Source organism: Phyllostomus hastatus, unplaced genomic scaffold, assembly GCF_019186645.2.
Source record: "Phyllostomus hastatus isolate PE091 unplaced genomic scaffold, TTU_PhHast_1.1 phas_contig_40, whole genome shotgun sequence".
NCBI lineage: Eukaryota > Metazoa > Chordata > Mammalia > Chiroptera > Phyllostomidae > Phyllostomus > Phyllostomus hastatus.
In genome coordinates, this window is record NW_025333872.1 from 56703521 (window position 1) to 56819034 (window position 115514).

At 39.2% G+C, this 115514-nt stretch overlaps 2 protein-coding genes across 2 annotated transcripts; both read right to left on the reverse strand.

Moving 5' to 3' along the window:
- Window positions 1-9730: 9730 nt before the first annotated feature.
- Window positions 9731-81497, reverse strand: SEC63 (SEC63 homolog, protein translocation regulator). The gene is made up of 21 exons (XM_045843304.1): window positions 81202-81497; window positions 62611-62710; window positions 57839-57953; window positions 53202-53314; window positions 48655-48716; window positions 47944-48002; window positions 46673-46723; window positions 45440-45548; window positions 43025-43119; window positions 42795-42927; window positions 41380-41472; window positions 40440-40594; window positions 38752-38899; window positions 36072-36154; window positions 31681-31740; window positions 31309-31482; window positions 27896-28054; window positions 25831-25932; window positions 20374-20472; window positions 14354-14458; window positions 9731-10805 (listed from the first exon to the last, which is right to left on the reverse strand). Exons 1-21 carry the CDS (start codon window positions 81323-81325, stop codon window positions 10662-10664), a joined length of 2283 nt encoding a protein of 760 aa, XP_045699260.1. The 5' UTR covers window positions 81326-81497; the 3' UTR covers window positions 9731-10661.
- Window positions 81498-92650: 11153 nt separating this feature from the next.
- LOC123821837 (peroxiredoxin-1-like) lies at window positions 92651-97644 on the reverse strand. The gene is made up of 2 exons (XM_045843558.1): window positions 97526-97644; window positions 92651-93260 (listed from the first exon to the last, which is right to left on the reverse strand). The coding sequence occupies exons 1-2, from the start codon at window positions 97642-97644 to the stop codon at window positions 92651-92653; spliced, it is 729 nt and encodes a 242-aa protein (XP_045699514.1).
- Window positions 97645-115514: the final 17870 nt, after the last annotated feature.

Here is a 115514-nt window from a genome sequence, read left to right on the forward strand (position 1 = left end):
TTTTTGTTAACTAGCTAGGTGTTTATAAGTGGAATTTGAAATACTACATAGATAGGAAGACATTCAAAAGGCCCAACAGAAATGACCCTCTTGTGGTGAGAGCTCTGGGATTCTTTCCTCTCCCCGCAAACTTCCCCTCCTCCCTCCACATATAGTCATTCCTGTCTAGAGTTGCCAGAAAATACAGAGCACTAAGTAAAATTTGAATTTCAGATAAGCAAGGAATATATATGTAATATGTGTTTCCCAAATATATAATATAAAATATATATTTAATATAAATATTGCATAGGTCACACTGATACTAAAAAATAATGTCTATCTGAAATTCAAATTTACCTGGGCATCCTTGTTTGTGTGTGCTAAATCTGGCAGCCCCGTTCCTGGCCCCAAAGCCAGTCCCCAGACAGCTCAGGTGGGATGTGTGATGGCCCGTCCTAATGAGGATCGAATTTACTGTGGGGGTAGCCGTAGTCCCCCTGCTCTGGGGAGAATTGGAGAGCTCACTCCGTAACCCCTCTGCGGCGGTGGACTGGCTCCTGCCCCGGGGTGAGGCAGGGGGTGAAGAGGCTGGTGCCTGGGACAGTCGGGGAGTCTTCTCAGGGGGCAGGGCGCCAGCTCCATGCATCGGGGAAACCACAAATGGAAATGGCAACGCCTCCCTTTTGCGTCTAGGGGTCCAGGCAGAAGGAGCTCGGTCCTGGGAGAGGGGGCCTAGTCAGGACTCGGTGTCGGTGAAGTAGCGGTGCTCGGACCGCCCTGACTCCGAGTGTCTGGGGCCCGGCCGACAGCCTTCAGGGCTCTGGCGGAGGGGGGCGACAGCCACCGGCCTCCGGCCACACCACTGCAGGTCTCGGCTCGGCGGTCCCAGTCCCGGGCCGCCCGCCGGCGTGGGCCGGGCCCTCCTCGGCCACCTGCCGCCCCCTGGCGGCCACAACTGGAGACGCCGCTCACTCATTCTGTTCTGGCTTGAATCTGGACACCTGGGATTCCGCTCCAGGACGGGGGATGAGAGTCCTGGGAGAGTTAGTGCTTCCTGGGGCAGAGAAGAGAGCGACTGTTTCCACCTAAGACACCTCATTTAGTGTCTTCACGGACAATGGAATCACAGCTGTGCGTCCCCCAAAGCACCTACCTGGTCACCCAGTTCTGGTGGCAGAACTGAGCCCCACGGACAATCTCCACTGCCTCTCCAGAGCATCTTTGCCCATCTCTCCTGCAGGCACAAGGTAGCCAGCTAATGGTTTGACCGCACCCAGTTAGACCACCTTGAACACCGTGATAAGGGAGTCCCATCTTTTCAAATATGAGGCTTGACAAACTGTAAGAAAAATACGAGTGGACATAGTCCTCACTCAGAATTAATAATAGTCTTAGGCTCTTGCTGCTAACTCAGAATGAAACGATCAAGGTCTTGGGTTTGTTCTACATTCTTCACACAGTAATTCTGTCCCCTCTCCTCTCCCTACAGTGATACGGAAACATTCTCTAGGCAGACGGAAGACTCTAAAGGCAGATGATCTAAGTGAAAACCAAGGGCAAGAGATATGCTAACTTTCAATTCACTTTTTGCCCTCCTTCTCTGCCCCAAGCAAGTTATCAGACTGTCAAAATCTTCAGTTCACGATGGTTAGTTTTATGTGTCGATTTGGCTGGGCCAAGACACTGATATTTGGTCAAACAATGGTTGGGATGTTGCTGTATTTTTCAGGTGAGATTAACATTTAAATCAGTAAACTTTGAGTAAAGCAGATCACCCTCCATAACGTGGGTGGGTCTCATCAATCAGTTGAATGCCTCAGGAGGAGAAAGACTGACTTCCCCCAAGGAAGAGGAAGTTCTGCATCATGATTCAAGACTGCCTCAACTTTTTCTCGAGTCTCCAAGCCTGCCCGTGCACCTGGAGACTTTGGACCTGCCAGCCTCCACCCCTGTGTCAGCCAGTTCCTTAGAATAAACCAGGATCTATCTCCCTCGATAGGTAGACAGACAGAGGCTTAATAATAGGATGTGTAACTATAGAACAGCCTGTTGGTTCTGTTTCTCTGCAGAGCCCCAGTTTGGCATCCGCAGGGCTGGATACCCTGCCCAGCCCAGCCCAGACGCAACCCCCGCCCCTACTCCAGAACTTGGCTCCAGCAACACAACCGCTTGTCAGCTTTTCCTCTCCAAGAGATGATTTTCTTCCACATGAAACATAGTGTTGTTTCACCTCATCTGAAAAAAATCTTGACTTCGGTTCTCATCCAGCTCCTGCTGCCTCCTGATCCTCTCTGCAGCAACATTCTTCCAAAGAGTTATCAGTGCTTCCCGTCTCCACGTTCTTCCCTCCCGTTCTTTATGTGCCTTTTTATGTGAAATATAACATATTTACCAAAAAGGGAGGGGGTAAAAACAGAAGCAGACAGCGCCATGATTTGCCCCAAACACCCGTGCTACCAGCAGCCAGGTCTGGAACCTGCACATCAGCAGGAGCACAGAAGCCCCCTCCGGGCTGGCCCGGACTTCGCTAGGCCTCTGCGAAGTCCAGCGTCTTCCCCTGCCCAAGCCTGCTTCCTGCCCCTTTGGTGCAGAACAAACATCTAGCGCTACAAACTCCTTCTCAGGGTCTGCTTCTGAAGAACCCAGTCTGACACAGAGTCTTTTTAAGCCTACTGCTCCTTTTCCTATTGAGTTGTCTTATTTTTCTTTCTTGCCAGTTTGTAGGAGGCTTTGTTCAGCACGGTTTAAGGTCCTTTGTTAATTACACGTGTGGCACGCGCCTTCTCCCACTCTGGGGCATGCCTTTCCCATTCTTTGTCGGGTCTTCGAAAAACAGAAGTCTTTCATTTGAATGTAATTCAGTTTCTCATGGTTTTCCCCCCTTTTTAGATGTGCTCTTTGTACCCACCCTCAGGCCATGAATAGATTCTCCTACGTTATAGTCTAACAGTTACTGTTGTTTTGCCTTTCAGATTTAGACTCACGAGCCCCCCGGAATCAATGCTGTAGAAGGCATGAGGTGGGGGCCGTGCCCATCGCCCCAGCACCACGTTTTGAAGATGCCATCCTTCCCCACTGTTCTGCATGCAGCACCTCCCTGCCACACGGACCAGGGGCATGAGTCTGTCCACATGGGTGGGTCTGCTTCTGCTCTTGTCCCAACGCCACTCTGTCACAATCCCCATGCCCTCTCCAGCCCCGGTGGGCTGCAGTTTTTGCCTCCGCTGAAAATTGCTCCCGTGCAGGTTCGCAACAATACCGCCCGGGGGCGAACCCCCGTGGTCAGTTCTGCCCTCGGCGCCCTTACCTTCTCAGCAGCAGCTGACACCGTGCCACCCCCTTCCTGTGGACAGTGCCTTCTGGAGCACCACGGTCTGGGGTTTCCCCTGTGGGTGCAACTGTGAGCGCAATGTACTCCACATCGGAGCTGCAGTGGGGGCGCCCTGAGAGTTCTCCACACTCGCGTGCATGCTGTCCTCGGTTCCCACAGTGAGCCCGCCCCTTGCCCCTGGGGGCAGCTCCCAGACTGAGGCCAAACTGGTTTCTGTCCCCACACTCCAGCTCTGCTTACATTAGGCTGTGGAGGGGGTGGGGGCCAGGCACTTGCCTCAATCGGATCACAAGCACTTTACTACCAAATGCAAGAAAACCTTCACAAATCCTGCTGAGAGGGAAGAAAGCTTTCTTTTCTCAAGATTTTTTTTCCACTCTGAAAATGATTCCTTCTAACACACTGAAACATTCACAATTCTGCTCAAAATTCGGTTGTAGTATTACCAAACCTAAACCCCCGTGTGAAACACAGGGCCCCTGAGACGTCGTGCCTGGCACTGTGTGAGCCACTCTGTCATTAAGTCAGGCACGTGAAAGACGTGGGGGTCTCAGTGTACAAAGACACAGCGCTGCGAATCATAACACCACAGTTTCACTGCCAGTTCTCAAAAGCACTTTGCTGAAAATCACATCAATCCTTATAATTTCCATAATAGGCCCAGATCAGTGCATGTGTGTGTTTCAATTATGCTTTATTGATTATGCTATTCCGGTTGTCCTGATTTTCCCCCCTTTGTTTCCTTCCACATACCCTGCACTCCCTCAGGCAGTCCCCCCACCATTGTTCATGTCCACGGGACATGCATGTAAGTTCTTTGGTTCCTCCACTTCCTACACTGTACTTTACATCCAGATCAGTGTGTTTTGAAGAGGGCTGGGGAGATGGGGTAGGGTCTCCTAGGAACCCTGAAAAAAGTAAGTGCCACTGAACCAGGAGTTGGTCGGGGGAGCGCTGTAACTCCAAGACACTCGGAAGGGTACATGGCCTCCTGGTCGGTAGCTTGGGGCCCCTCCTGCTGCCCCCTCCTCTCCCTCTCTCCTCTGTTGTGTCAGGAAGAGGAACTGTAGGCTCTGGGAGAAACTGGGAAAGTGACGTTACAGCACAGCCAGTGACTGGAGTCCCAAGAATATGGCAGGAAAAAAAAACAGGTTGGAGAAACTTAGGATGTGATTATAAAGGAACAAGACTAATTTTATAAAGATGCAAATGCAGGCTAAAGTAGAAATGAGGGAGGGTATAGTTATTCCAGAAATATTATTGGGTATTGCCTTGGGAATCGATAACACGATTTAAAGATGATGATTTTTTTTTAAAGTCTCATTGACTTTTAGTCACAGGCATCATTTTTTTAATCAAAATATCAGCAAATTTTATTACCCTCTCTATTCATCTGCATCATCTCTAAATAAATTTTCAGTCAAAAACAGCCCTGGCCAGGTATCTCAATGGATTGGAGTGTCCTCCTGTACACCAAAAGGTTGTAGGTTCGATTCCCAGTCAGAGCACACATCTAGGTTGCAGGTTCGATCCCTGGTCAGGGCAGGTTCCATTCGAAGTCAGGGCGCATGCGGGAGGCCACTGGTCAATGTCTGTCTCTCACAGGGATGTTACTCTCTCTCCCCCCTCTTCCTCTCTCTCTAAAGTCAATTAAAATATCCTCAGGTGAGGATTAAAAATAAAAATCCCTCAAAGGATGATCAGGTGCCAGCACAGCTGTCCAGAAGAATATTTCATAGTTTCCCCAATTATTTCAACCAACGGAGGCTCCAAACGCGCCCCGGCCTTGGGCGGCACCTCAGGGAGAGGGGCCTCACTCCAGGAACAGGCGACTCTGCTCCAAGGACCCAGACTCATTTGGAGGCAAACAGTTTGTTGGGAAGAGTGTGGAGGTTTTTTGTTGTCGTTATTCTTGGGGGGCAGGACAGGTTTTGGGTTGCAGTTTTGGGGTGGGATGCAGAGGGCAATAATCAAAATCTGTTATGGTCACAATAAGCAATAGGTATAGTGTTCATTTTTTAGACATCCCTTTTCCCTTGTCATGCTGGACCATATTCAACTCGGAAAATTCTGTATATTTTTTAGTTGGGGGACCATCTTCATTTGTACGAGTAACATAAAACTGTATTTGACAATAAGATGAAACATTTGCAAGAGGTTTAAATGCACATTATTCGCAAGGAAGGTGACCTCGCTGGTCCTAATTTTTACTAAACAGAACTCATTCCCTTTGAAGATAAGTACTCTACACCTCTTTGTAAATAGAGGTACTATAATTTTGAATACCAACTTTTGAGCATTTTTCCACGGGTACCTCACATTTCTGCACACAGCCTTTCTTCCAGACTACCCTTTTATGGCTGCATGAGGAACAGCCTTGGAAGAGAGAGTATCTCCTTCTTGGATAGCTTTGCCTGCAGACCTTTTAAAAGACTAGGTTTCCCGAGTTCAAAATTCTTCCGCTGTGACAAACACATTGCACGTGCAGCATCCGCCTGGCCTACTCCACACACACGCATGGAACCTGGGGGACAAGAGGAGCAGGCGGGGAACAGGATGCTCATACAACCTGAGGCACCTGTGACCTGGCGTCCTATCTTCTGCCCATGCACACGACCCTGTGATGGGTTAACCTGTTAGCTTGCATATCGAGTACAAATCTCAGACTCTTCACAGCTCTTGATGACAAACATTCAAAAAAATTGAAAGGATTTCTATGTCCTACCTGACTTCTCTCAAGCAAGCAGTCTAATAGTGTACAGTTCTAACTTAATGAATATGGATTGTCTTCTGTCATTTGTTGCAAAGGGACTTAATGTTTCCAGCCAGAAAATCAAGAAGTAAATTGAATGTATAAAAAAAAAAAACAACCCACACACACGTAGGAAAGAAAATGGTTAGATAGGAATAACAAAAATAAAGGGAAAGGAAGTAATCCTAGAATGTGGAAATATAAATTAATTACAAAGCATGTCTTTAGATCTTGGTTCTTAGTCCCATAAGCCAAACCAGTCTATGCTTCGGAAAATGATAGCCTCATCGCCCTCTACTGGAACCGGACTGAAAACTACAGGGTAATACAGCCTCAAGTTGCTCTTCGTGCAATCTGCACTTCTATGTGGTACCCATTGCTGCCATGGTCTAGATTTTGACCTCATCTATCCAGACTTCTGAACCTCAGATGTTCAGAAAGGTAGAAGGAATACAGCTCTCTTTGCATACTCAGCCTGACAGGTTCCTGCCGAATCACCTAGTGCTGAAAAGAGTGTGGAGAGTTCTTACCACATTCACCTGTGCTTCGGAGCAGCCGCTGATTGCAGGGACAAGAAACAGAGCCGTAGCCTTTGCTGGAAGAAAGCCCAGCCCTTCTGCCCCGACCTGCCCCACTTCCATTCCACAGACAGCAGCTGCTCAGACCCCTCCCCTCATCTATGACCCCCATCAGCAAACCCACTCAGCTTCACCTCCAAAAGTATCACTTTGCTTCTGGGGGCTGCTGTGGGGCAGGACTCAGTGAATGCCAACCCCTCGACTCCAACAGAGTAACATCCACTTGTGACCTCAAGTGGTGAGTGCCACAGGTCCAAACCTTACCCTACTGGCACTTCAAAAACAGTGTATCCAAATGTTTTTATCATGCATTGAAATCAGAAGGAATATATAGCGCACCAATAAATGTATTTATTTATAAATTATAGAAGTGTACAATTGTACAATACATTATGTACATTATAAAACACACAAAAATAGAAATTTAAAAGGATGAGGTTAAATACAAATAACCATTCTGACATTTTTCCAGTGGACCCATCGCCTGCACACCGCCGGAGGGAAACACCCCCGGGAGGGACACACCCCGCCTGACGCCACAGCCCTAAAGCAGGCCAGTGATGGCTGTATTTGGATTGTTAGCTCAGGTTACAAGAACATGTACAAGATCACAGCTTTTTTTTTTAGTTTTGCAAAATAGCCCTAGCATCAAGTTTATATATGTGAAGTTGCTTGATGCTAACTTAAGACATATTTGGACTAATCACTACACAACTGGTGAAATGTTACATCACGGTTCACTGATAAGCAGTTTCACTCTAAGGCAGATGATAACGGGATTTCATGGAGCTGAATAAGAATATTTGGGGAGAAAAATGCTTTAAAGAAACACAAAAATAAAGGATGAGGGTTTGCCTACTTTTTTAAAAGGCCAACAAATAACTAGCACCTAAAAAATCCCTCTGCCTGGTGTAAAGACTTAAAGAAAGGTGGGGGGAGGGGAGATTCCAAATAATGGCAACTAGCCAATGCAAAATGATTAAAATAGATTGCCCCATATCTGCCTGCCCTAATACCGGTGAGTCCTTAAGAACATGAATTCTTTTATTTTTATAGCCCCAGTATCCAAGCGCAGACACAGGCACAGGCACAAAGAAACTCAGTAAATATGTAATGAATGATGAAACACCCCTCAACAAATATGTGAAGTGATGGATTACATTTGAAATAAGAACTGTTGTTCAAGAACACTCCAGTGTCTGGTTTTCACTGGCTGAAATAAGTAGCTGGACAAAGATCGTGGCTGAGAATAATATGCTCAGGGAGCCTCATTACAGTTGACACATGCCCTCCCCTTTCCACCCTCCACCCTCTCTGCTTCCACCCAGGGCCTTAGCTTCCTGCCGCACCGTGGGGCAGTATAGATGGACAGGTTAGTCCTCCTCCAGGCCCAGTGCAAGCTGGGAGAAACACAACAGAGTATTTGTCCTATACAACCTTATTCAATGTGCTCCTTAACTTTTAAAAACTGACAAAACAATTTTAAAGGACATGAATATCTGACTTTGACATTGAAATACACACAGAGGAGATGGGGTGGGGCCTCAATCAAGTGTCGTAACACTAAAACTGACCACTGCTAGACGTCCACCTGTGGCTTCCTCTCGGGAGAGTTCTCTTTTAATAGGTATTTCGCCAATACAGATAAAAAAATATTACATGACTTCAGTAACTTAATTTCATAATGTTTCACTTTGTATATACACACTGAGGTTCTCATCTGTTTATGTTCACCTATTCTGTTGACAAAATGTCTGTTTCTTGATGGGAATAAAACAGCTACACTCAATAAGGGTTTCCATTAGATTTATGCAAACCAGGGTTAAGTTTTAAGTTACTTCTTAAATCTCAATCAAAAGAAAAAAAATGGGATGTAGAGTCTCCAGACTTACTGGAGATGAAAACCATAAACTGAAGGCTCAGTTCGCTCACTGCTGTGGTGTGGAGAGTTTGCCTAAAGTGCTCATGAGAGGAAAGTGTACTTCTTTTATCGGGAAGTACAGAGTGGGGCAAACGTAGGCTTGCAGTCGTGAGTACATGAAACATGGAGTTTATTACTGTATTATCTTCCACACGAACAACTGTAAACCTACTTCTGTCCCACCCTGTATGCCGCACAAAGGAGAAAGGAGAACAGACTTGGTGGGTAGAGGTGACGTTTTTTAAGTGCTATGGTGAGTTACTGGGTTGTGAAATCATCCCTGCCCGAGTCAAACAGAAAGAAGCCAGTTATTCTAATGAACTTACAAAGCCTCTTTAAGATAAAATAGCCACCAGAGTAGAAATACCTTTCTGGAAAAGTGTTGGTCAAGAAAACCAGGTCACGTGCGTGCTACACAGCGCTTTGTTGGCTCCCTGCCTTGCCTGGCGCCACAGGTTTCTCTGACCTCCCCCCTCACCTGAGGTGACGGCTGGCTCGCTCCCTTCCACCCCTCAGCGAGCAGTGGCTGCCGTGTCTGACACTGGAGCTTCCCAGTAAAACCACACTCAAAAAATAAACCTACTCCCTACTTGTAAAATGAAACATACCCTTGGTCTCACACCTTTAAAAAGAAAAACAGGTGATGGAAATTCCAATGAAAAAACTACTTTAACCATATGATAGGAAACACTACATCCTCAATTTAGAACCAAAAAAACCCCATTCATGTTCCTGGTAATTTTCAAATTTTATTTCCAACTACTGTAGTAACAAAATACCAGTGGTAATTCTGCATGGAAAGTGGCAACCTTTTAAATAAACAAGGTCACAAATTAGTATTCCAATAGTATTTTGGCCTATGAGGATTTTGATAGGCGAGGATTATTAGTCAGTCCTATAATATTACAGACTACGTTTCCTCCACGCCTAGTCACAAATACTCATCTTACCTCAATGATTCATCACGTATCGTTTCTACTCTTTATAACACTCTCCTTCTGGGATGCACTTGATGAGGGGGAAATTCCTCCCACTCATGGGATTTTCTTTAGTATACAGAAATAGCAGTTACTTCAGCAGTAATGTACAATATTAAATTTGCAGTTGAAAAATAAAAGAATTATATCTTTCCTCTGGGAGTAAAAAGACACACACCACTACAAACATAAAACGAGTCAAACTTCTATTTTATTGACAGGAGTCCAAAATGAATACAAAAAATGCCTCCTTCGCATGTATATATTTTTTACCTTAAAAGGCTTTTGATAGAGTCAGGTAGGTTAAAAGCTAAGGATGTGTTTCAGCTTTTATAGTGAACCTTTTAAAAAAGGTTTAATAACAAGTCACCAACATCAGAGAACATATGGTCCCACAATCATTTAGATCTATAGCTTATAAAACGAATTAGATCCTGCATTGATCTGCTCAAATAGAGGCTTAAAATGTTTTATACCATTAAAAGCCATTTTTATAATCTGTCCGATTAACTCTGGGAAATTAAGGAAAATCCCAAAATGTAGCCCTCTATATTATGTGGAATGTGAGAGAATGCCAACTTACAACCATGGTAGGTAAAAATAAAAGGTTTAAAGCAATAAATGGAGCTACTATAAATAATCTTGTATCACTGTAAAATGTCAATAAATGAATGATGGAGCTTATCAAGATTAAAACGAGCAGATGTTACTCAAAACAGACCTGTGATATTTATCATACTTCAACGGTTGCTAAAACTAAAGCTGAACAAATAAGTTGCTCATTTATAGATCATTTTTCATGTACTTTTTCTTTTACTGGGACCATAAATTGATCAGATAATACATAGCCCACACTTCTGGACAGTTATACAAGGGTTTATTATCATTTGCAGATGATAAATGCGCTGTTGATACTTGGAAGGCTTTAACAAGCCTTACACATTTTTCAGACTGTACCGCGGCACCAGCACTGCCTAAGTTATATTATGCACCCACTTCTAGGAAAAAACTAACACCTCCCTCAACATCAGTTCTGCACGGTTTCTGGTTTATTATACACTTCCAAAACAGAAAAATTTTGCAAATATGTGCAAATATTATGGTCCATTTGCAGTCTTGCTTAGTCATCATCTTCCTCCTCTTCTTCCTCTTCCTCAAAGCTATCTTCGAAGCCCTCGCTGTCCTCTTGGTCTTCATCCCCCTCTATCGCTGTATCCCACTGTGGGTGATTTTCTGGCATGGGCTTAGCCTCATGAACTTCCAACTATAAAGAAGAATTAAACGTAGATATCAAAAATTTGGGGATATATATCGGAAGAAGTACCTGAAAAGGTTTTCTTTGACCAAAGCAATTATAAAGAAACAGATTTCGTAGCTGTAACTTTAAATTTGAAACATTCATTTACAATAGACATTCACCCCAGGAATAAGAAATAAGAAGGTAAATCTAATATGTAAATATAGTTAAATTTCTAACTGATATTTTGATTTTATAGGGCCTGTACTATTTATTCTGTGCCATGAAAGATTAACAATTGTGATTCTTGAGCAAGAAAAATGTGATGTTTAATAAGTCTTCTGCTGAGGGAAGAAAACCTCAGCTGTGACTTTCTAAGAGGTATCTTGTGGCTTCCAACCTCATGAAGTAAAGTTCTACAGCCAAGGGAGAGAAGTAAGGTACCCTTGTGGGAAAAGAGGCATGCCTTTACTGGCTCCCTTTACTCTGGGACTCTACTACACAGCAAAATAATACTGCGGCACAATCCTCCTAAGCCGACAGAATACCTTTTTATAAAAACCTGAAGTGAAATAGTAAACACTAATGGAGTGTGGTTCAAATGATACTTACAAAAAGTATATACTCTAAAATTCTAAAGAATTAGTTTTAAAAATTAATAAGCTATTTTTATATACTAACAATAAACTATCAGAAAGGGAAATGAAGAAAACAATTCTATTTCTAATTTTGTATCAGAAAAATATACATAGGAATACATTTCAGCAAGGATGTAAAAGACCTATACTAGGAATATTATAAGATACTCAAAAAAGAAACTGAAAATGTGCTCAAGGATAGGAAGACCTAACATTATTAAATGTCCATACTGCCCAAAGCAATCTACAGATTCAATGCAATTCCTATCAAGATACCAATAACGTATTTCACAGAACTAGAGCAAATATTACAAAAATTTATATGGAACCACAAAAGACCCCAAATAGTCACAGCAATCTTGAGAAAGGAGAACAAAGTTGAAGGAATCATGCTACATGATATCAAACTGTATTAGAATGCCACAGTAATCAAAACAGCACAGTACTAGCATAAAAACAGGCACATAGATCAATTGATCAGAATAGGGAGCACAGATATAAACCCATGCCTTTATGGTTAATTAATATTCAACAGAGGAGATAAGGACAGACAATGGGGTAGATTGTTTATTCAATAAAGGGTGCTGGGAAAACAGCACCCTTGTATTTGTATTGAACAGATACATGCCAAAAAAAAAAAATGAAACTAGACCACCCACTTATACCATATACAAGAATAAACTCAAAATGGATTAAAGACTTAAATGTTAGCGGAAACCATAAAAATCCTAGAAGAAAATATAGGCAATAAAATCTCAGACATTTCTCCTAGCAATATTTTTGCTAATATATCTCCTTGGGCAAGGGAAACAAAAGGAAAGATACACAAAAGGGACTACATTAAACTAAAAAGTTTTTGCACAGTAAAGGAAACCATCAATGAAAAGACAACCCACTGGGTGGGAGAACATATTCACCAATGATACCACTGATAAGGGGTTAATATCCAAAATTTATTTAAAAAGAAAAAAACTTTAAAAACCCAACACCAAAAAACCAAACAAGCCAGTTTAAAAATGGGCAAAGGAACTGAATAGATACTTCTCCAGAGAGGACAGATGGCCAACAGACATATGAGGAGATGGTCAACACCGCTAATCACCAGAGAAATGCAAATTAAAACCACAAGAATTATCACTTCAGAATCAACAAGTGCTGGTGAGAAAAGGGAACCCTCAAGCACTGTTGGTGGGAATGCAGACTGGTTCAGCCACTGTGGAAAGCAGTCTGGAGTGACCTCAAAAAATTGAAGGAGGAGGAAGTGATTCCATTTCTGGGAATATATCTAAAGAAACCCAAAACACTAACTGGAAAGAACATAAACACCCCTATGTTCACTGCAGCATTATTTACAATAGCCAAGATTTGGAAGCAGCCCAAGTGCCCATCAGCAGATGAGTGAGTAAAAAAGCTATGGTACATTTACACAATGGAATACTACTTAGCTGTTAAAAAAAAAAAGAAAGGAAATCATACTCTTTTGCAACAGCATGGATGGACCTGGAAGGCATTATGCTAAGTGTAATAAGCCAATCAGAGAAAGACAAGTACCATATGATTTCACTAATGTGCAATCTAATGAAAATAAACTAACAAAACAGAAGCAGATCACAGATGGAGAACAGATTGACAGCTGTCAAAGGGGAGGGAGCTTGTGGGCTGGGTGGAAAAGGTGAAGTGACTAAGCAAAACAAAACAAAACAAAACACCTCACAGACACAGACAACAGAATGGTAATTACCAGAGGGAAAGGAGGGTAGGAGGTGGGGGATAATAAATGGTGATAGAAGGAGACTTGACTTGAGGTGGTGTACACATAATACAATGTACAGATGATGTGTTATAGAACTGTACACCTGAAATTTATATAATTTTATTAACCAATGTCACCCCAACAGATAAAAAAAATAATAGAAAAGGGAAAACAGACAATTATTATCCTAGTATGGCATTCGATTTACTGACACACGGGCTCTTAGCCATGAATTCATTTAATTGATGTATTTACGGCACCACTGTGTGAGTCACACCGTGCAGTGTGCTGAGTGGGGACAGGTCTGCAAGGGAAAGGGCTTGATAAGCAGGCAGTGGGAGTGATGGGAGGAGACCTTCGAGGGCCCTGTAAGTTACCAGAAGCCTGGCAGGCAGCCTAAAGTGAGAAGCGACCAGGGACCTCAGGCACTGTTGGGAACAGGTGTCGATAAGGAAACTCCCAGTGATGGGGTCCTTTAAAGTGTAGCTTTTACTCTTCTGTTTACTCTAAACAAAACCGTCTCTTAGAAGTGCCTACTATGAGCTCTTATTCTCTGTGCTGATTGCTTTATATACTTCATTCTGACAATGGTGATTTCTGAGCAACACCAGTTGAGAAATTTCCCCACGCTTTCATGTTCCGGGAAACGGCTGAGTGTAAAGGATGACCTGCCCTCTCCAATGCCAAGGCAGGACCTGTCTCCACCTTTCCTCGTGATTCCCAGAAAGCTTGAGGATAACACCTGTTTACTCAGATGCCCTTCCTTTCGATAAAATGAAACTTCTCCCTATAACAATCATCTAAATAAAATCGTCTCCTTAAAACAATTAATAAACACTTCAACAGAATCTGTGAGAAAACACATGTCCCTTTGTAAAGAAAACAGAACCCCTGAAAAGCTACAGTATATTACAGCACATTAAAAGGTATCACTTAAGTAATTTATAGTCAAGGTTCTAAATCATTATAGTAATTTATATTTAAGGTCCTAAATAGTTACACTCCTTTAACACAACAACTTCAGTTTATTATTGAAACACTAATAAATATAGTGTTTTAAATATATATCACATACAAACTTTTTCCCTCTATTACTCTACATTTTAAAACTAGAAATGCTTCCTTAATATATTAAGCACTTATCAAATAGACAACCATGTTTAATGAACAGTCACTATTCTTACCTTCAAAGGTTTTATCTGATCCAAACCCATATAGGAGTCTGATCTCAAAAACACTGTATACTGATAATTTCCAGGCTTGCCTGGTGCAGGAAACTTCAGTTCTACCTAGAAGATAAAATCAGCACTTAAAATCTGTATCTTGAGTGGGAAAAGGAGCTCACTGATAAAATTCCTACATCAGAGTGTTTAATAGCTAGATGTTTACTTAGATGACACAAGACATCCTAACAAATGTAACAAAAATTCTAAGAACAACAAATATATACATAGCATTTATGTTAAATATTACACACACACATGGAAAACAACTAGGCAGAACTGAGAGGGTTAATTTTATCTCCACAATTTAAGAAGCATATTTAAAGCGACTAAGTTCTATGAGGACCATCACCTGGACAACTTGAAGAAATAAAGTTAGGGTGTAAGAGTAAAATAATGAATTAGTGGAATTAATAAAATGTACTTTGCCAGAAAGGTAATGATTCTTGCCAAAATTCCCTATTTTTAAGATAAATGCTGTGAGATCACAGAAAATATGTATCTGTCATTCTCTGCTCCTGGTTCCCGGCACAGAGCTCCTCAAACCCGTGTAACTTCCTAAGTGGTGAGCACCCGGCTCTTTGACCCAGGTTCTTAAATGTCTCAGAACTTCCTAGGTGACAGGAGTGTTCTGTTCTAACGAGGTGACTCCCGGTGGACTCCTAGATGAGAACTGGTAACCGGCGAGACCAAGCCATGGTTAGAGAAGCTTGAAACTTTCGGTCCCACCCTCCATTCTCCAGGGAGGGGCTGGAAATTCAGTTAATCACTAATCACAACTACATGATGAAGCCTCCATAAAAAATTCCCAAAGCAAGGGGTTCTGGGGGGCTTCTGAGGTGGTCAATATAAGATAGTGCTGGGAGAGTGGTAAGCTCAGAAAGAGCATGAAAGCTCTGTGCCCCTTCCAGGATACCTTGCCCTATGGATGTTCATTTATATTCTTTATCACATTTTTTATAATAAACTGGTTCATGTGTTTCCCTGAGTTCTGTGAGCCATTCTGGCAAATTACTGAATCCAAGGACAGGGTCATGGGAACCCTGATTTTAAACTGTTTGGTCAGAAGTACAGGAGACAAGCTGGGACTTGCATTTGGCATCTGAAGTCAGGGAGTGGAGGACAAACAGCCTTGTGAGACTGAGCCCTTAACCTGTGAGATCTGACACTATCCAGGCAGACAGCGTCCACATTTAATTAATGCTGACTGTAGGTCACTTAGCTGGTATAACAGAGAATTGCTTGGTGTGGGGAGAAAACCCACACATCGATGTCATAAATGTCATGAAGTTGCAAAAACACAGAAGTTGTTTTACCTTTACACATGCCCCATGCCTTAAAAGGTCAAGAAGGTATTTTATTCCCTATCAAATCATAAACTTCAAATACAGAATTATAAAATCTTAGAAATTTTAATTCTACTTAGACAAAGTAAGGCTACATTTTTAAGATGACATTTGGAATTTCTGGCAACCTGTCTACAATCTCCAAAATCCAGATTTTGTAGGCAAGATTATAAGGGGTCTGTCCAAAAGTATCCAGTCATGTAATATGAAAAAGATAAGATATGTACTGAAGAAGATACAAGATACAAAAAATATTGCACATAGGACAATGACGCCTCAGTCCCCTTCAAAGTAGGCACCTTGGGACCTCAGAGTTCTCCCAGAGTCTCTTTCACCATTCAAAACACTCTTACAAAATCCCTGGCTGGAATAGCCATCAGCTGTCCCATTATATTTTCCTGAATCTCATCAATGGTCTGAAATATCTTCCTTTTCAAAGGTAATTTTAGTTTTGGGAAAAGCTAAAAGTCATAAAGTACCAAATCTGGACTGTGCGGACACTGAGTCACTTGGGTGACTTGATGTTTCACAAAAAAACTCAGCACGAGCATGAGCCATGAATCATGAGCGGGTGTGTTGTTCTGATGAAGCTGCCAATCACCAGCTGCCCACACCTACAGCCATTTTTGTCATATTACATCTCTCAACTGATGAAAACGCTGAAGTACTACTCCTTATTAATTGTTTGGCCTGGAGGGGCATACCTGTGATGGACAACACCTTCCCAATCAAAAAACATAGTTAACATGATCTTGATATTGCTGCAACTTTGCCACGCCTTCTTTGGGCTTAGAGAACCGGGAGACTTCCATTGGAACGACTAGGCCTTCGTTTCTGAATCACAGGCACAGACCCACAATTCATCTCCGGCTATGACCTTCTTGAAGAAATTGGGTTTATTGGCAATGATTTGAATCAAGTATTAGCAACTGCAGTACAATGTTCTTCCTTCTGCTCTGGTAGCAGAAGCTGCAGAATGAATTTTGCTATGACATGTTTCATGCCAAGATCCTGTGTCAAAATCTCGGACACAGTAGATTTTGGAATCCCCAGATCAGCATCTAGCTCCGTCAGTCACCAATTTTAGTTGATTGCAGCCCATACATGTTCAACATTCTCAGGTAATCTGCTTGTTGCAGGTCTTCCAGAATGTGGATCACTTTCAACAGATTCTTGACCATCTTTGGAGCATTTGTGCCACACTTTTATTTGCACTGCACTCATTGCATCATCCCAGAAAGCCTTCTGAATCATCTGAATAGTTTCCACAGAGGAATGTCCAAGCTTAACGCAAAATTTGATGCAGATTAATTGTTCTACTTGCTCTTTTGAATGTGATGGCCACACAGTACACATGCTCACCTAACAGCATCTACCACCCCCACTGACTAGTACAGTGAAGTCATGATTGTTCATGCATGGGCATGTGCATTTCAGTCCACTCTCCTTGGCTGCCAGGTTACATCCACATTGTGCAAAGTATTCTCACTATATTAACAATGGCTACACTTTTCCTGGACAGACCTCAGTATATTAAAGCATGCCATTAAAACAAACTAGAAAAAAATAATGGGAGAATCTTTTTTTTTAATTAATCTCACAGTTTGACCTTTCTAGCTATAACACAAAACCTAAAAATCAAAAAAGAAAAATTACTTAATCACTAAAAAACTCCAAATAAATAAATGGATAAACATATATTTATATTTTTGTTTGGTAAAAACAACCTTAATAGTGAAACAAACTTTGGAGCAATATTTGAAATACATATAAGAAAGGGCTGATTTCATAATATTAAAAAATATTATTAAAACCAAATCAAAGATCAATAACCCAACAAAAATAAACAATGTTCAAAAATAGATCAGAAAAAAATACAATTCAAACACACTGAAATTCAACCTTCTGTTTCACTTTTAAGAGAAATATAAATTAAAACTACACTGATACAACTAGCGTAGTAAAAGCTGATTCAGGCAAGAATCATAAATGTATGCTAAAGTGACTGGGTAAAAGACTTGAAAGAACAGTCTATTCGCGCAGGGCCCAAGTATCGTCCCACAGATTAGAAGAAGAAATGGATGTTTACAAGAGAGAAAAACCTTAACTGAGTGAGCAACCTTAACATCACTAATGTGGGGCAAACTAATATAACTAATATCCTGTGCCCCAGATGTGATGCACTTAGAATGCTACAGTACCTGGGCAGGATTTTTGCCAAAAATATTCAAGGTAAATATAATTGCAACCAATGAGACAGATTCAAATTAAGGAATATTCTACAAAATACCTTGCCCAGGCTCTTCAAAAATGTCAATGGCATGAAAACAAAACAAACAAACAAAAAAACAAAACAAGGAAATGTTTTAAAGAGGAATGGTAACTAAATACAACAAATGATCCTTGACTGAAATCTGATTTAAAAACAAAAACTGTAACAGACTTTAGTGAAATATTTGAGAAAATTTGAATACGAACTGCCTATCAGACAAATGATACCATATCAATGTGAAGTTTCTTGAACATAATAATGTTATTCTACTTATGTAGGAGAAGGCCCTTAATACTGGAAGATACACTTTCAAGTATTGAGGGATATAATGTCATAATGTCTGCAAGTAACTTAAGTGGGTCAGAGGGAGGAAATATACACACATGTGTATTTTCTGTGTATGTACTCATACAGAGAAATACAAAACATACATGGGAAAATGTTAACAATTAGTCAATTTAGAGAAGGGTCTATGGGGTTCATGATATTGTGTTTACAACATTTTTTTCTAAGATTTTATTTTTTAAAATTTATTTTTAGAGAGGGAGGGAGGGAGAAAGAGAGAAAGAGAGAAACATCAATGTGCGGTTGTGGGGGGCCATGGCCTGCAACCCAGGCATGTGCTCTGACTGGGAATCGAACCTGCGATGCTTTGGTTCGCAGCCCGCGCTCAATCCACTGAGCTATGCCAGCCAGGGCACAACATTTTTATAGGTTTTAAAGTTTTCAAAATAAAAAAATCAGAGAGAAATAATAACACTGAGATGTCACTTTTTACCTTTCTAATTAGCAATGGCGTTCAAAATGTTTGACATACTTGAGAAGCAATGGGTACACTTAAACATTCATTCTCCCAATGGAGAAACAAATATCTAGCAGTATCTACCCAATTTAAAAATGTAGAGCCTGTGATTCATTAATTCTACCTCTATGAACTCATCCTACAGAAATGTTTGCACATGTACAAAATGACATATGAGGTTATTTACTGCAGCAAAAAACAAGAAACCAGTAAGTCCACTAACTAGCGGAGCACTAAATAAAGAAAAATCCATACAGACAGAATATCAGATAGCTGTAAAAAGAAATGAAGAAGCTTTTTCTGTATTAACAGGGAACAAATTCCAAGTTGTATCACTAAGAGAAAAAGGTAAGGCGCATAACATGGTGTGTGCTACGTGTTTGTAAAACTGGGGAAAATACACACATGTATTTGTTTATAATTTACAACGTCACACGAAGAATAAAGACTCGATAACAGTGATGGTCTCCAGGAAGGGAAATGGGTAAGTGAGAAACAGAGATGCAAGATGTTTCAATGTGTACACTTTGGGATATCTTCTGAAATACTAACTAGGTGAATGTATTATCTATTAAAACATAGGTAAAATTTACATTTTAAAAAATTGCTCAAAGAAATATCCTTAAGTGGGCTCTACTTCTAAGTGTCAAATAATCAAACTACTTTATTCATTTATATTGGCTATAAAGGGGAGGGGAAACTTTCTGGATTAAGCCCTGGCTGGTGTGGCTCAGTAGATTGAGTGCTGGCCTGTGAAACAAAGGGTCGTCGGTTCAACTCCCAGTCAAGGCACATGCCTGGGTTGAGGGCTGGGTCCTCGGGGGGGTGGGGAGGGGCCTCGTGAGAGGCAGCCCACAGTGTTTTTCTCACACATCAATGTTTCTCTCCCTTTCTCCCTTCCTTCCTCTCTCTCTAAAAATAAAGTCTTTAATACAAAAAAAAAATCAGTATAAAAAACTATCTCAAAATTCAAAAACCTTGCTCTTGCAAGCAATTTATCCAAGTAGACAGAACAGAACCTTTTCCTAGAAAAGTAACCTAAAAAACCAAGAAGAAAAACAAAAAAACAGGAAAGAGTTCCTAAGGGATAAAATATGCTCATCACAATGCTATAGTAGTGGTATCATTAACAGTGGACAATGCCACATAATAAAAAAATTCCATCTTTAAATACCTAATCACCCATTCTTACATTTGTTTTTAAGAAGAAAGGTATATATCTTAGCACTAATCCAATGAGACTAAAAGTCATACTTTTTTGTACAATATAATTAAATTCTAGGAAGAAGGAAAGGCATACATTCTTAGACACTAACAACAAACACTCCCAAAAACAAGTTGTGGACAAGTTTTTAAAAGACTGATCAAGTTGTCCACCTTTAGCAATTCAAACTTTATAAATCTGAAATGAGCTTCCCCCAGAGACATCAGAGAACAAAATGTCTTAAAATGAAATATGCCAAGTGTGATGAACTGTTTTCTAAAAAACAGTTTGGGAAGCAGCACGACGATGAGGTGCTGCACATGGGCGCAGACTGAAGCACTGTCACTGGACAATTACCTCCTCTGTGTCTTTCAGTGTGCACACATGGTACGGCATAGATATTAAGGTCTGCTCCTTCCTGTCTGCGATGTACAGCCACCACCATTCTTGTTTTTCCTGTACGAGAAAACAAGGAATATAAATAATCAGAAAGAACTAGAGAAACAGTTTTACCTTGTTTCATTTAAGAGGTATTGTACTTGTTTTATTCACTGCTATACTGTACAAAACAGACGTATAATAAATATTAACTGAACAAATACATTTTTCTTGCCCATTTGTAGATTTGTTCTCCAAAAGAATTTTCTATGTAAGTTTAGGGTTTCAAATGGTCCCTTAAAGCCCTATTGATGGGTATCTTCATTAAAAACCCCTGATTAACCTTAAATGACAAAAAGTTTTCTAAAAAAAAGAAAACAGTATAAACTATTACAATATCATCTAGCTAATAATCTTAGTAATCTTTGACAGTAATAAGCAAAAGCCAGAACATAGGAGTGGTAGAGACTTGGGCAACCAAATGAGAACGGAATACATTAAAGCACATTACTCATAAGAGACCATCTTGAAGTCTAAGAGCCTATTTATACCTTTCACTGCACATGATTTTACTTACTATTAAGTTCAGCATTTTCAGTTGTACTTCAAAAAAGGTTAGTTACAGGAGTGGGTTAAAAAAAAATTGCACCAGAATGCACAGCAGGGACAACAGCGAGAACCGGCAGGAGACAGAAAATTTAAAACAAAAAAAACTGGAAGACCAAGGATTCTGGAAACAACAAACTTCAGTCTGTTTGGTTGGTGATCATCACTATATTACAACACATCAGTAATTGCTTAGTCAGGTGCATGGCAAAGATATATTTCTAAAATGGCTTTAAAAATGTTTTGGAGGACTTCCTGCCAAGGAAGATAGACACACTGTGCCTCCTCGCACAACCAAAAGAAGGACAATGACAATTTAAAAACAAAGAACCACCAGAACTGACAGAAAATCAAACTGTATGGAAGTCCAAGAACCAAGGAGTTAAAGAAGAAACATTCATCCAGACTGGTAGGAGGGGCAGACAGGCAGCTGGGTGGAGAGGACTCGGGACTTGAGACAAGGCGGCAGCTGGTGGACCTGGTGAGGCAGCGGCTGGTGGAGTGGGTGGTCCCACATTTATGTGCAGATAAACCTGGAGGAACTACTGGGGAGAGAGACAGACCCCACAACCCAGGGCCCCTGCGCCAAGAAACAGAGCCTCAAAGCCTCTGACTGAAAACACCTATGGGGGTTGAGGCAGCAGCAGGAGAAACTCTCAGCCTCACAGGAGAGTTTGTTGGAGAGACCCACAGGGTCCTAGAACGTACACAAATCCACCCACCCAGGAATCAGCACCAGAAGGGCCCAATTCACTTGTGGGAAGTGGGGAAAGTGACTGAAAACCAGCAGAGAGCAGAGCAAGCAGCACTGCTCCCTCTCAGACCCTCCCCTACATACAACATCACAACGCAGCCACGTAGGTTGCCCCACCCTGGTGAACACCCAAGGCTCTACCCCTCACTATATAACAGGCCCACTGAGACCAAAAAAGGGCCAAATAAAAGAACAGATGAAAGCTCCATAAAAAATACAATAAAGAGCCCTGGCTGGCATAGCTCAGTGGATTGAGCACGGGCTGTGAAGTAGGCATCACAGGTTCGATTCCCAGTCAGGGCACATGCCTAGGTTGCAGGCCATGGCCCCCAGCAACCACACATTGATGTCTCTCTCTCTCTCCCTCTCTCTCTCCCCCTCCCTTTCCTCTCTAAAAATAAATAATAAATAATCTTTAAAAAAATACAATAAAGAGATAGCCAACCTATCAGATGCACAGTTCAAAACACTGGTAATCAAGATTGGTTGAATATGGTCTCATATTAGATGAAAAAATGAAGGCTATGCTAAGTGAAATAAAGGAAAATGTACAGGGACCCAACAGTGATTGGAAGGAAACTGGGACTCAAATCAATGGTGTGAACCAGAATGAAGAAAGAAACATTTAACCAGAATAAACTGAAGAAACAAGAATTCAAAAAAATGAGGAGAGGCTTAGGGACCTCCAGGACATCTTTAAATGTTCCAACATCTGAATCATAGGGATACCAGAAGGAAAAGAGGAAGAGCAACAAATCGAAAATTTATTTGAACAAATAATGAAGGAGAACTTCCCCAATGTGGTAAAGGAAATAGACTTCCAGGAAGTCCAGGAAGCTCAGAGAGTCCCAAAAACGTTGGACCCAAAGAAAAACACATCATAGTTACATTACCCAAGATTAAAGATAAGAAGAGAATCTTAAAAGCAGCAAGAGAAAAGGAGATAGTTACCTACAAAGGAGTTCCCATAAGACTGTCAGCTAATTTCTCAAAAGAGACCTTGCAGGCAAGAAGGGGCTGGAAAGAAGTATTCCAAGTCATGGAAGGCAAGGACCTACATCCAAGCTTGCTCTACCCAGCAAAGCTTTCATTTAGAATGGAAGGGCAGATAAAGTGCTTCTCAGATAAGGTCAAGTTAAAGGCATTCATCATCACCAAGCCCTTATATGAAATGTTAAAGGAATTTATCTAAGAAAAAGAAAATTAAAAATATGAACAGTCAAATGAAGCAAACTCACAGTTATTAACAACCACACCAAAAACAAAAACAAACTAAGCAAACAACTAGAACAGGAACAGAATCACAGAAATGGAGATAACAGGGAGGGTTTTCAGCAGGGGAGTGGAAGAGAGGGAGAGGGGAAAAGGTACAGAGAATAAGTAGCATAGATGGTAGGTAGAAAATAGACAGGGGGAGGTTAAGGATAGTATAGGAAATGTAGAAGCCAAAGAACAACTTGCATGTATAACCCATGGACATGAACTAAAGTGGGGGAATGTGGGTGGGAGGGGATGTGCAGGGCGGAGGGGAATAAAGGGGGAAAAATGGGACAACTATAATAGCATAATCAATAAAATATATTTTTTAAAAAATGTTTTGGAGCCAAAAATGACACGAAGATATTCTAAATACTAACTTAACCCAAATACCACCGACTATTCCAAATTGTCAATTATCCAAAAGAAGGTTTTAAAAAAATAACTTTCTACTGAAAAGTTTCAGAGAAAATGTTGTGTTTGTAAGCTAAAATCTTTCTTGTACTTTCTACTTTTATCTTTCCAATAATGCTACACTAAAGGTTCTTTTGTTTAAATGACTTATATAACAAAGCAATGCAATATTAATAAGCAGAATAACTAAGTCACAAGTGCATCATTAACCCAACTTCAGCCTAACCTAAGGGTTAGAACTACCACAACAGGTGTATGTGTAGAAGTCTGTGTGTGTTGCACACACAAAATGGGTAAAAACATAGGAGACTCAAAACGGAGTATTAATACCTGGAGGCTTTGTGGGCCATAGAGTCTGTTGCAACTACAACTCTATCATGGTAGCATGAAAAGAATAAGTGTGGCTGTGTTCCAAGGAAACTTCATTCATAAGTACAGGCAGGGAAGCAGGTTTGTCTGCAGGCTGCAGTTTGCCAATGATGTTTTTAAACCACACAGACCTGGGTTATTTCACTTCTCTAATTGCTACTTTTCTTCTCTGTTAAATGATGAGAGCCTACCTCAGGCTGTATAGTAAAGAGGAACTGAGATAGTACAAGTAAAATATGTTAGAATTTCTAGCATATAGAATGCAATAAAGTTATGATTATTAATGAAATGAGGTAAATGCCTCTGTTATTTAAGTAGTTCTGACATTTCATTGTCAGAAATACCACCATTAAGAACATGCATGTTACATTAGAAGCACAGAGATACGTTCAAGAACATACATTTCTCCTTGACCTCTGCACTTGGAAAGTGCCTCTCCCTCCCCTCTCCGAGGCCACTTGATTAAAATGAGGCTTATTCAAGAATATTTATTAAGAAACATGTGAATATCAACCTATGGCATGGCACCTGTACCTAGACTCCTTAATGCACACGGTCAAAGTGGGAAAGATGCTTTACCATTGAGTTATTTGCACTAAAAATAAAACTGTGTTTTGATTGTGTGTGATTCCCAACCATTCCTTACATATTAAATGTAATGAATTTCAATAACATGTAAGGCAATTATTAACATAAATCTTTAAGTGGGTAGTGTGGTAGCTAGGGTAGTTGGGGAGATACATTGGAAGGTAGACAGGTAGGTGTTAGGAAAGCCCTACATAAATTTTATCCGGTAAGTGGTACTTTAAGATGCTTAATGTGCAGATGCAGATTAAACTGAAAACGGGTACTTTTACTGCTAAAATGTTCCAAGAAAGTGAATGAGTATTTTGCCTATTAACTAAGCATGGCCTAAAATGTAACTATTACAAAGATAAAAATTATACAGCTTATAGAATCCCATGGCACTTTTAAAAACCAATCACTGAGTGGAATTTATTCACTTGATTTCAGGAGCCCTGGTGTTGGCAGACTACCAGTGCAATGGGCAAAATGCCCCTAACAGATGGGCTAATGCTCAGGACACGCCAGAAGATCAGCAGGCGCTTTAAGATGGAATCCTGGGCTGATGTCTCTCCAAGTCAAAACAACAGTCTGTGCAGAGCCGCTCATTTATTATTAGGAAAGCCAAATTACCTAGGATTTGCTTTCAGCAGCCCCCAGCAACTCCGGGTTGACATTCTAGAGCACAAGCAGATGTGTACATGGAATCACCTGCCAAACATGAGTGGTAAACAGAAGGTTCTGTGGCAAAGCTGTGAGGCAGTCTGTGGGACTGCTTCGCTGAACTGAGGCAACAGTTCTTGACCTCTAGCCACAGACAGAGTCAGCCAAGAAAGTGAAATGTCAAGCCAATCCCAAATTCATTTGAAAGACAAACACAGCCTATCAAGGAGATCAAAAGTTGAGCAGGCCACAATCACCAAGTAAACAAGGACAAGGGAACAAACAGCACTGTGATGATCTGTCCTGAGCTAGGGGCTCAGCCAGGCTCAGCTCTTACTGAACTTAGCTGGTCCCATGATCCCCATGGCCCGGGGCAGTTACTGGGCCCAGGGCATGTCTAGTGGCTCCAGGTGGCCAGTAAAGGACCCTCAGAGAAAGCTCATGGGACAAATTTAAGAACTTGTCCTATTTAAAACTTGATAGAAGTGAGAGATTCACAACAGCCACGTAGAGCCAAAATATACATTTATATGATTAGCTGCCTGAACTGCTAATGAAAAAATCATCACAAAGCACAACCCTTAGTAATCTGGCACACAAAAAATAAAGCACAGAAAACCACAAAAATTATTTAAAAGTTAACAATCCACTTTTTAAACACGTTCGCTGAACACAATTCATATCAAAATATATCCTTCAAAAATGTGTCCTTTGAGCCAGTACCCACCAGAGAGAGAGAAATGGCAACCAAGAAAGGCCTGAGAGAAAGTAAATGGAATAAGGGAAAGAGTGGGCCCTGTATAACTCACCTCGGGGAAGTACAAACTATAAACAGGATGCGTGATCTTTGATTTGGTTTCCAGTAGAGCTCTCTCCTTTCGCTGTATGCTTTGTTGTAATTCTTGCCACTCCTAGTAAAATAAAAATTAACTATTTGAAATCAAGTATGTTTTTGATCATTTTGAGGAGTTTCTTTTTCTAGCTATCGTTCCTGATAATGCTAACTACTACTAGGTTTAGCTGCAGATGACTACACAGCCCTTCATGATCTGGTCTCCTGTCGCTGCCTTCCACCTAGCACTCTTCAGTCTAGTCATCTCACACTTCCTAGACTTCGCTGAACTCACAAAGCTATTGCACTCCTGCTAAACCCTTTTTGATTTTTATTTTCCCCTTTCTCTACCAATTGAGTAATGGCAAATTCCTACTCATTATTCTTTCAGGAGCATCTAATGCCTAAAGTATGAGCTCTTGAGTTCCACAAATCCCCCTCCCCTTTGTGCTATCACTGCACTTTACATTAAATGAGCATGATTTCTTTTGTACTGTAACGTTTATTTATCTGCCTTGCCCACTACCCTACCATCATTCAAGGAAAAAACTATTTCATATTTGTCATCTAATGCAATGCTTGCAATGTGACAGATAATATTATATTATTTGTATAATTTGTTGTCAATTGAATGTAGTTTTGGTTATCTAAAGAAACTAGTCTGTTAAAACCCTGAGAGTCACCTCTACCAACCCTAATCAGCTCAAAAAGGAATACGTCAACTCCTTCACAAAGCAAGGAGGCTGGGGATAATTTCTTTGCTAGGTTTTAATTTTCTGGCTATAACTTAATTCCCAAAGTACAAAAACAGTCAAAAGCCAGTAGCTGTAAAAACAGCCATCCTTATTTTTTCACCAATGGCAGGTACTTTATTTCCTTTACTTTTATTCTTTGCCCTTTACTTTTTACTTTTTTCTGGCCTCTGCTTTTGTCTCAGAGATTATTCAGGGATCTCTTTTTCTCCCCTAAACCACAAGGGTTATTTTGGATCGATGGCCCAGTCAAAAAGAACACCACAAACATAAAGGGACCAGCTGATCAGTTCAGAAGTTCATTTGCAGGGAACTTCATTATTTGTCCACCAAATATTCTTTCTAGTGTCCTAGCACAAATCATATGCACCTTAATGCCATGCCATGAGATTCTGTTTTCTATTCTCTACTCTCACAATTTTAAGTGCTTAAAGATTCCTTCCTCTTCCATAATGTCTTATGTACCTCTTGAAACAAGGTGGCATTCTAAAAATGTTAGCTTTTCCCTTTAACCAACCTCTTGACATTACAGTTCACAGTAATGTTTCTTTACCCTAAACATTACATTGAACTTTTGAGAAACTCTTCCAAATGAAATGCTACCTATTTCATAACCCATTTTTCCTTACTCATGCTTCCAGAGGCATCTCCAGCACTGGAAATTGCTTTGAAAGACCAAACTGACTACATCTCAACCTAGGTGTTAATCCACTTAGCAATTTCAGCTTTAAGAAAATTAGGATTTCCAATCCTTGTTAGAAACTATTTTTCTTTACAATTCTGACCAATTTTCCTCAGAAAGAGTCTTACAAAGCAATACAGGATTATAAAATATACTGGAAGCAAACTGACAAGCAACAAGCAAGCAAGCAAGCAAATAAACAATAACAAAAACCAAAACTATCATCAGAGGTATAATTCTAATTATTTAAATCTGTAAGTCTTTAATTTTTTTAAAGATTTTTAAAAGATTTTATTTATTTGTTTTCAGAGAAAGGGAAGGAGAAAGAGAAGGAAACATCAATGTGTATTTGCCTCACAAACTGCCAGTGACCACAGGGGAGGGGGAAGGGGTAACAGGAGAAAGGGAAAGGGTCATCAAGGAACATGTATAAAGGACAAATGGACAAAGCCAAAGGGAGTAGGACTGAGTGTGGGAGGTGGGGAGGGGGTACAGGGGGGACGGGGGGGGGGGTGGGTTGTGGGGGGGAAATGAAGACAATTGTACTTGAACAATAAAAAAAAATAAAATAAAATTACATTAAAAATTTTTTAAAAAGTAAGTCTTACTGCTTCATCATCTTTGTTTTGCTTTTCATCTTGTTCTCTGTCAGAGTCTTTGTCACTACCATCCTCTTTTTCACTCTGGGAGTCTCTATTGGTTTCCTCTTCTTCAGAATCACTGCCTTTATCAGAAACTTCTTCTTCATCTTCCTTTACTACAGCTTCCTAAAAGGAAAAAGCAACCAAAAAAATTCTGAGTATCTCAACAACTGTATCACTCTGAGTCCCCGATGGTAACTTAACTAATTCAAATTATAATTTCACTATTCATAGAGAATTTTAGAGAATTATAAACATTCTTATTTATAAATATGTAAAAGCCAGACTGAAAGCTTTTAACATTTGGCTTATCTATCTGTTGTTAGCTATTTTACTCATTCTTCATAGATGGTAAAATAAAGATATTTTATTCCCATTTGCAATGTATACTGCTGCAATGGCTAAGGTTGTTCAAGGGAAATAGGAAGTTTATAGAAAAGTACTGTTATGGGAGTTTAATATTATCTTCTATGACTCAGAGTACAATGCAGTAAAAAAAGCCAATATCCCAGACAAAATACTTACTAGTCCATTTCAAAAAGCAAGAAAAAAAAACCCATCAAATTAAATGCAAAGAAAGTAGAAATAAAACAGAGCGGAAATCAAAGAGAAAGCAGATACACAAAAGGGGAACCCAAACAAAACCAAAAGTTGGTTCTTTGAAAAGATTAATAAAATTGATAAATGTTATTAGGCAAAATTAACTCGCCAGAGGAAAAAAAGATACAGAACACAAATTTCCCATATTAGGAATAAAAGAGGTGTAACTACAGATCCAAAAGATATTAAAAATAAAGGAGATTATAAACAGCTTTATGTCAATAAAGTTGATAACTCAAGAAGAAATGGACAAATTACTTGAAAAACACAATTATGAAAACTGATATAAGAAAAAAAGTAGGATATGTTGAAGACAAAAACTCTGTAACTAAATCCTTTTTAAAAACTCTAAGCCCAGATGGCTTCTCTACATAATTCTTCCAAATAAGAAGGAAACAAATCCAATCTTACACATATTCTTCCAGGAAAAAGAGAGACCACTTCCTAACTTGTTTCACGAGGCCAGCATAAATCCAATACAAAAGAAGAATGATAAACTAATATTCTCTCATAAAAAGATTTAGGAATCATAAAAAAAATGATCAAGTCCAGATATATATAAAAAAGGATACTACGTTATGACAAATGAGATTTGTTCCAGTAACACAATGGTTGTTTAAAGTTTTTTAACGCATTAATATAATTTGCCATATTAGCAGAAAGGAGAATTATTATACAATCATCTCATCAGATGGAGATAAAGCATTTAATAAATTTGGTATCTGTTCATAAAAATTCTCAGCATGGAAACAGAGGGGAACACTTCCTTACACTGATAAAAAATATCTACAATAACCCTAGAGCTAACATCATCACACTTCGTAGTAAAATGATGTTTGCTTTCTCCCTGAAGTCAGTAGACATGGGTAGTCACCATCTTCACTTCTTATCAACGTTACACGGAAAGTTCTAGCCAGCATATTATGACAGAAAGGAAGAAAGAGCATATAAGATAAAAAAAAAAGCAAAACTGTCTTTATTCCCAGATGGCATAATTATGTATGCAGACAATCTTTTTAAAAATATCTACAAGTGGTTAGAATTATTATTAATTCATCAAGCCGCCTTGATACAAAATCAATGTTTAAAAAGCAACTTTATTTTTCTACATCAGCAATTAAAATTGCAGAATGATTTTTCTAAATGTTAATTGAAGCAACAGCACTAGAAAGCATTAAATACCTAGGAGTATATCTAATGAAAGATGAACCATGACTCTGCCACTGGAAATTACCAAAACTGCTGAGAAAAATTAAAGGCCCAAATTAATAAAGATAAGCCATGATTATGAATTAAAAAACTCAGTACTGTTAACATGTGAATTCTTCCCATACTGAACCATAGAGTCAGTGCAATACCAGTCTAAATCGCAGATTTTTTTTAATGGAAATTGTCGAGCTTATTCAAAAAATTTAGCTGGAAATGCAAAGGACCTAAATAGTCAAGACAATTTGAAGTAGTGAATAAGAGTTTGATGACTTACACTAACATATTTCAAGACTTAATATCAGGCTATCATAATTAAGACAGTATGGTATTGGCACAAGAATAGACAAGTGACCAGTGAAATGGAGTAGAGAGTCCACAAACACCCCTGCACATACACTATTATAGTAACTTGTTTTACAGCAAATCACCATTGCAATTGAGACAGGAACGTATGATCTTTTCAGCAAATGGTGCTAGAATAAAGTGGTCCATAAACCCTATCTCACACTATTCATAAAAGTTAATTGAAGATATATCATAGTGCTAAATACAACAAGTAAAACAATACTTATAAAAGAAAACAAAAATATCTCTATGTCCTTGAGAGGCAGAAATGTCAAACAGGACACAAAAGAACCATAAAAGACTAATGAAATAGACTTCATTAAAATTAAGAACCACCAAAATCTACCATGAAGAGTGAAAAAGGACTCATATTCAGAATATAGAAAGGAATCTTAAAAATCCATAAGACAAACAGCCCAACAGAAAAAAAAGAAGATCCAAATGACCAGGTAAGCATATGAATAGGCGCTAACCATCATTAGTAATCAGGTAAATACAAGTAAAAATCACACACGAAGAGAGACTACAACAGATCTATCACAGTGGCTAAAACAAAAAAGATTGGTAAAACCAAACATTGGTGAGGATGTGGAACAACTGGATTCATTATTAGCTGGCAGGAGTATAAAACGGTACAACTTGGAAAAATGGGCTCTTTCAACAAGCTAAACATACACCCAGTTTTATGACCCAGCAATCTACTGCTAGCTACATACCCAAGAAAAATGTCCACAAAATGAAATGCACAAGAATAAGCATAGCACCTTTATTCATAAAAGGCAAAAACTAGAAACAACTCAAATGTCCACCAACCACAGAAGAGATAGATAAATTGTGGTATATTCATACAATGGAATACCACACAACAACACACACACACTCACGGAAATGAACTGCTGCTACACTCAAAACAAATGAATATCACAAACATGATGTTGAATCAAGGCAGCCAAACTTAATTCCACTTACATGAAGTTTAAGAGCAGGCAAAGCTAATCTATGGTAATAACAGAATGGGGGGGCCAGTAAGAAAGTGGATGGAAGGGTCACTGATTGAAAATGGAATGAGAGAGCTTTCTAGGGTACTGGTAAGGTTTTATGTCTGATCTGGGTATCATGAGTACATACATCTGTAAAACTTCAGGAGCTGTACAATAAGGTTGAAATATTTTAGTTTATGGTATACCGCAATAAAGATAATTACATAATAACAATAATAAACTTACAGTCCCAATGACTCCATTTGCTTGCTTTTGTTTCTGCTGCTTTGATTGTGATAAGGGCACAGGTATAGGTTTTTTTTTTACAATTTTCTTTTTTTTTGATTTAGTGGTTTTCTTGGGTCCTTTACTCTTCTGTTGCCATCCTCCTTTTGTCCTGTTCTTATTAGGATCACCTTGCTGTAAATCATAACACACACACTCAGAAATCATAGCAATTGTTTCATTTGGGAGTCCTGCTAACTTTTAGATGAAAATGGCTAAACTAAATGTTTTCTTAAACTGAATGATTATCCTGCAGCAATATAAATCAGTCAGAGAACGAAACAAAGTATTTCTGTCACCAAGAAAGATAGGTAAGAAGACTCAAGTTTTTACCACTTCTTCTGCTGGCTGTTCCTCTGCAGCACAGATGGACTGCTCCTTTTCAAATACTTCCTAGAAGTAATGAGAAGAAAACTATAAAGTCTGTCAACCTGTATTTATCTTTCAGATAAGCAAAACAATCTTCCAAAATATATTACCAGTAAGTTTTTAAATTGGAGAAAATGGGGGATGGGTTAGGAGGACAGGAAACTGAAGCAATCACTAAATGATAAACATGTGCAAATTTAGCAATTACTAAATGAAAATTCAGACATTACCTCTAAAATATCTCACATCTGTCCTGAATATTTTTGAAAAGTACACTCTACTGAAATGTGCAGATACAACAACTTAAGATACGGCAACTCATTATAAACTCAAAAATATTTTATAATTTAAATTTTTACTTTTATTCTAATAATAACCAGACATGACTATTTTAATGTTATAAAAATGCAAATGTTACATTATTTTCATTATAACATGAAAACATGCGACCAATATTAGTTCATTCATTATCGTCAGTGATATTGCTCTTTGGGTCTGTAACTAAGAAGTGGAACACCAAGACAGTCCACATATACCATCCACCATATAATCCATTTAAAATCAGTACACTTAACATTAAATTCCAGTAAGAATCTATACAAGAAAATGATGAGTGATGTGTGTTGTGTTCAATAAACTTCCTGGAATTATTAAAGCTAACAAGTGAAAATAGTTAACAACTGTTAGGCTCTAAACTGTCAGCCTAATCCAGGAGTCAGCAAGCTGTGTTCTACTGCCTGCTTTTTAAACAAAGTTGTATAGCACAATCATGCCAATTTGTGAGTTAAGTAGTTGCTACAGAGATGATGTGGCCTAGAACACCTAAACCATTTACCACCTGGACCTTTATAGAAAAAAATTTGCCACTCCTAGTCTAATTCTATCATCTCTGCTTCATTTCTTCATTTATTACTGGGTTGTAATGGTTAATTCCTCTGAGATACAGTTCATACAAGAATTGAACAATGAATACTTGATTCTTTCCCTTCAGCCAGAGCAGTTTTGTTTTTTCTTCTGACAGTTATTCCAGAATATCAACAGCCCAAGACTGATTTTTTTGTTCATTTCTCAAGCTGGAAATTCCCAAGCATGTAGGCAATACAAATTTAGATTCTAAACCCAATCCTGACCACTGGTGTAGTTTCCTCTTCTCCCAGGAGGTACCTCTCATCCAGAACCCATGACATGAATGCTCCCTTACCACTTGATACCATAAAATTCAACAGCTTTTGACTTGAAATACCCTACTACAAAAGATGCTTTTCCTACCACAGGTTTTAGATGTGGGGTTTAAATGCAGTAGACATTTTCCATAGATGCTCATAGACCCCAGAGCAGAACAGGCTAAAATCTACTACTAGTTGAATAAACTAACTTAAAATACTATAGTCTATTAAAAACAAGTTACAACTAGAGTTACAACTCGGGAAGTAATATAAATAGGTAATAAAAACAGAAAAACAAGATGCAGATAACACATACATGACTGGATTTAATCAAAGAGAATGAGGAAAATACCATACACACACACTCCCCCCCATGGAGAAACATATGAAAGGATATACACGAGACTGAATTCTGGTCACTGGGGGCTGACAAGGGGTTTCCTGAGGGATGGGAGTGAGAGAAGGGATTCGTGATAAAAACATCAAGTAACCATGGATATTCATGCATTAGGATATCTAAAAGCATGAGCTTCAGAACTGATCATCTCAGAATGATAGGATTTTAGGTGATGTTAATTTCTTCCTATACTTTTCTGCACTGCCTGAATTTTTTCCTCAGGGTGAACTTCTCACATTAGAAAAAAGTTAATTCCATTGTAATTTTTAATTTTATAAATAAAAAAATAAAAGGGAGTAAATTCTCTAAAGAATTGACTAGAAAGGAGTAGGTGGTAAAATTCTCAATAATAATCAACAATGACTTCTGTATAGCACTTTCAAGTTTAAGAACTACACCTATATTACCCTGTTATTGTAATATTTTATAAAGAATTAAATCACCACATGAAGAAATAATCTATTTTGCAAGATTTTTTTTGTGTGGGTGGGATAACTAATGTGAAAAACTATGAGAGTTCATTTAAAATTTCAAAACAACTAAAAAAACTTGCAAAATTCAATTCTGCTACTCAATAGTTTTGATTTGGGAATGTGTAACTTAAAATGAGAAATTAAATATAAAAGCCTTAAAACATAACTTTTTTCTTTTTACTACATTTATTGGAACTTCTGGTCAAGACGGAGGCATAGATAAACACACTTAACCTCCCCACACAACTACAAAAAAAATTAAAACTAGACTACAAAACAAATATCACCCAGAACCATCAGAAAATTAAACCATCAGGATTTAAAGAAGCCACATTCATCCAGATGGGTAGGAGGGGCAGAGACATGGAGAGAGGTGAAGAGGCACAGAAAGGCAGTGAATGACTGGCCCCACATTCACATATGGTGAATAAAAATCAGGAGGGATACCTCAGGAGCCAGGGATCCTGACACCAATCAGACCCCCCAGCAGCCCAGGGTTCCAGCACCAGGAAGATAAATCCCCATAATTTCCGATGGTAAGAACCAGTGGGGGTTGGGGCCTTGGAAGAAACTGCCAGATGCTTGGGGGACTCCTCTTAAAGAGCCCGCATCGACTTAGGACTTACACAGACCCACTCCTTCTGGGATTCAGCACCACAGCAATAGCTGGAACAGCACAGGAGTCATACAGAGAGAAAGTGAAGTGACTAGAAACAGGGCGAGTGCTAGGAGACAGCTTCCTCCCAGGCAAACTACCAGAAGCCAGGCAGCAGCACTGTCCCCTCTCCAAGACCTGCCCCCACACAGAGCCCCAAACTCATGAAACAGGTTACCCCACCCTGTTGACCTAAGGCTCCACACCACACAATTTATAGGTCTGCTCTTCTACAACAAGCCATACTACTAAGATAAGGAATCAAAGCACCTATACCTAATACATAGAAACAAACACAGGGAAGCTGCCAAATTGAGGAATCGAAGAAATATGGCCCAAATGAAAGAACAGAACAAAACTCCAGAAAAAGAATTAAACAAAATGGGGATAACCAACCTATCAGATGCAGAGTTCAAAATACTATTTATAAGGATGCTAAAAGAACTCATTGAGTATAGCAACAGCATAAAAAAGACCCAGGCAGAAATGAAGGTTACATTTAGTGAAGTAAAGAAAAATCTACAGGGAACCAACAGTGGAGGGGATGAAGCCCAAAATTAAATCAACAATTTGAAACATAAGGAAGAAAAAAGCATTCAATCGAAACAGCCAGAAGAAAGAAGCATTAGAAAAGACAAGGACTGTCGAAGAAGCTTCCGGGACATCTCCAAATGTACCAACATTCAAATCATAAGGGTGCCAGAAGGAAAAGAGGAAGAAGAGCAAGAAATTGAAAACTTATTTGAAAAAATAATGAAAGAAAACTTCCCTAATAGTGAAGGAAATAGATATCCAAGTCCAGGAAGCAGAGGGTCCCAAACAAGATGGCTCCAAGGAGGACCACACCAAAGCACATCATAATTAATATGCCAAAGGTTAAAGATAAGGAGAGAGTCTTAAAAACAGCAAGAGAAAAGCAGAGTGTTACCTACAATGGAGTTCCCATAAGACTATCAGTGGATTTTTCAAAAGAAACTTTGCAAGTTAAAAGGGACTGGCGAGAAGTATTCAAAGTGATGAAAAGCAAGGACCTACAACCTAGATTACTCTATCCAGCAAAGCTATCATGCAGAATGGAAGGCCAGATAAAGTGCTTCCCAAACAAGGAAAAGTTAAAGGAGTTCATTATCACTAAGCCATTAATTACATGAAATGTTAAAGGGACTTATTTAAGAAAAAGAAGATCAAAACTATGAACATTAAAACGGCAACAAACTCACAATTATCAACAACTGAATCTAAAAAACCTAAGCAAATAACCAGAACAGAAAGAGAATCATAGATATGGAGATCACTTGGAGGGTTATCAGCTGGAAGGGGGAAGACCGAGAATTGGGAAAGAAAAAGTGCAGGAATTAAGTAAGAAGCATAAATTGGAAGGTACAAAATAGGCAGGGGGATGTTAAGATCAGCATTAGGAAATAGAGAGGCCAAAGAACTTTATGCACGATTCATGGACATGAACTGGGGTAGTCGGTGGGGAGAATGCTGGAGGGAATGGGGGTACCAGGCTGAGGGGAGTAAAGGGGGGAACACTGGGACAACTGTAGTAGCATAATCCATAAAATATATTTAAGTAAATGAATGAATGAATGAATGTATTGTGGTGACACAGATTAAATAATACACGACTTAAAGCATAAAAATACAAACAGATTACTTACTGCCATTGTTTGCCTTGTCAATTTAACCAAAACTGTAACTAGAGATCCTACTGTGATGTTGTTGCTGTCTTCATCATCCAATACTGTAAGATGAAAGGAAAACTGAGTAAAAAAATCAAAATTAAACCCTATGTCAACACAAACAAAATTTAACTTACCAAAATGAATTTGGTACTTCAGCATGTCATATATACTGTGTTTCAAACTTATTCAATAAAAAATAATTTAGCGACTGTCTACTCTGCATAAGGTTCTGCAGTAGATGCCTTTGGCAATGTATTCATTTAAATTCTTAAACTAGCTCTATGATAGATATTACTTCTACTTTAAAGAATAAACTGAGATTCAGAGATAAAGTAAAATGCCTACGGTGACAGAATGGCTAAACTAGCAATGCCAAGTTTCAAATCCAGGTTTTTAAAAACAAAGTACAATGTGAGGACTACAACACCATAGTTTTCTCTCACAGTGATATTGGAAATAGGATTGTGTCACTCTATTAAATTGTGCAAACCTTACATACCCAATATTTTACCTGTATGATCAGTGCCTATCAGAACAAAATAATCAAAGCTAGCTTTCCAAGCCGCATCAAAAGGATTTATTTTTAAGGGAAGAACTTCAAAATATTGTTTTTATTTTTAAAAATATTTTTGCAATGTTTTTGCAATTATGTTTTGCTATACATATGTTTGCCATACAACCCCAAAGTCTAATAATAAATTTAATATTAAAATCACATTAAAATAAACATTAAATAACTTAACAAACATTATCTTCCATCAAATGTAGATATAACTAATTTTTCCTCCAGATTTTATCTATAAGTGTTTTCTTCAGTATGCATTTCTGCCTACAGGTTTTTCTAAGTTTGCTGTATTTATTTTATGTAGATTTGGACGAGCCTACTCTGTTCTGGCCTGCAGCGACACAAGCAGTTGGAGAAGAATGGCCTCCGACAACTCTAACTGCCATCTCCCATATTGGCTATGAGGTGCAACAGCTGGGCATCAAAAAAGGCTGCAATACCCTTTCTTGGAAAGGAGACCTGGAAGCCTCCTTTACCCCAAATAAAATCTGAACTACATATTTATCCACACAGCAAAGTTGTATGTGCATGAGCACTGCACATGAATTAACAGCTCTAACAATGTCTACCTGCCTTTTGATGCATAAAAGTGAAGAAGAGCCTACAAGAAATTCTACGTATCCTCTAGAAATGTGGGAAAAGGGATCCACCATCTCCAGCACTGGATCAAGCAGATACCCCTTTTTCCTGCTTCTGCCATTCTTCTACTCTCCCTCCATTAATGACCGTACTCATAGTACACATTTGGACAGCACTGTAAAAATATAAAATAAATTGTCTATACAAAATACTATGGAATGAAACACATCCTAATGATCTGCACTGAGACTGAGTAATCTCACCTTACTTACACATGTAATAAAAAATATCTCAAACAGGTTTTTTAAGCAGCATGTATTTTTACAACCCTTGATATATCAAAGACTATCTCTTCAGTCCCAAACTAGATTTTTGAGTGGTTTCTGATTAAATTATTATGGTCCTGAATAAACTTTTATGTTTTGAATGTTGGAAAACTCATGGACCCACAAAGAAATTACTAACTCCCCATCAAAGAAGCCCCAGTGTTCACTACATGTATCCCACATGCCAGATAAAGTGAAGCCAGAATGCTATTTACCTTGCCTTCTTGAACACCCAATCTTTGGGAGCCATCAATTTCCTCAATTCCAATTAGAATGCAAACTCAATAAGGCAGAGGCTTTGTCTTAATCACTGCTCCCCCAGCTCCCTGAAGGAGAGTCACTTAGTATTTGCTGAATGAGTAAGTGCACAGTGTTTGTGTCATTCACTTAAGACTTAGCCTATGACTCCTTGCTTTAATCCTATGTTTATGGCCTATTTCTCCAATGAGACTATCAGCCGTTTAAAGACAGCAACCATTCCTAATGCATCTTTTATTCCTGACCCCACAAGAACATTACCAAAACAGTAACCTAGTACAACACCTCAAAGCTCGGAACAATGCCACAATGAAGAAATGGAGCAGATAATCTCTAATTCTGTCATTCTATGATATTATTCAGATACTAAAATGGGAACAAACAGAGCAATTACGTAGGTAAAAAAAATCTCTACTTTTTTCACTCCAAGCAAACATAAAGATAGCAGTGAAGTCAAGAAAAACACATGTAATATAGCAGAGAACATGGTCATTTTAAAGGCTTATTTAACATAAATAAGTTGGGTCTTTAAAATTAATTTTAGAACTAAGCACCTGTGTTTTTCACACTAACAACAGATGTGTTTTTCACACTAACAACAGATATACTTTAAGTATCTTTCATTATATCTGGAACTCTCATTCTTTGAAAAGTTAAGATATTCCTGAAAGTTGAACTACAGAAGAGCCCTCAAACTTAATCCTATTATAAGAATAATAAAAGTAGGACTCTATTAGTGTTCTCAAAACTGTTAGTATATATCATTTTCCATCTGACAGGTAACTCTGACAGGTAACTGCAGCTCTGCAAAGTTTTAATTACAAAAGTTATATTATTACATGAAGTGTTTTGAGAACCCTGAGTCAAATAAACAAGAGCCATTCTATCAAAAGGGAAGCAGTGTTCCACAGAGGAACCTCCCACTTACCCTGTGACTTTATGTCCATAGTCACATAAGGAAAACTCCCAAGAACAGCCATAACCTCTTCATATTTTTCATCTTCAAGGAAATGTAGTAGACTACGACGATCTGCTTCTTTTAAACTCACCAAATCCTGGATAGTCTTAATTTTATACTGAATTTAAAAAGAAAGAAAATAAATCTTCAAGTCATAAAACTTTCCATAGAGAAAAATTATTAGTATGTTTACTTAAGACAAAATCCAAAAATGTAGAGAAAAATGTTAAAATTTTATATATATTTCAAAGCAGCAAATAAAACTTTGTACCATTTCATGACCCTTTTCTCCAAGGAAATTTAAATTTAGGATTTTTTAATTACAAAGTTAATACAGGGTTTTTTTTTAATTAGAAAAAATAGAAGGGAGAGGGGTATAAGGGGACTAAGTGGTAACAGAAAAATACAATAAAAATTAAAGTTTTTTAATTAAAAAAATATCCAAAAAAAAGAAATAGAAAAAAACAATATTCATATAGAATCTTAACCCAAGCAACAACTGTTGTTATTTGATGTGCTCAGTTCATTCACCTTTATTTTCAATTTTAATGATAAAAACCTTTAAGAGTCTGAATTTATCTCCAAGTACAGCTGTACCTTAAAGGTTCTACTACAGAATACTCTCATTTTTGTTACTTTCTAAATATAGTGTTCATTATTACAGTAATATCCACCTTGGCTAAATGGATACTTAGGAGGGTAATCTTAATTTTCAGTTGTTTGGTGCTAGTTATTAATTTTACTTTCACAGGCACAGATTAGATCATGAGGCATATGAAATGCCTGCTTTTGAATTCTGATACTTCATTTATTACTTAAAATGTGATCAAATTTATAAGCATAACAGTTACTTGAAAACAGAAGTCTGATGAAGATTTCTTACATACATTTACTACTTCTACCTTATATACTAACAAATCTAATGTCCATCTTCTGCCTATTTTGTCTTAACACATTCAAAGTAATGTTAAAATCTCCTACAAAATTACAATTTCATTCAGTGTTTTCTTATATTTCTCATTTTTCATTTTTCATGTTTTTACTATAAACTATATTTTCTAAATAAGAATTATCTTATTTTTTTAGTTAGTTTTTTTTTTTTTTTAATTTAGAGAGAGAGGAAAGGGGAAGGAGAGGGGAGAGCTGTTCCAACTACTTATGTTTGCATTCATTGGTTGCTCCTCGCGTGTGCCCTGACTGGGGACCAAACCCACAACCTTGGCGTGTTGGCACGATGCTCTAACCAAATGAGCTAACTGGCCAGGGCTGATTGACTTATTTTTGAAAACCTAGTCTATTCATATTAAATCCAAAAACCATCACCCAACATTTAAGCCACATATAAAATCACTGGAAAGTATACAGTGCATATTTTACTTGGTACATGTATTTTTAGTAACATAATATAAAGAACAAAGTGTTAACTGCTATAAAGGCACTGACCGCATAGTAAAATCACTTGTAGTTGTAAGATATTAAACAGTTACCTAGTCAAGAAAATGTTAACAGAACCACTTGAGGGATAGATGTAGAATGTTTAAGATATTCTAAAGCTAAGAAATTCATAATAACCATTCCTAATAGAAGACTCTCACTCATGCTATCTTTAAGTGACAAGACAAACTGCTTCAAACGAATTCTGAAGTACAAAGAATTACCTTTTTATGATTAGAAACCCTTCTAAGATTGTCCTCTTCAATGTGAGGGAGCTGCAGAAGGGGAGACTTAAACTGCTGGAGGCCTTGCACAGCCATCTGAGAAAGCTTCATGCAGTTTTCTAGGGATGCCAAAGTTGGAGCACGAAACTCCCTTTCTTAGAAAGAATAGGAGGAAAAGAAAAAACAGGGCTGGACTTTTTATATGTTCAGGAAGATACAATTCATGACAAAAATAAGATTTATGTGAACATCCTTAACCCTCCAAATTTTAAAATCACAGTGTTGATTTTCCTTTAAAAGTTACTGGATAAAATACAAAATATATATATACAGACTTGGCCAAATGAACATTAGCCAGCAACCATTGATTTAACATAAAAATTATTTATATGACCTCCAAAAACAGTAAATTATCAGATATTATCAGTATCAAGAACATACTGGCACCATGCCAAGAACTGACAACATCCATAACAACAAACCACAACCGCTGCCTCCTTTTTTATGAGCCTCTCTCTCCCTTTCCATTGCTGACCACAAACTCCCTGGGCCTTCTTGCCCTTCATGCAAAATACTACTTGTCAGATGAATCATCATTACATAACTTAAGGAATTATTTTAAACTCAATGTTAAAATACAGAATAACCTGACTCTAAAAATAATCAGAGGAAGGTAAAGGATATTTTAAATCTTTGCAAACAATAAATAACAATAAAGAATAAAATACAAAAAAATTAAATTTAAAATATAAGTTGTGATAAACATTTACATAATGGGAAATATAAGAAATAAGAAAAACCATAAATAAAACTAGAAAAGCTGATTCAACCTAGAGACAGAATTATAGTTAAGTACCCACAAAGTCTTATAACTATGAGGTATAACCTGCATATGCTTGCAAAAAAAAGTACAACGTAATTAATTATATCTTCTCCTCACCTTCACGACTCCGGGCCATTATTATTAGTTGGCAGATTACATTAACCACTTCTTGAAGTAGGGAGGGGCATTTTTTCAGCATAAATTGCTGATCTGCAAAACAACAGAAAACCTGGCAAATCATTCTACCTTTATAGCCCAAAAACTAATACCAAATTTAAGGTATCCTACAAACATCTCATATGACCTCAGAATTTTACAGGTTGAATGCATGAGTGTCTAATAGGTAGAAATATGCCACAAATCAGTTAGAAAACCCTAACTCAGAGTAGTGTTTTGAAGGCAAATTTTTAATATTATGGTGGTGGGCTTTACTAATTAACCCCTTACCTTTTTTTTTTTTTGGAAACAGACTAATTTTTAACTTAATCTTACTATATTTAAGAACTTTAGTAATTTTCTTCTTGTGCACATAACTTTCTAAGAGTATAATTATGGATAAATTCAAAGGCTAAGACTGAGAAAAATGTCAACTAAAGGCACAGAAAGGAAGGCAGGAAGAAGAGAAGGATGAGGAGGAGTGGGGGGAAGACTCAGCATTTATTCTGCATATAATAGTTAACCATTAAGATCATCCATTTTTAGGTTAATACTCAACCTAAAAAATTTTGTTACCTATTTCTTAGATAATTGGCTAAAATGCAGGCTTCATATCTGCACAAAGCATTAGGAATAAAATTATTCATTAACTTGCAACTCTAATAACAATGCTTAAACAGTGCTCCTTCATTCCATCTTAAGCATCCTACCTATCCCCTATCACCAATCACTGAGCATCAACTGGCCTTTGTTTCAGAGGCATTTGATTACATTATTGGTTTAAAAGGCGGAGGATGGTTAATTCAGAAAGAACATTTATTCCCTAAGAATACTTTCTTTTAAAACTTCAACTGAAATAATGCAAATGAAGAAGAGATGACACTGTTTCATGACATCCCTCAAAACACCGCTGCCTCAGTCTACTGCTCTTCTTTTAATTAGAACAGATGGCTTCAAGTACTTAAGCAGCTTTAAATAAAGATTAAAGGGTGGTGGTGGTGGTGGTGGTGGAGTAATGGAGTTGATCCAGGTATTTGTTGTGAAATCCATTTTTTTCCTCCTCCGCAAAAAATTACAAAATCCTTTCTTAAACTCATTAGGACTTGTTGCATAATCTGAAATTGACTAAATATTTCTCCTATAGAATATTCCCTCACTGTGAAATACTAAATTTTAACATTTGCTGTAACATCTTAGGTCTAGGTCTTCAAAGTACTTGTGTGAAGCAATTATGTAGCATACAGATTTCTTTTTAAAATGCCCTTGAACAATTATTTGAGAAAAAAATAACTGATGAAAACACTGCACCACGAGGGCTAATTAAATCCACTGCTTTCATATCACTAAAACCCTGCAGAAAGTAGAATCACAAATACCTTCTTCAAGGGTCTCAGGAATTTTCATTCTAGCAAGATGAGACAGTAAAAGAACTCTGGCCTTCAGGCTATATGGACAGGTAAGTGGAGGTTCATTCTTCTTTAAATTAATGCTGCCAATTTCTCTGATTAGCTAGAGTAAATAAAATAATTATTCAAAAATACACATTTAAAAAAGCATTGACTTTAATAACTAAATGCTTATTAAGGAATTTCAGAGATGGCCTAACCTGAGGTATTAGAATATTATCTGTTGGTCTGCTTGTGGCATCTTTATTATATTGAGGATCAAATTCAGAGGCTCCAGCCAAAACCATGATAAGACCTAAGAAAACAAAAGAAATATGAAGGTAAGTAAATATATTTGCTTACCTATTAATTTCCCCTCCTATGATACTTCATTAATCCTAGAATGAGGTAGTTTTCCAGCCACACACAATGCTTAAAACTATCTGAACTCCACTACTAACAAGTATGAATTTCTCCTATAAAAAAGTCTCACTTTTTAAAATGTCCACAATACTACTTTTCACAAGCAAATAGGCATATACATCAAATTAACAGCTCCAAAGCAACTGGAAGCATTAAAATCACTTCAAATAACATCTGTTTCTAGACCCAAGTATGTGTTCCATAGAAACTTTCTACAGAGCATTAAATACTCCACATGATATTAATAAATGTTATGTGAAAAAAGGTGGCTCTGTGGTTAAATATGGCTGAGAAATAATGAGTTCAAAAGAGTTTTAGGTTTCTTCACTTTATAACTTCTCAGAGCCTTCTGTCATTCACAGAAACTTTTATTATAGAACTCTAGAAATACATGATTCACAGCCACATAGGGAGCGGAGCAAAGTAGGTTTACAGTTCAGTACGTGTTTATTCTTGTATTATTATTTATTAATTATTATATTTTCCATATGAACAACTGTAAACCTCCTTTAGCCTAACCCGTATATTAGCATTAATCTTCTTAGCTTATACAAGCTCTTCAATGACTGGCATTATAGCTAACACAGAAAATACATGCAATGTCTTCACAAAGAGCAGGACAGCATAGAGGTTAAGTGCATAAGCCCTGGAGTTCTCACATCCTAGCTAAATGACCTAGACAATAGTTGTCATCTCTCTATAGACCTTAGTTTCTTCATGTAAGCCTGCTGCACAGTAAGCACAGTAATGTGAGTTATTACTATGACTACCTTCAAATGTTTTCATGAAAACTGTTCCTAAGGTGCCTATATAAATGGTGCCAATGCTAAAACAACCAAGGATATATAACCAAACCCAACACTGCCCTCAGAAATGAAATACAAATCAAGAACACTGGTGCAAAAACCACATTAAAATATATTATAAACATTAAATATTTTCATAAGAAAATAAGTTCTATATTAATGTTTCAATCCAGCATAAGGAAGAGTGATATGTGTGCATAGTGCAGAGTAACATTCACTCCTCGGAAATCAAAGAGCAGCTCATTCCTCAGAAATATAAGCACACAGTCATATTATCCCAAGAACTCTCTTTCTGGTTATCAAGAGAGATAGTAAAATTGACAAATCCAAAATACAGAAAACTCCATTTAGGTTTTGGAACAAAACATTTCATTTTCCGGTGAGGCACAATTTAAAACTTGTATCTTCTTTTTTCTTTTGAAGGAGGACAAGAAGGGTGTCTATGATTTCTGCATAGCAGTGATTCTAAAAGAAAATGCTATATATTCCAGAGATAAAATTTACATTAGCTTTACGAGATCAAAGCAAGTATTTAGGATGGTACTTTTTTAATATAAAAAATGTCAAAGTAAGACTCTGGGAATAAACTATCCTGGCAGTTTTCTTTCAACACACCCAAACACTCCACTTACTTTATTGCAATTAATAGAGTATAATGTACTGGCTTATGGCTCAGGAACCAAACTGCTTGGGTTCAATCCCAGCTGTGTCACTTACTGTGTATCCTTAGGTTCAGTTTTCTCACCTATATCGTGTGCTTAAAAAAACACCTACTTATGGAGGCATGGCAAAGATTAAATGAGTTAATACACGTGTACTGCCTAGTAATGTCTGGCACGTAACAAATACTCAAGAAACATTAGCTGGTGTTATTACAAAATTAGCCCACATGAAGCTTTAACATAGAACTTCAGGGAAAAAATAATACACAGATAGCTGAGTAAATGAGAATAACAGAAATATATCAATAAATGTAATAAAGCCCTGGCAAGTGTGGCTCAGTTGCATGGAATGTCATCCTGTAGACCCAAGGGTCACAGTTTCAATTCCCAGTCAGGGCACATACCCAGGTTGCAGGTTTGAGCCCTGGTCATGGTGCGTACAAGAAGGCAACCGATCATTGTTTCTCTCTCACATCCATGACTTTCTCTCTCTTTTTCCACCCCCCTTCCCCTTCTTCCCTCTCTGAAAGCAATGAAAAACATGTCCTTGGGTGAGGATGATTAAAAAGAAAAAGAAGAAAGAAAGAAATGCAATAAAGGGTGTTAGTATTTTCCTCCAGCTTTAGTTACATCAACTGAGTATCTATAAAACCGTAAAATGGAATTTCTCCAGTTGAATGTATATCATCTCCACATAAATGACTCAGAAAATAATCTAATGTCACAGTTACTTAAATTTACTTACGTTTCATGTCCATATTTCGCGTTTTATAAACAAAATATGTATAAATCTGTGTTGTGCGTATTAGAATCTGGTCTCCACTATAGCGTATTGAGCGATACCACCAAGACCCCTAAATACAAATAAAATTAAACAAGAAACAAAGCATGAAAGCTACAATAAATGTTAAGTTCATACAAAATACGTTTATGGTCAAATTTTATAAATGTTCATAAACCAACAAAAATATCTCAGCTTTAGAACAAATGCCTTCATTATATATTTCAAATGATTTATTTAGCAAATATTCATATTGCCTGATGCATTTATACTGCCTGAACCTACCTCACTACATGTATGTATCATTAAAGCATTAAGATTTAGCTAGAAATTGTTTGAAGACAAAACAGGAACAAAACAACCCATTACTATAAGCAACAAGCTGGTTCCTGACACACAGCATATCTCAATACTTATTTAATAAATAAATGTAGGAACAATGCGACAGCTGATAGACTACTTCCATGCACATTACCCCACACAACTGGATGCTCACACAAAGATCCTATGGCAAAGGCACAACAGGTCACTACTAGCCTCACTACAGGAGTCAGAAACTGTAAAATCGAGGAGACCACCACCAGTCATAAAGGTAATAAACAATAAGATCATAACTTTATGGTATCTCTTGTCTTGAGGTACTATGCAGCTGTTTTTAAAAATGAGGTTGCTCTATATGTTGTGCCCCTAATATCTGACGCAAAAAAGTCACAGAACAATACCTATAATCACACACATATTTTAAAATATGTGTATGTATACATAATGCATAGAAAAGTATAGGTTTACAGTTGTTCATATGGAAAAATACAGTAATTAATAAATAATAATAGAATAAACTGTGTTTTGTGTATCCACAATTGCAAACTTATTTTCCCCCACCTTGTATTTAAAGGGGAAAACACCAAACTTAAGCAGTAGATTATCTCTGACAGAGAAATGGAGTTGAGGGAGGTGGTGAAGGAAGACTAAATTTAAACTACCAGTTGTGTGTAACTTTTGAATTGGGAGGTAACATACTTTAACATATCAAGTGATATTACCTTTAAAAGACCTTTAAATAGCTGAACAGAAGAGTCTTAAAATCCAAGGGTCAATAAATTATTCTAAAACAAATTACAATCTTATAGTAAGACTCCAAAACATGCCATCAATTCCCTTTCCACAAACACATGAATAAAAAGAGCTAGAACGTACCACAACAACTGGAAGGATAACCATGAATGCCAATCCATATACAAGTAAAACCTAGAATAGAAGAGAAAAAAATTATGGCCTTCATCAGGCAAATTGTAACATCCATAAACACTTATTTTGAGGCTTACATGGGGAAGGCACTATTAAAAGCATTCCTCATGTATTACTTCATTTAATTCTTATTTTCAAACCCTCCGAGAAAGGTACCATTATGATCTTCTTTTTGCAGAGAGTGAACCTGTGGCATGTATAGGTTACATGGCTTGTCCTAGGTCACACTGCTAGTAGGTTAGAGCTGGACCTGGCATTCCAGATATAGAACCTACGTTCTTTACACTACGATAAATTGCCTTTTCATTCATGCTATAAATAACACCAGCAAAACAGCTTTGTAAATTGTATTTCCCTTCCAGTCAAGTACTTACATATTCATATTTTTGTAAGTGGTTAGTGCCTGGGAAATAAATAATAGAATCCTGCCTAGTTCCTTTGTCTGAACATGAAGGAATAACTTTATAATGTTCTGTTTGAAGTCTATTGGTCTCAGATTTTTCTCCTACTGCTTGATCCCAAGTCTGGTAGCTATCTCTCTCTTCTCTAGTATTCCCAGAGTAACTCTAAGCATGATAAACACAATTACATACAGCAACTATACACCCTTTAAGATAACAAATGCTAATCTGCCATAAAATAACATTAAATAGCCATTTCAAAATAAATCACAAACTATATGGATTTTGGTTTTTATTATTTCAAAGACAACTCCTAGATCATTATTTTCAAGAAAGTAGGTAGTCATCTATTCCTGAACAGAAATTCCTGATATTTTAGAGTTCAGCATCCATAACTTGATATTCTACTGCCTCATGAAGTACCACACAGAATATATACCATTAATTTAGAATATATTAAAATTAATTTAGCCTGGGTAAATGTGAAATAAAGGATAATTTAAATTTTGAGCACAACTTAGGATAAATATAGATACCACAAAAAAACAGTAGTTCCCCAAACCAAGGGTAAGACCCAATCTGAAACTGCCCCCCAAAGAAAATCACAACTTTAAGGTTTTAAAACTACTTTTAGAATACAATGCCCTAAACCAGCAACCTAATAATGAGAACCAATTCTTTTTTCCATTAGGTAAAAACCTTCACAATACAGTTAAATTAAAAACCGCATACCAGTATTTTCACTGTAGTAGCTCTCTTTATATTACCAAGATATGTCAAACACCTTATAATTTATTTCATTTAAATTTAAGCACTCACCAAAATTGAATTTTTCTGGTCAACTATCCAAGCTGGCAGGGCAATCCCAAAGCTGGTGGCTAAAATAAGAAGAATATTTCTGTACTTCCAGTTTTATTTATATCCCAAAATTCCACTTTCTACCCCTCACAAAAAAAACTGAGAAAGATCATTTTATTATGTGTGTTCCCATTACACAAGTGAAAGGATATAGTTTATATCTGAAATTAAATTCTTCCACCACAGGAGAAAAATTCAATTTAAGTACATGAATTTTTTCTTTCTAAAAAAAATCTAAATTCTTTTATATTTCCAGAGTTTATGTGAACACTATGAATATGTGAGAAAATGTCTAAAGTCGGCAAAGAAAACCTTTTATTCCATCCAGTTTTTTTGAACTACTAACTGGAAATGATGAATGACAGTGACTATTCTTCTCATCAAATCAATCTAAGTTCTACCTTCCAAACTGGTCTCTAGAAAGGAAAATAAAGTTAAAAATTAATTAAAGGGCCCTGGGTGGTGTGGCTCAGTAGACGAGCGCCCACCTACAAACCAAAGGATCAACTGGTTCGATTCCCAGTCACCAACTCAAGTTACATGTCTGTTTAACTCCCTCTGGTTGTAATTTTCCTACTGATAAACTAAGAAAATCAAAATATTTTCAATCTAATTAACATTCTAAAACTATATACCATATCCCAAGTATTTTTTAATTATTATTTAACACACCTTGAGGTCCATCTGGATTTCCAAATTCTTCCCAATTTTTCCGGGACTCTTCATCAGTTAAACTAGCACCAAAGAACAAAGTTTAATAGTTAGAAAGCCCATATGAAAAACAAGTACTCACACATACAAACTCTTACTAGCCAACTAACTCATTTCTTAAAGACATTAATTTCAGAAAATCAAGAAAACCCTCTCTGACATTAGGGGGGGAAAAGGAAATAGAGGAGCAAGGAATTCTGGACCAAAAATACCAACTATTGAGACTTGAAACAAATTCCCAGTTGCCTCGTGGGTCTTCAAGTTAAGCCACTTCGAGCCAGAAAATGAAACTTTAAAGTCTGATACATTTTTCTCAGAAGGCGGGGAGAATTATAGTTGCCCATTTTTCTTACATGCTTACACATTTTCCAAAATTTCTTCAATGAACATGTTTGCATTTCAATAATGATACATATCTATTTTCTAAATATAAAATTAATTCATAATTAATAATCCCTCCAAAACTGGCACTCTATTTTCAAAAAAGGAAAAGAAAAACATCTATAAACTCCATTGCAATGGGAAAGGTCATTTACCTTGTACTGAGACCACACTTTCCCCAAAGCCAACTGCTCATAGAATTAGAAAAATAGTCTGCTACAAGAACACTCTGGCAAGATTTATTCAAAGTGATGAAAAGCAAGGACCTACAACCAAGATTACTCTGTTCAGCAAAGCTATCATTTAGAATGGAAGGGCAAATAAAGTGCTTCCCAGACGAGGTAAAGCTAAAGAAGTTCATCATCACCAAGCCCTTATTACATGAAATATTAAAGGGACGTATTTAGGAAAAGATCAAAATTATGAACATTAAAATGACAACAAACTCGCAACTATCAACACCTGAATCTAAAAAACAAAAAGAAAAAGAAACTAAGCAACCACTAGAATAGGAATAGAATCATAGATATGGAGATTATCTGGAGGGTTATTGGCTGTGAGGAGGGAAGGGGAAGAAGGGGGAAAAGGCATAGGGATTTAGAAGCATAACTGGGTAGGTACAAAATAGACAGAGGGATGTTAAGAACAGTATAGACAATGAAGAAGCCAAAGAATTCACACGCATAACCCACGGACATGAACTAAGGTTGGGGTGGGGCAGAGATTGCTGGAGGGAAGAGAGAAATCAAGCAAAGGGGGGAAATTAGGAAACTGTAATAGAATAAGCAATAAAATATACTTTAAAAAATGTTTAAAGAAAAAAAGTAAAATAGCCACTAAAGCAGCAGCTTCCTAACATAGGCAATATGAAAGTGACAGTGATTTTTTTTTAACACCTGAATATAAATGTAACCGCTGACTTAGGCAATGGCTAAAGGTACAAAGTAAGAGTGGTTTTATTTCAGCTCTCATACAGATGTTAAAAAAAACAATAAAAGAAAATTTTATTTCCTTCAAATACTTTACAATGTTAAGGAGATAAGGCAGAAGCACACAGATACACACACACACAACAATAAAATAAGGAAGGCATTTCTGGAGACCAAAAGATTATGTTTATGTTCAAATCTAATTTTGGCCATATTTCTTTTTTCCCAGAACATACACTTAAGATACCATGTAGATTCTACTCAACCAAGTTTTAGATTGAGAGAGAGAGAGAATGCAGAAGTACCTTTATAAAACAGCAAAAATTTTCGATAATTTGAAAATATTTTTAAACTTACTGATTTAGCCATTCATAAAAAATAAGTACCTCAACATCTTTAGTCCTTATTTAACTGTGCTTCTACTTAAACTATTTAAACTCAGACCACAGTCAAATACAGGAGCTAATGGGATGCATTAACAGAGAGATTTCAAGTTAATAAGGAGTGGTGCTAAGATTCCTTTCTGTTGAGGGATGTTTCTCAAAAAATTTTGCCCCAGTTTACCTGTACAATTGTATACCCAAAGCTTCAGCTATTCTTTCTTTCAGTATTCTGTCTTCTAATCAGATTCTTTTTCCCAAAATTTTTATCTCTGTCCCCTCTGCCTTTCTGCTGATGACAGCACAATAATAAGCTGCTCTATTCTCTATTCCAGGGGTGTCAAACTCATTCTCACCAGGGGTCACATCAGCCTCACTGTTGCCTTCCAAGGACCAAATGTAATTTTAGGACTATATAAATGTAACTACTCCTTAACCAGCAAGAGCTCGGTGCTGCTGCCAGGTAGAAACAAAGTGCCTAGCAGGATTAAGTGAGGTAGAGGGCTGGATTCGCACTTGGGCCTTGTGTTTGCCACCTGTGCGCTATACAATACCCTCAGATTTTGCAAAATAAAGCACAGCTCACACCATAAAAGCATTTGATATTTAACCCATACATGTACCTGATTACAATTCCATTAATTCTTGCATTAAACCAACTTGTACAACTGCAGTGTGACAGGCACCATGCTAGATACTCAAATAAAAAGATCCATCAACTTTTTAAAGCCAATGATTTCTTTGCCACTTACTAATGCCTTATCATAATTCTATTCCCAAGACTAATGTATTTAAAAGCTAGGTGATTCATTAATTCATATATAACAAGCTTAAACAAACCCAATGATGCTAACATAACTTTTTAATAAAATTCAATGAGTATAAAGTTTCCTAAACATGATTATATCCCTTAATTTTGGAGGTACAAGGCTATATCATAGATCCAAATATAAATCTAATGGAATCTGTGCCCTTTGCTCTGGAATATATACACATTTACAAATATAAATAAATTCTATATACAATTTTGGGATCCCAGATTATAAATCCTGATCTAGAGAATGCTTTCATTAAACTATATATCAGACTCAGTTGGCTATTTAGAGCTAAGTTACATATTTATGTGTACAAACACGTGAAAACATGTTTTTAAAAACTGAAATACTTTAAAGTAACATCTCTGCTGCCCACTTATTATAAAGTAGCTTGAAGATGGGTTTTTACACCTGAAGGCCAAATCCCAACTGTATCCAGAAGAATGAACCAGAAAATTAAATAGTTGATCTAACTCCTCAAAAATAACTGGACTTCCTCTCCTTTAAGTTAAAATCTGGTATGAAAAAATAGGAGTGACCTAGCTGGTTTATTTAATGGGCAAATAAAGGAAAAGACAATATCCTGAATAACCAAAACAAATTCTAAAAAGTTTATATCAAAGCCTATAACTTTTACATTCCAGAAGGTGCTTGAGTTATACTTATGTTCCTAGAGTTATACATAAGATGGTACCTTCAATTCAATCAGTTAGAACTTTTATTTACTAAAATGTACAGCCTTATCTAATTTAGTTATACTTGTACAAGTTACAAGATCTCAAAGTCTGGGTCTCATAATCATTTACTTCTTCATTTGTGTGATATAGACCATCAACTAAAGCATCTTACATACAAAATATTCTAATATCTCGATCATGTAACTAAGTTAAAACTAAAGGCCACATTTTAGTCTGTTCTTTTTAGAATAGTAATTATACATAATAAAGAGATTTCCAGTAATATGAGAACAAACTCATGAACTTGAAAATGGTATAGTACCTTAAGATAGGGTGGAACAAAATAGCTGCACTAAAATTAAAACTGCTAATTAAGTCATCTTGTCTAACTGACTTCCTCTGGAAATCTTCAATTCTTCTTAAACAACCAAAACCAGCAACTAAGGCACTGAAATATTTGTGCAATGAGAGTATGTGCTTGAAGGAGACACAATTTAAAAAGAGGAAAAGGAGACACCAACAAAAAGATGTTAATTTGGAGGACATCTGCTCTGCAGAAAAGAAAATGGATAGTACATACATACTTCAGGAGCTCCTGAATTACAAAATTACATTCATATAGATAACAAGCAATCCACAGAAAGGGGAGAAGAGGAGACACAGTCAGCATACTTTTATCAAGAACAAAAGTAAGACAATTACCCAACTTTTATCATTCACATGCCACTTTTGGTTTGCTATTATATCTGAGTATCCTCTTATTTACTTATATTTGTAAAATTAGCTCAAAAAATTATTACATATCACTGAGTCCTCAAAACACAGACATCTTGTCTGTATTTTACCCTTTAATTCAACAAAGAGCTCTATAGAGATATACCTATCATGAGCCCTAAAAAATCCAGCTAACCTTTATCTCTTGTAACAGTAACGCTCAAGGAATAACTACTTCTAATTTTATATACTTTATCCTGTTTCCCAAAGATAAAAATGGTCTTTACAGAGTTTAAAGAGACAAGCCACACTGCCTAAATAAGAGAAACAGATCTAGTCTAATAAAAAGCCCAGAAATGAAAAAGGCTCAATTCACATCTCACTACTTAATTTAGCTAACTTCGTATCACAGATGCACCACTCTAAGTTACTTAAAGTTAAGGTTTAGATTACAATTTTAGGGTTGCTAGGCAGTTCCATAAATGACAGACTCAGCATATGAGGTCAGCATTTAATAAAAGGGTGTGACAACTATGTTATTTACTATTTTATTCAAATAGAAAATTATCTTTACCACTCTTAAAAATATGTAATGAGCCCCATGACACTTACGCTGCATAAGCTTTTGCTATCCTCATGAACATAACTTCATCACCTCCTTTATCTGGATGATATTTAAGTGACAGCAAACGATATTGTTTCTTAATTTCTGCTACTGTTGCCCCCTAAAAGGAAAAGGTTTTTTTTAGTAAAAATTACCATAATGCAGTAAATACAAAATCCCATTCTGAACCTAAAAAGATGAACTACAATTCTTATCCTATATATTTGTCCCATAAATTTCATCCCATGTACTTTTTAAATAAAAATATAATTATTAGCCCTGGCCAGATGGCTCAATTGGTTGGTGCATCATCTTGTGCAGCAAAAGTTTGCAGGTTCAATTCCAGGTCAGGACAAATACCTAAGCCGCAGGTTCAGTCCTGGTTGGGGCATGTATAGAAGGCAACCAATTCATGTTTCTTTCTCTTTCTGTCACTGCCCCCCCACCATACACACACAAATCAATAAACACATCCTTATATAAGGAATTTTTTAATAAAAATTTAAATATATATACTTATTTTGTCCATTTATTTTATTGAGCACCTACTATGTCCATGCAGCACACTAGGCACTAATGACATAAGAATGAAACTATGAACAACAAAGGTTTGAAACCACAGGTGTACTTATGTGAATTTTGGGGGTATTCATGGGTTTCATATCACAGATTCAATTAACTGCACATCAGAAACGGTAGTTTTGCATTCTCAACCAGTTTCCCCACTGCAAATTGAATACACTGTTTTCCCTCTGATCCAGTGATACAAAGTTATATTCTAATTTTTTTTAAATATTTTATTGATTCTGCTGTTACAGCTGTCCCTCCTTTGCCCCCCTCTTCCCCTCAGACAATCCCCCCACCATTGTTCATGTCTATGGGTTATGTGTGTAAGTTCTTTGGCTACTCTATTTCCTATGCTGTACTTTACATCCCCATGGCTATTGTGACTACTTCTTAATCCTCTCACCTCTTAGCCAATTGCCCCACATCCCACACCCATCTAGTAACCATCAAAACACTCTTCATATCCATAATTCTGTATCTGTTCTCCTGCTTGGTTTGTTTTTTTAGATTCAATTGTTGATAAGTATGCATTTACTGCCATTTTATTATTCATAGTTTTGATCATCTTTTGCTTAAATAAGTCCCTTTAACATTTCATGTAATAATGGTTTGGTGATGATGAACTCCTTTAGTTTTCTCTTGTCTAGGAAGCTCTTTATCTGTCCTTCTAAATGGTAGCTTTGTTGGGTAGACCAACCCTGGCTGTAGGTCTCTGCTTTTCATGATTTTAAATATTTCTTGCCAATCCCTTATAGCCTGCAAAGTTTCTTTTGAGAAATCAGCTGACAGCCTTATGGGAACTCCTGTGTAGGTAACTAACTGCGTTTCTCTTGCTGCTTAGTAGATTTTCTATTTTAACCTTCAGCATTTTCACTATGATGTGTCTTGGTGTGCATCTGTTTACATTAATCTTGTTTGGTACACTCTGTGCTTCCTGGACTTGCATTCTACTTCCTTCACCAAACTAGTGAATTTTTCCTGCATTAATTTTTCTAATAGATTCCCAATTTCTTGCTCTTTCTTTTCTCCTTCCCGCACCCCTATGAGGTGAATGTTGGTTTGCTTGAAATTGTCCCAGAGGCTTCTTACACTCTCCTGGATTTTTTGGATTACTTTTTCCTCTTGTTGCTTTGCTTGGTTGTTTTCTGTTTCCTTATGTTCCAAATCATTGGTTTGATTCTCAGCTTCATCCACTCTACTGTCAATTCCTGTAAACTGTTCATTTCCATTAGCATATCCTTCATTTCTTCCCGGGTCTTTTTTATGCTGCTGAAGTATTCACTGAGTTCCTTAAGCATCCTTAAAGCCAGTGTTTTGAATTCTGCATCTGAAAGATTGCTCATCTCCATTTTGTGTAGTTCTTTTTCTGGAGTTTTCTTCTGTTTTTTCATTTGGGCCAAGTTTGTCTCCTCATTTTGGCAGCCTCCCTGTTTGTTTCTGCACATTAGGTAGAGCCACTATGACTCCCTGTCTTGGTAGCATGGCCCATAGGCTCCACTGGCACAGCCTTCCCTATCATCCAAAGCTGTGTACTCGAGGTGGACCCTTTTTGTGGGCTGAGTACACACTTCTCTTGTAGCTGAGCCTTGTTTGCTGTTGGCAGGTCTATGGGAGGGATTTATCCAGGCCATAAGCTGCAAGGACTGTCTGTGAACACTGACCACTAACGTCCACCCTCCATGGAGGATCAGCTGTGCCAAAGTAGGGTGGTGGTGCTCTGATGTGGTCTGTAGCTGTCCTGGGTACAGAGGCTCTGGGGTTTCCCAGCTGGTGCATGTCAGGATCAGTCACTGCCTGCGTTCTACCCAGGGACCACCTAGCATGAGCTATAAAGCAATCTGCTGATGGCTGCTAATTGTGCTGGGCTTGGAGGTTCCCAGGCGGGGCCAAACTGTGATCCCAAACTAACTGCTGCTAGTGCCCAGCCTGGGGCTGCTAGCTGGAGGTATGGGGCTAGAGGTGGGCCCATAAGTTGGGTGGGGTGAAGCCTTGGATAATAGCCAGAGTGGGGCAAACAGTGTAAGCCAGATTGATGGAGTCTCAGATATAACTCCCACCTGCCAGTTCTGTGGCTCTGTGTGCGGAGGGCTCAAAAAAGGCACAATGGCCTCTACCCACCTGTCTGTCTGACAGAGAGCTGCCTCCAGCTCTTCTTGCTCTGATGCCAAACACTTCAGTTCCTCCCCATATGCCACTGGTGCCTTTCAAGCTGCTACTATGGTGGTGCTGGGGCTCAGAGGAAGTAAGTCTGAGTAAATTCAGCACGGGCCCTTTAAGATAAACTGCCTGGGAGTCCAGTAGTTTTTCTCACCAACTCTAATCCCACTAGTTCTTGCAGCCAGAAGTTATGGGGGCTTCTCTTCCTGGCGCTGGAAGGCTGGGCCAGGAGGCCTGGTGTGGGGCTGGGACCCCTCACTCCCAAGATATCCCTAATTTTTTTCCACCACATGTGGGTATGGAACCCACTCACTCCATGTCTCCACGTCTCCCACCCTTCTAGATTGATGTGGTTTCTTTAGTTCTGTAGTTGTTGGATTTCCATTCAACTCAATTTCTGACAGTTCCGAGTGATCTTTGGTTTGCAGTTTAGTTGTAATTTTGAAGTGGATGTACGAGGAGGCAAGCCATGTTTACCTACTCCTCCATCTTCCATACTCAATTTTTTGACTAGGCAGGACTGACACTCCATCCACCACACTGTCAAGGGTCATATGTAACGGCATATTTAAATAAAATAAAAGGATAGTGACATTTAAATATCAATAATGATCATGGTAAATTAAGTCTGGCTGAAAAAAAGCCTCCAATCAAAGGTTAATTTCCTTTCTAAGAAATAATCTGAAGAGTCTCTGCTGAAGAATATCTGGTTTCATCTTCTTGTCAATATTTTAATATTAAACAAGTACTTAATAAGTTTACCTTAGTTGTTTTCTAATTAGACTTATTTTCTAATCATAAGTTTTTTGACATTGAATTTTCATAGCATCAAACTGCCCCCAAACCTTTTAATCTTTAAAATCTCTCAATGACCATGACCATCACAACACGAAAAGACAAATGATAGGTATACTTTTCTTCTATAAAGCAGAAAGCCAGAAGATAAACACACTCCTTATTTGTGTTACATGTATCTTGAGGTCAAGCCATCTACTGGGCAGTGACTAGAATTAAAAGAAGTAGCTTGGAGAAAAAGTGGAAAGAACATTATATTTAGCTTGGCTAGGACCCCAGACAAGATACACATTTTCCAGGCCTCATTTTCACTATCAGAAAAAAAGGCTAGCCCTGACCAGTGTGGCTCAGTTGGTTGGGCACTGTCCCACAAAGCAACAGGTTGCTGGTCAATTCCCAGTCACACCAGGACACCTACCTAGTTTATGGGTTCAGTCCCCAGGCAGGAAACATATAAGAGATGTGTCTTTCTCACATCTGTTTCTCTCCCTCTCTTTCTCCCTCCCTTCCCCTCTAAAAAATAAATAAGTAAATTAAATGATACTACAAACAAAAAAGAAAAAAAGGCTAGATAACCTCCATCATTCATATCAGTTCTAACTTTCCACTGATATACCTAACAGACTAATTCTCTGTTGGGACCTATCAATCAAGTTCAATCAAGAGATCACCCAAAGGATACAAGCAAGGTTAATCTGAATTTCTATGACAATGAAACCAGTTCTTATAAGACATAAAGAGTTAACACTCCACCTTAGAGTCAACTAACACAGGGTCAAAAGAATTTAATCATTCAACTAACATATATAAGCCTCCTGGTTTTAACTTTGCATTAAACCCACCTTACACATGTCCTTTAAAAATATACTCACTAACCTCTTGTCTTCAAATATTCTGACATTTTAGCAATTACCAATAAATCCTTAATAGGATAGCAATCAACATTTATAGCTTAAAAACCATGTACATTAGAATAATAAATAATAGATTAGATACTTATCTTAGTAAAAAACGACTGACCAAAGTCTTATTTTTTAGGCACAGTTCAATTTCTTTTAGGATGTGGACTTACAGGACATTCATGGGATCATTAAACTAATGTGCATTATATAAAAATACTACTTACAGGATCCAAATTTAATACTTCATAAGGATTGTATTCTTGATATTCTCGGTCTGTTTTGGAAACTTTGTATGCAAGGAATAAGAATAACGCCCATCCTGCAAGCAGAACTACTTTCCTGTTTAGAAAAAAGATAAATGAAGTATAAATAAATACATCTATATGGTTTTCCTTTAAGAGACATAATGGCAAGATCAAGGCATAAAACAATCTAAAGTAGTCTCATTACTATGCTTATTGACTCAAATTCTAAACTCCTGTGATATAGCAAGAAAACAAAGTATTTTTCACCTTGGAAGTCTCCAGAGTCTTGTAGAGTGCCTGGCATTTAATATTCTCTCAGTTACAACTTGCAGAATTTTAAGTGCTAAAGTAAATCCAGCTTATTAACTTATTGGATTACTACATTTGATCAAAATATATTAATACCAAGTATTTAGTAAACCATTTAATGTAAAAAAAAAAAAAGAATTGTTCTTGACCTTCCAATAATACTTTTAGAAAGATAAACTACAAAAATAATGGGTCAATTGTGCAAAGGTGAATAAACAGACTTGTTTATAGTAGTGAAACTTTGGATACAACCTAAATGTCCATTTATAGGGAACTAATTAAATTAATGAAGATAGAGCCACACAATGAAACATATTTTAGTCTACAGCCATACCATCCTCAATGCACCCAGTCTCATCTGATCTTGGAACATTTTTTAGCCAAAGATATAGAAAGATGTACATAATAGGTTAAAAAATTATATAGAAGAGCACATAATTTGGGGAAAAAAATAATTTCTTCTCTCTGATATGTTCTGTTTAGTGAAAACATTTAAAAGACTGATATCAGCGCTGGAGAGATTAAAGAAAAGGAACGCTCATATACATTACACTCTGAAGGAAAATCTGACAGTAAGGTATCAAAAAATCTAAAAAAGTACATACCCTTTTAACTATCCATCTACTTTACTTCAACAAACTTAGAAGGAAATAAACTAGAATTAACTAAAGAAAAGTGTAAAAGGGTGGTTACAGATATAAATAACGGCCCAAAAAAGTATGCACATAAGTGCCTATTAATAGAGTACTAGACAAATAAATTAACAGTATATCCACACAGTGAAATACCATCTAGCCATTAAAAACACTTGTGGTGGAAAATTATCTACCCTTGTACTAGTATTATGAAATTTTTTTAAAAACAGGTTTCAAAGCTGTATGTACATGTAGTATAATATTTTTAAATAACTTTATTATAAACAAAAATATAGAACAGTAAATCATCTTAACAGTGGCTATCTTCAAGTGATGAAACTTGAAGATATTATTTGTTTTTTTATACCCTTTGTATCAAAATTTGTTACACTAAACAGGAACTGTTAAACAAAGACAAAACGGATCATAGGAAGCCTAAACAAACAATATCAGAGTGAACTGTTTTCCAAGACAGAAAGAAAATGTTCCATGTGTTTAAGCTCTCGTTAGGAACCTAGCTTTGGAATGAGACTCTAGAATCCAGTTCCAACTCACCTGCTTACCTTTATCACCCTGACTTTTCAAACAAAATAAATCCCCATCTTCCAAAGTTCCCTAAGCCTGTCCCACTATCATGCTTTTGCTCTTTGGTCTTTCTACCTAGAATTCCCATTTCTCACCTCTCCCTACCCAAACTCTATTGACCCTTCGAGATTCAACTCAGAGTGTTCACCCCCTAAGAAGCAATCCTTAATCTTCATCAATGGGGAGACTGTGGTTACAGTCACAAAGAAGCACAAGCCGTGTCTTTCTTCCTCAGACTCACTGTAAGCTCCTTGAGCACCTGGATAGGATCTTAATTAACTTTTGACTAACTTCAGAGTAGCTTAAACACAGTTAGCACTGAAATGCAAATTTCTTTCCATCTGGCCAAAATAATTCTCTAAGCCTCACCAAGGGCATAATAAATTCTGCAAGCTGCTTTCCACATGTCTACATGCCAGAAGAAGAAAAAAGGGAGCCCGTGCTGAGCACTCCCATTTTCCCCTGGCTATCTAGGGAGAGGCAGTTACAAACAGGGGCACTGGAACAAAATTACCTGAGGCCAAACCCCAGCTTCACTGCTCCTAATGGAGAGGTCTTAGCAAGTTGCTTTTAGTCTTTTAAAACTCAGTTCCCAACGTTTGGGGTAGGTGTGAGAATCAACAGAGATTAGGTATCTAGAGCACCTACAAAGTGTCTCAGAAACAGTAAATAATAAACTCATTAGTTACTGACTGCTACTAGTAACTCCACTCAAATCTCAGCTTCCGACCTCATTACTCAGGGAAGCTTCTCTGTCTCCAGCCAGAGTTAAGAGTCGTTCCTTCAGTCTTTCATGGCATCCCCCTCACAACCCTTGCTAAACTCTATTAACATTATTTGTTTACTTGCCAGTAGCTCCCAAGACTGTAAGTAGTTGAAACATATATAGTTGTTAATCACAGCATACCGGCACCTAGTATAACACCTGACACATAGTATACATAGCAGGTGCACAGTAACTGCTTATTGAATAACAAAAATAATTTAAAACAGTAATTTTTAACTCAAACCCAAAGCTTACTAATACTCCCAATATGCTAAAAAATACATAGAAATATACTCTATTCCCACACAAATTAATAACTCCACATTTTCTTTTACCAACCTTCCCAACAGGCTAACAAAGCTCAGAAAAACAAAGATAAAGGTGAAATTGAAAACCACTAAAGCAAGATTTAAAGGCAAACAAAGGTAGAAAGAAAGAGGAACAAAAAACCTAGGAATATGTTACACCCCTTGTTAGATGTCTTACTTGTAACACCTGGTTCTCTGAGCCAAAGAATCAAGGGAGGAGAGCACAGACTCAAGACAGAACCACCACGCCGATGAAAAAATTCCCACAACCAATAAAACTGTGCTCTAATTTCCCAAGGGCCAAAGCAAAAGTAGAAAGATACCAGACTGCATCATCCTCTGTGACCAATTTTCTTAACCATGAGGAGGCTGCAGTCAAAAAAATTACAGTGTAGGTCACATGTATTCAGGAGACACATTCATTACTAGTATGTGCTGAAATGCGAAAAAAAATTTTAAAACACCACAAACACACAGCTAGTCATGTCCTTGAACATATCACCTGATATATGTAACAATACTTAGAAAGCATTTTTGGTTCCTCTAAAAAGATAAGCATTTTTACTACAAACAGCTTCAGTAATTAACTCATGAAGTCTTGATTTTTTTTACTAAGCATATTTTAAAAATTACTTTAGAAGCAACTTCCAGAAGTTAAGAGTACTACACAATGACTGCTCAATTTTGCTTCAGGGTTAAATAGCAAAAGATGTTTGATAGTTTCTGACCTTATCCAAATTGTTACTAGAATCTGTGTAACTCTTCCTTACTTAAACATCCTTTTAATCTCTATCTCCAATTAAGTAAACCAGTTTATTCATCACTAGAGAACTTCATAGAGTTGGGGGTTTTTTCTTGAAAAGTGAGGTTCAAATACCTACAGTGTTGACCAAAGCCCAGAAAAGAGGGGACTGGGAGGCCAAAAATATTTGTCTTGCTGCTTCATAGAGCTTAATTTAAAATAAGGAGCAACAGCAAAAAATAAACAGTGAACATAAAACTTCTCTTATAAACACTTATTTATTGTGACTTTTAGTTTCAAATCACTGAAGAACGCAACACCAAACGCAAGATTTCCCCTCCCTCTCCAAAGGGACTAAACCAGGTAAAAAGTCAAGCCTTACAAAGAAAAACTATTTAAACTCCCTGAAGTTGCTAACTTCCTGTTAGGTCTTCCCCTCCTACCTACTGGATAGGTAAATGTAGTTAATTCATAAGCCACAGTCCTCCAATAATGGCAAGTCTTTCCTCTGTTATCAGTTCCATCTATTCCCTCTAAACTGAGACTTAGGGTGAAGATCTGAAGCCTAAACTCTAAACCAGCACACCCCTTCGCCTCACAAAATCAAACAGGCCTGTTTAAGCAGATGGGCCTGCTGAAATAAAGGGTGCTGGGTCCCCAATCCACCCCTTCTGGCTGTACAACTTTGGTCAAGTTACCTCATTTTCTCAGTCACAGTTTCCCCATCTGAGAAAAAGCAAAAACATCTGCCCTGAAGTTAATCTAAAACTAATGAGATAACACATAAAGCCATAGCACAGAACCTGGCATACAGTATATGCTCAATAAACTTTATCACCATGAAATACAAACCTGATCATGTCACCTCCCAGCTTTGGATAATCTTTAAAAGATTGTCCTACAGTCTTTACGACTAAAATTCCAATCCTGACCCAAGATGTACAAAGCCTTCCCTTCAGGTTTAACGCTTCTCTCTCCTGCTCCCGAGTCAGAAGCACTGTGTTTTTGGACTATAAGACGCACCCCCCAAACCCTGCAAATCTGGGAGGAATAACAGTTGTTAATGCTGCTGTTGAGTTCTGTTTACATTTACATTAGTGAAATATTATGTTATTTATGTTATTAAATATTTTACCACATTTTTTGCTTCAAAAAATTTTTTCCCATTTTCCTACTCTAAAACCTAGGTGCATCTTATGGTCCGAAAACACAGTACACTCTCTCTCCTTTGAATTTATAAACCACTCTGTTCAGACAGCTCTCAAATTTACTATTCACATCTTACCCTTACTAAGGCCACAATTTCTTTACAGATACATATTTTATTCATTATTATACCCCCACTTTAGATGATATTTAACAAAAAGTAAACACTAAGATTTTTTTTATTGCAACCAATTACTTACTTTACTGTAGGAATAATATTTGGCTGGGGGTTTAATAACCGTAAACGATACCACATACATCTTCCATACACATTTCTGATATTCTTTAATCGAATTTGCTCTGTCAAAAAAAAAAGGGTGATAAGTTAAATCATTTTTCAGTGAAAGCAAAACTAGACTTAACCCCGTATTAATCTTCATCACCATGCTAATATTTTCCTGAAATATGAAAGTACTGCCTACTTTAAATGACCTTTAAGAAAAATCCACAAGACAGAACAAATAATCTATCTGGCAAATTTTATTCAACTCTTGAATATTCAACTTTCAAGGAAGGTACCAAGGAACCGTTTTTCATGTGAGACTTCAATAACTGCCAACTGAAAAATGTAGCTGACTTGCACCCAAAATATTTAGTCACATAATCAGTAATTTCTGAGACATTTTCTCCTCCTCTCCCTTCTGCTAAAGAAGGAATAAAAAACATGAAACAGTTGAAACCTGTGGTTTATTAAGGAAGCTAAGCAGAAATGATAGTTTTCAAACATGAAAATTATATTAAATTAGAAAAGTCACCCAAACCCATAAAAAGTTAAAATAGATTCATATAAGAGTTATGACAAAAAGTATTATTTTAATCCCCAGGAAAAACCTGCAATTCAATAAAAAAGAATTTAAACCAAAACCAAAATATCACATAGACTTTTACTATAAAAAAACTACAATCACTTGGTTTGATTAATGCTCCCAAGTTTTTTTTTAAATACCCATTCACAAAGACAGCATGCAGAAAGCAAAGAACAAAGAAGCACCTCCCCCTCACAAAGTCAAAGCCAAAACAAAGGTTCAGAAGGCCCAGAACGCAGTGCTATAGAGCATCCACAGCCATGCACAAAAAAAGAAGTTCCACATTTTATTCACCTTCTGGCCCAAGACACTGCAAAGACAGCCAAAAAACCTCAAAAGAGCAACAAGCTTGACAACTGTGCCATCATCAGGTTCCCCATTAACACTGAAGTCAGCCATGAAGATAGAAAACAAAAGCACACTTGTGTTCACTGTAGTTGTCAAGGCCAAAAAGCACCAGATTAAACAGGCTGTGAAGAAGTTCTATGACAATGACATGGTCAAGGTCATATGCTGCTCAGGCCTGATGGAGAGAAGAGGGAATATGTTCAAATGGCTCCTAACTATACATGACGCTTTGGATGTTGCCAACAAAACTGAGATCTAAATTGAGTCCAGCTGGCTAATACGAAATATAAATTTTTTCATGGTATTAAAAAAACTACAAAACCACAGTCCTTAAATGAGATGTCAGATAAGTAAAAGAACTTTACATATAATAGAATGGTCTCCGAAGCCACCATGTAAGAAGTCCAACTATCCTGATATCACCATGCTCTTAGGAAAGCATCCACATGGGAGAGAATATGGCAGGAGGCATCAGAACCAGGTATGGTGCAGAAGGATCCATGTAGGGGAAGGGTGGTGGCAGAAAAAGTAATAAGCAGATGAACTGATCACATAACTAACTACAGGGGAAGGCAAAAAGTAGGTTTACAGTTGTGAGTATATGAAACAGAGTTTACTCTTGCTTTTATTATTTAGTATTGTACTATTTATTATTGTTGTTAACCTGCTTTTGCCCATCCTTGTATATTAGGATAACTGGAATCAGTTTTTCACTGTCATATGTACCAGAGAAGGGTCTGATATATACATTAAAAAATAGAAAACAAGAATGAACTCATGGCATTAAATTGGAATAGACTAATACAGATGTAGCTCCATACACATACATACATATTTCCTAGCTCTATCTGACAAATTAAAATAGTGAGATCTCAATAGTAGTGAGCACACCTACCACCCAGATCTTGACTTCTAAATATCATTCTCCACTAACAAGAACCAGAGATCAAAGTATCTTCCCACACACACAAAAAAAAATTACAAAAGAGAAAAGAATGATTTCACAGTGGGGAAGTATGGTAAGCTCAATCCTCACCCTCACCCTCTCCAAAATGTCTTCATCCTAATACCCAGAATCAGTGAATATATTAACTTACATGACAAATAGGACTCTACAGATGTGACTGAATTGAAGATCTTGAGATAAGGAGATTACCCTAGATTACCTGGTGGGTCCAATAATAACCACAGGCATTCTTATAAGGAGGCAGGAGGATCAAAGACAGGTGATATGACAATGGGAGCAGAGGCTAGAGAGATGTCCTTTGAAGATGCAGAGAGGGGCCACAAGCCAAGGAAACAGATTCTACTCTAGGGCCGCCAGAAAGAACCAGCCCTGCCAATACTGTAACTAGTCTGAGAAAACAAATTTTGGACTTCTGGTATCCAGAACTATAAGAGAATAAATCTGTGTTGTATTAAGCCACTAAAATTGTGGTAATTCATTATAATGGCAACATGAAACTAATACAGAATACCTGGCAGTCACCACCTTCATCAGGTTATCAGTGAACATCACCAGCAATAGGGCAAAAAAAAAACATACGATCTGACAGAAGGCAATGAGAAGAACACAGAATCAATTTTGTGAAATTTCTGCCTGAATAATCATTAAAAAATATATATACATCAAATTCAGGTTCATTCTATAAAATATTTGGCCAGTAAACTTTAAAGTCAAGATAAAAAACTGAAGAACTGTTTCAGACTTAAGGAACATGTCAACTAAATGTGATGTGTGACTATGAATGGGATCATCCACTATAAAGGACATCATTGAGACAAGTGACAAAACTTGAATGGGATCTGAGAATGAAATGATAGTAATGATAATTTTCTGATTTGCATTGTTAAAATATGGACACTTCGAAAATACCACTGGAGATTTTTTCATCTGTGTTTCATTACATTAAGCCTTCACAGTCTCTCATTTTCGGGTTTGAAACCAAGGAAACCGCTGATAAAGTCATAATAACAAAGCTGAAGTCTATTAGACAGACAGCTTGATCTATTCAAAGAAATGACATTCTCCCAATGTCATTTCTTTGACAAAGACAAGACAAAGTACACATGGTTTTCAGCCCCCACAGTCTTGTACAATATGTACACTATACCTCACTCTTCCAGTCCAAAACTTAAATCTTACCTTTTCAGAAGAAGGTTTAAGTCAGACAATAAGTACTATAGGGTATGGTTTATACCAAAGCATAATGGCATTGAGATTTCAACAACTAAATATTCATAGTACACATTCCAAATCTCTATATGAATAACCTCTGTCAAAGTATCACAAGTCCCTCCAGACAATTTTTATATGACACTTAGAAAAATAAAAAGAAGTTCACTTATAAACTTCTAGTTTATAAAATTACTAGTTCCATGGCCAGTAAAAATGTTAGTAATATTATTAACATATGTTATGTTAGTAATATATGTTACAGTTCCTTAAGAAACTATCCACATTTATAGAAAAGGGAAATTACAAGGTCATAAAAACAGTTCTGTAGTTTAAAAACAACGTAACATATTATGTTTGCTCTCAGCAGCTGAACATAAAGTTTACATGTCTGTGGGAGTAGTCCAGGTTTGGGGGGGGAGGTTATTATGGTTATGCTTCATAAGCTGCACAGTGCCTTTGCTAAAACAGTCACATCCATCTGTCCGTGCCAGGATAATCTGCCAGGCTGCAGCATAACTGAGTGAACTCATAGCATCACATTCCTAGAACCCAAAGAGTTAAAAGAGTATTAGCCAGGTCTGAAGTCTTCAAACCTCTGAAACTGCTTACCACAACAAAAATATTTTTAATCATGTACCTTCTTGTAGATTCCTAATTTGGCATCTAAAATTTTTCATCATAAGCCCTGGCCAGTGTGGTTCAGTTGATTGGAGTGTCATCCCATACACCAAAAGGCTGGGGGTTCAATTCCCAGTCAGGGCACATACCTAAGTTGAGGGTTAAACTTAGCCCACAAATGGGGGGGGCAATTAATCGATATTTATGTACTTATTTATTTCTCTTTCCCTCTCTCTCATCAATAAACATATTTTTAAAGCACAAAAATTTTCATAAGTTCAGACAGTTGCAATAGATGCCATCTCTGACATGAAGTTGATATTTTAAAGTAAAATAGTTCCATTGCTTTTAAATGCACTGATACCTAAAAAACATACCATTATCATCATCCATTTACAAAAATTCATGAACAAACCCTTCATTCTACTTCCCCCATATAATTTTATCCTAATTTACTTTTACCCTGGTAAGACATTTGTTACAATACTGACACATACTTCTTAAAATTAATTTTTTCTAACACTATGACTATTACATTTTCCCAACTTTGTATTTCAAAAATTTTCAAGCCTTCAGCAGAGTTCAAGGAATATTAAAGTGAAAAATATCTTTAACCTAAATTAACCAATTGTTAACATTTTGCAACTGTGGCTCTATCTCTAGCTTCCTCTTTCCTCCTCCCTCCTTTTATTCTCAATTATTTTACAGCAAGTTGCAGACATCAAGACATTTCACCCCTAAATGCTTTGGCACACACCAAAGATTTATTACATATCATAAGTTTACCGTACGTAAGTTTCACATCTATAAGGTTTCACATGTTAAAATTTCTGACACTACAGTTTTTGATATTATCCAGGCAACAGAAATATTACAAATTGATACATTATTAAAATAAGAGTAAAATATGTTATGCTTTCACTTATAAGAAACTTGTAAACATCCTATATGTAAAAAAAAGTTAAAAGTCTAAATAATATAACTTATTTTAAAAAATAAAAAGTACACTTCTGCCTATGTGGCAAAATATAAATATAAAAGATAAAATAGCTTTATTTTCTACTTTAACTATATCTTGCCAAAATTTGAAGTTGCAAATTACCTTGGATCAATCAATTTACAGAAAATATATGCTGTGTAACCTAACTGGCAAAGGCAGTCCTCACTGTTAAACCAATGAAATGAAAATTAAGCAAACACAAATTGGTCAGAAAAGTCTGATTTCAGTTTTTAGTTCAGATAAATATATCTAAAAATTTTGATATTTTGAGAACTATAAAAATCACTTGCAAATAAATATGAGAACATGCTTTTTAATGCAGATTAAAATTAAAGTCAAATGATATACAAATAATTTATTTAAAAGAAAAAGATGTACCACACTTCTCTTTCTAAAATTCAAAGACTCCTAAAACTATTCCTAAATCCTAAAGTATCCAAGAAAATGGTACCAAGAATCGAAAGGGTACATTCACCATTCTAAAAAGTCTAAAAATTATTATATAACAGTTTCTTCCACCTATCCAAAGCCTATCTGTAGCGAGTTGTGCACATATCATGGTTGGGACAATCAAGCTGTGGAACTTGACTGCTTTATTCTTAAAGACTGAAAGAGCCAAGAACAAAAACAGCCTGGAAAAGATAGCTTCGCCCAGCCACCCACCAAATTTCAATTAATGGTAGTTCAGTGCACTCAGAGGTCATTGTGAGGCAAATCTCACAATCTCAAGTGTTATCACTAAATAACCTTTGTGAAGACCACTTTAAAAATACAGCAAGTGGCTACATTATGGAGATTAAAAATGTGTACCTGCAGGATGATCAAAATACCAAATGTTACATAATGACACACCTGTGGCTTAGAATAAAATTTCCAGTGACTGTATCACCTTCAGAACCTAAAAGTGCCACATCCCGAACAAATGTAAACAAAACATACATATTCTGAAGAACTGTTAGGTGAGTCAAAAAATAGCTCTGGTGATCACAAAGACACTGAGGTTGAATACATGAAGAACTTGAAAATTATTTCCTGAAATATTAAGGGATAAAACTTTTTTTAATCTTCACCGTAGGATACGTTTATTGATTTTAGAGCAAGAGAGGAAGGGGGAGAGTGAGAAACATCAATGTGAAAGAGAAACAATCAACTGATGAACTTGCCCCAGCCTGCAACCTAAGCATGTGCCTGACTCATGATCGAACCCGAAACCTTTTGGTGTACAGGACAGCGCTCCAACAAACTGAGCTACCTGGCCAAGGCAGGGATAAAACTATTTTTAAAGTACTATATTTCATAGTATGTGATTTTTAAATATGCAACTAAAATTTATAAATTAAACATTTTAAGTAGATATTACTTCATCCTTAAAAGGACATATATTCAAACTGACCAAAAAAATTTGTTTTCATTTCATTGAGAAATAGAACTGTATATCAGATGTTGTCACTTCTCTGCTTATAAACTTTCAATAGTTTCCCACTGCATCTAAAATCCCAGCCTCTTACCCGGACTTACAGATATGATGCATCACAGCTCCCGCTGATTTTACCCCAGATTATTCTCGTCTGCCACTCTGGTCTTCTCTGTTCCTGGAATATGCCCAACTCTCTTGCTTTAAAAGCTTTTGTACACAACTCTTCCTCCAGCCTGAAAAAGGCTTTTCCTACCCAATTCAGCTCTTTGAATGGCTGACTCTCTTTTGTCATTCAGCTTGAAGAAATGTTCTCAGGAAGATTCTCTGAATACTCTGCTTCTCTACAAAGTATTTATCATTATCTGATATTTTTTATTGCTCATATGTGGTATGTCAATTGCCTCTCCATACTAGGATGCAAGCTTCAAGAGAACAAGGATTTCATCTATATTATTCACCCTGATATCCCAGTGCCTAACACACAATATCTGACAAATAGCGGGTGCTTAATAAATTTGCTGAATGTATTTAGGAGATAGGAATGTATTTAGGGGGTTGTCATTTAGGGGGTATCCCAAATGACAACCCCCTCACCACTCTGGGGTTATGAATGTACCTACACACAATGTATGGTAAACAGTGGGTGCTTAATAAATTTGTTGAAAGTATTTAGGAGATAGGAATGTATTTAGGAGGTGATACATCCCCCATCACTGTGGGGTTATGAATGTATTATTCCACTTAAAAAAAAATGAGGCTCAGAGAGGTTAAATAACTTGCCCAAAGTTACAGATGGTACCAAAGGAATACCAAGTAATCACTAAAGAAAAGAGATAGGACTTGTGCCCAGGTTAAATTCATAGATCTGTATAATTAATCACTTTATTTTAACTACCTTCCCCAAATAAAATAACTAGATTGCTTAAAATATACTGTGTTCCTCTTCTCATTAATTCAATCACAACTATCCCAACCAGATCTACAAAGCAGTAAATATAATATGCAAGAAATCCAGGTCTGATTAATAGTTGCTGATAAACTAGCTGCTCCTAGTTTGTTCAATCAATAACTACTGAAATGTTCAATCAGTAACTACTAGATTTAACTAAACAGGCAAAAATCTAAAGCCAACAAGATCTGGAGTCTAAATAAGAAAACTCCTCCATCCATACTGACACAAACACAATTCCAAAATGAAAGGAACATCTTCTTAAGATAATGAACAACACCACTTTTCAAAGAAGCAATGTGATGGTGAGACTGCAAAACTATTTCTTATCAAAAGTCTGTTAATAGGAAACATTTTTAAAAAGAAAGTCCAAGTACAATATGGATATATTTGTTATCACCTTATTTATAGGGAACCTATCCGTGTGGCATGGCGAATGTAGCCCAGCCCCTGATTCGGAAAACTGGCGAGCAAGCCAGCTTGCCCAAGCCCACAGATAGGTTTTCCCATGGGGAACCAGGCCTGCATTGTACCTAGGTTGCCTGGAAGCTTGCTTTTTGCTAACACTCCCTCACACTGAATTGAAGCAACAAATGTTTACTGCATACCTTTAAAGTAACTTCCTAAAATTTATGCTAAACCTCCCAAGTATGGAGTGCAACCAGGTCAACCAGGTTGCAAAATGCAACCTTTTGCATTTGCAAATGCAAAAGGATATTTGCATTTGCAAATATCCTTTTTCTTTGAAGTAATTAGCAACATTCTTTCCTTTGTTATCTGTAAAAGAAAACCACCTAAAGTGAAACTGTGCATAGTAAATACAGACCATCCAGGATGTAATGTGCCCAGAAAAGCAATAAAAGCCTGTCCAGGCAGGGGTCCGGGCCCTCTCTCTCTCAGAGTGGCCATGCTGTCTCTTTTTCTCCACGGGACTTCTGCAGTCTGTGTGAATTTGTTCACCACAGCCACAACATATGGACCCCATTGGCCAGAGTCTGCATCACTTATTCATGTCTGCATAAAAACTATGATTAAGGAAACAAGCATCTGAGAAAATAAAAATAAGCTTATTTTTGTTTTTCAGGTTCTCTGAGATCAGGCAAGTATAAAATACGACCTTTAAATAAAAACAACTTTACAGAACACATTTATTAATCCAATGTGTGCACCACATCTATAAAGCCTAAATGTTGTACTGTAATTCACACTGGCAAGTTCCCAGCTGGTTTCCTTTACTGTGTAGGACTTAAGTGTATCTACGCTACATGTCTGATACCCCTTTCCGTCAGAATAAAGCACAGTCGGAATGACTTTATTTTAAAACAACTCAAACTTCTCAGATTTCTAATATCCCTTCTGCTCTAAATTACATATGCACATTCATAAAATATACTCCTTTGAACACAAAGCTGATACTAGTCACTTTTTATTTAAAAACACACATAAATTCACTCAAGAATGAAATAATCAACTCTACTATAATTAGAAATCATCTATATAAATTAAATCAATGATAAGACCAACATTTCATTTAGTTTTTTATTTTTATTTTTTTATCCTCACCCAAGGACAATTTTTCATTGCTTTTAGAGAAAGAGACAGACAGACATGAAGGGAGAGACACCAGACTGCCTCGAGTACCAAACGCAGGATTATACGCACCAGACAGGTGATGGAACCTGTGACCTACGCACGTGCCCTGACCAGGAATCAAACCCACAACCTTTTGGTGTACAGCATGATGCTCCAACCAACTGAGCCATCCAGACTAAGATTTTATTTTAAATAAAAATGTTCATCCTTCTCCCTACACTCAATCCTCAAAACTGATAAACATTAATAGGTTATTATTGAGCCAATCACCAAACAGCTTTTAAGAAAAAGAGAAATAAGTAAAGACGGGGATGAGTGAAAATTCAAAATCTGTACTCCACTCTCTGATTCTCTCCATGGTACTTACAGTCCATGAACAGCCCGGGCTATTTTAGAATTTCTCTCTTTCTAATCTGCGCATTCCCCTACATCCTGACATCTCAGTGTACTAATAAACCTGTGATAAAGATTCCTTCTCCATCTACTTCTTCTCCACCTAGCCACCACCACCCTCCACCCCCTTCTACCAAACCATTCTTCACACAAGGCTCCACAGAAGCAAAACTGAGCATGTTGTTACCCTACTTTAAAATCCCCATTGTTTACCCAATAATTTACAAAGTATTAACTTTCTACAATGGTTGATTTGCTCCTAAGTGTCAATCACATTAAATTTTCACTATTTCTGAACATCTCGTTTTTGCATATGCTTTCTCCTACATCTACAACGCTCTTATCCCATTTACCCTTTAAGATATATTGTAAATCACCTCTCCTCTGCATGAAACACCTAAATCCTAAAACAGAATTATTCACTCCTTCCTCTGTACTCCCAGAGCGCTTTCCACTTGCCATTTTAATACTTATTATAACATGTTATATTAATTACAGGAAGCAGTATAGTGTAGTGGCTAATAAGAGAATCTCTGACATAAGACAGATTTAGGTCCAACACCCAATCTTCTACCTAGTAGCTATATGGCTTTAGGCAATTCAGTTACCTAGAGAGCTAGGACTCCATTTTTTTCATTAATAAAACTGGGATAACACATTAATCTAGCTCAAAGTGCTACTGTGAGTGCATTTGGTACTATTACCTTTGAGGCTAGTAAACATGCAAAGAACACCAGGAGAGCCAAAATAAGGAAGATCACAATTATCCCTCTCAGACTGGAGGGGAATATGGGGTCTTCCTGCACAAGAGGAGAAATTATGTCTGAAGTCATCCCCATAGGGGTAGCATACACCAAAATATTTAATTAGCCTTGGGTGATGGAATTACAAGCAATTTTGGTTCTGTTTCTTTGTGCTCTTCTGCACTGGGTATGTGCACTGGATATGTGCCACTTACTAAGAAAAAAAAATCCTATGCACTTAAAAATCTGACCCGTCACCTAGAAGCTGTATCTAGTACAAAGTTAATACTCTATAAATATTTGCTAAATAAAGCAATTTCTATAGTACATTTAATTTTGGAGGCCTGTTTATAAGCATTCATTTCTTTGCTTCTCATAATCACTTCTTGGGTAGGCAGGGCAAGTTATTATTACAACCCCTACAAAATGAGGCTGAGAGTTCAGAAATAACTACAAGGGACTAGGCTGAAACTTAAAACCAAATCTTCTAACTTTTCAGTTTTCTTACTCTACTACTAAGCACTAAAAGTGGACTCCTACTCGCATTCCTAGGTCAGAGAACCAGAACTCTTGACACCACTGGAGAGGGAGCAAGCAAAGAAAAATAAATGTAACTTTTTAAAGAAGTTTCACTGATCCTTTCAAACAATAAAAAAAAAAATCTGAGTACATAAATTCCCAATGAAACTGTTCCACAAAGACCATGTAACCAGCAAAAACAGTAGTAGCTAATAGCCCCACTATGCTGCTCTAACACTTTCCATATATCTGTGTAATCCTCACTTTAATTCTATGAAACAGATAACTACCATCACTATTTTACAGATGAGTGAACTGAAACACATAGAAGTTAAATAGCATGCCTAAGATCACACAGTGAGTACTGAAAATGATCAAGGAGTAAGGTCAATCAATAAGTTTTCAGCAATTCCATTTGTGCATTATTTATCTGAAGAAATCCAAAAAACTAATTAGAAAAGATATATGCACTCCTACATTCATCACAGCATTATTTACAAGAGCCAAGACAGAGAAGCAACCTAAGAGCCTATAGACTGACGAATGGATACAGAAGATATAGTATGTGCGTACAATGGAATATGGCTCAACCATAAAAAAAAAAAAGAATGGAATCTTGCCTTTGCAACAACATGGTGGACCTAGAGGGTACTGTGCTAAGTGAAAGAAGAAAAATATAAATACTGTATGATTTCACTTATATGTGGAATCTAAAAAACAATATAGACAAACAAACATAAGAGAAACAAATTGATAGACACCAAAAACAAACTGGTGGCCCCAGATGGGAACAGCGTTAGGCAGGATGGAGGAAAAAGTTGAAGGAATTAAGGAGTATGAACTGCTAGTTCTAAAAAATAGTCATAGGGATGTAAAGTACAGCATAGGAAATATAGTCAATAATAACTATGTATGTTGCCAAATGGATACTAGATTTATTGGGCTGATCACTTCATAAAATATATAAATGTCTAATCACTATGTGGTATACCTGAAACTAATATAACATTGTGTATCAACTATAATTTAAAAATAAATTTAAAAAATAAAACAAAAACTTGAGGGACTTCTGGTCAAAATGGCAACGTAGACAGACATGGCTCGCCTCTTCACACAACCACACCAAAATTACAACTAAAATATAGAACCACCATCACTCAGAACCATCAGAAATCAAGTTGATTAGAAATGTGACAACTACAGAATTAAAGAAACCACATCCATCCAGACTGGTAGGAGGGGCACAGACACAGAACAGGCTGGTCCCATACCCACATATGGTAGATAAAAATTCGTAAGGGATATTTTGGGAGCAAGGAGTCCCAGCCCAACACCAGGTCCCCCAGTCCAGGGTTCCAGTGCCAGGAAGGTAAGTCCCCACAACTTCTGGCTGCAAAAACCAGCAGGGATTGAGTCGGTGGAAGTAACTTCTGAAGCCCCACACAGTTCCTCTTCAAGAAGACACACACAGACTCACCTACTCAGACTCACTCCCTCTGAGCTCTGGCACTGGGACAGTCGTTTTAAAGGCACCAGTGGCATACTGGGAGAAACTGGGGTGTCTGGCATCAAGGCAAGCAGAAGCCATTGTCCCTTTTCTGAGCCCTCCCCCCACAGAGCCACTGAACCAGCAAGCTGGGACTCCATAGCTGAGACTCCATTAACCTATCTAACACTGTTTGACCAGCCTTGGAGATCCCCAGAGACTCTGCCCCACCCAATTTACTGGGGCACCCAAGCTGCTTTTCTATATGAATGGCTGGTCTTAGCCCCCACTTCACAACTTCCCAAATCCTCTCAAACAAGCAACAGCTGGCCTCAGTGAGCCTCAGGCCCAGCACTAGCAGCAGCCAGCCCAGATTCATACCTTGGCTTCCCCTGGGAATCTCCAAGCCCAGCACCAGTAGTAGCCATCTCACATTGTAGCTCAGGCAGCATGGCCCCAGGCAAAACACAGGTGAGAGCTGGCCTTGGCCTGTATCACCTGGAAAACCACAGGACCAGTGCACCCAGCGGACAACTACAGACCACGTCAGAGCACCACCACCCTCACAGAGTGGAGGTTGTTGGTAAACAAGCGAACCTTGCAGCTGATTCATCTGCCAACAGCAACCAAGGCTCAATAGGAGCATGTACTCAGCCCACACAAAGGGCTTACTTCTAGTACCCAGCCTGGGTAATAGGGGCAGCTGTGCCAAAAGACCCTACAGGACACCTACTACATTACACCACACTACCAAAACATGAAGTCAAAGCAGCTCTACCCAATACATGGAAACAAACACAGGGAGGCTGCCAAAACGAGGAGACAAAGAAACATGGCCCAAATGAAAGAACAGATTAAAACTCCAGAAAAAAAGAGCTAAATGAAAGAGAGACAAGCAATCTATCAGATGCAGAGTTCAAAACACTAGTTGTAAGAATGCTCAAGGAACTTAGTGAGGACCTAAGCAGCATAAAAAAAAACCCAGTCAGAAATGAAGGATGCACTAGCTGAAGTAAATAATTTACAGGGAAACAACAGTTGGGGGGATAAAGTTGAGAATCAAATCAATGATCTGGAACATAAGGAAACAAAAAACCACCAATCAGAACAATAAGAAAAAAGAATTAAAAAAATGAAGGTAGTATAAGCAGCCTCTGGGACAATTTCAAGAGGTCTAACATTTGTATCATAGGGTTGCCAGAAGAAGAGAAAAAACAATTGGGAATCTATTTGAAAAAATAGTTAAAGAAAACTTCCCTAATTTGGTGAAGGAAATAGACATGCAAGTCCAGGAAGCACAGAAAGTCCCAAACAAGGTGGATATAAAGAGCCCCACTCCAAGACACATCATAATGAAAATGTGAAAGGTTAAAGATAAAGAGAGAATCTTAAATGCAGCAAGGGAAAAGTAGTTATCTACAAGGGAGTTCCCATAAGACTGTCAGCTGATTTCTCGAAAAGAACTGCAGGTTAGAAAGAATTGGCAAGGAATATTCAGTTATGAAAAGCAGGGACCTATAGCCAAGATTGCTCTATACAGCAAAGCTATCATTTAGAATCAAAGAGCAGATAAAGAACTTCCTGGACAAGGGAAAACAAAAGAAGTTCATTCTCTCCAAACCATCATTATATAAAATGTTAAAGGGACTTATTTAAGGAAAAGAAGATCAAAACTAAAAACAATAAAATAGCAAAAATACATATCTATCAATAATTGAGTTTAAAAAACTAGGCAAAGAAAAAACAGAGACAGATTCGTGGATAAGGAGAACCGTTTCATGCTTGCCAGATGGGAGAGAGATGTGGGGGAATGGGTGAGGAGGTGAGGGGATTAAGAAGTACAAATAGGTAGTTACAGAATAGCCATAGGGATGTAAAGTACAGTTTAGGAAATGGAGTAGCCAAAAAACTTATACACATGACCCATGTTCATGGACAAGAACAATGGCATGGGGACTGCCTGAGGAAGGGGGGTACTGGGTGGAGGAGGGCTAAGGCAGAAAAAATCAGGACAACTATAATAGCATAAAAAAATAAATTTTTTAAAAAACATGAAAAAGTAATGATTTGTTTTATCTCAATTCAAAGGATCTATAATCCTTAACCTACGAAAGAATAAAACCACACTCTTATTTGAAATTCTAAAAATTACAAGCAGTTATTTTCTCTTGTCACATGTCACTATAAGCCTGTACTGTTAGTTTTTTGTAACAAAAATATTTGGCTTCAACTACAAACTTTACAGCATTATTCTACCATAAGTGCTTCTCAGCTTCCTAAAACAAAACAAAAAAAAGTTAAAATATTAGCCCTGGCTGGTGTGGCTCAGTGGACTGAGCTCTGGCCTGCAAACCAAAGAGTCACTAATTCGATTCCTAGTCAGGGCATATGCCTGGGTTGTGGGCCCAGTCCCCAGTAGGGGGCCTGCAAGAGGCAACCACACACTGATGTTTCTCTCCCTCTCTTTCTCCCTTCCTTCCACTCTCTAAAAATAAATAAAATATTTTTTAAAAAAGGTTAAAACATTAGAGGGCTTGGGTATTTTTTTAAAGCAAATAGCATATAGCAAAAGCAATACACTAACCTCCCAAAAATGACAATGCCATCAAAAGACCAGTTCTCCTCTTAAACCAGTTCTTCCTCAAAAGGAAGTTCTCCTCTTAGCAGCACTTTTCAAGCTAGCTACAGTTTATAATCACACATGGGCCTTTTAAAAAAGACACAGTATTTTGAGAATGGGTATAAGTAAGTGTTTTTAAACAAGTAATTCTAATGTGTAGCCAGGATTGAAAACTACTGCTCTAAAGAAATCCACACCCTCCATGTTATTATTTCACATAGAACTTTTGTCCATGTGGTCTGGAAAAGTATTCAGTCATCTTATTCAGCCAATTTGCAAACAACCAAGAGAGTACAATAAATAGGACCCTTCAACTAATAAAAGAGGTATTAATTGTAAGAACACTTAGCCCAAAAAGAACAAACAGCAAAATAAAAGGATTCCACTGGTAATGTTTTGGATAGCAGAGTAACTTCAATTAACATGTCAAATATGCCAATGACCAAGCTATTTCTATTTTTCAAACCCTAGATTTTACAATCTGTTAAATGGTGCCATGTTTCTTGAGAGCCCAATAATTCCAAACGAACTACACTAAAACAACTATCAACCATGAAACTGAGAGCCCTGAAAGTGTCATCTTTAAAAAAAAAAATACCCTAAAGATTACTTAAACTGAACTTTAAGGTTGTATAATTGCTGGCAAAGAAAATCTTTTCATGCCTTCATACAGAGGATATCACTGAAAAGTCAAGATTGCCAATAAGAACTCTGAAATTCAAAATCATATGCCTACATTTTTGTATTGCTTCTTAGTTTCACAGGATGACTAAAATAAGCTTCAAAATCAAATACTAAAATATCCTATTATTAAAAAACACTATTACAGGTCCATATCCCGTATTCAAAATCTTTGAGGACAGATATACTTCAGAACTTCTCAGATTTTAGAAAGGCAGTATGTTTCCACCATAACAAAGCCCCAGAGGGTCTAAAGCAACTTCAACAAACAAATAAATACTACAACAGCAAAATATGACAATTTTTTAAGTGAGAAGTATAAAGATTATAAGTAGTCTCCTGTTGGTACAAGTTACTAAATTATTTTGTGGCAAACATATGAAAAAATTTTTTTTCAGAGCTTTGGATAAATCTGTAATTCAAGATTTCTCAGTGATACGGTGATTACTACCAGAAGGAAAGAGGGGTGAGGGGGAGTCAGAAGACAGTATAGCGGGATAAATGGTGATGGAAGGAGACTCGAGACAGTGAGCACACGATACAACATACAGATGATGTATTACAGAACTGTATACCTGAAATCTATACAATTTTATTAGTCAATGTCTCCCCCCAAAAATAAATAAATAAATAAAGTAACAGCCTTAAAAAAAGATTTCTCTGTGATATTCAAGACACTGCAACTGGATTTTGGGTAAAAAGTCACTATGACAAAACATCCCTTTAATACCACTATAATTTGAAAGAAACAACTCTATTATGTTAGAAACAAAAAAAAAATTCAAGTAGTGTCCACCAATTTTCATGATGATTAGAATAGCATTTAAATCCACCTTAATTTTTATAATGCAATTTGGGACAAGACCAAACAAATACATCAACATGTGCACATCTACTGACTAATTCAAGTCACAAGCAGAGAGCCAGATGTGAAGAAGGGACAGATAAACACCTAACTTTTTATCTAGCATTATGGAAGCAACAGAGGGCTTGGAAGCTGAGCAAACCTGGCTCCACCACACAGGAAAGTTACTTAAGCTCTCTGATCCAGTTTCTCCATGTAAGAATGAGGGTGATAATAATAGTACCTATATCCTTGTATTTTTAGGAGGGTTAAATAAACTAACATTTTATGGGGTTTAACATTTTATGAGGGTTAAATAAACTAACATTTAACATTTGAAATCTATATTAACTTACAGTCAATATTAACCCCCTACCACTTTTCCAAAGACCAATTACATGCTAAAGGGGCACAGTATGACCTGCCTATGATATGTCAGCAATTTTCAACCTTTTTCATCTCATGGCACTCATAAACTAATTATTAAAATTCTGTGGCACACCAAAAAATGATTTAGTAATATCTTTTGCCGATCTGACTAAAAAATAGGTATACTTTTGATTTATTCACACCGGACAGCTATTGTTGTATAGGTTGTTGTCATTTTCTTACTTGATAATCTGAAGGAAAAGAGGTCAGCGCTCCTGACTAAATAGTCAGGTACTGCATGTTTTAAAAATTCTTGTGGCACACCAGTTGAAAATCACTGATATGTTACCAGGCAAATTTTATAATACAAAACCCACCATGAAAATATAACATTAAAATGACTAATTTCTGAAATCAGGGCAGCTTTTTGCAATATTCAGACAAAACCTACCTACTCTGCCAATACCCTTTTGTCTTCCACACAACCAACTGTAAATATAAGTAGGTGATAAGTGATAAACTACTACACTGAAAAATGCACTTTTTACTTGAAATAAAATTACTAGAATGCTGCCCTGGCTGGCAAGATTCACTGGATTGAGCACCAGCCTGCGGACAGAAAGGTCATGAGTTCGATTCCCAGTCAGGGTACATGCCTGAGTTGTAGGCCAGGTTCCCAGTTGGGGGCATGCAAGTGGTAACTGATTCCTCACATGTTTCCCTCTATCTCTTTCCCCCTCTCTCTAAATAAATAAAGCCTTTAAAAAAAAAACTACCAGAATGGTCTAGGTTTTCCAGATAAAGGGAAACCATTATGGTGGTAAGACTTCATCATTTATACACAACTACTGTCCGATGAACCCAGAGAATTTAAGCAAACTTAGGGAAAAAAAGGTGCAGCAGACCAAAATCCATTTTCCATAAACTGTCCACTGAATGAGAAAACAGGTAACTTTAGTCCGAATTCTGCACCTAATGGATACTTAAATTGTGGTTAAATGTACAAAAGGATGGAATCCTTTATTATTTATCCTACATTCAATTTTAATTTAGTCCCATTATATAACTCAAGAAAGTTGCAAAGCAATGAATCAGTCTTAAAAGCACAAGTTCTGAGCTGATTCAGTGCTTCAGTGTTAACTATTTTCCCAAAGTACAGTACAACCTAGACCTCCACCACACCCAAGTTGAGGGAAGATATTTAATCAAGTTAACAGAGCTCTTGGGAAGTAGAAGCTCTCCCTAAATGTTGTTAATACTCAAAACCTATTAGTTATTGTTAACACTTCCATAAGTAACCTACTAGGGCCTTACAGTTCCATCAGCTTTAAGAATATCACCTGCCATGTGTCCTAGTAGAGTGAAACAAATGGAATTCAAGTACTACCCAAACAAAATGCCTTGACAAATATCTGTATTATTTTGTGTTCTAATCCGATGTTATTTAATGTGAAAAGACTTGTAACTAAAAGCAAAAGAACCAGCTGCCTCTTAACTACCTACAGGAGGAACTACCTACAAGACTTAAACTTCGTACTTGCACTTTTTGCATTATAAACAGCAAACGCCAAAGAAAAGGAAAATAGAGAAAACCCTAATTTCGCTAAGGGGAATAACCACAAGTGTGAGTTAACAAATGAGAAAGCAACAGGGAAAGGGCCAGGGGGAGGGGCGGCTGGTGAGCTCAGTCGGAATCCTAAACATGCCACCCAGCTCAGACGGCACCCAGAACATCTGTAACGACAGCTGCGACAGGGAAAACGGGGGTGTGGGAGGAAGAGGACCGTGGTTTGGGGGCTCAGAGTTGTGCCTGCACCTTCGGCTTCCTCCTTTGCTAACTCTTCTCTCACTCGCAATTCCCAATCTCTCATCCTATCCTGCTTCCCCCATAAAGAAAAATACATAATAAAAACCAGAGGCAGAGAAGACAAAGAGACGGGAGGAGGCTGGAAAGAGTGTCCAGAACAATGGGGGAAGAGGGTGCAAAGCGAAACTCCCGAAGAGGACAATGCAGGGTGGTGGAGAGGAGCCCGGGGAGCCGAAGGGAAGCGCCGCCCGCGCGGCCCGCTCTCTCCCGTCCAGGCGTCCCTAGCTGGCGGGGCCCGGGCTCGGCGCTATCAAGCCGACGCGGCGAGAGGGACTGGGCCGGAGCGGGCCGGAGCCGCGCAGCCCGGAGGGGCCGGAGGGGCCTGAGCAGGTCCTCGGGCAGCTGCAAGAGGAACTCACCGGCATTCTGGTCTCGGGGCCAGAGGTAGTATGTGGCCGGGATCACGATAAGCCCCACGAAGGAGGTGAGGAAGTAGAAGAAGGTGTTCCCGCTGTCATCGTACTGAAACTGCTGCCCCGCCATGGCACACCCACCTCTGCCTCCCTCGTCTCACCACCGCCCCCACGACCCCACTCAGCGCTCTGACACCGAGCGCCCCGGCCCCGTGTGGCGTAGCTTGGACGCCGACACCGCCTCTCCTCCCTACCCCCACGGCTACTCTCACGGACACACCGCCGCTACCGCCGCTACCGTCGCCAGCTCTCGCGAGAAAAAACAGTTCCCGCCCCTCTCGGTTTGTCCCATCCCTGCCTCTCCTTCACACGCTAGCTAAGGGAGACGTGGCGCGCGCAGCCGTGGAACTCCACGAGGTCCCGCCCTTGGCCCCGCCCCCGAAGCAACAGCCCCGCCCCTCAAGCTTCTCTTGATTCTACCCTAGGACCCTTTCTAGCCCTGGAGTCCTTTTACCTTTCTTTGCTTCCTTTCCCAGTGACCCACCCCGGGTCCAGGGGGTCGGTTTGTAGAATCCTAGCAAAGGACTTCTGCGCCAAGTAGTGGGTGCGGGCGGTTCACCGAGCTGGGACTGGGGTCGCAGCTATTCTGAGCAGAACTTTCTTGCTTCCCCCTCTCTCCTATCCCTGCCTCACCCTGTCCTGCCTTCTAGCTTTTTATTTTACCTGGTTGATAATGATGTGTCTTAGGTTACGGATCCACTCCTCCAGCCCAAAAATTCTGGAAACAAGGGTCATGCAGAATAGGGCGGCACAGAAGAGGCTGGTGAGGGTTTTGTTTGCAAAGTAATGCTTGTTATTAGAAGACTGAGGTCTACTGCGCCCATTTTGCAAATGGATATTCCCCAAGCCATTATTAGAGACGATGATCTCCATCCCAGAGTTAATATTTATAGCCTCCGAACAGTGTTTCTTCAACCCAGGCAGTAGGCTAAGACCTTGATTGCTTTATGCCATTTAATTGTCCGTAAAACCCTTGGAAAAAATCAGAGCACGCCCGCTATCCAAATGAGAAAATTAAGATTTAGATTGCCTAAAAGTACGCAATTTGGGGATTCAAACCCAGAACACTCTGGCGCCACAAAGCCAGTGCCCTTGACCACCACCTTGTCGTGGACCTTAAGATTTCTCTGAGAGCGCCCGCACTCCCCGCAGGATATGGGCCGGAATATGTGCTTTAAGGAAGGAACCACTGGAGGAGCAGTTGCTCTAAGGAGCCTTTCTTTTGTTGGCTGTGAGATCCCAGAGACAGGTGTCAGCTGGGCTGGGAGTGGAGAGAGCTCGTGCCCTTGATCTGGCAATGACCCTGCAATCCCATGCAGCCCAGAGTCTCCATCTCCCCGCTGTGGATGAAAAGGAAAGGCTCACACGACCCATACCTCAAAGAGTGGTTGTGAAGATTAAAGGGAACTACAGTGAAAATGCTTTTCAAGGCAAAAACTATGTAATAAGCATATACCACATATTACACTGTATTTCAAAAAGTCATTTTAAGACTTTATATTCCATTTCCTAAGTTTCTTTTAATATACCTTCCATTGTTGGAAGAGAAATCTGGTCATATATCATCTTTTATATCATGTCCTCAAAACTAGTGTTTCTCATTATCAGTAATGCTTTCCTTGATAATAGACTGTTCACATGGATTCTCTCTTCCCTTTGAAATGTTCTATCTACCCATTTGAAAGGAAATTTCAGAAAATCATTTCTCTGCATTTCCCTTCTTACTTTTTTCTGTATAAAGTTTTAAGACTATTTAGAGGGGGGGAATAAAATATAGAAATGAGAGAAAGTGGTGTGGACTATGAAGTCAGCACTGTATTGTGATCACCCAGTGCTGAGGTTCCAAGAACAATTTGTCTTGCTTCAGAAACAAATTACTCATAAAATTGGCCCAGCTGATGTGGTAGGATCTTAAAGTTTCTTTTGTTTACATTGAATTTGTAAAGTCTTCCCAGGTTTTAATAATGCTGAACAGCGCTTCTGCCCAAAATGGAGGCATACATAGACACACTGTGCCTCTCCGCACAACCAAAACAAGGAAAAAACAAATTTAAAAACAAAAAAAAAAACTGCCAGAACTGACAGAAAATTGAACTGTATGGAAGTCTGATAACCAAGGAGTTAAAGAAGAAACACTCACCCAGCCCAGTAGGAGGGGCAGAGATGGGCAGCCAGGTGGAGAGAGGACTTGAGGCAAGGTGTCAGCTGGCAGACTGGGGGAGGCAGCGACTTGTGGACCAGGTGGTCCCACATTCACATACAGATAAGTGGGGAGGACAACTGGGGAGAGAGAGAGACCCTGCAACTTAGGGCTCCAGTGCTGGGAAATAGAGCCTCAAATCTCTAACTGAAAACAGCCAGGGTGGTTGAGGCAGCAGGAGAAACTCCCAGTCTCACAGGAGAGTTCATTGGCGAGATCCATAGGGTCCTAGAATGTACACAAACCCACCCACCCGGGAATCAGCACCAGAAGTGCCTAATTTGATTGTGGGTGGCAGGGGAAGTGACTGAAAACTGGCAGAGAGCAGAGCAAGCAGCACTGTTCTCTCTTGTATGCCTACCCACATACAGCATCACAACGCAGCCATGTGAGATACCCTGCCCTGGTGAACACCTAAGGCTCTGCCCCTTACTATTAACAAGCACACTGACACACACACACACAAAAGCCCAGTTGAAAGAACAGATCAAAGCTCCAGAAATAATACAACTAAGCAACAAAGAGGTAGCCAACCCATCAGATGCATGGTTCAAAACACTGGTAATCAGGATGCTCACTGAATTGGTTGAATATGGTCACAAATTAGATGAAAAAGTGAAGGCTATGTTAAATGAAATAAAGGAAAATGTACAGGAACCCAACAATGATGGGAAGGAAACTGGGACTCAAATCAGTGGTGTGGATCATAAGGAAGAAAGAAACATTCAATCAGAACAGAATGAAGAAACAAAAATTCGAAAAAATGAGGAGAGGCTTAGGAACCTCCAGGACATCTTTAAACATTCCAACATCCAAATCATAAAGGTACCAGATGGAAAAGAGGAAGAGCAAGAATTAAAAACTTATTTGAACAAATAATGAAGGAGAACTTCCCCAATGTGTGAAGGAAATAGACTTCCAGGAAGTCCAGGAAGCTCAGAGAGTCCCAAAGAAGTTGGACCCAAGGAAGCACACACCAAGGCACATCATAATTACATTACCCAAGGTGAAAGATAAAGAGAGAATCTTAAAAGCAGCAAGAGATAAGGGGACAGTTACCTGCAAAGGAGTTCCCATAAGACTGTCAGCTGATTTCTCAAAAGAGACCTTGCAGGCAAGAAGGGGCTGGAAAGAAGTATTCTAAGTCATGAAAAGCAAGGGCCTGCATCCAAGATTGCTCTATCCAGCAAAGCTATTGTTTAGAATGGAAGGGCAGATAAAGTGCTTCTCAGATAAGGTCAAGTTAAAGGCATTAATCATCACCAAGCCCTTATTATATGAAATGTTAAAGGGATTTATCTAAGAAGAAGAAGAAGAAGATCAAAAATATGACCAGTAAAATGACAGCAAACTCACAACTATCAACAAATGAACTTAAAACAAAATCAGAAATGAACTAAGCAAACAACTAAAACAGGAACAGAATGAAGATCACATGGAGGGTTATCAGTGGGGAAGGGGAGTGGAGAATAGGGAATAAGAGGCGTAAATGGTAGGTAGAAAATAGGCAGGGGGAGGTTAAGAATAGTATAGGAAATGTGGAAGCCAAAGAACTTATATGTATGACCCATGGACATGAAGTAAAAGTGGGGGGGATGTGGGTGGGAGGGAATGTACAGGGCAGTATAGGAAACCTATCCATGTGTCATGGCGAATGTAGCCCAGCCCCTTATTCGGAAGACTGGTGGGGAGTAAGTCAGCACACAGGAACCAAGCCCACAGATAGGTTTTCCCATGGGGAATCAGGCCTGCATTGTACCTAGGCTGCCTGGAGGCTTGCTTTTTGCTGACATTCCCTTACCCTGAATTGAAGCAGCAAATGTTTACTGCATACCTTTAAAGTAACTTCCTAAAATTTATGCTAAACCTCCCAAGTATGGAGTGTAACCAGGTCAACCACCTTTCCCCTTGCATTTGCAAATATCCTTTTTCTTTGAAGTAATTAGCAACATTCTTTCCTTTGTTATCTGTAAAAGGTAACCACCTAAAGTGAAACTTTGCATAGTAAATGCAGACTATCCTGGATGTAATGTGCCCAGAAAAGCAATAAAAGCCTGTCCAGGCAGGGGTCCGGGCCCTCTCTCACTCAGAGAGTGGCCATGCTGTCCCTATTTCTCCACAGGACTTCTGCAGTCTATGTGAATTTGTTCACCACAGCCACAACACATGGACCCCAATGGCTGGAGTCCTTATCAGAGTGGAGGGGAATAAAGGGGGGAAAATGGGACAACTGCAATAGCATAATCAATAAAATATATTAAAATTTTTAAAAACAAAAAAATGCTGAACAGATTGTTTTTTATTACTCTGATTACATGTTTTATTCAGCATTTGTGTAAACATAATCAGTTTTGTAATCGTGTGGCAATATAAATTATTGATGATATATAGTTCACTTCTGACTTTTTTTCTGCAATAATCATCTTTTCATTGAAGCTTTGGGGTCATGCATAAACATGGCCTGAACAGAACTGAACCATGAAACAACATTTTGAACACACTGCATTTATGTGCTAACCTCAAGGCCAATCTAAAATATGACTGTTTTTATATTTTATTTATTTATTTTTAGAGAGGGAAGGGAGAAAGAGAGAGAGAAAAACATCAATGTGCGGTTGCTGGGGGCCATGGCCTGCAACCCAGGCATGTGCCCTGACTGGGAATCGAACCTGCAATGCTTTGGTTCACAGCCTGCGCTCAATCCATTGAGCTACGTCAGCCAGGGCCTAAAATATGACTTTTTTTTTTTTACCAAAGCAGATTAAAGAGTCGAAAATGTATTTTCTATTTTCAAAGGTATAAACACATTTCACCTACAACTTAACATTATTGAACATAGATAAACTCAGATCACCCAAATATTCTCCAAAGCAAATACGAATTATACCTTTAATTAATCACAATTTCTGATTCATTGTGATGTTTTTAAGCTAACACAATTGTTTCTTTTGAGAGATCATCTTAATGAAATACATACATTTAAAAGTAAGTGCATATGGTAGAACCAGAGCTACAACCGTGTCTTATTCTAATAGCACATATTAAAAAACATTTTTACATTGTCTCCATAAAATCGATACTTTAATCAATTTCATTTTAATTGCTAGGTAGATATTTCCTCTCAAGTATAGAAAACCTGACTATTTTTAGGTTCCTCTTACTAATTTGCTTTTTCCTTAGAGTGAATCTTTCCTTCATTGCAAGTCATCCTTGTACCACTGGTGTTGATTTACATTTATAGATACCAAAACACATTTGTGTGACCATAGTCAACATTAATTCTCTGCTTAATGGAATTAGCCTCAAAGAGGCAAAAGATTGAATTATTAAGTAGGTATATATAAGTTTTCCAGTCTTTTCCCCTTCCCCTCGCCTTACAATAACCTTCATTGCCAAAGCCTAAGAAAGTCATCTTTAATGTTAAACCCCTAATTACTTTGTTTCAGAGTCAGGATTTCCTTCATTAAGAGTTAAAGCTCTTCTGAGATAAATTAACCAATTTTTTATTTGTCTTTAATAAAGATGAAACATAACCCCCATCATAATGGCAACAGCAACATCAACAAGTAACATTTCTGCAACATTTGCGATTGACAAAAATCTTTCACAACATTATTGCAGTTGCAGTTTCAAATCATAGCCTACATGTGTTGAGTAGATGAAAGATACTAAATAATTGCAATTCTTTCATTCCCTAGACCCCCGAGGCCCCCAGGACCCAATGAAACCCCAGTCTCACACCTGGAGAGAACGGGAAGGGAGGTGTGGGCTAGAAAGACATTAGGAGGACTTGTTTGTGCTCAACTCTGAAACCCTGATAACAGCTTTAAGAGGAGCTGAGCTCTGTGGCTTTCACTTAGTAGTGAGAGCACATTTGTATTTTGGCTCCTCACTTTCTGTGAGTGTGTTGGACCTGTCAATACCTACTGTTCTTCTTCTATCCCTCCTTTTGTGATTACAAAGCTGAAAATATATTGTACTGAAGCAAGCTGTCAATGATGTGTCAATGAATTCAGGTCATTTCTTTATGAATTAATTTTATGCATCCCTGACACATCTAAATTACTTAGTGAAAAAAATGACTGACATTGCAAAGTAAGCCACAAAATAACACTTAATGAAATTTCTCACCCAAATTGAACTATAACCTGAAAGAGTAGCTATAAATAAACAGAAGAGTTCACTCAGGGCAATTTCAAAGGTATAGATATTTGAGTAAGAAGGAAAAAAATCCTCGGTAGGATTAGAACTTCAGGAAAAACTACGCCGTCTTGTTGAAAAGCCAGTATTTCTGGGTCCTGAAACTTATAAAATTGAGGGCCCCTAATTAAGAAAAAGAATATAAAATTAAGTACAAAAGTTAATATTTACTATGGACTGTGGGTGATAATGACGCGTCAACATGGGTTCTTCGGTTATAATGCATGTACCTCTCTGGTGGGAGACATTGACAATGGGGGGTCTAGGCATGAGTGGGAGGGGAGTACAGGAGAAATCTCTGTACCTTCCACTTCATTTTTCTGTGAACCGAAATCTGCTCTAAAAAATAAGGTCTACTAAAAAAAGTTAATATAATCATTGTAAACTGCTACAAATTTATGTTTTATACACAGAAGAATTCTGATAAACTCCATTTTGGATGATTTTCATCCAATTTTTTTTAAGTATGATACATTTGTAATTGTATACCCTGCATATTGAGTATATTCCTACTGAAAGAGATTTTCCTTTTTGACAAGGCTCAATGAGAACCAAACCTTCTGCTTAGAATTTTAACATCTAATGAATAGAAGAATTTTCTATTTCTTAGTCCATGCATTTCAAACAACATTTCTTCTCCGCTCCCTACATACTTCAGGTGCCAAGCCTAGTGAGGCGTATTCATGTGGTGAATCAGGATGCATCACTCCTTCATGTTTCAGTGTAGGCTGAGTTTGCCACAGAGGGAAGAAGTAGAAGGCGTATTCTTGCAGGTGGTAATAACTATACATGAAATAACTATAAACCACATAAGAATATCACCAACTCCAGAATGAATGTAACTCCCAACCTCCAAACATACAGATTATTTTAGAGAAGAAATCCAGTCATTCAACATTAAACATTCACTGAGCTCACACACACTATTAATCAGTGTCGGGAATACAAGAACATTTAAGACAGTCTTTGACCTCCAGAAACTCTTGTACAATCTAATGAGGAGAATAAATTATTTCAATAAGTGACAAAACCCAAAGAAGGGATTGATAAATGTTATAAGAGATATAAAACTATAAAATTATTTGCAAGTTTATAGGAAAGGGTCATTTCCTTTGGCTGAGAGAATCAGAAAGCCTCAAGAAAGAGATGGCAATTGAGTTAGGTGTTGAAACTTAAATAGAAATTAAAAAAAAAAATTTCAGGTGGGATCATCTAGAGCACATGTGGAAAACAGCATGAAGTCCAGTCTGGCTGTGACTGGGAATAACAAGTGGGAAAATGCTTTTAAGTGCAGCTTCCAGGTTACAGGCAATTAACAAGGTTTTATTGTTAACAAACAATACACTATAATAATGCATTGTTGCTATGCTAATAATAGCAACAATACATTAACAATAATGTATCCAGGATACATTAACAATATTTTCTTGAAAGTGAGCTTTATTAAAGGAGTACATGATGGGAGACATTGTAATCTTCTTTGAATGCCTAAAAAGATGGGGTGGGAATGGTTTTAACCAAACCTTCTTAACATCTAATACAAAACGTATGTGCCCAGAAAGACACATGTACCTCATTTGGCCGACTCCTGCACTTCACACCCTGCCCCACTCTCTCTTCCAGTCCTTCCTTCCCACCTTCGCAGTGCCTCACATCTGTTCCTGTCTCCTCCTCTTCCTCCTTTTAACATTTTATTTTGACATAGTTACAGATTGATAAGAAGTTGCAAAAATAGTATAAAGGTGATCCATGTACCCTTCCCTTGGTCTCCTCTGATGGTAATATCTATTATTACCATTAATAGATATTAAAAAAATTTAATTGATTGATTTTAAAGAGAAAGAGAGAGAAGGGAAGAGAAGAAGAAAGTCATTGATTTGTTTTATTTATTTATTGTTTTTTAAGAGAAAAATCAAATGGAGGTTTGAAGTCTCCCTTCTTAGAAAAAAGAGCTATTCTGTCTTTATTGCCTCCCCCACTCTTCCTTTTCTATTTTTTAAATTGAATTTAATGGTGGTTACATTGGTTAATAAAATTATTTATACATTCATTGGGTTGATTCTGGTATGTGCTCTGACTGGGGATCAAACCATTAACCTTGGCACATTGGGATAATGCACTAACCAACTGAGCTACCCAGCCAGGGCCTCTATTTTTTTCAATTACAGTTTACATTCAACATTATTTTGTTTTAGTTTCAGGTGCACAGCATAGTGGTTAGACAATCATATACTTTACAAAGTGATACCAATATTTCAAGTAACTGCACCAGCAGCACACATAGTTATTTCAATATTATTAACTATATTTCCTATGCTGTAGTTTATGTCCCACCAATGGTAATGTCTTATGTAACTATAGTACAATCTCAAAATCAGAAAATTGACCCGAATACAATCCATAGACCTTATTCAGAGTTTGTGTGTGTGTGCATATGTGTGTTGCTTCTAAAGCCCAGGAGAGCCCTGGCTGGGTATCCCAGTTGGTTAGAGCATCCTCCTGATATGTATGCCAAAGTTGACAGTTTGATCTCCAGTCAGGGCACATACAATAGTCAACCAAGGAATGCATAAATAAGTAGGAAAACAAATCAATGCTTCTCTCTCTCCTTCTCAAATCAATAAATTTTAAAAAATGAATAAAGCTAGATTATGTAACTTTGCTCAAAATTCTCCAGTCTTCGTATCTCACTCAGAGCAAAAGCCAAGGGATTGGATCTACAATGTCTTAAGTCATCTTCCTACCCCTACCTCTCTAAGTCCATTGCTACCACCTCCCTTCATTACATCACTCTGGCCACATTGGCCTCCTTATTGTTCTTGGGGCCTTTGCACACAGTGAGTCCCTCTGCCTAGAATGTCCTTCCCTCAGCCCTTGGTCTCTTCCTCCAGGTCTCTTCTCAAATGTAACTTCTTTGGAGAGTCCTTTCCTGGTCTCTGTGTAATGTAGCACCCTCCCTCATTTTTCTATCTCCTTATCTGCTCTTATTTTTCATCACAGCATTTGTCACCAGGTGATATATTCTATGTTAATTTGTTTATTTATCGAGTTTCTTCCCCCATTAGAATGAAACTCCACAAAATTAGAGTCTTGTTTTATTTATGGTGGTGCCCTGGTACCTGGGATAGTGCCTGGCATGAAGGAATACATTAAACTGTTTGTTGAATGAGTGAATATTCAATTATACGGTCACACTGAATTCTGTGATGTGCCATTTTATAATTGTTTTAAACCTTGTCACATTTTCTATGTTCTGTTCCCTTACCATAGGTGCTAGGTGAATTTGCATTATTATGATCTCAGAAACTGGATTTTCTGCTTTAACTTGAGCAAAACCCTGGTCAGGATCATCCATTTAAAACAAGTTTCAGTGAGTCTTTTACCTTTTCCCCTTTCCCTTGTTTCTCCTCATTTTTGCTGGTTCACACTATAAAACATCGGAAGATATAGATAATGGGAAATAAACCGTGTCATGGGATTTTTGCATTTGCATAGAGAAGTTTAAGCATGTATTGGTGTGTCCAGGTGGTGGAGCCTGGGTCACAGCCACCGCCTGCTTGCAGACAGGCTGCCTCAAAAGGTGGGAGGTTCCCAAACTTCGGAAGGGATGCAGATGCCACTAGGAATGTTCATGGTTCACTGCAACTGGGAAGATAAGTGGTGAAACCCCCTAGTCATTACCTCAGGGCTGCAGTTGGCATCTGGCTGAGACTCTTCATTGAAAAGGTAGAATATTAGAAGTTTGACCTCTCTGTTTTGCTGAAGTTGTAGCAATCCCACCCCCAGCAAAGATTAGAGCTGAGCAACTTCAGAAACAAGGAAGAGCATCCATGGCCACCTGGGCCAGGGCAAGCACCTGGGGTGGGGGCCTGCTTTGTTGCTGGGCTGCCGAAGGGTGAATGACTATGGTCACAGTAGGGGCCCCAGCTCTCATGGCTCACTCAGATTGGCCAGACTCAGAGCTGCCACCCTCTGGCTGATTGATAGCCAGCCAAGATGTTGCAGCACCAGCCGTCATTTACAGTCCACTGAGGGCACATTGATGTGGGCCCCTCCGGCCAACACTGACTCGTCAGATGCAGGGAGGGGAAAGAAATGCACAACAAAACTCACTTTGTTCAGGTCTCTATGCAAATGTCACCTCCTAAAGGCCTTCCCAGGCCTCTCTGTCTGATATAGTGCCTCCTTCTACCACCCCTTTCTAGGCCCTGTCCTTCTTTATTTTCCTGAGTAACTGCTCTATGTGATATATTAACTAACTCACTTACTGCTTATCTCCCTCATTAGAACAGAATCTCCAAGAAGACAGAGGTTTTGTCTGTCTTGTTTCTCTCCATCCCCAGCATCTAGACCATAGTGGGAACTCAATAAATATCTGCGAAGTGAACGAAGTTAGCCATTAGAATTGTTACTGCGGTCGTCACCTAAGGTCCCGCCCTTGCTTTGCCTGTTCTGATACAGCTGCATGCCTAGGACACCTCTACCTCAGGAATGACTCCTGCCTTTCTTTCTTTTTTTTTCTAAGCAACAGGTATATTGAGATATAATCCACGCACTGTAAAATTCATCCTATTAAAGTGTACAATTCTATGGGTTTTAGTATATTCACAGAGTTGTGCAACCATCACCATTATCTAATCTCAGAACCCGAAAACCCAATACCCAGTACCAGTCACTCCTCACTCTCCCTCATCTCCCTCTACCTGTGGCAGCCACTAACTCACTTTCCTTTTTTCCCTCAGTTCGAATTTAATAGAAATTACAAAACATAAAAGGTGGTGCCCCACTACTATACACCTGAGCTGGCCTGCTCCATAAGTTCAGGCCATTTCCTCAAAAGCTGGCCTCCCTAAACCCTGCAGAAAAGGCCTGTCCCATCCCAGACCACATCTGGCCTAAATCTGAGATCTTGTGTTTTAAGCATGATGATAGCAAAAGAGAGGTTTTGTTCTCATGGCTCTACACTGCCGCCATGACCCTATAATGGCCCAGCGCTCACTTCTGCTTAGAGAAACATTCTTTGCTCTTGTGGGCGTCAGGCTTCATGGTATCACTGCCAGCTGTCCAGCCAGCTGGGCACACTTCCCCATGTTTGTCAGTGAACTGGAAAGCCTGAACTACTCTCAGAGTCTCGTCCACCGAGCGGATGATAGTAAGGTCGTTTAAGGTGATCTGGCGGAGGATACCTTTTTCATCAATGACAAAGAGGCCCACGAATGAGATGCTTTCAGCCTTTAGGCCCCCATAGTCCCGAGCAATGGTGCGTGAGGGGTCTGACGCCAAGGGAATGTTCGTGGGTCCCAGTCCTCCTTCTTTCCTGGGTGTGTTGATCCATGCCCCGTGACACAAGTGAGAACCCACAGAAGCACCAATCACTTGGCAGTTGAGTTTCTTAAATTTTTCCACCCTATCACTGAAAGCAATGATTTCTGTGGGGCAAACAGAGGTAATGTCAAGAAGGTGAAAGAGCACCACGTATTTTCCTCTGTGGTCAGAGAGGCTGATACCTTTGAACTGACCATCTGGCACAACAGCTGGAGCTTTGAAGCTGGGAGCAGGGTGCCCAGTGTCAGCATTTCCTGAAGACGTCTTGCTGTCGGCAGCTCTGAGGCACAAATACCAAGACCGGCAGGTCAGGAAGAAGACTCACAAAGCCCATTAACTTATTTTCTGTCTATATAGATTTGCTTTTGATAGATATGTCATAAACATAGAATCATATAACATGTGGCCTTTTGTGACTAGCTGCTTTCAATTCAAGGTTCATACATGGTGCAACATGTATCAGTACTTCATTCCTGTTTCTGACTCAGTGATATTCCAGGATATGGACATTGCACATTGTGTTCGCCCAGTCATCAGCTGACGGACATGTGGGTTGTTTCTACCATTTCACTGAACGCTCCTGTGGCACTCGTGGACAGGTTTTTGTGTGGGTGTGTGTTTTCAGTCTCTTGGATATAGACCTAGGAGTAGAATCGCTGGGTCATATAAATACTCTTTAATATTTTGAGGAATTGCCAAACTGTTTTCTCAAAGTGTCTGTACCATTTACAATCCTTTCAGCAATGTATGAGGGTCACAATTTCTTCACATCTTCATCGACATTTGTTCATTGTTTGTCTTTTTTATTTAGCCATCCTAGTGGGCATGAGCTGGTAACTAATTATAGTTTTGATTGTCATGTCCCTAATGACTAATGATTTGATCATCTTGTTCTATGCATATCAGCCACCAAACGTCCTCTTTAGAGACATGTCTATCCAACTCTTTTGCCCTTTTTACAAATGGGTTATTTATTTTTTTATTGTTGACTTGTAAAAGTTCTTTATATAAATTTGGTAAAAGTCCCATATCAGATACCTGTATGTGACTTACAAGTATTTCCTCTCATTCTATGGGTTGACTTTGATAAAGTTCAGTTTATTTATTTTGAATCCACTTTTGAAATTTCTTCTTTTTTAAATCCTCACCTGGAGAAGAAGATACGTTTATCAATTTTTTTTTCAGAGAGAGAGGAAGGGAGGGAGAGAGAGAATGAAAGAGAGAGAGACATCAACATGAGAGAGAAACATTAATCAATTGCCTCTTGTACACCCCCAAATAGGGATCAAACCCGCTATGTTCCCTGGAATTGACCAGGAATTGAACCTGCAACCTTTTGGTGTACAGGACAATGCTCCAACTGGCCAGGGCTGAAATTTCTTCTTTATAAGACCAGAGATGATAGGTCTTTGTCCTGTTGCCCCAAGAGCTGGCAAGGATTCATTCCTCATGAGCATCATAGACAAGCTTGGAACTTTGAATCGGCCCCTTTCTCATCTCCTGTGCCACAGCCTGTGCTGTTTCCTTCCTTGGAATTCCATCTCCGCCCCATACTGTCTGCCTAACCAGGTCTTTATTGTCCTTCAAGACTTAGCTCAGACATTTTCTCCTTCTCTTGTGGGGGTCCCTAGGTCTCCCCCCAGAGAGGGAGCTAGGGCCCCATTTCTTGCCACAGGTAGGAACGCCACTCTGTCTTTCTTCACAGAAGCCATCAAAGAAAAAAATTTTGTGTGATTGTCTTTCTTATTGGGGAGTGGAGTCTAAACAGCTCTGCATTTGGATTTCAGTCCCATGATTAGCATACGAGCATAGACAATGTAATATTACTGATTCTGGGTCATTCATTGGAAATAATATCTAAGCACAGGACTATTGAAAGATGAGAGATATAGTAATAAAGCTAAACTAGTTAGCTTGGTGGTTCCTCAAAAATGTTTTTAGTATTATGTGTGTGTGTGTTTTTTAACATGGGAGCTGTCTAAGCATGAGGCACCTGTTAAGTTCTCAATGAATGAATGTTAGTTTTCTTATTTTCTAATTCCAATTCCAATAATGGATGCCCTGTGGCAAGGGGAACCACATCTCCTGTGTGGGCACCAACTATATTCCTTTTAAAGTTTCTTTAAGCATCCGATGAAAATGATGGACTATCCCCCAGGAAATGGGCTTTACCCACCAGTTTGTATAAGATTTGGGTGGGACTCCTGAGCACCTGAAGCTCATCATGGACACAAGGACTAAAGGTTAACTGTCCACACTCTTGTTGTGGATGTTCACAGCAGTGCTGCCCGCTTGGTCTGCTTATGAATGAGCAATTCTTACCAGGCCATTCAACAATTCTACCCCTTGATATTTACCTGGGTAAGCTGAAAACTTTTTTCACACAAAAACTTGCACATAGATGTTTATAGCAGCTTATTCATAAATTGTCAAAACTTGGAAGCAACCAAGATGTCTTTAAGTAGGTGAATGGATAAATTGTGTTGCATCCAGACAATGAATTATAATTCAGTGCTAAAAAGAAATGAGCTATAGCCCTGGCTGGTGTGGTTCAGTGGATTGAGTGCCAGCCTGCGAACCCAAGGGTCACCGGTTCGATTCCCAGTCAGGGCACATGCCTGGTTTGGGGGCCAGGTCCCCAATGAGAGGCACACGAGAGGCAACCACACATTGATGTTTCTCTCCCTCTCTTTTTCCCTCCCTTCCTCTCTCTCTTTCTCTCTCTCTCTCTCTCTCTCTCTCTCTCTCTCAGAAGAAGAAGAAGAAGAAGAAGAAGGGGGGAGGAGGAGGAGGAGGAGAGAGGAAGGGAAGGAGGAGAAGGAGAAAAAGAAGGAGAAGAAGAAATGAGCTATCAATTCATGAAAAGACATGGAGGAAACCTAGATGCATATTACTGAGTGAAACTGAAAAGGATACATAAAAGGCAAGACTATAGAGACAGTAGAAGATTAGTGGCTGCCAGGGGCTAGGGGAGGATGAACAGATAGAGCACAGAGGATTTTTAGGGCAGTGAAACTATTCTCCATGATACTATAATGTTGAATACACACCATTGTCCATTTGTCCAAAACCACAGAGTACACAGCATCAAGAGCGAACCCATTGTAAACTATGAACTTTGGGCAAGCACGATGTATCCATGTAGGTTCATCAGCTGTAACAAATGTTTCACTCTGGTGCCAGGTGTTGATACTGGGGGAACCTGTGCATGTGAGGAGGCAGGGGGTATATAGGAACTGTCTGCACTCTCCACTCAATGTTGCTGTGAACCTAAAACTGCTCTAAAGTTTACTTTTAAAAAAAGATCAACTGGCCCTAGAGTGATGCTCAGTAACTGTGCAATCATCTTCCCAGAAAACAACTGCACAGGTATGTTCCTGAGAGGCATGCTCCCTGGAACTTTGGCATGACTCTGTGGTGTATCATCATGGGCATTAAAAATATCACTCTTTTGGGGGTTGCAACAAGTACTTAAAATCAAGCAATAGCCAGGTTGTTGCAAACTTCCTGGGAATTTTTATTTTCTAGTATGGAGAACCACCAGCAGATGGCAATCAAAGAATACACAACCTGTGTTTGTACTACTCACAGATTTTGATGAACATTTAATGACAAGGTGACAAATCTAAGGTAGGCAGACTTCTTGAATACTGGTTCTTCACAGAGCCACTGTTTCTTATGCTCAAAACGAGCAATTTTTTCATTAGTGACTGAAATGTCTAATCTCGAAAAGTCACTGGGGACAAATTCTTAGAGTCTTGAATCAAATGAGAATTTTGGTTACTCTATGTGAAAATGAATTAGAAGAGTTTGTTGTTTTTATTTAGGCATTGTATTTCTTTTAGATTTTCTGCTAACACCACAAATGTCCTTTGGTGTGTAAAAATGAACAGTCATGTTAATGATTTTCCACTGATGGAAAACATGAAGCTGTAGTGCAATAGGGCTGCAAAACCACCAGAGGGAAGGGGTTTGCTCAGAGCAGTCCAGTGTGTGTGCATGGGGGAAGGGTAGGGAGTCGGCGAGTGGGGTTCTTACCAAACATAGAATTTTACAACTGGTTTTATTTACAAAGCTAGAAATTTCTTCTTTTCTCCTTCTAATATTCTCAATTAAATCAAACATTCTCAGTAATGTGACTATTGAGCATGAAAGACTTTGTCCTTGTTGGTAAATTCTGGTACTTATGCTCTCCATTTGCTAAAATCCCTCTGAGTCCATGGGGAGAGCTTGAGTGTGGGAGAGCCTTTGTTAAGACAAAGAATTTACAGTTCAGGCATATTTGATGGCATAGCAAACCCCTTTACACGTGGCTGATGGGTTATTGTAGAAAACGATGAATCTGTTTTGTTTAATGATAATATTTTTAAGAGAAAAGCTTCATGAAGCATTTTTTAAAAAAAAAAACAGCATTGGACCTGAAAAGTTTTAGGAATGCTCAGTGTTTCAGGAGATCTGGGAATGGCAAATAATATTTTTTGGACTCCTACTATGTATTAGGTGATATTATCTCAAGTCGTGTAAATTATTGAGCCCCATACTTACAAATCAAAGCACTCAGGTTCAGAAAGATCCTGATTTGCCAAGGTTACATAACCAGTAGCTGAGCTGGGATTGGAGCCCAGATCTGTTTGGGGAACCGTAAACGCTACTCTGTCTGTCATGGTTGATGTGATCTTATTCTAACAGGTGATGTGAAACGAGTGAAACCTTCTAGATGATTCAGAAATCTAACCCCATCACCTGGGAAGGGTGTTAAAGATTCAGAGTCCCAGGTCATAGTCCTAGAGATTCTGATTCAGAAGATTGGGGGTGAGGCCCCCGCATCTGAGTGTTTAACCAGCCCCCCCACCGCCACCCCACCCAGTGGTTCTGCTGCAGGTCTTGTCCCACCTGAAACACTTTAAGAAAATAGGCCCAAGCCAGTGGACTTGAACCTCTTATGAGCAAAGAAGCCTTTGAGAACCTGATGAAAGCTCTGGACCTTTTTTTTTTTTCCAGAAAAAAATACATATTTAACACCCCAAATTTTGCATACAACTTCAGGAGCTTCACAGACACTCTGAAGCCTTGGACACTTGGTCTCCTGCATGTCCCAGTTAAAAGTGGCCTAATTAGAAGCCCCTTCCATCTCTCCACCGAGAGATGTCACTCTTCAGCTTCAAACAGCCTCCCAAAAGACCGGTAGTTACAAAAGGAAGAGTTTTCCCAGGAAAATGAGTTCATGTTTGAAAAGGAGCTTCCCTTTGCAAATAGAGCAGACTCTGACATGGTGCTTCAAAACTTCAGCTGAAGCAGAATGAGAGTGTAGAAGGACCTGCAATCATGGTGAGAGTCGTCTGGAAATAAAAAGGTGTGGTTCAAACCAACAGCAGGAACCACGGATTAATAGGGGCACAACCAGAACCAAGGAGCCCGCGATTTCCTTTCCCGGAAGCCCCTTCCCTAACTTCTTTTTCCAGTCCCTGGGTCTTCTGTTGGGTGTCCATTTTAAGCTAGTACTTGCATTGTTAAATAACAAACCCCATGCAGGGTTTCAAACGTACATAAATATCATTGACGCGGAATCCTCCAATACGTGCCTTTAAAGGCTTCTGGATTGGGCCCAACAGGAAAGGCAGCAGAGAATGCGTGGTCCTCTCTGCAGACCCCAGGGCTGCCGAGACCGATGGTGCCAGGCGAGGGGAGAGAGCCTGAGCACGCTGACATTACATGTAACTGCCCTACCTTCGTGTATTTTTGTTCCTGGGGAAAGAACCCATGGTTTTCATCAAATTCTTAAAGGAATCTTTGACTAAATTTTAAAAAGTGATTGTTTATAGGAAGAGTCCTGTCTCACAAGGACTGAATGAGCAGAGCCCCGCAGGGCAGGCGGGCTGGGGCGTGTTCCTCAGACGTGGGGGTGGAAGACCACGGGCAGGGGTCGCGTGCACACGACGCCGTCGGAGTGCGGTTCAGACTGGGGCGCTGCGCCGCAGGTCCAGTCCTGGGACCTGCCTTCGCCGGGTCAGAAATCGAGTGAAGAAAGAGCACTGGGTGATACATCCCAGACAGGAAGCTCCAAGATGAAGGAGCTGGGGAAGCCATGAGGGAAAGAGAAGAATGGTTTCTGGAGAGGCTCAGGGGAGCAAGCTGGGTGGGACCAGGCCAAGAAGAGCCTGGAGTCTGCAAGATGGACAGTGGACTTGTCCTACGGGCAGTGGAAGGCCAGAGAGAGGCATGGCTTGTTTTTCTTTTTAGAAGAATCTCTCTGGCTGTCTTGTGGGAGAAAAAGGCCTGGTGGGGTGCTTGTTAGGAAGGGAGACTTGCCCTAGGCTGGGGGAGGGATTATTGGGAAGTAGAGAGGGAGACCTGCAGATACTTCGGATGTACAACTCACGGGGTGAGAAAGAGACTGAGAGGAACAGAGTATCGGAAGGGATGTCATCAGCCCAGAGAAGGGAGGGGCATCCTCCAGGGGCACACAGCCAGCCTGTGGAAGCGCCAGCACTGAGAGCCCAGTCTCTGGTTCTTTTTAAATAAGTATCTTCCACATCTGTTCTCGTTGTGCTCATGTTCTCATCTACAGCCTCACATATACTCACACAACTTGCACTAGATGTTTTAAGTGCTTTCTCTGTCAATTCCATTACCTCTTTCATTTCTGGACCTGTCGATATTGGTTGTTTTTTTTCTCCTGGGTGTGGGTCATCTTTTCCTGCTTGGTGGTTTTTATTAGGTGCCAAACATTGTGAATTTTACATTGTTGGACACTAGATTTTGTTGTATTCTTAGAGTTCTGCACTTTGTTCCGAAATGCAGCTAACTTACTTGAGTCTGGTCCTTTTAGGCTTTTTCAGGGCAGATCTTTTGCTCTCAGCCATGATGGAGTAACAGGGGCTGGATCTACTCTCCCACCTGAAGCAACAAATCAGATGAAATGTGTGGCCCAATGGTCATCAGCAGACAAGTGAGGGGAGTCCTCTGATTGCCCCAACTATCTGTCTGGAGAGGTTTCCGGGTTGTAGCCAAGTAGAACTCTGGTGGATCCTTTTGGACGCCCTGAACTGAGGGACAGAGCTGCAAGTCCGGGAGCCCGAGCAGACGGAGTCCACAGCGTAGAGTGCCAGGGACACAGAGAGAACCCAGAGTCTGCAGAGAATCACCTGCAGATATTCAATAGAGGATTTATCAGTACAGATACATGAGGGAAAGGACGCACGGTGGGAAGGAGAGCTATCTAAGTGGATCAGAGAGAGCAGTGCCTGGTTCTTGCACAGCTCTGAGAACAGTGTCCGTTCCCAGCAGCCAGACTGGAAGACCTCACCTCACTGGGAGAGCCCACGGAAGGGTCTGACTTCAATAATGAGAAGTGATTATTAGCCCAGGACTAAACACTGCTCTGATTCACTCTGAAATATCTGAAACACAAGGCCCAAAAGGGATCAGGTGATTCTTAAGTAAAAACTTCACTTCAGAACATTGGTGAAGAATATTTATAAAACTTCAGAAATGTCTATTACCCAACAAGGTAAACTACAATGTCTGCCATCCAACCAGTTGTTCAAAGAAGATATCAAATCAGACATACGAAGAAGCAAGAAAACTATGGTGGGATACATGTGAGGGAGTGTGTACGCATGTGTGTGTGGTTTCAGAAGTCTCGAAGGAGGAATAGAAGTCACCTGGTGGACAAATGGCCATACTTTGGTGACCCAGTAGGAGGGGTTATTATGAGCAAAGACTTGGGCATGAGAAAGAGAGTGTGTGTGGAACATGGAGGAGCTGGGTGTGAATACAGCCTAGAACATAGAAAAGGAGAGGCAGGTGACCACACTGGAACGTGGGCCAAATACAGTCCTAGGACAAGCCGTTCCTTCAGGTGCTTAAAAGAAATAATATTTTAAAACTTACAGTCCCTCTCTCCCTCCTTACATCCATCCCATTCCATTCCAGATCATGTTGGCTCTGCCTTGAAAAAAACATGGAATCCAGCCACTTCTCTCTGGCTGCAGAATCCACCTTTGTCCAGGTGGCTGTCATCATTCTGTTGGATTGCTGCGATAGCCTCTGAACAGGTGTCCCTACCTCAGTCCTTATCCCACCCTCCCCAGCATTCTACCTAACATAGTAGCCAGAGTAATCATTTAAAAACTGAACTTAGCCCTGGCTGGTGTGGCTCAGTGGATTGAGTGCTGGCCTGCAAACCAATGGGTTGCCAGTTTGATTCCTAGTCAGGGTGCATGCCTGGGTTGTGGGCCAGGTCCCCAGTAGGGGGTGTGCAAGAGGCAAACACACATTGATGTTTCTCTCCCTCTCTTTCTCCCTCCCTTCCCCTCTCTAAAAATAAATAAAATCTTTAAAAAATAAAATAAACTGAAATTAGATTAAAAAACCTCCTCTGCTGGAAACATTTAAATTCCTCATTTCACTCAAAATAAAATCCAAGGTCCTAAAAATGCCCACAACATCCAACATGCTCTCCCCCCACCTCCACCTCCTACCTCCTCCCCTCACTCTGTTCCAACCACACTGGCGCTTGCGTGCTCCTTGCCACCACAGGACCTTCCTTGCTCAATTGTTCCCTCTGGGTGGTGAGCTCTTCCCCCAGGTTTCTACCCGGCTCCCTCCCTCACATCCCCCTCAGTCCCCGCTCCAAGTCACCTTCGCCCAGAAGCCTTTCCTGACCAGCCCAGGATAGCACTGACCTTCCCTTTATTCACTCCAGACCCCCCCTCCCTCGCTTCTTTTCTCTTTCCCGAGGCACTTGCACCTTTTCTTGTTTATGGAGTGTTTGTCTCCCGCACTAGAATACCAGCTCTGCAAGTGCAGGATTTTGGAGTTCGCTGCTGAAGTCCCAGCTCCCAGCACAGTACATGGCACACCACGTGTGCTCTGTAAATATTTGGGGCATGAATGAATAAAGGAATGAAGAACTGTGGAGTCCCATGATCACCTTTATGTCTTCAAAATTTTCCTCTCAAGGATGTTGAGGCCGAAACAGGAAGATGGACAAGAGGTATCAAAAGTCTTGCCACAGAGAAGGACTAGATTCTAGAGATATGCAAAGAACAGAGATCAAAAGACTGTTTGCAGACTGACTGGCTGAGAGTAGAGCTAGCCGTAAAGGGTAAATGCAGTCTGACCTAGCAAGTACTTAGTACGTGCTACAGGCAAGGGACCACAGGAGGGAGGACGAGATATAGGCAGGACAGGTTGTGCCCCAAGGTGTGCACAAGAGAAGTTTGCTGCAAGTGAGAGAGGAAGGTACTTGCTTTCCATCAGTGGGAGAAATTAGAGAACATTCGTGGAGAAGGGAGTATTTAAGCTGGGCCTTGAAAACTGGGTAGAGTTTCAAAGGCAAAGACTGGAAAAGGCAGCTATGTCATAGATTTTGAATTTCACTGTCTCTGCCATCACAAAACTTTTGATGGAGTTGCTAACAACCTGAGAAATCGTTCTTTCTATAACCTATAAATTTAAAAAAAAATTAAAGAGGTGAGGGACACCAAAAAGCAGGAAAAAAAAGAGTCAGGACAATTCACTACCTGGATAATTTGGTCCAGAACAAGTGAACCATACCAATAAGATTTGAAGAAAACAGGGACAAAAAAACCCACTTCCTTATTCAGATGTATCACCAAGGGAACAACAACAAAAAATCATCCAAGCGAGTAACTCGGCTGACTCCTGGACTTTGACCTGGGAGGACAATTTCCTACCAGTGTGACATCGTTTTCCAGGCAATGTTAAGATCCATGGTGAGCAGGATTCCTGCAAAAGGCTGACAAGCATGCCGGCTTGCAAAGCTTGCCTACATTTTTAATAAAACTGTCAGATTAAGCAGTGCCTGGCTGCAGTATATTATTACTACAAATTCTTAACTGTCAATTAGTTAACTGGCTATTAAAAAGAACCTGGTTTATAACATAGCCGCTAATGAATATAATGCTTTGTTCTCCAGAAAAACACCTGCTTTGGATACGTAATTAGAAAAAGGGCTCCCTTCCTCCCTCCCCACAGGGAGAACATGTGTCACTGGAAAGAGGAGCTTATTATACCTGTGAGGGGTCAAAGTCTGTGGATGCATGGCTTATGGTGTTATGACAGATTACAAATCACTCCATTATGTTCGTCAATCTGTTTCCAGGCCCCTAGCAGAGAGCTAGCTGGGCACCAGCCGCTCTGAAACAAGATTCCCATTGGCTTTCTTTCAGGTTTTGGGACAGGTCAGCTATTGTTGACATCACCCCACAGCTCCTGGGTCAGAACCTTTCTGCCTGGCTTCTGCCTCTGCTGCTGCTGAGCTCTCCCGAGAGGCAGCCTGTGCCTCAGGCCACCCCAGCTCCCAAGAAGAGCTTGAGCAGATTGCCAATCCCTGGGAAGCCCCATCCGTGTGCTAATGAAAGGGAAGCAGAGGCAGAACACCTGAACCTCACTCGCCCTTAGTTTCCCACGCTTCCTCTCTCCTATCCTCCCACGAACTCCCCTCTCTTCCTCGTCCACTAGTTCCCTAGTTCTCACCCCACTCCTTCCCACATGGGCATGTGCCTTCTTATAAATTGAAGTTAGAGACAAGAGCAACTAGTTAAGAGACTTGTCTCTTCCAAAAGCCTTTATTTTGAAGTCCGTTGTCACCCATACCTACAAAACTATTTCAAACTCCAGAGGTTAAAAGAAATTTCCCTGATACTCCAAAGGAGTGGTTTTAAGGGAATTCCATTTTATTCCCTCAGCAGAGTAATAATGACACCTAAAAGTTTTCCTCCCTCATACTTCCACTTTCCCAGTGGTGCCCTGCCATTGGCTGGGTGGTACGTGTGGGAGGGGAGAGCTGGTGGCCTGCATTTCTGCCAACCCCCGCCTCCCTGCCCAGCTTCTGCCCAGTTCCCATGGATGGCCAAGCAGCTTGGAGTTTATGAAGGGGAGATTCACTGGGGGGGGGGGGGGGGGACATGCCAAATCATAATATTTATAAGCTGTAATGAACAGGTATAAAACCACAATTTTCCAAGTAGTAATATCTGAAAGAAAAAATATGAAAGCCATACCCACAGAGGCTGGGAGGAACCGCTTCCCCAAGGTAGGAAAGAGTTTGGCACCAGTGGGAGACCAGCACTCCCTGTGTCCCATTCATTGGGGAAGTCACACTCCTTGGCAGACACTGCTGCTTTCCACCGATGTATACTTTTTAGGTGACCGTGAGGGACTGAAAACACCTATGCTGAGGCAAGAGGTGAGAGGAACCTGGACAGACCCAGGGCATGAATGGTGTCAGCCAGGAGGGCTCTGCAGTCACAGAAGGGGAGGCAGAAACTGAGTGCATTAGGGTCTTCTGTCAGTCACACCTGTAAGTGACTGTTCAGTGTTGTTTTTGCCGCATGGATTCTAAGCATCCCTGGAGCTCCTACAACCTTGGTTAATGGTTCCACCAGAGTGACGTGCCCTTGGACTTCTCTGTGAAGAAGCCTGCTGATGCCTACCGGGTTTGCACCCGGTGTGTACGAGATGTTCTCTGATGTGAGCAGAGAAGGGAAGGTGGGAAGAGATCCATTGCAGGTGAAAAATGTGGGAACTGGGTCCTGAAACATTTGAAACAAGTGTGTGTGGTGTGGTGCAAGGAACGAGGGCTCTGGCGTTAGAAACACTTGAGTGTTTCGTGGCTCTCATTAATCATGTGTCCTCGAACAAGTTACTGGATTTTCTCGACTTTCAGTGTCATCATATGGAAATATATTCAGAACTATTTTGGGAGAAAAATGCAAAAAAAAAAAAATGCCCAGGGCAGGGTCTATCTAGCACATAACAGAAGCTCAGTAATGGGTAGCTTTTCAAAAATGTACCATTACTGGTATTGAAACACTGAACACTTAGTGGAGTACAAAGTATCCTAGGCTTCCAAAGGCGGAAATCCAGGAACCACGGTAACATCTAATGCTGTAGGACAACACTGCTGAGACTGCTCCATGTGCCAGTGACAGTCCTGAGGGCTGGGCAATCACCCCCATGAGACTGTAAGATCCTGTGGGAGCGGAGTGGAGACTCCCTCATTGCTGTGTCCCCAGAACCCTACATTAACAGGCACAGCACAACTCCTAATACTGCTTGGACATTCATTCTCTCATTGAGGAATCTGGACTGACCCAGGGTGGGAAACATTCAAGGGACTGTCAGAGTGCACTCCAGGTTTAGGAAAAGTTCCAGTGAGAAGCAATCTCTTAGGATTTGATGAGTCTGTGTGGCTTACTGCCCATAATGATATTTTTGGAGGCTTCACACCTGCTAGGCAATTCTGAACATGGTTGACGTTATAACTACACAGCACATTGCTACTTGAACAATAAGACACAACCCTCCAGCTTGTTTTATTTCTTAATTTATATACTCAACAAATATTTATCAAGCATCTACAATGTGCCAGGTGCTATCTGAGATCCTGAGGATATATACTCTGAACAAAACAGGCAAATTCTTATCTTCTTGGGGGAGGAGAGAGGCACAGACAACAAGCAGTAGGCAATAATTTCAGATCACAGTCGGTGCCATATGGGAAACAAATAGGGTGAAGGGCTGGAAACGGAATGGATAGAAGTGGGGCCTCCTTCAGCTAAAGTGTCTCAGAAAGGCTATCCTTGGGATAAGGAGCCAGTTCTGAGAAGGGAGATCATTCCAGATCAAGGGAACAAGTAAGGGCAGGGGCAGGGAATGGCAGGTGGAATTTGAAGAACAGAAGGAAAAGCAGCCTGGCTGGAGCGTGGTGGACAAGGGGAGAGTGGCCAGCAACGAGCCTGGGAAAAGCAGGTGGGGTCGGATCAGGAGGACTATGAGGGCCGTGTGGTTTGCAGGGTTCTCTTGTTGAATGCTTGGTGGATGCTTTCCACTGTGTACACTCTGGTGCTTCTGCAGGGCACCAGCAGGGCGAGCCAGTTCTCTGCAAACCCTATTATGCTGCAATCAGTTTAGTTACTCTTCAGTCAATCTTTGTCTACCCATGAGCCCCAGGTCCTGTGTTCTCAAATGACACTTCAAGACAGAGCCACCAGCAGCCCCTCCACAGGAACATGTCACCAAGTGCAGCATATTTAATATTTCTTTTTTGTTTCAAATTCATATTTATTCACCTAAGTAAAAGGACATTGGAATGGGTACCTTCCAAACACCTGAAAATTTAGAAGAAAGGTAGTCAACCAAAACCATGAAAAGAAAGTGAAGGAACAGGTGAGGCATGCCAGGGAGTTCTATGCCTCCTGAATTCATCCCGGGCTAAAGGTCTCCACTGATCAACAGAGTGTGATGTTAAGGACGTTATCAAAGCTTTGCACTTAAACACTGGGCAGCTGCCTGGTTGTTAACTGGAGAAACAAATTGTAAATCTACTGACACACTTACACTCAAAGTATTTTTATTTTAAAATTTATTTAGGATTTCTCTTATATGGGTTTAGCTCTTTAATGCAGGCAGTTAATATTTTGAAAGCACAAATGCATGTGTGATGTTATTTTTTTGCCAAGTAGAAGATAAATAATTTTTTCCTGCAAGCACTGGAGTCTTCTTTCTCCTCACTATTCTCCTAGAGAAGCAAGGAGCATCTGTGGTAGAAAGAATTTGGGATCATGAGTCAAAGATGGTTTCCGACTGCTCTGGGTAAATCATTTCAATTAGAGGAGTTTCAGGTGTCCCCTCAGAAGATCTTACACTAGATACTGGGGAGTCTCCTGAGTTCTTTCTATCTCTAACAGTCTGTGGTTTTAGAAAGCACGAAGATGTTTCTGAGGAAGGTGAAGGAAATATAGTGGAAGATGACAGGCGTCAGAGTAAGGCTTGAAGAACAAGCGTCCTGGATATTGTACTGTAAAGTCACATGCTCCCAGTTAAACTTCTGAAATGCTAAATTAACTTCTCTGAGTTTTCATCTCTTCTCTCATCCCTCGCATCTGCTGGGAGAAGCGCAAATGAACACCACACTGGAGAAAGGCAGGGAGCTGGAGGAGCAAGGACAAGGCATGAGAGGATTCAGACACAGCATAGCTAGCCATCCAGATGGCCAAAGAAATATATATCTATCTTTTCAATAAGAGCTAAATGTGTTTTTCTTCTAAATTTTGAGTTGTTGCCTATTGAAACCAGAACTGGTATTATTTCCCCTTTTTTAATACTTAAAATAATCCTTTAGAGACCATTACAAACAGAAAAACATAAGAAATCTACTTTGTGAAAGAACATGAAGTTAAAAAAACAATTTACCAAAATATAAATTAAAAATACTTTTAAATAAAATTTAACCACAAAACAGAGACATAATGTGATTTCAGTACTATGTTTAAAAAGCAAAATGCCTCATTTTCATAATTCCTAAGAGTTCCATTTAATAATTTTTCCAAGAATTTTATTTTTAGTGTCCCCAAAGGTGGCAATAACTGCTTATAAAAGCTTAATTTGGACTGTGTAGGCTGCTGAAGTTTTTTCCAGATGTTTTCTCATTAAAACAAAATTGTACTCGAGGTCAGCAGTGTCACTTAATCGCCTGTGCTTCCCAACAGCTTACGTGATCAGAATTTACCTTTTCTTTTTCTTTGCAATAACAAAGTTGTTCAGAGTTAATGAGTGTAAAATATTCTCTAAGAGGAGGCTACAAATTTTAGAATTTTTCCTTCTTAATAGTCACGAGACTATCAATTCATTTATCCTTCATTTCACCCAAAATATTTTCCCACAAATTCCCTGCATCCCACTTACTTCCTTTTAATGGAAAACTTGTGATAATATGAAATGTACACAACTGATAGTGGTACAAGCCTTGGTCCATTATCACTTGTCCTTTAAGAGGTGTCTACTGCAATTTGAAATAAACTTTTGGTTCCTACTGATACAATATTCATGGATTAAAAAAATAGATAACTACAGTAGGCCCAAGTAAGAAATGTGTCTTTAATCGCTGAGTCAGCTTTCCCTCTGACCACCACTCCTCCCTTCTGCAGGCTGACAGCGGCTTCCCCTCCCTGGGGCATGCAGGAATTCCACCGTGAGAGCGGAGCCTGGCCTGAAGGATGGCTGAGGAGATGATGTGGAGGAAAAGAGGACGCTGGGACTGCAGGACAGAACCGCTTCACTGTCCTGCAGATTCTGCTCAGCAGGGTTATTTTCAGAGAGCAGAGACAGAAAGTGACTGGGCCTTGAGCTCCCAGAGCAACCCATTTTTCAGAAAAGTCTGCGTGATGGCTGCTGGATTACAGAGCTGCCACAGCTCAGCAGTGAGCTGGGTGGTTGTGATTCCTCTGCTTGCCTTCCAGACCCACTCTCCATCTTTGCCAGCCCTGCTCTGTACCCAAGGACACTGACCCCTTCAGATGAGAGGGTGGGAGGGGAGAGGGGTCGGGCTTTATTCCCCCTGCCCTCCCTGCTTAGGTAGCTGCGATGTTCCACATGTGCGTCTCCCTCAAGGTGGCCCCTCTCCCATGCTCCGGCTCTCACCAGATGGCAATGCCAAATCTGAGAAGGCAGTCCTGAGTTGGTAGGAGCCTCTGTGGTGTCAAGAACTCAGCCTCATGCTCAGCTGTGCATGGCCTTTGTTATCTCATTCAAGATGGAGCTCCAGCCATCAAAGCCACACACACTCCAAGCAGCAGGACGGAGGAAGGGGAGAAAGAGGGAGGGCCTTGTGAAATCATAGAAAAAATCCATACTGGTCTCTGCCTCCCAGCTCCTGGCCCAGAACTGCCTGAACCCTTGTAATTTCCTAAGTGTAAGAGCATCTTTTGTTCTCATATTTGGTCTTTGACATACAGGTCCTAAATGCCTTGGAATTTTCTGGGTGATAGGAGTGTCTTTTGTTCTAAAAAGGCAACTCTTGGTGGGCTCCTGAATATGCTTCACGATGGGAACTGTTACCAAGACCAAACTTCTGGGAAGGTTTAGAAAGGGGCTGGAGATTCAGTGAATAATTTTTCATACTCATGTAATGAAGCCTTCATAAAAACCCTCAATGTATGGGCGGCTCAGAGAGTTTCCAGGTTGGTGAACACATCCATATGTTGGGAGGGTGACTCACCCCAAACCTGCAGGGGCAGAAGCCCCTGTTCTCAGGACACTTCTGGCCCTCTCCTGTGTGTGTGTGTGTGTGTGTGTGTGTGTGTGTGTGTGTGTGTGTGTGTGTGTTGACAGAAGCAGCCAGACACAGAACTTTACTCCCAGTCACAGCACCTCATTCTCTTAGGCACAGCAATTGGTCCAGAGATGAGCAAGTGTCTCAGTTTAGGCCAATTAAACTCTTTCTGGAGATCTTTCAACATGAAACTTGAGAAAAAGGTGTCTTGCTTTTTAGCAAGGGTGTGAACAGTGACTGCCAGCAGCCTTTTTTTTTTTTTCCACTACATGGAGAACACCTGTCTGCAGCAGGAAAGAATGAAGACAAGTGGGTCAAGGTGCATATTGCAAACTTCTTTGAGTTCCTGAGTCCAGTCAAACAACATTCAGACTCAAACCTGTTCCTGACTGGAAGCTAGATCAATTCCTGAACTTCCCGCTTATGTAATCCAATAAATCTCCTTTTATGCTTAAGCTAGTTTTGAGTGGGATTTCTGTCACTTGTAATCAAAACAAGTTTGAACTGAGAAAAAAGTTAAAGAACATGCTCTTGCTATTAGAAATAGACAGTAAACTTCTAGGAGTCCACAGTAAATTGATGAAATGAATGCTTAAAGATTGCTATCTAAGAAATATTTTTTAGCAAACTGTGGACAAAGCAAAGGTGTTTAGGAGAATGTTGAGGAAACCAGTTTTGCCCATTTTAATTTCCTTCTTAAGCTATTACCTTTTTGCTTTTGAAGTTGTAAGAGGGCCCTGATTGGTGTGGCTCAGTAGGTTGGGCGTTGTCCTGCAAACTTAAAGGTCACCTGTTCAATTCCCAGTCAGGGCACAGGCCTGGGCTGCAGCCAGGTCCTCTCTTGCCTCATAAGAGGCAACCGGTCAAACGTCTTTGTTTCTCTAGCACATTCATGTTTCTCTCCCTCTTTTTCCATCCCTTCCTTTCTCTCTAAAATAAGTAAAATCTTTCAAAAAATTGTAAGAGGAATAAAAACATTAAGATGAGTCTTAAGAAGCAGAAGGAGATACTGAGAGGGCAGTAAAAAGAAGCACGGGAACCGAGTGATGGAAAGAGAAGGGTGGGAGAGAACGCAACGTATCAGAGAGCTCCAGCCTGGGAGTCAGAGGACCTGCGTCACAGCCCTGGCTCTGCCACAATCGCTCTGTCTGGTTGGATACATCACCTTCACTCACTGTATATTCTCTATACCTGAGAAGTACAGAGGCCTGGAATAAAGGATGATTAAGGTGCCTCTTGGTTTTAACAGTCTATCATTCTAACATATCCCCTACTCCTAGCAGGAAAATGAAGGAAGCAAGGAAGTAGGGTGCATCACTCTTGGACTCACAGCTGTCAAGAGAGTGACCTCAGATTTCCCGAGAGGTCCAGCTCAGACAGCAGCTGCTCCAACACCCCCAAACCAGCCTCAGGTCATCCCATGGGCAACTGAGGCTCTGACTTTTCCCTGGAGGAGTCGAAACATGGTCAATGGTTATTGCGCTAGGGATAAGGGCAGACTCAAGACGGGGCTCCTCGTTTATAAGTCATTAAATAATTCTTCTAATTCCCTAGGCAGAGAGAACAGAACCAACTTCATCTTCCTCTTCCCTCCCCACCTTTCCCTGGCCTCTGAGGAATCGTGACCCACACTAAATCCTATGCAGAAGCACATACGTGGAACCCATCCAACCTAGCAAGTGTAATCTGCCCAGCAGAGTCCTGAGCAAACCTGTTTCACACAGGAAAATTCAATAGCCTACTATTGTCACAGCTTGGGAGACCGGGGAGGGGCAGTTCCATCTGTCACAGCGATTTAAGCAGGAGAGGTGAGAATGGGGGAAAGTAGTGACTAAACACACAAGAAAAGGAAGCTCTACCAAAGCATGCTCGAAAATTGGGGTTGGAGGTAGTGTGTGAGAAGAAAAAAATTTTCTTCTAGCTCTCTTAATTTGTTTTCCCCAATCCTGCCAAAATGGTCAGCAAGAAGTTTCTCAGTTTTTAGAGCTCTGAGAAATGAGATGTGGCACACAGTAGATGCTTAATATTTATTGAATAAATCAATGAATGGGTGGGCAAATCTGTTGGTCGTGTTAACTTCCTTTCACAAACCACAAAAATGGAATATGACCCATAGAAAAAAAGGCTTAATAAGGTTTAGGAGCTCCCTGCAGGCCCAGCTGAGGCTGCCTGTCCCCACTCCAGACTATCAAGGCAGAGTCATAATGGGCCAAATCACACGGAGGTCATGGTGCAATCACTGGGCCCTTCTTATGGCCCCAGGACCATGTAGATGGCAGTCCCCGACTTCTGAGAGCTTACAGTCGAACTGAAGAGACAGCATTAGCACATATGGAACAATGACATGACTCATGTAAGTCAATAAATAAACAAACTTAAGTAACATGGGGATAACTATAATTGCAATTAGAGTTCAAAAAGAGAGAGACCTGCCCTGGCTGGCGTAGCTCAGTGGATTGAGTGCGGGCTGCGAACCAGTGTCGCAGGTTCAATTCCCAGCCAGGGCACGTGCCTGGGTTGCAGGCCATGACCCACAGCAACCGCACATTGATGTTTCTCTCTCTCTCTCTCTTTCTCCTCCCTTCCCTCTCTAAAAATAAATAAAATAAAATCTTAAAAAAAAGAGAGAGAGAGAGACCAATCAGTGGGGCTGGAACAGTTTAGAAAGCTTCACCGAAGTGAGATTTGATCTTGACACGGAGAATAGGCACATATTCATTCATTTGGGGGGAACTTAAGTTAACTTTCTGAACTCTGATCCCACCTGGGTCATCCCAGAGCCGATTTCCACGTGCACAGCCAAGCCCCCTTCTAATTTTCCTTGCATAGTCTGCAGGGCAGGTGAGATTTCCATCATCAGTAGAGCAGAGGGGGCTTCACAAAGAGCAGTGCAATCTGAGTGCTGATGAGGCCAACAGGTTTGATTCTGAATGTTGTTATTACTGCCAGGCTGTGACCTAGATGTAGAAATTTGCTGCTTCAAATGTTCCATCAGGAGAATCAGCTGGGGTACTCTAATCCTAAGTGAAACCATCTTGATTACAAAGGAAGAAACGACAGCACTGTATTGTTTAACTGCTGAACCTTACAATGAAGCACAAAGCAGCATTAAAGTTCTCTGCTTGTAATGCCACGGTTTAAGCAGTTAATCTTATTTTAGCTGAATGGCATGTTCATTACAGCAAATGAACGGGTAATGTGTAGGATTACTGAAAGGGAAGATAGATTAAACCAGTTACGGGCATCATGTTGATTTTTTTTAACTATTTGATTTAACTGGGTATTTCTCAAGTCAGATCTAACACATGCTCATTTAGCAGTGATTAAGCAGATGGGATCCTTGCCCAGAAAAGGTATATATATGACTCGAGATAGCTTTAACAGCAGTAATCCATGATACTCCACACTGGCTCCACTTGGAACTGGAATCATCAGTGCCCAAACTAGTGTTCCTGAATGGTAAGACAGCACTTCCCTCTTTCCATTAGTGATGTTTTCACCATATATGGTTTCCATGGGCAGCTGAAGGACTTTACTTCAAGGTCTCATACATTCTTCTGTGATGACCAGCTACAAAGACACCTTCTAACACAATGTGTGATTCGGGAATGTATTTTATCTCTTTTACACATATTTTTTCCAAACAAGTATTACTCTGGCCTCCAAAAACCATTCATTGAACTAGGGAAACAAGAGGAAAAGGAGATAGAGTCTCTGACCTGGAGAAGATTACAATCAAGAGAGAACGGATAATAATCACAAACACAGGAACCTAGGAGACAATGTGAGAGGGTGTGTAATCAAGTGCCCAAGTGCACAATGCAGTCCATAAGGAAAAAGACTAGTACTTACTGAGCAGTATGGGGTTCTAGATATTAGCCATTACAATGCAGGCTCTTTGCATACTTAGTCTCATTTAACTTGCACAAAAGTCATGTAAGGTGTTACATGACTTCCCATTTCACAGGTGTTAAATGTAAAAGCTCAAAGAAGTAAATTCCTTGTCCAAGAAAAGGGAAAAGCAGGAGTTTAAACCCAAGTCTGACTTGAAAGCCCTTGCTTTGTCCTTTATGGTAAGCTGCTTCCTTAAGAAATAAAGAGTCAAAAGCAGAAGAAAGTCATAAAACAAATGTCATGAAAGAAGTGGAAATGGATCTGAGTGAGAATGTATCTTCAATCCAATTTAAAAATAACAAAATTCAAAACCTACAGCCAACATCATACTCAATAGGCAAAAACTAAAAACATTTCCCTTAAAATCAGGAACAAGACAGGGATGTTCGCTCTCACCACTCATACAACATGTTACTGAAAGTCTTAGCCATAGCAATCAGACAAGAAGAAATAGCTCTGGCTGGTGTGACTCAGTGGATTAAGTGCTGGCCTATGAACCTAAGGGTCTCTGGTTTGATTCCCAGTCAGGGCACATGCCTGGGTTGCAGGCCAGGACCCCAGTAGGGGGCATGTGAGAGTCAATCAGTCATGTACCCCTTGCACACTGATGTTTCTCTCCCTTTCTCCCTCAGTTCCCCTCTCTCTAAAGATAACTAAATTTTAAAAAAAGAAACAGAAGTCATCCAAATTGTAAAGGAGGAAGTAAAACTATCACATGCAGATGACATGACACTGTACATTGAAAACCCTAAAGACTCCACCAAGAAACTAAGAGGATATGCAAAAAAGTAGCAGGACACAAAATTAATATCCAGAAATTGTTGGCATTTTTATATACCAATAATCTCAGAAAGAGAAACTAAGAAAACAATCCTATTTGTTATTACAACAACACAAAATAAGGTACATAGGAATACCAAGGTCCTTGGTTAAGTTTATTCCTATGTACCTTGTACTCAGAAAAAGACCGTGTACTCAGAAAACTATAGGACATCAAAGAAGGAAAGAGAGGAAGATAACAACAAGTGGAAGCACATACCACGTTCATGGATTGGAAGAATTATGGTAACATCATTAAAATGTCCATACTACCCAAGGCAATCTACAGACTCAACACAATTCCTATTAAAATACCAATGGCATATTTCACTGATCTAGAACAAATTTTCCAAAAATTTATATGGAATAAAAGAAAAGACCCCAAATAGCCTCAGCAATCTTGAGACAGAAGAACAAAGTGGGAGGGATCACACTACCTGGTATCAAACTATACTATAAAGCCAGTGTAATCAGAACAGCCTGGTAACCAGTACAAAAACAGGCATGTAGATCAGTGGAACAAAACAGGAAGCCCAGAAATAAACCCGTGCCTTTATGGTCAATTAATATTTAATAAAGGAAGCAGGACTATACAATGAAGTAAAAACAGTCTCTTCAATAAATTGTGTTGGGAAAATTGGACAGGTACATGCATGCAAAAATACGCAACTTGACCACCAACTCACACCATACGCAAGAATTAACTCAAAAGAATAAAAGACTTACATGTAGGTCACGAAGCCATAAAAATTCTAGGAGCAAACATAGGTAGTAAAATCTTAAATATCTCTTAGAACAATATTTTTGTTGATATGTCCCCTAGGGTCAGGGAAACACAGGAAAAAATAAACAAATGGGACTACATCAAACTAAAAAACTTCTGCATAGCTAAAAAAACCATAATCAAAATGAAAAGGTACACCACTGTATAAAAGAAGTTATTTGCCAGTGATATATCTGATAAGGGTTTTATCTCCAAAATATATAAAAAACTTATAAACTCAATGCCAGGAAGACAACCCAAATAAGAACTGGGCAAAGGACCTGAATAAACACTTCTCCAAAGAGAACATATGAAAATACTCAATAGACATATGAAAAAATACTCAAATCATCAGATGCAAATTAAAACTACAATAAGGTATCAACCCACACCTGCCAGAATGGCTACTATCAATAAATCAACAAACAAGTACTGGCAAGGATGTGGAGAAAAGGCAACCCTACCGCACTGTTGGTGGGAATGCAGACTGGTGCAGCCACTGTGGAAAACAGTATGGAGTTTTCTCAAAACATGAGAAAAATGAAACTGCCTTTTGACCCAGTGATCCCATTTCTAGGTACAATCCTAAGAACCCCCAAATACCAATCAGAAAGAATATATGCACTGCTATGTTCACTGCAGTGTTATTTACAACAGCCAAGATCCAGAAACAGCCCAAGAGCCCATCTTGTAGATAAATGGATAAAAAAGCTGTGGTACATTTACATAATGACTGTACAAAAGAAGGAACTCTTATTCTTTGTGAGAGCATGAGACTAAACCTGGAAATTATCATGTTAAGCCAAATAAGCCAGTCAGAAAAGACAAATACCATGTGACCTCAATAATATGTGGAATCTAGTAAACAAAATAATGAACAAAATAGAACCAGAGGCACGGATACATGGAACAGAATGACAAATGTCAGAGGAGAAGGGGTAGGGGATTGGCTAAAAGAAGGCGAAGGGATTAGCTAA

Excerpts from the sequence above, each read along its gene's own strand:
- LOC123821837 (XM_045843558.1), bottom strand. The coding sequence starts at position 97,644 with ATGACAGACAGAGTAGCGTTTACGGTTCCCCAAACAGATCTGGGCTCC. Across the intron at positions 93,261-97,525 it reads GAACCTGAGTGCTTTGATTT|AGCTGCCGACAGCAAGACGT; the intron begins GTAAGTATGGGG and ends TTTGTGCCTCAG.
- SEC63 (XM_045843304.1), bottom strand. The coding sequence starts at position 81,325 with ATGGCGGGGCAGCAGTTTCAGTACGATGACAGCGGGAACACCTTCTTC. Across the intron at positions 57,954-62,610 it reads AATATTATTCCTACAGTAAA|GAAAGTAGTTCTGCTTGCAG; the intron begins GTAAGTAATTGG and ends TTTTCTAAACAG. Across the intron at positions 46,724-47,943 it reads ACCAGAAAAATTCAATTTTG|GTTTTACTTGTATATGGATT; the intron begins GTGAGTGCTTAA and ends CTTCTATTCTAG.